Source organism: Daucus carota, chromosome 2 (genome assembly GCF_001625215.2).
Source record: "Daucus carota subsp. sativus chromosome 2, DH1 v3.0, whole genome shotgun sequence".
Taxonomy (NCBI): Eukaryota; Viridiplantae; Streptophyta; class Magnoliopsida; order Apiales; family Apiaceae; genus Daucus; species Daucus carota.
Window position 1 is genome coordinate 39,588,215 of NC_030382.2, and position 119,775 is coordinate 39,707,989.

General features: G+C 35.6%; 18 protein-coding genes and 1 long non-coding RNA gene across 24 annotated transcripts; 10 read left to right on the forward strand and 9 right to left on the reverse strand.

The window, feature by feature from the left end:
* Positions 1-7,184: 7,184 nt before the first annotated feature.
* Positions 7,185-9,745, forward strand: LOC135150535 (protein MAIN-LIKE 1-like). The gene is made up of 3 exons (XM_064086886.1): positions 7,185-8,077; positions 8,179-8,662; positions 8,815-9,745. Exons 1-3 carry the CDS (start codon positions 7,185-7,187, stop codon positions 9,643-9,645), a joined length of 2,208 nt encoding a protein of 735 aa, XP_063942956.1. The 3' UTR covers positions 9,646-9,745.
* Positions 9,746-10,213: 468 nt separating this feature from the next.
* Positions 10,214-12,532, forward strand: LOC135150536 (uncharacterized). The gene is made up of 3 exons (XM_064086887.1): positions 10,214-10,219; positions 10,336-11,235; positions 11,360-12,532. The coding sequence occupies exons 1-3, from the start codon at positions 10,214-10,216 to the stop codon at positions 12,530-12,532; spliced, it is 2,079 nt and encodes a 692-aa protein (XP_063942957.1).
* Positions 12,533-17,411: 4,879 nt separating this feature from the next.
* Positions 17,412-18,411, forward strand: LOC135150323 (uncharacterized). Its single transcript, XR_010288658.1, has 3 exons — positions 17,412-17,515; positions 18,039-18,207; positions 18,309-18,411. It is a non-coding gene; the product is annotated as an uncharacterized LOC135150323 (long non-coding RNA).
* Positions 18,412-19,580: 1,169 nt separating this feature from the next.
* On the reverse strand, positions 19,581-21,372 carry LOC108208262 (uncharacterized). The gene is made up of 3 exons (XM_017378780.2): positions 21,005-21,372; positions 20,424-20,818; positions 19,581-20,322 (listed from the first exon to the last, which is right to left on the reverse strand). Exons 1-3 carry the CDS (start codon positions 21,167-21,169, stop codon positions 19,884-19,886), a joined length of 999 nt encoding a protein of 332 aa, XP_017234269.1. The 5' UTR covers positions 21,170-21,372; the 3' UTR covers positions 19,581-19,883.
* A 3,068-nt stretch (positions 21,373-24,440) lies between these two features.
* Positions 24,441-27,668, forward strand: LOC108208791 (serine/threonine protein phosphatase 2A 57 kDa regulatory subunit B' kappa isoform). The gene is made up of 2 exons (XM_017379318.2): positions 24,441-26,371; positions 26,905-27,668. Exons 1-2 carry the CDS (start codon positions 25,244-25,246, stop codon positions 27,238-27,240), a joined length of 1,464 nt encoding a protein of 487 aa, XP_017234807.1. The 5' UTR covers positions 24,441-25,243; the 3' UTR covers positions 27,241-27,668.
* Positions 27,669-29,408: 1,740 nt separating this feature from the next.
* LOC108208790 (sister chromatid cohesion protein PDS5 homolog C) lies at positions 29,409-39,895 on the reverse strand. 3 transcript variants are annotated; one of them, XM_017379317.2, is made up of 14 exons: positions 39,600-39,895; positions 37,037-37,240; positions 36,770-36,951; positions 35,896-36,022; positions 34,814-35,011; positions 34,164-34,208; positions 32,553-34,067; positions 32,364-32,459; positions 32,143-32,216; positions 31,526-31,577; positions 31,251-31,331; positions 31,127-31,170; positions 30,203-30,274; positions 29,409-30,093 (listed from the first exon to the last, which is right to left on the reverse strand). In XM_017379317.2, the coding sequence occupies exons 1-14, from the start codon at positions 39,690-39,692 to the stop codon at positions 29,748-29,750; spliced, it is 3,129 nt and encodes a 1,042-aa protein (XP_017234806.1). In that variant the 5' UTR covers positions 39,693-39,895; the 3' UTR covers positions 29,409-29,747. The 3 variants fall into 3 exon arrangements, 2 of the variants coding, with proteins under 2 accessions (XP_017234806.1, XP_063943550.1); XM_064087480.1 differs by having other exon boundaries at positions 29,553-30,093; positions 30,203-30,268; positions 39,600-39,890; XR_010288903.1 differs by having other exon boundaries at positions 30,062-30,093; positions 30,203-30,268; positions 31,045-31,170; positions 39,600-39,890.
* Positions 39,896-43,746: 3,851 nt separating this feature from the next.
* LOC108208736 (uncharacterized) lies at positions 43,747-48,611 on the forward strand. Of its 2 annotated transcripts, XM_064087482.1 has the most exons (5): positions 43,747-44,030; positions 45,988-46,628; positions 47,413-47,610; positions 47,825-47,922; positions 48,250-48,611. In XM_064087482.1, the coding sequence occupies exons 1-4, from the start codon at positions 43,820-43,822 to the stop codon at positions 47,882-47,884; spliced, it is 1,110 nt and encodes a 369-aa protein (XP_063943552.1). In that variant the 5' UTR covers positions 43,747-43,819; the 3' UTR covers positions 47,885-47,922; positions 48,250-48,611. The 2 variants fall into 2 exon arrangements, with proteins under 2 accessions (XP_063943552.1, XP_017234748.1); XM_017379259.2 differs by lacking the exon at positions 47,825-47,922 and having other exon boundaries at positions 43,748-44,030.
* A 641-nt stretch (positions 48,612-49,252) lies between these two features.
* On the reverse strand, positions 49,253-55,773 carry LOC108208734 (calcium-dependent protein kinase 26). Its single transcript, XM_017379256.2, has 9 exons — positions 55,509-55,773; positions 54,257-55,090; positions 53,976-54,119; positions 53,745-53,897; positions 52,399-52,514; positions 51,962-52,129; positions 50,749-50,973; positions 50,315-50,462; positions 49,253-49,578 (listed from the first exon to the last, which is right to left on the reverse strand). The coding sequence occupies exons 2-8, from the start codon at positions 55,041-55,043 to the stop codon at positions 50,340-50,342; spliced, it is 1,716 nt and encodes a 571-aa protein (XP_017234745.1). The 5' UTR covers positions 55,044-55,090; positions 55,509-55,773; the 3' UTR covers positions 49,253-49,578; positions 50,315-50,339.
* A 1,095-nt stretch (positions 55,774-56,868) lies between these two features.
* On the forward strand, positions 56,869-63,865 carry LOC108208732 (monosaccharide-sensing protein 2). The gene is made up of 6 exons (XM_017379255.2): positions 56,869-57,100; positions 57,409-57,495; positions 57,628-58,194; positions 60,106-61,046; positions 62,367-62,554; positions 63,215-63,865. Exons 2-6 carry the CDS (start codon positions 57,417-57,419, stop codon positions 63,648-63,650), a joined length of 2,211 nt encoding a protein of 736 aa, XP_017234744.1. The 5' UTR covers positions 56,869-57,100; positions 57,409-57,416; the 3' UTR covers positions 63,651-63,865.
* Positions 63,866-64,881: 1,016 nt separating this feature from the next.
* On the reverse strand, positions 64,882-66,418 carry LOC108208735 (homoserine kinase). The gene has a single exon (XM_017379257.2). The coding sequence runs from the start codon at positions 66,246-66,248 to the stop codon at positions 65,097-65,099; it is 1,152 nt and encodes a 383-aa protein (XP_017234746.1). The 5' UTR covers positions 66,249-66,418; the 3' UTR covers positions 64,882-65,096.
* A 2,041-nt stretch (positions 66,419-68,459) lies between these two features.
* On the reverse strand, positions 68,460-69,401 carry LOC108207539 (mechanosensitive ion channel protein 8). Its single transcript, XM_017377977.1, has one exon. It carries the CDS (start codon positions 69,399-69,401, stop codon positions 68,460-68,462), a length of 942 nt encoding a protein of 313 aa, XP_017233466.1.
* Positions 69,402-71,641: 2,240 nt separating this feature from the next.
* Positions 71,642-79,104, reverse strand: LOC108210284 (probable galacturonosyltransferase 3). Its single transcript, XM_064087481.1, is given in 7 exon segments — positions 71,642-72,328; positions 75,438-76,212; positions 76,488-76,525; positions 76,528-76,621; positions 76,824-76,952; positions 77,332-77,397; positions 78,944-79,104. Coding segments are annotated over 7 exon segments (1,143 nt in total). The 5' UTR covers positions 78,980-79,104; the 3' UTR covers positions 71,642-72,323.
* A 1,681-nt stretch (positions 79,105-80,785) lies between these two features.
* Positions 80,786-81,280, reverse strand: LOC108207540 (S-protein homolog 20). The gene has a single exon (XM_017377979.1). It carries the CDS (start codon positions 81,278-81,280, stop codon positions 80,786-80,788), a length of 495 nt encoding a protein of 164 aa, XP_017233468.1.
* A 3,394-nt stretch (positions 81,281-84,674) lies between these two features.
* LOC108207541 (S-protein homolog 29) lies at positions 84,675-85,154 on the reverse strand. Its single transcript, XM_017377980.1, has one exon. The coding sequence runs from the start codon at positions 85,152-85,154 to the stop codon at positions 84,675-84,677; it is 480 nt and encodes a 159-aa protein (XP_017233469.1).
* Positions 85,155-85,562: 408 nt separating this feature from the next.
* Positions 85,563-86,110, reverse strand: LOC108207542 (probable serine/threonine-protein kinase PIX13). The gene is made up of 2 exons (XM_064086888.1): positions 86,074-86,110; positions 85,563-86,005 (listed from the first exon to the last, which is right to left on the reverse strand). Exons 1-2 carry the CDS (start codon positions 86,108-86,110, stop codon positions 85,563-85,565), a joined length of 480 nt encoding a protein of 159 aa, XP_063942958.1.
* A 4,024-nt stretch (positions 86,111-90,134) lies between these two features.
* On the forward strand, positions 90,135-91,574 carry LOC108206081 (protein EXORDIUM-like 5). The gene has a single exon (XM_017376261.2). The coding sequence runs from the start codon at positions 90,308-90,310 to the stop codon at positions 91,361-91,363; it is 1,056 nt and encodes a 351-aa protein (XP_017231750.1). The 5' UTR covers positions 90,135-90,307; the 3' UTR covers positions 91,364-91,574.
* A 4,486-nt stretch (positions 91,575-96,060) lies between these two features.
* LOC108208222 (protein ACCELERATED CELL DEATH 6-like) lies at positions 96,061-100,388 on the forward strand. Of its 2 annotated transcripts, none has more exons than XM_017378732.2 (4): positions 96,061-96,895; positions 97,583-97,953; positions 98,689-99,236; positions 99,428-100,388. In XM_017378732.2, the coding sequence occupies exons 2-4, from the start codon at positions 97,704-97,706 to the stop codon at positions 100,079-100,081; spliced, it is 1,452 nt and encodes a 483-aa protein (XP_017234221.1). In that variant the 5' UTR covers positions 96,061-96,895; positions 97,583-97,703; the 3' UTR covers positions 100,082-100,388. The 2 variants fall into 2 exon arrangements, with proteins under 2 accessions (XP_017234221.1, XP_017234220.1); XM_017378731.2 differs by having other exon boundaries at positions 96,062-96,895; positions 97,599-97,953; positions 99,428-100,387.
* A 4,415-nt stretch (positions 100,389-104,803) lies between these two features.
* LOC108206858 (protein ACCELERATED CELL DEATH 6-like) lies at positions 104,804-109,737 on the forward strand. Its single transcript, XM_017377280.2, has 4 exons — positions 104,804-105,553; positions 107,270-107,641; positions 108,292-108,842; positions 109,043-109,737. Exons 1-4 carry the CDS (start codon positions 104,899-104,901, stop codon positions 109,682-109,684), a joined length of 2,220 nt encoding a protein of 739 aa, XP_017232769.1. The 5' UTR covers positions 104,804-104,898; the 3' UTR covers positions 109,685-109,737.
* A 126-nt stretch (positions 109,738-109,863) lies between these two features.
* On the forward strand, positions 109,864-115,219 carry LOC108208335 (protein ACCELERATED CELL DEATH 6-like). Of its 2 annotated transcripts, XM_017378860.2 has the most exons (4): positions 109,864-111,249; positions 111,990-112,363; positions 112,758-113,320; positions 113,907-115,219. In XM_017378860.2, exons 1-2 carry the CDS (start codon positions 110,667-110,669, stop codon positions 112,079-112,081), a joined length of 675 nt encoding a protein of 224 aa, XP_017234349.1. In that variant the 5' UTR covers positions 109,864-110,666; the 3' UTR covers positions 112,082-112,363; positions 112,758-113,320; positions 113,907-115,219. The 2 variants fall into 2 exon arrangements, with proteins under 2 accessions (XP_017234349.1, XP_063943554.1); XM_064087484.1 differs by having other exon boundaries at positions 109,864-112,363; positions 113,907-115,215.
* The last annotated feature ends 4,556 nt before the right edge of the window (positions 115,220-119,775 follow it).

A 119,775-nucleotide genomic window follows, 5' to 3' on the forward strand; every position in this document is an offset into this window, starting at 1 on the left:
TTGAGACAGAGTGTCATACCATGCCCTTGGTGCTTGCTTTAGTCCATAGAGTGCTTTTAATAAAAAGTAAACATACTCTGGAAATTCTGGATCTTCAAAACCAGGAGGCTGTCTGACATATACCTCCTCTTCCAGTTCACCATTTAGAAAAGCACTCTTGACATCCATTTGATAAACTTTAAAGTTTGCATGAGCAGCATAGGCCAGGAAGATTCTTATTGCTTCTAGTCTTGCAACTGGTGCAAAGGTCTCATCAAAATCAATTCCTTCTGATTGAGAATATCCTTTAGCAACAAGCCTTGCCTTGTTTCTGGTGACAACTCCATTCTCATCCACCTTGTTTCTGAATACCCACCTTGTTCCTACAATAGTTCTGTTTTTAGGTTTGGGTACCAGCTTCCATACATTGTTTCTCTCAAATTGATTTAATTCTTCTTGCATAGCAAGAACCCAATCAGCATCTTTGAGAGCATCTTCTATGACTTTAGGTTCATCCTGTGAAAGGAATGCACTATACAAACACTCATCTTGAGTTGCTCTTCTTGTTTGTACAGATGCATTTGCATCTCCAATAATTAGCTCAAAAGGGTGATCCCTTGTCCACTTTCTTTGTGGTGGAAGTGATTGTCTTGATGATGTGGCTTTATTATTGAAGTTCAGGTTTCCATGTTGGAAAGCTCCCCCTAAATTTGACATCTCATTATTTCTAGACTGATTGAAACTTTGAGACATTCTTTCAACTGATGATCCTTGAGGTGTTTAACTGATCCCTCCAATGTAGTTTCAACTGATGCTTCAGTTGAATTTCCAATTGCAGTTGTTTCTTGCACCAGAGAGTCATCAGTTGGAATATTAATTCCAGGATTAATTCCAACATTTTGAATAATGTCATCATCATCATCACTGTCATACAGATCACCTACACCTTCATTTTCAAATCTGAGATTATCATGAAATCCTTCATCTGAGAATCCTTGAATCTTCTTATCATCAAAAACCACATGGATTGATTCCATAACAATGTTGGTTCTCAGATTATATACTCTAAATGATTTTCCATCAGAGTATCCAACAAAAATAGCTTCATCTGCCTTGGCCTCAAATTTTCCAAGATTTTCACCTTGATTTCTTAGAACATAACACTTGCATCCAAACACATGAAGAAAGCTAATTGTTGGCTTCTTTCCTTTGAAGAGTTGAAAGGGAGTCAGATTATGAGGTTTGGTAATTAGTGAAATGTTTTGAGTGAAACAAGCAGTGTTCACAGCTTCAGCCCAAAAATAGGTTGGAAGTTGAGCTTCATTAATCATGGTTCTTGCAGCCTCAATAAGAGTTCTATTCTTCCTTTCAACAACACCATTTTGTTGTGGAGTTCTTGGTGCAGAGAACTCATGAATAATTCCCTCTTCTTCACAAAATTCTTTCATCACAGAGTTCTTGAATTCTGTTCCATTGTCACTTCTTATCCTTCCAATTTTGACATCTGGATTGTTGTTTAATGCCTTGATATGATTGATGATGATTTTCCCAGCTTCATCCTTAGAATGCAGGAAGAAAGTCCAAGTGAATTTTGAAAAATCATCAACAATCACTAGGCAATATTTCTTCTTTGAAATAGACATGATGCTTTTGAAAGAGCTTCTCTTTTGCTTTCCTAGCTGACAGGCTCCACAAAGTCCATCTTTTGAGAATTCCAGCTTTGGTAGACCTCTTACCAAGTCCTTCTTTACTAACTCATTCAAGGTTTTGAAATTTAGATGAGACAATCTCTTATGCCATAGCCAACTGTCATCTGAGCTTGCTTTGCTGAGAAGGCAAGTAATAGATTCAGACTTGACAGAATTGAAGTCAGCTACATATACATTTCCTTTTCTTTGTCCAATCAGAACCACATTGTTGTCATCTCCTTTGGTGACAACACAGGCTGCAGGAGTGAAATTGACTTTGTAACCTTTGTCACAGAGCTGACTGATGCTAAGCAAGTTGTGCTTAAGACCAGACACCAATGCAACTTCATCAATGATGACATTCTCTTTTGCAATCAAGCCATATCCCATAGTATATCCTTTGCTGTCATCTCCAAAGGTAATGCTAGGGCCAGCTTTCTCCACAAACTTTGTGAGCAGGGAGGAATCACCAGTCATGTGCCTGGAGCATCCACTATCCAAGTACCACAAATTCTTCTTGTGGTTTCCCTGCACACATTTCACAAACAGATCAAGTTGATTTTGGTACCCAAATTGCTTTGGGTCCAGATTTGTTAGTCTTAGTAGCCTTTTCCACTTTCTCAACCTTTTCCTTGGATTGAGTAGGTTCAATCTTTGGTTTTGGTTGAGAAACTGGAATATCAACTCTGTTTTCAAACACAGGCCTTTGAGACATGCATAAATTGTTCATTCCATGCAAGTTTGAATGAAATTGAGGCATGTTAAAGGCATTGAAATAAGGATTGAACATATATGGCACGTTAGGCTGAGAATAAGGATTGTGAGGCAATAAACCAGGCATCATATTCATAGCAGATAAATTCATGTGAGGAACAGATGTCATAGGAATAGGCAAGGATAAATTAGGAGCAACCACAGTTTTACAATTGGCAGATAAATGATTTACACTACCACACTTACTGCAGGTTTTCCTAAGAGCACTAGCATTGGGAGTGTAATTGGTGTGCTTGTTAACTCCTATTTTGCCATTTCTATTCCCTTTCTTCTTTTTAGTCTCCTCAGATTTATGCTCACTAGTATCCAACTTCTTCTTGTTCTTGTTACTGGAATTAAGAGTGTTATTAATACTATCACTGGTCTCAGAAGAACTATTCTCACCTTTAACAAAATTCTTTTTAACAGGACCATATTTCTTGTTAAGCTTCTTGAGAACACTCTTGTCAACTGATGAGTTTTTGTTCAACTGATGACTCTCATCAGTTGAGACTTTGCCTTTCAACTGATGATCATCATCAGTATTCTCATCACCTGAACTGTTCTCAGATATCTCAAGCACTTTCTTACTCCTCTTCCACTCATTCTCTACAAAGGTCTCTCTACCTTGCATGTTGATGATATTGGTGGAAACATCCCTACCAGATTTCCATTTGGCAATAATCTCTTGTTCCTTATCAAGCTGCTTTCTTATGATCTCTTCTCTTTTCAGAACAACCAAGAGATCATCCTTGGCTGTCTGACACTCAATTTTCAGCTTCTCAAACTCAATAAATTGAGCTTCTAAGGCACTGTTTCTATCACTTAGAAAGGTGTTAGCTTCCTTAATTCTACTATTTTCCTTAGTAAGAGATTTTAAAGAAACATGCAAATGATATAATTCTGTAGACATTTCATTAATAGTAGCATTGCATTCATCTTTAGTTAACTCAACTAAGTTTGTAGTGAATACCTGACTACTGCTTCCAGTGTTTTCTTCTTGATCTGTGGAGTTGGCCATTAGAGCTAGATTGACAAACTCCTCCTCTTCATCAGAATCATCTCCAGCTTCCCAATCATCCTTTGTGATGAATGCTCTTTCCTTTTGTTTGAGAAGTTCATAATATTTCTTTTTGTAGTCAATGTTTTCACTTGACTTTTTCTCAACTTTAGGCTTTCTGCACTCATTTGCAAAGTGACCTGCATTCCCACAGTTGAAGCACTTGAATTTTGATCTGTCTACCATGCTTCTATCAGACTTGGGATTGCCTTTAAAAGATTTTGCAGAATTAAAATTCTTCTTGAATTTTAGTTTGGAGAATCTTCTTGACAGGAAGGCTAGATGTTCATCAATTCCATCACTTTCTTCACCAGAATCAGCTACTTCTTTCTCCTTTCTTCTTCCTTTGCTTGACTCTGAGCTCTCCTCTTTGACCAACTTCTCAGTTTCTTCAACTTGAGACTTTCCCTTGTCCTTGACAGTATCCTCCAGAGATGCAACTAGAGCCACAGATGAATGCCCTTTCTTTTGGCTTTTCTCAATTTCTTCATCTTGCTCCATTTCAAGCTCATAAGTTTTTAAGGTTCCATACAGTCTCTCTAGAGTATAGTCTTTAAACTCTTGTGTATTTCTGAGAGAGACTGTCATGGGCTTCCATTCTTTAGGAAGAGCTCTTAAGAATTTCAAGTTTGAATCTTTAACTTGATATACTCTTCCAAAGAGCTTTAGACCATTTAACAGTTTTTGAAATCTGTTAAATGTATCACTCAAACTTTCACCAGCCTTGAAATGGAATGACTCATATTGTTGAATCAGAAGCTGCATCTTGTTCTCTCTCACTTGCTCATTCCCTTCACAGATGGTCCTGATGGTGTCCCAAACTTCTTTGGCACTTGTGCAGCTGATAACACTATCAATCATTTCTTGATCCAAACCATTGAACAGAAGATTCATGGTTTTCTTGTCCTTGTGCACTTCTTCAGTATCTTCTTGAGAATATTCATGGATAGGTTTTGGAATCATCTTACCTACCATGTCTTCACCATCAGCTCCAATACTTGTGCAGACCTTCATGGGGACATGAGGTCCTTTTTCAATACAATTCACATAGCTTTCATCAATGGACAACAGATGCAGATGCATTCTCACTTTCCAGTGAAAATAGTTGTCTTTGTCAAGTACAGGAATCTTCACTCCAGCATCCTTCTTTCCCATCTTTCTCTAGCAGTGTTGATCTTTTTCCCTGTTTGTTGGGAACCTCGCTCTGATACCAATTGTTATTTTACACCAACTATGAGAAAGATTGTAGAAGGGGGGGGGTTGAATACAATCTTTTACAAATTTAAAAGATTCAAGAACAATACACTAAGAACACAATACACAGAAAAACACCAAGTATTAAAAATACGGGTGGATTGAATGATCCACCCGTGAGATTTTATATAGAAGAATCTGTGGATTGTTTTACAATTCGCACAGCTGCTGGTTCATCACTCAAACAAGTTCTAACTCTCAGATTTTTCTCTCAAGTAATTTGAACAAGTTCAACTGATGCTACTAACTTGGTTATATACTCCAAGTTTTACAAAGCTTTTAGCTAGATTACAAAATGCACTCTAATCTAAAAACAATGCTGCACAACTTTGTCTTATGCATGCTTTCTGAGATGTCTTCATCTTTGACCATCATCTTGATTTGATCCAGATTGCACTGCATGAGATAAGTATGTTTCTGCTTCTTCTTTATTTTCCTAATTAGGCTTCCATGTCTATTTTAGTGTAATTCGATCCATGTGATTTGTCAGACTTAAGCTCTAGTCACTTTCAACTGCTCTTTGCTTCATCAGTTGAAGGTTCTGGTTGCTTTCAACTGCTATTGACTTTATCAGTTGAATGCCTGGCTCATCAGTTGAATGAATTACAAACTCCATCAGTTGAATGCTGTTCCAGTCTCATCAGTTGAATTCCTCAGCATTATCCGTTGAATACTTTGTCTTCAGTTGAATGCTTGATTTTCATCAGTTGAAACATCATCCAGTCTTTATCAGTTGAACAGTTACATCTCATCAGTTGAATATCCTTCACTTAGATAAAATTACATGGCATTGGATATTTACAATTAGCCATCCTATTCTACCCATCCGTTGATAATTCCCAAAGACAAGAAATGTAACAATTACAACTGAAATTTGATAAAGATTCTAAGTAAGACATGTTACAAAAATGTTTATGTTATCATCAAAAATTATTGATTCCTAACAGTGTTCGATGAATTGTCTGTGTTAATATATGGACTGAATTTGGGCGAATACTTGCAGAGTCTGTGTTTTGATTGTTGATCGAGTTTTCACCATCTTTGAGACTCAGACATTACCTGAACTAATTCTCTTTCTCTTTATTTGTTGATTAAGTGAAGATTCCTAGGAGTCCACTAAGTAGTATGAGTGTATGACCTTAACTGTTGCGGACATAAATAAAGTCCCTGTTTGGTGATTACTAGTTCTTAGCGGATTGAATTAATTGTTTTAACTAACTAATTGTCTGTGTTAATATATGGACTGAATTTGGGCGAATACTTGCAGAGTCTGTGTTTTGATTGTTGATCGAGTTTTCACCATCTTTGAGACTCAGACATTACCTGAACTAATTCTCTTTCTATTTATTTGTTGATTAAGTGAAGATTCCTAGGAGTCCACTAAGTAGTATGAGTGTATGACCTTAACTGTTGCGGACATAAATAAAGTCCCTGTTTGGTGATTACTAGTTCTTAGCGGATTGAATTAATAGGAATCTGTAGTCCTCTTCCTTCTCAGTGTTTCTACCATTTTGTTGGTGTGAAGAACACAGTCTTGGCTGGCGGATGTGTATGTTAAACCCTTGTTGCTCCGTTTCTATAAACCGTCGTTGCTCCTGTCCTGTCTTTGTAATTGTGGACTCTGAAAAAATTAGAAATCAATTACAGAAGATACAAAAAATAAAAAGTATCGTGACAAAACAATGACAAAAAATAGAGCAAGTATCAACTATCGATGATAATTTGCCCGTGACACATAAATTATTAAATTATATATAGGCGTATATAATATGTGTACTGAAGATAATTGTATATGTATTTAAATTTCAAAAGTAAGATTTCATTATTTAATACTAATTACGTTTTTATATTTTTATAAAAAGGTAATTAGTATCTACTTATATTTCGTATATAATAAGTCCGATAGTGTTCTATCTACTTATATTTCGTATATAATAAGCCAACATGTACCAGGCTACCACATTCAAGCAACGCTTACTTAATTAGGTCCAACTGCTTTAAAATGGCATCATGAGCATTCTGGTTCTGCAGAGTAGTGATAGTTGGCAGTAGCCAGACTACAGAGCATAATGCATCTGTTTTTGTACCGAAATTTGTTGCTACAATGAGAAATATTAGGAGCTGCAAAAGCAGCTGTTATTGAAGAATAGAGAAAATGCAGTTATTGTTAGTTTTAGGCGTGTAGTATAATGTTGCTTAAGTTCCAGAATGAGTAGTGGAATGATATAATTGTTTCGTGTGATTTTATGAATCACGACTATATTTCTGATTGCTGATTTAACATTAAGAAGAATAACTAGTTGCTTTACTTGTGCATTTGTCTAATTAAATAGTTAATTAACGAGTTGTTTCACTAATATTCAAACACACACACTCAACCAAATTATAGTTCTCATTTCAACATTAACTAGTTGCTTTATTTTAATTAGTTTCTCTTTAAGGTTAGTATGATGTGTGCTGACTTTGTATATCCTTGTTTTTGTTCACAGGCTATTATTAGAGACCAGGGACCTCGTGATCCTAGCCTTCTTCACATACAGGCCAGTCATAGGTCTCGTTCTGTCTGGAGAACTGATGCTGCACCCTTGCAGTATTTCAGGCGTCGTGATGCCAACCAGTCTGATTTGAACATTGATGTTCGATTGATCCCCATTCTGCAGGCAGCTGGTTTTTATGGGGTAGCTCGGGTATCCACTCTTCAGCTTGATTGGAGTTTGCTTGGTGCTTTGGTAGAGAGATGGCGACCAGAGACACATTCATTCCACCTGCCGATGGGAGAGTGTACTATTACACTGCAGGATGTTGGTGTCTTGCTCGGGTTACCCATTGACGGAGAGCCCGTTATGTGTCCTGTAGGCCCTCCACCTGGACAGAGATGGGAGACCATCGTTGGTGAGATATTTGGACAGATTCCTCCACCCGAGGCTTTCAATAACTCGAGGCTACGGCTCACATGGATAGAGAGTCTCACTCCAGCGAGATTACATGATGATGCAGGCGTTGAGGAGATCAGGCTTCACGCCAAGTGTTACTTGCTACAGTTGTTTGGGGGGTCACTGTTCACCGACCATTCTGGTGGACTTATACACTCCTCGTGGGTTCATTTTGTTCGTGACCTGAAGGCGCTCGGAGGCTATGCATGGGGTCCAGCTGTTCTAGCTCGTCTATACAGGGAGCTTTGCAATGGTTGCAAAGCGAGTATTAAGGAGGTAGCTGGATGCCTTCTCTTACTGCAGATATGGGCATGGGAGAGGTTGCCCACTCTTGCCCCTGTTCGGACCACTGTTCCATTAGAGGATGTTGTTTTTTGGGAGCATCAGCTTCCAGGACCACATGGAGCCAGGTACATAGTAGCTGTGTTTTTACTGGTTTGTACATTTCAAGTTGTGAATTGTCTTTTTAAATTGACTAATGTGTTCTTTTGTATTCCTATGATGTCTATAGGTGGCTTGTTGGACATTCATTCGTTGAGAGTGATGGAAGCACTGTGACTACGTCTCGGGCGGCATTGGATGCGCTTGCTCCACATGAGTTTATTTGGGAGCCTTATGCTGAGATTCTTGATACACTGCGAGACTATTGTTTAGCCGGCCGTCATCTCTGGCGCTTTCGCGGCCCCATGATATGTGTTTACATAGTCGAGCCACATCAGCCGGACAGAGTTGCTAGACAGTTTGGCATGATACAGCGTATTCCGGATCAGCCACACTACTCCCACGAGCATCACGTTATGACGCTGAGGGACCAGAAGGTCTTGGATTATGCAGTCGTACATCAGCCGAGTATGACACACTGGCAGCATCGTCTGGAGCATATTTGGACTGATGACCTGATTGATGGTCATGCTACAGTCCCAGAGTACATGGATTGGTACTTGCCTCGGACTGTGAGGTTCATTAGTCAGTTGGGTGCACTGCATACCCACCTGGTAAGTATTTTTTGACTATTATATCTGCACTTTTTGTGATATGTGTCGTGTGTTTTCGTTATCTGTAGTTGGGGTATTAGTTGTATTAGTCGTCATGCTTTATTTGATGGGTTCTAGTAGTTGATATTGCATTTGTATTCGTTGTATTTCAGGGAGTTGTGCTAGAGACTATAGCAGCCAGGACAGCAGACGTCCTCCCGGATATGTCCCAACTAGCCACTCAGAGTCTGCACCATCTCCGAGATCGGAATGCATACAAGTTTGATCCACGTCAAGTTGAGGAGCAGGATGCTAGACAGGACGGGGGAGGGGAGGATGCAGGTGATAGAGGAGGCCGTGGTGGTGGCAGGAGAGGCCGTGGTGGTGCCGGGAGAGGCCGTGCTCGTGGCAGAGGAGGCCGTGCTCATGGCAATGGAGGCCGAGGCGGTGGACGATTAGTTGATGAGCCGGATGATGATGCTGATCATGCGGATCATTTAGGTACAGGCGAGGATCGAGGCCCAGAGTCTTCTGCTACTGCTGCTACAGCTACTATTGCTGATGCTTCTGATGCTGCTGCCACAGCTACTGCTACTATAGCCGAGGCTTCTACTCCCCCTGCTGCTGCTGCCGCTGCAGCTACTACTACCGGTGTCGGTGACTGGTGGCCTAGTGTTTCTCTAGGCCTAAGTTTGCCTTCACAGCCAGTACCTGAGCAGCAGACTTCTCAGATGCCAGATACCAGTACAGAGCAGCCTCCTCCTGTTGTGCAGCGTCAGCACAGGATTCGGCCTTGGCATGGTACACCAGAGGTACCCCCTTTTGACTTGGGCAGCTCTTCACAGTCTACACAGTCTACGCAGCCTAGTCAGCCTGCTACGTCTACGCAGCCTAGTCAGCCTGCTACGCAGCCTAGTGTACCCCCTTTTGACGTCTTTTATGTTCGCCGGTCAAAGAGGGCTAAGAAGGTTCCTGACTGTGGTACTGGTTCACATAGGGGATGATGATATTTGTAGGTTTTTGATGACATTCTAGTTATAGGATGCTGAACTTGTGATATATGATAGCACGGATCTTGTAAATATTTTAATTTCATGTCGTATGTTTCTGTTTTAGTATAGCGTTAATGTTTTAATAATTAAATTGGCCGACGTTTAGGGTTTAGGATTGAGGGTGTAGGGCCGGTAGGCCCTAGGGCCGGTAGGCCCTACTCCCTCGAGCCTAAACCCTAATTAAGCGAGGCTGAAGGGCCGAAGGCCCTGAAGCCGAGACGCCGGCGGAATGATAATTTTATAACCGTTAACATTTAGGATTTAGGTTTGGGTTTTAGAAAGATTAATTCATACTGTATATAAATTGGCCGACGGTTAGGGTTTAGGATTGAGGGTGTAGGGCCGGTAGGCCCTACTCCCTCGAGCCTAAACCCTAATTAAGCGAGGCTGAAGGGCCGAAGGCCCTGAAGCCGAGACGCCGGCGGAATGATACTTTTATAACCGTTAACATTTAGGGTTTCTGGTTCCGGTTCGGGTTCGGGTTCGAAAGCTGGGAATACGGTTGTTGGATGGATATACAATGACGGTAATATTATCGAATCTCAATTAGAAGGTTTTATTTATGATAAACCTGTTTCAAAGCATGTTAGGCTAGATTTGTCTATGAATTATGCTAATTTATGTGCTTTGTTACATTCCAAGTTGAAGATTGATAGTAGTAGTAGGTTGAGGATATTTTATAGGTCTAAAAATCCCGATAATTTGAAATTCGGGATTATACCTATTGAGGATGATGATGATGTAGAATTAATGTTTGGTGTTGTGGTGTCAAAAGGGATGCCATTTTTTGTTGAACTTTATGTAGAGAAATTGTCTTGTGATGGAAATTTGGTAAGGAGTAGTTCGAGTGTGGGGGAGAAGAGTAGTGGGCGTGGTTCGGGGGGTAGTCATTTTAGACATGATCAGGATGTGGGTGATAGCTATATGTCTGTTGATACTTCCCATTTAGAGAGGATGACCTCATTCGACGATGTCGAGGTTGAAAATAATGAGGTCCCGTTGGAGTTAAAGGAGGGAAGGTTATTTAGCACGAAAGAGGATTTGATGCATGTGGTGAAGCAATACCACATTCAGAATCACTTAGAGATTGGAGTGATACGATCAGATCCGAGTAGTTGGTATGTTGCTTGCAAGTATAGAAATGATGGTTGTATTTGGAAGTTGAAAGCTAGAAAGAGGACTTCACATGGTAAATTTCAAATCATGGAGAGTGTAGGACCACATAGTTGCCTGAGCACTACCATCACACGAGACCATCCCAACTTGACAGCCTCGGAGATTGCTGGAGTGATTAAATCTCAAATTGTTGCTGATCTGACAATTAAGGAGAAGGTGTTGTTAGCCACTGCTAAAGATAAGTTTGGATATGAGCCGGGCCGAAAGAAGATTAGGAATGCAAAGAAGATTGCAATGGAGGATATTCATGGCTCGTGGGAAGGATCATACGAGGACTTGCCACATTTGATGGAAGCTCTTCAGTCCTTCAATGTGGGCACGAAGGTGGAGTGGTGCTTTAGGGAGGATGATGCAGAGCAACTAGAGGTATGTTCTATCACCGTGTAATTTAATTCATTTTCATTAAGTATTTGGACGCCGTTATTCATTTTCTAATGTAATGTTTGTTATTTATTTGGAACAGGAAGTGACATTTCTGAGATTGTTCTAGGCTTTTAAGCCATGCATTGATGGCTTCGAGTATTGCAGACCCGTCATACTGATAGACGGGACTCATTTGTATGGACCATATCCGGGTGTTCTTCTGAGTGCAACAGTTGTAGATGGGTTTAGTCACATTCTACCATTGGCGTTTGCTATAGTGGAGTCGGAGAACAACTCTAGCTGGGATTGGTTCATGGATAGGTTGAGGAGCTTGGTGGTTGGTCGGAGGCACGGGATATGTATCATTTCTGATAAACATTTAGGGATCATGGCAGCTATGCAAAAGGAGGGATGGTGTGAGCCACTTAATCATCATCGGTACTGTGTGAGACATTTTGCCACAAACTTTGTCACCAAATTCAAGAAAGCTGGATTGAAGGATAGATTGGTTGAGTTGGCATATCAGGTCCAGCCTAAGAAATTTGAACTACTATGGGGTGAGTTGTTGGCACTAGAGCCTCGAGCACTTGCATGGTTTGAGGACAAACCAGTAAGGAACTGGTCACTGGCACATGACTACGAGCATCATCGTTTTGGCATCATGACTACCAACCATGCTGAGAGTTGGAACAAAGCAATTGTCGATGCTCGGAGGCTCCCGCTTACTTCATTGGTGCGAGTACTATTCCATAAGACGGTTGAGTACTTTGATCAACGTCGCCTTGAGATTGCAACACAAGTATCGAAAGGTCAAATTTTCACCAAATATGCATCCCATCTCTTGAACCGTGCTGTAAGACGTTCCACGGGTCATAGTGTGAAGATATTTGATCGGGGGACTTGGTTATTCCAAGTAGTTACAAGGAAGGATGGGTTGAAAAGGGGAAACACACACACGGTTCGTCTTATGGAGTCTAGTTGTACTTGTGGAAAATTTCAAGCTTATAGAATCCCTTGCTCCCATGTAATTGCATGTTGTTCACATGTGAGGATGGATTTCCATGGGTTTGTTGGTGATTGGTATAAGTTAGAGAACCAGTCGAAGATTTATAATGGTATCTTTGAGCCAATTCCAAACAAGGGTGATCCTCGATATCCTACCGAGCTTGCTTTCCCGAGAGTTGTGCATGACCCCGATATGGAGAAGAAGAAGGGCCGAAGAAAATCAACGAGGTACAAGAACGAGATGGATTTCCAGAGCCGGGGAAAGCATGGAGGGACTTCATCGAGAGATAGTTGATTCTCTAGTTGTTTTTATTGTTGTAGTACTATGGTTCAAGTACAATTTGATATAGTTGTTTGAATTTGGACGCTATTGTATGAATGATTTATGATATAAATCGAATTTTATTTTGTTATGAATTAGTTGAGATTGTTTATGCAATTTACATTGAATTTGGTAGTTTAAAAGTTTTGGTTTTTAAGTTGTTTGCGGTGTGAATTGGTTTTTAAGGTTGGCATGGCAGAAGGTTCTGGCTACTGCCTTTGGCAGAAGGAATAATGCAAAACGCTACTCCTAGTAGCGTTTGGTTTAATTCTTACAGGCAAAACGCTTTTCTAAGTAGCGTTTTACAGTTAAAAAAAATTTAATAGCTTAAAACGCTATACTTGTTAGCGTTTTACAAACTTAAACGTAATTTGATCTAGCGTTTTATTTTTTTAAACTTTACTGTTAGTATTAAGCAAAATAATTTACATTAAAAGGAAGACGCTACTGACAGTAGCGTTTAAAAGTATTTAAAAATTTGTTCTTTCCTTTAAACGCTATTTAACGTAGCATTTTCTAACTTTTTTAAAAAAAATTACAGGAGACGCTACACGATGTAGCGTTTTGGTTTAAAAAACTAAGACGCTACTTCGCAAACGTCTCTAATGGTCAGTGAGGGCCAATATTCGGGTATTTTGTTATTTGGGGCATTTTCACCTAAAATCTGGTTATTTGGGGCCGAAACCCGTTTATATCAGCTAATTTTAAAAAATTTCAGATAATTTAAAAATCATAAAGTTTTTAATAATATATAACAAATGCCAAAAACAGTAGCTCAATTACTGATACGACGATATACAACATTTACTTGCATACTTCCTGTCAACTTAAAACAAAAAAAAAAGTGTCATGTGTTATATATAATATGGTAGAAAGATAATTCCTACCTAAAAATATTTCATATTTAAATAATACAATTTTAATAAGCATATATGAGAAATTACGTATTCATGATGCCTCAAGTATTTGACCATATGAGAGGGTTAGATACACATATGATTATTTTGTAGTATACTATGTTATGTGCAATTTAAAACGCTACTTGTCTTTCAACATCTTGTAGTTATAGAACATCAAATTGTTCTAGTATAACATATCTATTTGCTTTTCATATTCACATGAAGGTGCACATGTAAGATAAGTCGCATGTGTATGATTAATGTGCATCTATCACAAAAAACATTCGAATCATTACCTATCACATCCTTGTTATCTTTGGTTTCTTCTTCTCTGTCATCTTCATCTGGTGTTTGTTTAGCAGTCTTCTTTATTTTAGGAGTTTTTCCTTACTCTGGACCCTTAAAATTTAGTTAATTAATTTTGATTTATTAAACTTGTTAATTAATCTTGGTAATTGGTTAATTAGATTAAAATTCACAATTAAGTTTTATAATTTTAAAAACTAGTTTTTAAAGACATACTCACTAATCTCGAAATCAATTTGTTCTATTCCGCCTAGATTTAATTAAGGTTTGCGAAAATTATTAATAATCTCTGTGGATCGATATCTCAATTACTAAAACAACGATTGTGCGCTTGCAATTAAAAGGTATAATTTTCTGCACATCACAGATTTATCAATTGAAAAAAATTTCAAGCAAATTACTTATCTGCAAAACAGATAATGCAAATTGTTAAGTGCAAATAATATGAATGATCATAATATGATATTTATAACACTTCATTAAAATAAATATAAAACACACAATATCGTAAAAAAAACTAAAATTTAGATGATCGACAATTCAAAAAAAATAATATACATAAATAGAAATTAAAATTAGTTTTAAATGCACATGAACTCGAGTGTAGGAATCTAATCAGAATCGAAAACAATATCTTCTTTTCCAAAATACGTCAAACGAACAACACGAAAAAAATTATATGATATGATGAGTGACCCCAAAAAACGATAATGATAATTACCGTTGCATTTTCTCTTACGTGGGAATAAATTTCAAATTAATTGGTGTGTTTGAATTGAATGATCTCTGTATTTTCATATTTTTATGTGAAGATATATATCATGTTTGTTTACAAGTTTTTGATTTGTAAAATGCTAGATACCCAAAATGTATTCCCAAATCTACTTGGCAATGCATGATCGATTTAACTCATACTAATAAATAATAATATGACCTATTGTATGCACATCAATCACCCAATTCAAATTAATCATCTATTGCCCCGTTTCACGTAACTCTCCCAAAACCCTACCTTTCTCTCGTGCGCCTCTTTCTTTTCTTGCTCGGCAGCCGGGGGCTTCTACCGGATCTCAACCGGTGGAAAGCCCCAAAATCTTTTATTTTTTTTGTTTGTTCTTCCTTTTTTCAATAAAATTTGTTTTAAAGTTTTATTCTTAAGTTTTGGTTTTAGTTTGTGTTTTCGGATCTAAGGATTCAAAACCTTTTCCGATTTGACCTTCTTTCTCTTAGATCTCAATTCCATTGAGCTACGGATTTCTCGTTCTTCCCAGTGATTTTGTTCTCGACAGTGGTCGGAGTTATCTTGTTTTTGTGGGTTTGTTCCCAGATCTAAGGATTGTTTTGATTTAGCTAGTATTTCAATTACGCATTTGCAAAATTAAGGTTGCTAGGTTGTGGTTTTGGTTTTTGTTGTCTCACCGTTTGTGTGAGTTTTGTTATTTTCTCACTATTTGTGTGAGTATGATGTTTGATTTAGTAATGAAAGTTGTTCGGGAATTGCATTCTCAGTCGATAGCTCAAACTGGTTATGACGGAAACGAAAGTGACGAAGCATGTGTATATATCATCTTCAACAAATCACATGATTTTATCTCCAAGAAGAATGGATTGATTGGTGATTGTTTCTGTATTTTGTTTGTTCGACGCGACTGTTTATATAGATGTCGTATGGCCTTTTATTATTGAATGAACTCATTTATTCAAAAAAAAATTAACTATCTATTTGCCACCTTATTTGGAGAAAAATATTTAGGAACATAATTTGGGCTGAGTAGCACTACTCTTTTGATTTTCTCACCATTTTTTTCGTTTTGGTGAGTGTAGCTACTTTTGGGATTTTTGACCGGATGAGTTGAGGCCCGTATCTTTTTTATTGCTTGAGCGCAAAATAAATTTTTTATAGTTTTAAATTTTGGCCCAAACACACATGAGTATTTATATTTTTTTATTCTAGCCTTACCCGCCTGCATAAAAAATGTATAAAAATCTAGCTTAATTCATATTAATAAGAGACAACAAGAGAAAAATTCGGCAAAATACGCCATCTCGCACTGACCTAGGAAGGGAACTCCTTATCACCTTCAACATTGTCATCAGACTTTTTATGTACACAACTATAATAAACTCATAAGATGTAACATCTTATGATAGATGTAATATATAGGGGACCAAAACTCATACTTTCAGAACTTTGACAGCATTATTACTCATATTGATAATAAGCTTCAAGCAAGGATACGCTCTTAGTCTAGTCATAGTAATCCTACTAGGGTAAAATATTTGGGGATTGCCACCCAGCTGCACAATCAAAAACACCACATGAAATCAATGAACTCAAAATCGAAAACATCTGCTTTTTCAAAACACGTCAAACGACAACACTGATCAAATTGTATGATAATCAGAGTGACATAAAATTGAAACAGACTGAAATCAGAAAACACCTTCAAATTCAAACTCAAATCAGTATCTGTGCAGATCTCTACGGAAGTGAGTATCTCTACAGATCTAAATGAACACTTTCACATTCAAACTAAAATTAGTGTATGTACAGATCTCTACCGAAGTGAAAAAACTCAATGAACTTCAAATTAAACTTCTCCATCAATGAAGGTGATAATCGTGATGACATGGAATCTAAATTCTCTGTAGTATGTATACAAACCACGATTTAACACGAACATAGATTCAAACCGAAACTTAATCAAAATAAAAAAATGAAACGAATGCCGGAATTGAAATAGCATCTTATTGTTTGAATCATTAGATCGTTAAAAAGTAACGGCATATAGAGAAAAAAATGACATTACTATCACTTGTCCAAAATTTTACTTTTTAAATTGAAGAGTAAAAATATCTTTTAATGTTTTTAAAAATAGGGAACTCATTGACTAAATTTTTTGACGAGGATGATTAGACGGATTTATGGTGTTGTATATGATATGTATTATTGATTGGTGTGACAAGAAAATACTCATTTTCATGTCGCGTTGAAACGTGTGTTGCCGTCAGAAAATGTGTAACAACTCTTTCAAAATTAAATATTATTTACATTCTATACACATTTCAAGAATATTTACGAGAGTATATTCATTCATTATTAAAAATACACCTATTCAAGTGATATTCCGGTCACATTAACGATACAAAAAATGATAATTATGTCATAAACTCGGTCCATAGACTTTCAAATCGCTTAATAATTATATAGAATTTTTTTTCTCAGAGCCCAGGGCGGAGCTAGGATATAATTTTTGTCTGTGCTAGTTTACGAAAACAATTTGAACTTAGTTTCTGTAAACTAACAATACTATAATAACAATAAAAATTTATCTCACAGCAATGATTATGAAAACAAAACACGATAAAACACCTGTGTTATAATAAAAAGAAACAGAGTAAAATAAGTTTGAATATATTATAAACCGTAAACCTAAATTGCAAGAATAAAAATTATAAATTAAGAAAAATATAAATTAATTTTGTATACTTTTTTTTCCCTCTCCTTCAAACCTAACTAGAGGCCTGATTTTACATCTGTTTTCCTCTTGACTCAAGGTTTAACCGAAAAAATTACAATATTTGAGATTAGTAATATTAAAATTTGGAGAAACTATTTTTTGCCATGGGCTGGAGCCCACCATGACAAAAAATTCAACCATTCTTCGGCAGCCCTCACAACTCACATCACGAACGCACCATGTTGAAGACATGTATTTCATCACAAGTGATAAGTTTCTTCCGTTAAATTGTAAGCCTAAACTTACTAGCATTCGATTGTTGAATAATAACACTCCTTTTAAAAGTTGCTCAATTTCATCATCTAATAATCTTTGTAACAACCTTGTTGTTGATCGTCGATCAACCTCATGTAGTCGTTCATATCCAATCTGCAACCTTTTCAACGACATTCGAAACAATTTTGAACCCATGCAAATAGTTTCCAGAATGTTGGTGTCATCAGCACTAGTCCTTGTAGTCATGACAGTGGCTCTGTTCTGTACACAAGTCCCTGCAAGTGCATCTTCATATGGTATAATGGGAGGTGGTTCTGATGGATCATCTAAGTCTTCGTCACGTAGTTATTATAGATATGTTGATAGTTCAAGGTGCAATTCTGGAACACGAGTTAAGAAGCCTTGTAGTATTTGTGATTGTCATAAAGAAAAGAATCAAGGCAAGCCTAAGAGTTGCACTGAGTGCAGTTGCTATGAAGAAAAGGAGTGTAGAAGTGGAGAGGTTTCGAGTTGGAGTTGCAATTGTGATTATCACAGGCCTTGTGGTTGTACTTGCCATGTTTCGGAGAAAACAATAGCAGGGCCACTCTTTATCATTTTTTGTGTTAGTGCAGTAATTTATGTGGTTGTCGAGGAAGATAAAATTGCTAACAATGGGCCACCATTCGGGGTGGACAACAGATGGGGAAGTGTGATCATGGTTCAGGTTAGTTACATTTTTTGAAGAGTACTAATGATATTCTGTCTGATCTTGAGTATACGGATAGTTTAGTTTTGGTTTGTGCTGCTTATGTGACTGTGTTTAAGGTTGCAATTTTGGACAAGAAAAGGGTGTTGCAGAGGAAGCTTAACAGAATTGCTGGGACTGCGGATACAGAGACCAAAAGCAGTTTGAATTGTGTATTGAAAGGTACACCTCTTTTTCAAGGCTTGAATCTGCTTTTCCTTTATGAAAATCATCATCCAACACTTGTGACTTTCTGGTGCTCCTATGATTTTAATTTTGCAGAAGTGGTGAAATCTCTTTATGAGCATCAGGATCAGTGCCGTTATGCTTATCTATATGTAAGTTGATGTATTTTATATCCTTTATTTTCTGCAATTCACAGCTTGATGCTACATTTTGTGGACCAGATCAAGAGGTACATTCCATATTTTCCCTTGATGACCATAATGTTCATTCATATTATAATGGCCATTATCTTGGCCTTCTGCAAGTTAAATATCTCGCCACAACCTTGTTTCTAGTTCCGGTTTAAATTAAAGAGGAGAGCCAGTCAATTGTTTGTAGTTCTCATGAAGAAACAATATAAGGATAGTCGTTTATTGTTGCCATTATTACCATCTAAAGTTTCTTTCCCAATGCCTCAAGGAGCATAACAGCAGATTGAAAGTTGGTTCGGTTTTTGCAGACGTTTATATCCCTCCATAATGCACAAGACACTACCATTCCTGGCCTAGTTCCTGATATTTGTACTTACAGGTAATTATAGCATGACTTATAGTCTTATACTTCTCATCAGGATGATCAACTTTTTCAAATGCTCGGATCAATTGTGCAGGCAATGTACAATCATCTGGAGAAGTCAAGCCGACCATGTTTTAGAGGAATGCTGGAGATGGAAGCTGGAAAATTTGACAAAAATAACGAGACATTTGTGAATGTAGATGGTGTCAGATACAGAAAGGAGTCTGCTGGGGAGTTTAAAAGCATCGACAATGAGTATTCAGTGGTAATGACTAGTCGCTTCTCTGTACATGAAATGCCAGTATGCTACTATACGTGGTTTCGCTGTCTATCCTAATTAATAGCGTTTGGTGGCTAAACGGTTGTGTTACTGTAAATCTGGTTGTCCAGGTAACATTGTTAGTGCTTGTCCATGGTGAATACTTGATTCCATCGCTGAAGGGAAATACAACACATGTGAAGAAAGTTGAGGTGAAAAATGCACTGGAAACGATCCACTCGATCCCAAGGAGCGATTTAGAGGTAAGTTTAGTTAGTCTGCAATGAACATTTCTCATACTCTACTGTCATAACTCATAACATATATTTTGTTTGAGTGAATCAATAGGCTGTCAAGGTTTTATGGACCCCTCAAAGGGAGAACGACGTTGTATCTGAGCAAGAAGTTTGTAGAGATTTCGGGCTTCTCATGAGACCAATTGATACAATGTGTTAATTACAAGATACAATATATAGCCCTCCTCTGGAACTCTGAAAGTAAGCAATGTATGCTAGAAACTCTAATACATCAAGCTAATATTGACAATTGAAGTACATTTCGACTCTTTGAGCACCCCGAATACATGCACAACTCTCCTCTCTTTGCGCCCTTAGCTATAAAATTATAGTCTTTATGTGAGTACTGTTTGATTTCATCACCCTCCTAAAGCACTCTTGAGTGCTTGTCGCTGATCATCTGTCAATTCCGTAGGAAACTTGACTTCAAACTTGATCCTTAGATCTCCCCTCTTTCCAGGCTCTTTTGCAATTGGCATTCCTTCCTGTGGAATCACATGCTCATAATCCGGGTGTACAATTTCAGTAACAGTGACTGGCAAATCACGCCCATCCAGTGTCGTGATATTTAGTGTTGGCCCTCCTATTGCCTCGGCTAGTGTCACTCTTTGGTTAATAATGAGGTCATTGCCGTCTCTCTTGTACACGCTGTGAGGTTTCTCATCAATCACAAACACAAGGTCTGCAGGGAGCTGGTGATGCTGCTCATTCCCTTTATCTGGGAAAGTAATTTTTGTTCCCTTCTTCCACCCGGGTTTTATATCAATTGACAGAACTTCTGATTCTGGCCTTACCCGCCTGCATCAAAAACGTATAACAAATCTAGCTTAATTCACATTAAAAAGAGACAACAAAAGAAAATTGAGAAGTAAACAGAAGATTATCAGAATGATTCATACCCACTGGCATCAACCACAGTTCTTGAAATCTTCATTTTTCTAGTTGATCCAGAGTAAATTTCCTCCAGGGTGCATGGCAATTTGCTCTCCACAGGTGGTGGTTTCTTGGGCGTTTGAGGTCCGGCTCCATCACTATATGTTCGATACATATTGTCTCCCCCACCAAAACCCCTATACCCCCCTCCATCCGTTGAGTACCTCGTTGATCTCCCAACTCCTGCTGCCCCAAATTCAAAAGGACTACTTCCAAAGAATTCTGCAAAAATATCTTCAGCATTTCGCGGATTAAATGCATTTGGGAATCCGCCAGTGCTACTAGAGCCTGCTGGCATGTCTTTTAGACCTTCCTCACCATGCTGATCATATGTTGCTCTCTTTTGCGGATCACTAAGGACCTGGAAAATTTGTATGCAATGTACCAGAGTTATCCACATTTTCAATTTTTTTAAGATCATCAGACATAAAGAAAATTTCAATTTCAATTTCAATACTGCCTCCATTGTGATCAAGGGTTTGAATCAAAATACAATATTTCGTGGAAAAGAAATAAAAGCATGAACAGAATGATTAATGATAATTACTTCATAAGCCTCGGAGATTTGCTTAAATTTGGCTTCAGCTTCTTTCTTGTCTGTAGGATTCTTATCAGGATGCCATCTCATTGCCAATTTCCGGTAAGCTTTCTTGAGATCATCTTCGGTTGCATTCCTCTCTACATTCAGGACTTCATAATAATCCACCCCCATCCTCTTCAATCTCTCCGCTAATATTTGTATAAAATTCAATATTAACACACACAAAATGACAGGGGAAGATAATTATGATTAATTAACAAACACTCTTAGATTATGTAGCTTTAATGCATGTTCATCAGATTTCTGGAGAAAGATGGGAATCTTTTTTCTCTCTTTATCTCTTTCTCAGGCTCTGTCCTTGTCCTACAAAACCCAAATATAGAAATTCTTGATATAGCTCCAAATGAAAACAGATAAGCTCTTGTAATTTCATCCCTATATATCATGTGTGTTTAAATATTGCATGTTTCAATAAAAAAAATAATAATAATAATAATTGGGTTTCCAAAGTCAAACTATTGAATTTATATAATCATATTCATTTTACTAAAATTTTAACGAGGTTTGATTTTGACCACTATAAAATTTTGTATATAAAAACATGCAGCGGATACCAACTTTATCGCATAATCAAAAATATTATTTATAAACCGTGTTATTCTAAATCAAACTTTTCCGGCGCCGGTGTAATATATATGCCTCTCTGATATGAAATACACATGCATCTACCAAGTCTTTTGACAGTATTCACGACATGATGAACATTAGACAATATCAGATAATTGCAGGATGGCTATCGAATTAGTCTGAGTGGAATGTTTAAGAAGTTGAGGTTTTTAAGCAACTGCAGAGTAGGACTTGTCTTGGTAGAATGATTGAAGCTGAGGGGCTCTTTAAACAATAGAGTTTTCCGAAAAAACCTGCATAATAATGTCTCATAATATCAGCTCTGCATGTATGGAAAACATTATTTAGTTTAAAGTTTTAAGATATAATATTTCATTATGTATTGAGACCCATATTTTATAGCAATATATTTTTTTAAACTACATAGCTTTGCTACATTACGAATTCTCTAATTATTTTGATAAATACTAGAGACAATTATGAAAGCGTTCGAAGTGATTTTGTGATAAAAACAAACGGTTGATTTTTGAGAAGTAAAGATATATGAACAGTAATTTGAGTAAAATGATATATATTTGATTTAGAATGATTTAAATAAATCACGAGACGAGTGAGACAAATGAGATATTTTAATAAAAAAATGAGTTTAATATAAAACTCAAATTTTTTCGAACTCAGACATGTGTTTTAAAAAAGGAGTCGAAGAGATGAGGAGAGCTTGATTCTTACATTTTTTTTTTGGAACTCGGCATGTATTTTAAATAGAGGACCGAGAGAGTTTGATTCTTACAGAATTATTGCAAGACAAGATGTACACGTGAAAGACTGAAAGTTGATCACAAGCTTCACAGGAAGAGGCATTGCCCTTGTTTAAAAGTAAAGTAAGTCTGATGATGCCTACATCTGCTACATGTTTCTTACATTAATACCACCACTATTGAAAACCTATTATTTCAAGGTTAAAATACATTTTTACCATTTAGATTCGTAGTGGTGGACACACCAATCATCAAGCTTTCAGAATATCCGGTTCAACCATTAAAGTTTGTAAAAATGCACAAGACGGCCATAACTGAATGGAAAGCAGGAAACCAGGGGTGAGTCGATTAAACTACCGAGCATTGTTATCAGTTGTTGCCTGTTACTCTCTCCGTCCCTAAATTCTTTTCCTATTTTCCTTTTATGGTAATTCAAAATACGTTTCCTATTTCTATTTTGGGCAATTGCGGTAATAATTTTATAATACTATCTATTCAAACCTCATACTCCAGCTGTTAATAAAACAACTCAACGGTAGTACATCACCCCCACTTACCCCATTAATGAGCCTAATCATTCACGCCTGATCTGTGTGCCTGTAATCTTGAAATTTGAGTGGTGGTTTAAATTTGATTCTGTAAGTTGATTGGTTGAAAACATAACATGAGGATTAACTTTTGTGTTGTGCTAAAAACAAGCTTCTGGATAAGTACTGCTAGTTAGTGCAAGTCAATGCAGATGATTTAAAGTCATATTTTCCTTAAAGTCCGTGTCATTCACAAAGAGTAGTGCTAGGTGCACATAATTGTGTACAGAAAATTTGTACATAATGATGTGGCAGGTGATGTGGTGGGTTTTAATTGGGGTGGTTGGTGTAAATGCAGGGGGGCCATCCAATTAGAATCCACCACATATCATTATGTACATGTTTTTGTACACAATTATGTGCACCAAGCATTTAAATTAGAAACAGAAGGAATAGTAAATTTTAACAGCAAGACATGTTGGACAACACTAGAATATACAAGGAGACAAGCAAGCACAGGTGAGGTGGACCTGCTCATCGTTCCCCAATAGGGGTGTCGATGGATCGGATTTGGATCGGATCACTCTTGATCCATATCCTGATCCGTCTAATTTTATCGGATTCGGATTCGGATCGGATTATAGTCGGATTTTTTAGAACATGATCCATATCCTAATCCGTAGGATTATCGGATTTTCGGATCGGAGCTCCGCTCCATGTATATTTGGAAAAATATATTCCATTATTTATATTTAGAATTTTCGGATCACTGAAAAATTCAAATATGTATTGTAAAATAAAAATAAAAAAACAAAGTTATATAAAACACACATCAGTTATCAGTACACATATTAATCATTAAGACACAACTGCAAAAAATTTGTAGCTACTGCCAATTACGATTATTAAAACATGAAACTACTGCCAATGCACATAACCATCCAAGTAAGCAACTGAGGTCCAGTAACATACATATCCAAAACATGAAATTAGCAGTATGTTGAAAAAATGAATACCCAAGTGTCTAATTTATTTTATTTACTTTTATATATAATATATTAGTTAAGTATTATATTATATATATAATAATAAATAAATAAATTTATATATATAAAAGTCGGATCGGATTATTTTCGGATCGGATCATATTAAATCCATATCCTATACATATCGGATCGGATTTTTTCCGGATCGGATTTTTTTCGGATCGGATTTTATTTTAAATGATCCATATCCGCTCCGTTAGCTCTTGGATCGGATCGGGTCGGACCGGATATCCGCTCCATTGACAGCCCTATTCCCCAACCACTTACTCTCTTTCAAAGCAGTTGTAAAGCACTCACCTCCGGTTTGTCAATTTTCGCTCGGTTATGACCGTCTTGTGCATTTTTACAAACTTCAGTGGTTGAACCGGATATTCTGAAACCATGATGGTTGGTGTGTCCACCACTACGAATCTCAATGGCAAAAATGTATTTTAGCCTTATTTCAAAGCATCCGATGTTTCAATGTTTCTTACATCACCCCTTCTCATGTTTTTTTCTACAAATTTCCAATCTCTAACACAACATTCACACACTAAATTTAGAAATATATATCCAATTAATGAATCTTTTTTTCTTTCCTTTTTCCATTTCTTCTTTCCTTTGAAATTTACAATGCTGTAAAACAACAAGAAGAAGATTACAGAACCCCACCTCCCAATATCTTTGCATGTTCCCTCCTTGTATATCTCTATCTTTCTCTGTAGATGCACATAAATGTGTGTAAATGTTCACGCTTTAATGTTCTTTAAATCAAAAACTTAAACTTTGCCTTTATTATTTAAAAAAATTCAATCTTGTTCATTCATCTCCCTCTCGTGTATGATAAAGATTGTTGATTTATCTTTTTGACATCTGGGGTTTTGTTGAAGAGCTTCACCTGTCTTTCTTGGTAAAGATGTTTGCTCTGGGTGGTTTTTCAGGTTCATTTTCTGATATCTAGATCTCAACTTTTTTCATTTTCTAGAAGGGGCTTTCTGCTTTCTTTGATTGTGTCTTGGTCTATTTTGTGTTGGTGAATGATTCACATTGAGGGTATATAATTTGATATCTGGTTCATTTGCTGGTTGCTCTGCATTTTTCGATATCTTGTGTTGTAATTTGAAGTCTAGATCTAGGGGGTTTTGTTGCAGATCTTGAGTTATTGAACAAACTTTGATGATTTGAGGTATAGCTAGGGTTTTTGGGCTACCCCTGTTAAGGGTTTTGTAGGGATTGTATATGTATGTTGAATTAGTGGTGAGTACTTTAATTTGAGGGATTTTAGCTGTATCTTTTTGTATATTCAAAATGTGGAAGCAACTTTTTAAAAGACTTCCTAGGAAGTCACTGAAATCTGAATCCACTGGCTCTCCGAGTAATGGGACTGCTCCATTAGGCCAAAGAAGTGGAAATGCGGGCACGGGCCGAGCAAACGCCACTAAAAGGACATCATCAGCGGTTTTTCCAGCTGGTGTCATGTCTGGAATTGAGCCCCTTTTGCCTTTCAAAGATGTTCCCAATTCAGAAAAGATGAATCTCTTTATCAGTAAGTTAAGTCTGTGCTGTGTGGTGTTTGATTTCACTGATCCAACTAAGAGTGTTAATGAGAAAGATCTTAAACGTGTTACGTTGATTGAGCTTCAAGAATTTTTGTCTACCGGGGCACCAAAATATACTGAACCAGCAATCCTTGCAATGTGCAAAATGTGTGCTGTTAACTTGTTTCGAGTCTTTCCACCACATTATCGATCTAACACGCGTAGTGGTGAAAATGATGATGATGAACCTACATTTGATCCTTCTTGGTCACATCTACAACTTGTGTATGATATATTGCTCAAATTTGTAAGTTGTCCCTCTGTGGAGCCTAAGGTCGCAAAAAAGTATATAAATCATTCATTTATTTTAGGATTGCTCGATCTCCTTGAGTCTGAGGATCCACGAGAAAGAGAATGTTTGAAAGGTATCATGCACAAAATTTACGGCAAGTTTATGGTGCACCGACCTTTTATTCGTAAGAACATTAGCAATGTCTTCTCTCGCTTTGTAAATGAAACTGATCGGTGCAATGGAATTGCTGAGTTATTAGAGATATATGGCAGTGTGATTACTGGATTTGCATTACCTTTGAAGGAGGAGCACAAGATCTTTCTGCGGATGGGAATAATTCCTCTGCACAAGCCAAGGGCTTTAGGGGCTTACTTTCAACAGTTGTCATATTGTGTAATGCAATTCATAGAAAAGGAGCCAAAGTTGGCCAGCACGGTGATCACAGGGTTGTTGAAATACTGGCCAATCACCAATAGCCAGAAGGAAGTTCTGTTTTTGAGTGAGATAGAAGAGATTCTTGAAATAATTAAAATGGATGAGTTTCAGAAGGTTATGGCTTTATTATTTCGGCGAATTGGATGCTGCATCAGCAGTTCACATTTTCAGGTATATTAATGATTTTTACTATTCCTTTTAAATTACTTTATCTTCTATATGTTACATTTGGTTATCTTATTTGTTAAAACTGTGTTGTATACTTAGAAGTACTTTTAGTGATTCCTCTTATATATATACAATTTGGAAATGAGGTTAAAAAAAGGCGATTTCTTAATATGCTTGGAGATCTATTAATCATATGTTGTGGAACCCACTCCCTTTTTAGGGAAAACCTAAGGTTAAGCTTGTGGGACTACGTATGAAATATGCTCAACTATGATGTATCGGGTGAGACTGTAATATGACTATATGAGACTGTCGGAAAAAGATAGTTCGTATTATGAGGTACAACAAGAACATATCCGTGCACATCAGAATGTGAATTTTGGAAGTAGAGTTCAAACATCTACAGTTTAGGGAAATACGTTGGAGTGAGAGAGTGATAGATCATGCTTTACTTATGTTATATGGTCTTGGATACTTCTATAGTTACTCCTGATTTCTTATATTGAACAATAATTTCTTAAAGTTTTCTGTGTTAGGTGGCTGAGAGAACACTGTTCCTCTGGAATAACGAACATATTGTGAACCTAATTGCACATAACAGACGTGTGATCTTGCCACTCATATTTCCAGCCCTAGAAAACAATGTGCATAGCCACTGGAACCATTCTGTTCTCAACTTAACTCTCAACGTGAGAACAATTTTCTCGGAGATGGATGATGAGCTGTTTTTAGACTGTCATTCTCAGTTCATGGAGGAACAATTTAAACTAACACGAGAGACAGAAAAGCGGAAAGAAGCATGGAAGCACCTTGAGAATGCAGCTAGTCGGCAACCAATAGCTGGAAACACAGCCGTCTTAGTGAACCCGTAGCAATCTGAGTGATCTTTTAAAGGAATAGCCCGATTTTCATGTGGTTAACCACAATGATGGAAAAACACGCATCTGTTTACGGGTTGAGGTTTGTACTTTTTGCTGGATCAAATCTATTGTTGTACCTTATAATCCAATTCCTACCCTTTGGTACGATTCTTGTCAACTGAAGTGCTATATGGTTTTTCCAGTAAAGAGCAGTAAGGAAAAGCATGTTGTAGAAAATGACATCCTTTTGTAGCTTGGCTGATTACTTTCAATCATTTTTTGTGATTTAAATTCACATTTGAAAGTTTCATCTTCTATAGCCAAATGTAATTCTTAGAATATATGGGAAGGCGAAACTGTCCGCCTTCTCCAGATGCTTACTGCCATTTCAAAGAATTGCAGGTACTTTCGTTGTATATTCATATTTCTTTTCCTGTTTATCCTTTAAACTAATTTCTAAAAAAATTGAGCGATGTGATGAAAATTTGACAGTACTGTAAAAGCAGTAATGTCTTTCTAAGAGTAAATTTCTATTTCTTTAGTCATGATGTTCTTGGGGAAAGCATGTCACTGCTGAAGCAGAAATGGTAACATGAACAATCTATTGAACTAAAACAATGATTAATTATGGTTAAAAATTGCTGCATTATATGGTGAACAAAAAGTATATGTAATTATGCATGCACTGTCCAGGGCAGAAGATGATTGAAATGTTGGCCATCTTATAGAAAAACAAAAAACAAACAAAAATGTCCGGAGTATTTTTAGGAAATTGAGTTGTCCATATTTAACTACCGTGAGTTTCATCAGTTACAACTTGGGTTTCCATATTAAATATATTTATCAAGAAATATACTTTCTCAACCTTGAAAGAATGAAGAAATGATTTACAAAAATGAGAAAAGTCATATAATATTAGTCTTTTAGTTCCACAGGATAATTATGGTTTAGATCATACAAAACACAAAACACAAACACAGAGCGCATTTGACTGAGACCTCATATTCATGTGTTAATGTTTGGATTAGAAGTTTTGTTGTGACGAATGGGAACCTTATTCTCATTTAATGGCTAAATCTTTCCGAGAAGATACACATTCTCACACCTCTCATTCTCATTCATGATTCTCATTTTTATCTATCATCCAACGTCCCTATAAATTTTACAATATATTTAAAATATATGTTATATGGGAATGAATTTGGAAGGAATAGAGCGGAATAAAAACTATATTAAAAATAATTCTTACAGTTCTTGCCGCTCCTTCCTACCTCTATTATGCCGCTCCTTCCTACCTCTATTATTTTAACATAAGCTCCTTCCTACGTCTATCATTATCAAGTTGGTCACTGAAGTGGGTTTAATGTATCAAGTTGGTCACTGAACACAAAACAGTATCAAGATGGTCGCTGAAGTGGCCATAAATATCAAACAGGTAGCTTGAAATATAAGTTCGAGCAGTAAAAATTTTATTTATAAAGTTTTACACATTATTTTTGAATGTTACCAAAGCCAAGTAAAAGATTATGATTTCTAATATTTATGATAATATATTTAGATTTTATCAAGTTTATTTATTATTTATTTTTAATTAAAACAAAGAAAATAACTATATAATAAAATATAAATAATAAATAAACTTGATAAAATATAAATATATTATTTTAAATACTAGAAGTCATAACCTTTAAGTTGGTTGTGGTAACATTTAAAAATAATGTGTAAAACTTTATAAATAATATTTTTACTGCTTGAACTTATATTTCAATGTACCCATTTGATATTTATGGTCAATTCAGTGATCATCTTGATACCGTTTTGAGTTCAGTATCATCTTGATACCGTTTTGAGTTCAGTGACCAACTTGATACATTAAGCCCACTTCAGTGACCAACTTGATAATTAACCCCTTAGTTTTAATCATTCGGTTCCATTCCTTCCAATCAAACACAACAATCTCTAGTATTTTGAATATTTTCATTTACATTAAATCATTTCATCCAATTCCTTGCAGCGTGCACTTGAGTAAAGAGTAAATTATCGTTTTCATTTACTTCAAATCATTTCATCCGATTCCTTTCAGTGTGCACTCGAGTAAATAGTAAATTATCACGTTTGTGTCTCGATGGTCACTTGCTTACTTGAGGGCTACAGACAGCAAAATCACTTGGAGCAGACAATAAAACCAAAACCAACACTCAGAAAGTTCCCTAGCTAACTAAAAGTTATTTAACTAAAAGTTCAACATGTCTCTAAATTTAAAAAACAAAACAGCTATTCTCAGTTTCTGCTGCACCCTACCTATAATTTTCCTAATCCAAAAGTATTTAAATATTAAAGATACATATATCCCAGAATGTATCGACTATCATAATCCTACATCGACAACCAAACTATGAGTACATCCTCATTCAAAATAAGATACAGATAGCGATAGTGATGCGCAACCCCTAGTCAGAATCCCTTCTGTATAATATAAAACATACTAGATTATACAATAGCTGCACCAGCCTCAATGCTCAATATCCTCTTCTCCGCTTCTTCCCACTCCTCCCCCCACTTTTTCCAGCTTTGGGTGTTCCAGCTGACTTCGCTTTGGCAGTTTCTGGTGTTTTGCTAGAGCCAGATGACTTTCCCTTCGATGTATTGCTTTCTTTAAGCTTGGACAAACTAGACTTCACCTTCCGCGTGCCACTTGAAGTGTTGCCACTTTGGTGTGTCCTATCCATAGAGTCATCTTCACTTTCCTCATCTTCTTCGGAACTAGCAGTGATCTTAAATGTTTTGTCTTTTGCTTTGGCGTCATGTTTCTGACTAGATTTAGTAGCTGTGCCCTTTAACTTGTTTGTAGCAGCAGTGCCACCTCTGCCACAAAACACCACGATTACATATTTAAAGCACATGCCAAATATCTCTTTAACTACCGGCAATAGAATATACAACAGTTATAAAATGATTATAATGATAAACGAACCTTTGAGGTGATACATCCATTTGTTTTTGCTCCAGTTGCTCAGGATTCCTCCTAGCTCTTTTCCAACTACGACTAGTCATCAGAAAGGACATAATTAATACGAACGCAGAAACTAAATTCACTGGGACAAGAAACAAACACTCTTACAAAGCACACTGAAGTAAGCATGTTGACAAAATCTACAGTTTTTGTAGACATTCTAAGAGTAAACTACTTAACAGAAACAACATGCAGTTTAAGTCTGAAGAAAATATTTTACACAAAACAAATACACACAAAAAAAATACACAGGAGAAAATATCTACAATATATGTTTTAGTCTGGTAGTCATAAAGGAACAACTACTCTCTTATCAGCAAGTCAGGTGCAATAGAGAAGTTTCTTATCAGCAAGACAGCAAGGCAGGCACAATACAGAAGTGCTTCAATATTAAATATTTACTTGCAAAGAAAAGAATCTACAGAAAGCAAATTAAACAGCAAAAGTTGGTAGAATATCTGTGTATGCCAAGAGGCCGAAGACCTCTAATACTGATAGTATTTATATCATCTATTTACCCGTAAAAGATCATTTGTGTTTCATCAAAAACCACACATTAGCCTTTGTCAATTTCTGTTGATGCAAAAGACCACGAACTCTTACATCTTCCTTGGTACTAATATCATTTCATTATGTAATGTAGTGTGTTTACAGGTTCAGATGAAGGACCATGAATATAGTATAGGGAACTGTTCACAAGCCGATTAATCATGGTTACTTGTAATGACAGCTGCTTTATGTTAGACTAGTTGGTCAGCACCTAATTAATAAACAGATATTAATAGCACAGGTGCAAACTGGACCTTTAAGCACTTGGATCAACTAAAACCCCTGGAGATGTGAAGATATTAAAGCTTCATAATTAGCTGACAGCGAAACACTTACGATTTTGCAGAAGAACTAGGATTCGAATCCTTATCTCCTTCCTCCTGCCATGTAGCCCACCATTAAACTTTGTATCCTAAATAAAACATGAATGGAACAAGACATGTAATATCTAATAAATCACCTGCACTGTTCCATCATCAACAAATTCCCACTTCTCCTTTTGCAGAACTAGCACTTCTTCATCTCCGTCAGTATATGAAACCTATTTCAGAATTATTTTATACAATAAGGAAAGGAATTAGTTACCAGTCCATATAGACCAAAGATTAAGGTGATTATAAGAAAAGAATATCATTAAGCCCTACAACACACACACACACACACACACACACACACACACGTATATACAAAAGAAACACCCAAACTCCTGCCCAAATGCGTACATTGGACCCTTACCTTGTGTTTCTTCCTCCTAACATCAAATGACTCTATGATACCTTCATAGTACCTGGAAAAAAATATCATTTGATGTCTATAAACAAGCATTTCCACTGGTACTTGAGAGAACTAATATAGTAGCTGTATCTATACAGATAAAACCACTGCAGGAAATAAAATTACAATAGCACCTATACACCAAGGTCAAAGTCAACCAGATAGTTCTAATATTCAGAAACTATAGTCATCTGGAATTCATTTGCATTACTAAAATTGAAATGTAACTGAGTGGGGTCGAATCAACATATATAAATGATCCAAGACTAAAAGTAAAGACATCACATATGCTGGATTAATAGCACTGGAACTTGGTAAACAACATACTTGCACAGACATTTTCATAACATAGTGTCTTCCTTCCAATTGATCAAAAAAATAAATGCCCCAAATTTTAATATTTTTAAACCAGGGCCTTTCCACTAGGCAATGTCAGATCACATGGGCCAATTTTCATCCCTGCTTTGATGGGTGGGTCTAGAAGTCAAGCTAGGTTAAAGGAATTAAAAAAGAAACTAAAAATAATGGGGCGTGATTTGCTGATGTACTTGTTTTATGACGAAAAGTTAATTACTTACTGTTTATCATCAGGCCACCACACTTTGACCCTGGCACCAACCAGGTTCTCTCCATACTCTATATCACCGGAACCCTAAATAAAACGCAGGAGGGAGAATTATGTTAGCAGAACTACGGAAGCAATTTAATCAATCATCAAGATCAAGCAAACTAATTATATAGTATACATGTAAGGTAGCATTAAGAGAAAAAAATTTCTATTACAGGACAGTAGCAAGACCTTATAGTCACCAGGTGTCAGCTTCCGTTTTGAATTCTCTCTAGGATCATTTTCTATAAGAGGCTTTCTCGTGGACTTTGGGGATGTTACCATACCCTGCAAGTTTCAGAGCAAGGTTTAGAACAGAACTATAAATTTACACACAGCAGCAGAATATAACTATTGAAAGTAGAGTACATGGTTTTCAACCTTAGTCTGGGACTGCGACAAAATTTTCTCTTGTTTATTCTTATCAAGCACAGTCCTTTTGGTAGCATCCTTTTTCCGAGAATCTTTATCCATGTTGGTTTTGTTCTCCTTCTTACCTGGTAGCTTCGCCTCTGACACATTCCCCTTGCCTGAATTTTTCAGAGATTGTCCCACGGGTTTGCTTGTTTTCTCCTTATCTGAATGCAGCGATACCTTTGTGTCTGAGTCACTTCCATCCTCATCGGTCTCCGACACAATCACCTTAATGGACTTCTTCGGGGGTCGTCCCCTGCGTCCGCTTGTTACCTCCTTACCTGATTGCACCAAAGGCTTCGCCTCTGAGTCTCTTTCATCCCCCTCACTGGCAGACAGTGCCAACTCTTCCTCTTTGTCACTATCATCCTTGGTATCCGTTTTGGATGTGCCTCTTCTCTTGAGCATATTGCCCTTCTTAACACGAGAAGTTGCCTTCTTGGTACGAATGGCTTTCTTTCCAGATCGCTTAAAATCACGAATTTTATCATCTACCTTCTGCGAAACAGGTTCTTCGTCTTCTTGAGCTAGGTTTACTTTTTTCTTACCAGAGACCTTTTCTGAATCATTACTTCCGCCAGATGGGGAAATAAGACCTTCAGGATGTTCATCTTCTTGGTCTGAATCCCCTCCATTCTTCCTGGGAAGCCCTTTAGCTTCAATGTCCAAATCACTACCCCCATCTGCAGTTGCTGCAGTATCAGAAAATAGATTGTTACCCGACTGATGTTCTTGAACAAAGTTTTCCCTCTTTCCAGATTGCTTTTGGGGCTTAATTTCCGAGTCACTGTTAACCTCAGCTGCCTCTTCCGGAGCACTGTCCATTGACAGCGCATCTTCCAGAGCCAAACTAAGTTTCTTCTTTTCAACATTTGTTTTCAGTTTACCTTCCGTACTACTTGTTCCATCAATTACCTTTTTAAGAGCAGAATCCAGTTTACCTTCCGTACTACTTGTTCCATCAATTGCCTTTTTAAGAGCAGAATCCACTGATGCAAGCTCTTGAGCCAAAGTATCTTTCTCCTTCGACACACCAACCTTCTTTCGAGAACTCTCTTTGGAAAGACTTTTGCTTGGGGACAAAGAGACCTTAACTTTACTGTCCAACATTTCAGGTGGAGAAAATGGCAGCTCTTCTTTGTCTGGAGAAGCACGTGCATCCTTATCCAATGAAATAGGGACATCCTGGTTATGGCTTGGCGAGCTATTAGCTTTGTCACTTGCTTTCTGACAAATAATCTCAGTTTCTATGTCACAACCAATACGCGAAGGTTCAGAAGGTTTTGGAGAGCAAGGTTTTCTTCCTCTTTTCTTTTCAGTTCTTTCTTGCTTATTATCTACTTCACCCAAGTTCACAGTATCTATATCATCCTTGTCCTCTTTGTTTATGTTAGTATTCAAAGGCTCGGTACTGAGACTATTATCATCGTGCTTCAATGGAACCTCTTCACAAGCATGTTCTGGAACAAGCTCTTTTGCATCCTGATCAGAAGAGTATAAAATTCAATGCAATAATTTTCGTGAACCAATTAAAAATAAAGGAAACACAATTTTCAGGTGCAAAATCAGACAACTAACCTGGGGCATCCCATCAGAAGATGTGGTCATTCTGCTCTCCTCAACCTGAGATGAATTTCAGAAAGTAAAATTTAAGAATCAGGTCAGTTAACTCATGTGTGCAGGTGCGCGCGCGCACACACATATATGGGGAGGGAGGGAGAGAGAGAGGGGGAGAGAGAGAGAGAGAGAGAGAGAGAGAGAGAGAGAGAGAGCATGTAGAAAATCACATCACCAATCAAAGATGAGTTTTAAGTAACAACATCCCTAAACCCAGCAACACAAATTAGGAATAAAACAGTGACAAGGTTTGAACTTCTATCCAAGGCCACCTTGATCTTTTGACCCTAATATTTACAGACACAGATTAATGATCACACCTACCCACCCCCTCAAGTCAACTGAACACCCACAAAAATCTAACCACCACCATGAAAAAAATTAAAAAAATAACAGCCAAAAATTAGGATTAGAGATGCAATAAGACAGAAATTACAGACAATTGCAAATACAGCCTCAACAACATTTAAAACTTCAATATAAGAAACCAAAAATATAATTGCAAGAGAAACAATAATACTTTCCAGGACTGTTAATTCAAAATAAGGTATAAAGTCCATCACAGGAATAATAGTTTAAAAAGAGCTTTTATTGTTGCATTGAATGCATACCAACTGCTCTGCAACAATATTGCCTTCTTCATGCACAACTTCACCATTTGATCCATTGCATATTGTAGTAACAATTTGACTGTAATCTTCTAAAGAAAGACCCGAGGATTTCACAGCTTGTTTTAGAAAAGGCTTAAGCTTGACTGCACACTTTGCAAACACACTTTCCCCCAACTTACAGGCAACAGATGAATTTTCCTGCAAGAAATAAGTGTGATAGTTAGTGATGGCCACTCAAATCAGTAGGCAACAAGCAACCAGATTGCCTCGTCATTTTTACTACCAAATGAGATTTTATGCATGTTTAGACTCACAATATCCTCTGCCATCAATATTTAATATAAATGTATCATCAATATTTAATGAATGTATACCGAGCTGTGACCCTTCAAAGTCTAAAGAGCATTATCCGTCCAAAACACATGAATTTATGTTACCAAACCCAAGGATACCACCAACTCATATTATTAAGTGTGAACATAGTTAAAAGAGAGATTACGCGCCAGCTTATACACTAAGCAAGGTTGTATCTGATCACACAGGTAGAGCTGTGCAACTATGCTGAAATTTAGAGAACTTTAATGAAGAGGATTAATATGTCAAAAAATTAACATGTGATAAGCCTCCTGTGGATTAAATTCATCATTATGCTTATCAACACCAGTTGTATCTATTACAGTGACTTTGATGTGACCTGATTTTTTAATTAAATGCTATCAATGTTTATGAGCAGTATCTTTTTAGCATTTACACATGTCTTATGTGTCTTCATTTAATGTAACAAGCACATCGCCGCGTAAGTTCCCAAATTCACTGTGTGCTTCATTGCGCATTGCGCGTTAAATAACTATGAGTCTAACTCTTTAAGAAAATATATTCTAATTAATATAAGTTTTTCAATGTGAGCGCATTTCCCAGTTTAAAAGAGTTGAGAGGAAATCATCACACTTTAAGTGATGGTGCACATCTTGCGTTGTCTGATACATCTGTTTCATGAAGAACATGCTTTAAAAGGTTAAGTAGAAATAGATGCTTCTGCAAATCTTACTATAGGAATTAACATGCATCAAATAGTTGCTGACCTCATTTCCCCTTTTCAAAATAGCCAGTATGGGCATCAAGAGTTCTACGGAAACATCTTCACTTTCTTCCAGTACAACAGTCATTATTGTTTCCATGGATTCGAAGATATTTTTTGGATGGTCGTCCCTGAAAAAAAAATTAGCACAAAAATTATAAGCTTTCAGAGAAAAAAACGCAAATCCTTTATCATGAGCAACTTACAAGTTAAATCGCTAACTATATCAGGCCAAATTTTCTGGGAATTGACATGAAAGAGCGTTATTACTTGGTCAATATAAAGGCATGCATGGCTAATTATAAAATTATGTCAGAAACAAGTTTAATGAAAGGAAGGTAGTTTAAAAGCCAAAAATGTAAATGGTCACTAAGGTGTAGACAAAAATCCAGGTGTATAAATTTCATATAAAAAGAATACGAACCCACAAGGCCAATAATAGTTTCGATATCAACAATAAAATTGTAAATCATGTTCCTTCATTGAAAAAAGGGTTGGTGTCAAACACTTAACATCTACTCGTACGAAATCAACTTGCCACTCAAAACTCAATATGAATTACATAATTAAGAAATTTGATATTAAGCTTATATATAGCAATTGAATAAAGAGGTCTGTATTAAAATGACCAATGCAATAGTCAACAAAAACAACCCATGTATGCTAAGTGTAATATCATGACACTAATAGTCATCAAGATCACAATAGCGTTCCATAGATTTACTAAATATCCCTATAGCCCAAATCATACTAATCACCAAAAGAGCTACGACAGAGTGATATGCAGAAAGAAAGGGATAGTGAAAGTAATGTGCATTAAAGTAAACATCACGTCCATTTTTAAAAAATTCGCTACAGGATTTGACAAATGTAAATACCTTATTGACCTGAGGAAGTGCTTGAACATCTCAATGATCAGCCCATCACATTCCAGATCTAGCATTACAACACATGACCTGATCTTGGCAACAGTTTCAAGAATGGATGCACGCTTGTCATACGATCGGCTGGACATGTCATACAAATCCGCAAATGATGATACAATCAGCTGAAATACTTCCTGCATACCATAAAAGCAAACGGCATAAGAATTAGGGAAACCGATTATACAGAACCACAGAAAACTTATAAGATAATGTATATACCTTCATCTTGTCATCATCGTATGGGGCTTCTGGTGCTGTGATCCTAGTTATCTCACTGATGCAAGATGCAACTGAAACTTGAACATCAGCATCCGCGTGCCTTATAAGGGGTTCGGCCAGCAAAGCTTTCGTTATTTTCGAATAGGCATTTTGAATTTGTGTTGAAGGGGACTGATCTACCTTTTCTAGAAGATTCTCAACTTGCTAAAGGAACATAAGAATCGAACAAAGTGTTAGAAAAATGCAATTAACAATATATGTCGGTCTGTCAGAAAGGCGATTTTAATGAGCTCAGATCATAAAAGGAATATACATTATTTTATTTTATTTTTGTCATAAGTAATATTCATTATTGTTTCTACTATATTGAGAGATACTTTTAACTGCTTTCCAATTATAACTAATCCTGTATGCTAAGACTGACTGCAAATTTAACAAAAGGGATGGCGCATAGATCATCAAACTAAGCATGCACAGTACCGGGGTCCAGGATTAAAGATGATAAATATAACAGCATAGTACACAAATTTGAAGAAAACTATGGGGCCGTTTGGATTAGCTTAAAAGAAGTGATTTTTTGCTTATAGTAAAGAAGTGGTGTAGAAGTGAGAAGTAAATAAGTTAATAAAGTGTTTGGAAAAAAAGCAGAAGTTGTGAGATAGAAGCTAGCATTCTCAACTTCTTAAAAGTGCTTCTACTTCTTTACACAAACGGGTCAAGAGAAGCAGAAGCAAGAAGCAACGTTTGCTTCTTGCAAACAAACACCCCCTATATCTGCCAACATTTGTGAATCTGGTGATGATTAAAAAAATCACCACCATCTTCTCTCTTCTAGTATTTGTTACCACAGACCTATCCAATCAAACACCCCAAATGCAAACTGGATAATGAGAGATAAGCTGCTATCACCTCAAACTTTTCAAAACTAATATAATCCCGGTATATGCCACACAGTCACATATGTTCTAGCATATGTATACAAAACACTACAAATAAGAAACCGCATATATGTTTCTTGTGTGGTGCCTTTGGTAGGACAACAGTCCTTCAAAACCCTGATGGTCAAGAGAGAGAAAACCGCATTGGAATATGGAGATCATCAAAAATTTCCGGTACATTTAAAAAATATATCATTTTGGACTTTATATATTAGTGATCAGAATCTACTGGCATAATAATCAAAAAGAATAAGCATGTTATAAGCAAAGTGCTCGATTACCCCCACTCCTTAATTCACCTCGAAGACCTGTGTCTAACACTCAAACATGGGAATGACACTTGACACATTATTTGGGGAGGCAAAAGCATATTGTGGAGCCTAAAACTTGCACGTGTCCCAGTTGGACACTTGTTTTAATTTTCATATAACTAATGGGGGAAGTACCAATAAATGACAAATAACAAAAAGAGAATAACTAACTGGAATTGAGCAAATACACGCTTTCTTTTTAATTCACTTAATTATCCTGCAAAGGCGAAAACCTACCCAGGTCATTTAAAGAACTAAAACATTGAGATAATAACACGGCAACATCCTAAATTATTAATAAAAAAGGCCAGGAGATAGCAATATAAATACATCAGGCATATCTATAATAACCAAATTTACATAATATATATATATATATATATATATATATATATATAACTGTGTCTGTGTGTGTGTCTTCTGTCGGTATGTAGTAAAATAAGAGTTGAATGATTCAAAAGTAAACTTAGTTTAAAATTAAGTTGAATTCTCTATATGTTATCAGTTACCTGAAACCTACCAAGGTAATTCAAATAACTGAAAATTTGGGATAATAGCCTAGCAAAATTCGAAAAGAAATGTGACATGTATCCAAATTCAAAAAAACATAATTACAAGATTTGAATAATTAGATACATATAGTAAATAGTGAAACAAAAAGTTGAGTAATTACACACTGAACTACACTAAATGACTAAAAAAAATTTAATTATTATTGCACAAGTAAAAACTTTCTATACCTATCACACAACAATATCCAAAACTACCAGGTAATTCAAAGATTAGGGTTAGCAGGCCACACATCAAAATCCGAACATAAATCATTAACGTACCAACTAAGACTTCGCCGACAACGATTTCTATATGCATCAATTAATAACTCCCAAACCTACTAAAATAATTCAAAAATAATGGACAGTAACACCGCAAAATACCACATTTTACACCAATCGCAAGGCATAACAACATGCATAAATCGTATCATAACCAAAACAAACAACAAATCGAATACTCAACATAAACACCCACACATACATACACATAGTGTAAACAACAGCCAATAATCAAATTCAAAAAACCGCGCGCAAAGAGTACACTAACATATCTGCATACACACATACATGTAAACAACAGCTGAATATCCAAATTCAAACAATTACACACACAAACATTTATATATATTTAAACAAACACACACACACACAACAATCAATTAATTGATTCAAATTGATACAGAAACAAGCAGTTAAACAATTAAAACAAAAAGAAACATATATAGATACGAAGAATTGAGTAGATCTAGGGGTGAATTACATCGAGAAGAGACAGAAGCTGATCGACTTGAGACGGAAAGTGGTGGAGCCTGTTGCCAGCGTCTCGAAGCCTCTCTACGAGCTGTTTCTCCATGAATAATTTACGGACTCTAATTGTGAAATTGTGGAGATCTGTAACTTGAATTCAGAGACCATACGAACACGAGATTGAAGCAGGTTCGAAAACCCTAGAAAATCAGAGGGATGAAATTGGGGATTTTTTAGTGCAGTGAGTGACAGTAAGTCTCGAGTCTTGCTCTCACATTACATGTGTGTGTGTATTTGTCGAAGTGAAATAGTGTGTGACAGATGGACGGGATTGATTTGATGGAACACGTGTAGACCTCGAGGAAATTGTAAATATTTTTCTAGTATTTTTCAGAAATTCTTACCACCATTTAGGGGTGGTAATTGGGATGTATTAATAGTGAATTTTCTGCAAGTTCCTGTGTTAAAAGAATTTACTAGATTGTTTTGGAGTTTAAATTATTTGATAAAATTTGATGATATTTGGTTGTCATTTCAAAAGACTTAGTCAAAGTTTTATACTGTTTTTTTAAATTTAAGAGTATTTTAAGTTGTCATATAATTTATGATGATGTTTAGGTAAATGTGTTTTTCAAAATTAAACAAAATAATAGAATATAAAATACACTATATAATATAAAAATATATGATTTACATATTATATTATATATATTATTTGTAATCCACGGGGATGTTTACGCCATTTCTGATAATGATGAGGTACTGGAGATTTCTGACGGTGTTTTGATAATATGTGATAGTAGAAATTATCTTAACATTATATTTCTTATGTTGGTCTTGCCGAATTTTTAATGTTTTGGTGATGCGATACTTTTTGTTGGAAAATATTATTAATAATATTTAACTCATAAAAAGATTATAGTTAATAATTTGAATAAATAATATAATAGGATCAAGGGTATTCAATATGGTTACAAAACTTTATTCATTTACACTATAGCGGCTTGCAAGACACCATTGTTTGATTTAATATTTAATAACTTTTTTATATTTGTTTTTTGAAACAAAGGTGTTAATATAATAATAAAAAAACGTACGACATCTACACCAATGATTGAGTCGAACAAATAATAAATTGCAATCGTCTTTTCTCATGAACGACAGTTAAACGATATTTTGAAGATAATATATATACAAATACAAATACTCACATCATGCATTCTCGTTGAATTACCGATACCCTCTTCATTATGCCAAGTTGATCATAACTGCGATTTCATATAAAATTTCATCACCAAATCAAGACCCCTGCTTCTTATGAAAAAAATGAAAACAAAGCTCTCACCAAGAAGAGAAAACAACCAAGATTGACGATTAACTCTCTATTCCGAAAAGCTCTGTTTGAATCGAATAAAAATGTAAATCGGAAACTCCGATGATGTATATCTAGAAAACACAATCAAAAAGGTACAATTCCTTCCATGAAGAGGGAGATTATTGAAGAAAACAAATCAACTGTTTCTGTCTTTAAGTATCTTTTGACGTATCTTGGATCCATATTTTTTATATTGGATTACTTCAATAAATTTTTTTGACGTATCTTGGATTCGTATTTTATAATTTAATAGTAGTTTCATTACTTGTTTAATTATTTCGTATCTATGATCAACTATTTGAATCTTTAAATAATTTAACTACTGCTCTATATGTTTTTTAGTTCAAGAATTATGAATTATTTGTGTGATTCTTTTATTATATGTGTGCAACCACGTCAATTTCATGGTCAACCCCTATCTATCAATTCATTATGACCATGAACAACACTTAAGCTACAATTAGTTTTTAAAGTAAGTCCAAGAGTGTCCTAGTTCAAGTCTTAAATATAATATAAAAAATAAAAAAAAATTAGGTTAAGCCGCCTCCCTCTCCTCTATTAGGGTTTGTCCATGTTTAAGTAAATCGGGGGGCTTCCACTGGTTTTCTCCAGTAGAAAACCTCAACCCCTTCATTATCTTTTTAATTTCCTTTTAATAAACCCAATCTTTTGGGTGTTTGTGTGTCTCTCCTCTTGTAGTGTGTGTTTTGTCACTCCTTTTGGAGTGTTTTGTTATGTTTTTGTTTAGTTTTGATTGGGTTTAATTCGTGTGATATCTGTTGAGAACGAGTTTATTGATATTTTTGGTGATCTGTAAAGACTGTATCGAATCTGGGATGGTGGCGATTATTGCAGGAGCTCACCTTTCACGACCAAAGATTGTTCATCCTTCATTAGTTTACATTTTCGGCATGTCTATAGCTGGTATCCGACATGTAGATAGCTGGGGTGCCTTCGGCACGTCTATAGCTGGTGTCCGGTGTGTAGATAGCTGTGGTGCCGTTTCTTCAATCTCAATTTATGCGATTGGTGTTTCTGAACATCGGGCTAACAATAGTTTTTATGTGATATGGTCAATTGCGATGTTACTATTTCCAGTGATGTTGGTGCAATTTGGATCGCTTGGAATGTCTTTGATTTCGTTTTTAGTTTCAAGAATTTTTAAATTATATGTGTTAAACGATCAGGAAACAAATCATCTAATTGTTTATGTTATTTATTTTACCACCTGATTGTATCGACAGTCAGGGGTGTGTCCCGACTGTATTATATTCAAGTTAATGAAATCTCCTTGCATTTGTCAAAAAAAATGTAATATAAAAAACTATGTCATAGTAATTTAGTTAATATTTTACTAACCTCAACTTCAACAATATGCCTTATACTCACTATATGTTTAATTTATTTTCATTTGTTTTCAGTTTTGATTTTATTTCGGTCTTCGGCTTGTATTTTCATGTTGTTTTCTTTCCTTGGTATAGATTTATTTTTGCTTCTTTATTGTAAACAGTGGTCTTGATTTGATGATGAAATTCTATATGGAATCGAAGTTCTGGTCAATAACTCAAACGATAGCTCCATCTGGGCCTGATGAAGAGGGTAACAGTAATTCAACGAGGATGAATGAAATGGGTACTTGTATTTGCATAACATTTATCTTCAATATATTGTCTAGTTGTCTCTTCATGAGAACGAACGATAACAATTTACTTTTTGTTCGACTCGATGTGCCGTATGACTTTTTATTATTATATTAACACCTTTATTTTTTTTTAAAAAAAAGGCACTTCATTATATATTAACTACATGATCATTATAAATAGTATCAATTAAACAATAATAATAACTAACCATTAGTTTTTTTTTATCACATGCTAATCTTATATCGAGACAATCGAACAATCACTCATTGTGATTATGATGATGACAATAATAATAATAAGAGATATATAAATAAATAAATCAAATTAATTATTTCATATCCAAACACCTCAAAATAAAAGTTCACATATCTTGTAAGCAGCAAATTTGAGGTATCATCGTTATAGTCTTCAAGCATCAACGTATATACGTCTAATTTATAACCAATTTTTGTTTCTTTATATTACTTTGTGCTCATCATCCACTCCATGTTTCTTGATCATGACTCATTTGTCTCCACATCTCTTTCAGATACAACTATCAGCGTGAGCATGAGTAACACCGTAATATCGACATAAATCATATATATGATAAGATTGGTAAAATCCACAAGTTGAAGCGGAGAATTAGCACTTAAAATGGTCAAACAATATTTTCTAAAAAACCTAAGAAGACCCCTCTCATTAAGCTCATTAATATTATTGAACACATGATATACGATTCATTCTAGTCTGAGAAATTGAACATCGTAAGAAATACTTGAGTGCAACATTTCACAAATTTAACAAAATCAAGTCAATTATTATTTTACAATAATATATTTAACTAATTTAGCAAACTCATTAGCTATTCTGAACATTTTTAGAAATGAATTATCTTGTTAAAAGCATTTTCTTAAAACTTAAATAAGATACTTATATTTTTCACCCAATTTTTCCTTAGTGTAAGTTGTTTCCACAAAAAAGATAGGTAAATTACTTAATTTAGAAATCAGATCACTGATTTTTTTTTTTTTTTTAACTGAAAAGAGTATATATAAATTGTTGAACCGAAAACGAGATCGAATTTATCGAATATCCTTCTTTCTTTGCAGAGAAAAGGTCCCACGAACATGTGTACTTTTTCTTGTCTAACTACTGACCACCCACGTAACATTAAAGATTTGGGCTCAAAGCAGGCCTCTCTCTCTTCTCTCTCTCATTTTGCTCAATAATAAAATGGCTGCTGCAAATGCATTATGGCAGAACATCAAAGGGTTGAATAATACAAATAAATTCTCATCTTACAACAACAAAAAGATGATCAATCACACCCAGCTTCCTAATTATAATACTCACAAGAACATCATTAGTTGCCGCCAAGCTTCTTCTTCCCCTGCCATCTCAACATCCACAGAGCTTTCTTCTTCATCATCATCGTCTTCTTCCCGTAAGTAATCATACCCATGATGTTTTTATTGTTTCTTTGTTCTTTATGCATGTTTGTGTTCCAAATTATGGTCTGTTTGTTTCAGTGAGATGTTAAATAATGGTCTTATTAGCTGTGTTTATGTGAAAAGTTGTGAACTTTGATTTCAATACTAGTGATTAATTGATAATCCCACTGTAATATGTGTTAAAAATACCTGGGTTTTGAATATAGGAGAATTCTTATCTCTTGAGCAAACTTATTAGGCCATCAATCCTTCTTTATATAGTTTGACTTTATTGTGCTACATGATGATTGTCTGAAGTCAATTAAACAATATTCTTTAATATATGGAAATTAGTAGCTAAATGCACAATACTACTATTGTGCTACTATCATAATTGCAGGATTCGGGAATTGGAACTAATCGTTTGACCTACCGATTTAGGATTTATCGGAGATTTTTTTGATAAATGGGGGATTTTTAGTCAAACCGGAGTGTAATCGCTAAAATATTCTTCAAGAATTAATCGGAGATTTTTAAATAAATCAGGGATCTTTAGAACACCTACTACTATATGCAAATACTAAGCATCAGGAAGACAGGAACTAATATACGTGGAATTTGTATTTTGTCGTGTTCTGCGATATTTGTTAAGTGTTCTTAAAGTTTATATCTCTTCTAAAGATTAGTTGTATTTTTGTTGGATATGATAACCATTTTTGTTTAGGATAAGTACCGGGTTCTTAAAGAATTGTGATCTTCAGTGGTGTTCCATAGAACCTTATTTGAATAATGATATTATCTATATGAATAGGTATATAAGAAGCATAATCATGAGTTTGTGTCTGTGTAGTATATAAGAAGCAAATAGTGACACGGTCTACATAATTCGAGCAATTCACACAGAGGCATAAATCATAGAAATGGTAAAAAGTCTAATAATTTGTTGCCAGCAGTGGTTAAGAAGCAAATGAGGAGTACTGGTGCAGTAGTTCGAATGGTGTGTTCATAGTTGACATCTCCTATCCCTTGACTAGTCAAGCAGCAAATTCTGATGAACAAGGATTAGAATTATGTTATTGAACCAGGAGTGCAGGGTTTTCCTAGTGTTGATGCAATATCTAGAGGCTTATACGTAATTGTAAAAGGAAAGATTACAAGTTAATAAAAAATTTGCTCAACTTTAAATGGTGATATCTCTAAGTGTACTAGAAATTCCGTGTTACATAAGTAGTCGTCTTCACAAACAGCACATTTATTGTACATGCTGTTTCATGAGCTACGACATGGAGCATCAGAAGGAAACTCTTTGTCGGGTAGCTTTCAAAGATGAGTGAGTAGGATGACAGTAGTATTTGACACTTGGAGTTGAATTTAGATGACAAATTGATTTTTGATAGAAGTGGTCAGTGCAATTGCATGTATAGGAAATTGCGTAAGATTGAAACAATTTTTCCCTGCGCTATTATTTTATCGTTTAACTTTCTGTCTTGGGTTTTTTTACTCTCTTGTTCTAGTGTATAAGTATTGTATGTCTTGTGCTGTAGATTTATTTACTGAAGTTTTTCTTCCTTAACATATATCCTGTTGTCCTTATACATATATATATTTCTGAAAATTTATTTTCTTGGAACTTTTTCTCTGAAATTATCCTTCTACTCTTCTATATATATGATATTCGTTTTTAACCTAGATAAAGCTTTCTGGTTCAGGTTGACCTACTCATAAAAGAAATTGAAAATGGGGAAAACATATGGAGATCATGTTTAAAAATGAGTTGTATTATATGGTATAAGACAATATAGCAGTGAGTGTGTCCTCTCTTATGCTGCATTACAAAAATGGAACAAAAGATTAACCACACCCTAACATCTGCAATCTGCACGGACACTGAGTTTGTTCAAGTAATAGTGTACTTTCTTCTTCTATAACCTTATCCACACTGTTTTCCTTCTGTTTTTATGTCTGGTGAAGAGTGGCCTGATTTTGCCAAACGCGTATCTGGTGAATGGGATGGTTTTGGAGCAGATTTTTCCCCTGAAGGAAAACCATTTGAACTTCCAGAAAATGTTGTCCCTGAAGCTTACAGGGAATGGGAGGTTAAGGTGCATGATTGGCAGACTCAGTGCCCTACTCTGGCTGAACCGGAAGATCTCATTGCCAAGTACAAATTGATCAAACTACTTCCCACAGTTGGTTGTGAAGCTGATGCTGCTACAAGGCATAGCATAGATGAGAGACATATAGGTGGAGCGGAAAACAATGTTTCTGCTTTTGCTTATCAATCTAACGGTTCTTATGCAGCTGTTTGGTGTGTCAAAACTCAAGATACATACAATTTACTTGAGTTGGAGCACTGCTTGGTTCATCCCCAAGATCAGGAGTCACGTGTCAGAATAATTCAGGGTATTCGAGTTGAAAATAGCAAATTCAAGATGCAGAATATCAAAGTCTTTATTGAACAATGGTATGGCCCTTTCAGAAATGGGGAATCACTTGGTGGATGTTCTATTCGTGATACAGCATTTGCTTGCACCGAGGCATTAAATAGTTCAGAAGTAGCTGGGATATGGCAAGGCCTAAGTTCTGTCGCCATCTTCCACAACTCTCAAGAAGTAACTTCCAAAATATTCTCTCAATTTTTCTTTTACTCTCTAGCGTTACTGCTTCTCTTTGCTATGATTATTAATGCACAGGCATGCACACTCACCCATCAATCGTGAGGCTAGCAGATTTACTTTGGTAGCCAGGGACCCAATTCTTGAGCACTGCTTATTTTCTTAATTTGTTATGATCAATCGATAAGCTATTCATTTTGGATGTGTTTAGTTAAAACCTAATTATAAGAGCATGCTTAATACTTTAGTGTTATTAATCAGATCTAATGACTAGCATTACCTTATAATCCCCTTGTAGGCATTCTTATATATCAGGGTCTAAAAAAAAAAAATCCCCTTGAATAGGGGTTTGTTTAGAGCTCCGTATGAGTTGTCAAATCATGTCGTATTTCTGTTCTTAATTTACATCATTAACTTCCTAGACAGGTTTGCACCTGAACTTCTACTGTATAAAGTAATATTGTCAAATCATACTCCGAAGCAACACTATAACCTAAGAAGGTAGTGCTGTGTGCAGGGGGCATAGCCACTGTGTTAGAAGTGGGGACAATTGACCTCTCTGAATTGGCAATACATACGCAAGTATTATACTAAATATAATTAACTTTGAATTTCTGCTTCACTTAATTAAAAGATTGCCCTACTTAAATGATTTTTTACATGTTATGAATTTTTGTCCGCACTACCATTAATTTCTGACATGCACCCCTGCTTGTGTGTGATGTGCATAATGCAACTCCATGTCCTTCAATCTAAGTAATTGTGCTTCTTGGTGTTGCAGAAGAATATTCAGGAATTTGTTCAAAATAAGACCCAGAACTTAACAAGAGATGGAAGCAATCTTGTACTGTTACCAAGGAAACTGTGGTGCTCCATGAAAGAAGACAAAGGGGAAACACACTGTGAGGTGGGATGGCTTTTTAGCGAGGGAAATGCCATTACATCAAAATGCACATTTTCAAGCAATGCTGAACTGAAGGTAAGCGCGCAATTTTCTATTGAATGCCGGAAGAGTTTTGACATATCTTGGCCTTGTCACTTGTGTGAAAGACCATAAATAATTTATATAAAAAATTTATCTCTGTTTTGCTTCTACATCTTGCAATTAAATGCCAAGTAGGAAGTTGCTGCAGTTTATATGGACATGATCCCATCGATGTAACTTCAGTAATCCTTCACTTTGGTTTATTCAGAATGTATCTGAGGGCTTTTTAAGTAATGCACTTGGTGACAATAAACTTTGTTGGTGCTAGCTAGCTTATGTCTTTTCCGTGAACTGCAAGTCTGCAAGGCAAGTACCTCTATGCCGTGTTTACCAACTAAACACACTCGGTGAATCTCACTCATGTGTGGGGACCTTAAAATTGTTATGCCGAGGCTTCTGCTTCATTCTGCTTCATAATTTGTTATACTGTGTTTTGTTTACTTTTGATATAGCCTCTGGTTTTAATATCCTACTTTTCTTGTAAATTGCTTATGTTCTTCAATTAGACGACCTGAACAAAATAGAAAGTTAGTTGTAGTTGGGGTAGATTATTGCATGGTAATAGTGCTGGACTAGTTCTAAACCAACCTGCCTGGTAAATCATTCCCATCTAATGTTTGGTCAATTTTGCAGGAAATTGCCACATCACGTGAGACTGCTCTACCGCAATAGTGTGTTTTCCCTACCAAAAATAACACTATGGAAAGAAGCTGCGGACAAAGCAACTCCGAGTGACTTCAGCAGATGAGAAAAACACTAGTGGAAGCTGATGCAATGCAACCCTCATAGACCGGAAAGATATTTTCGCTCAAGTACTGCTCATTTTACGGGTTAGATCCAAATATATGGACTTCAAAGCAAATTCTAGGTGAATTTCGATATAGTAACACACTTGGTCACAGAAAAATGTTGAATGAGTGAATTTGTTAACATATCAATAAATGAACATATTCTTTGTTATACATTAAAGAAGAATTTTCGATTTTAAGTGTGTATATTGTGATCTCTTGTCAGAAAGAAGAAGACAACCAAGATTTACAGTTGAATTTTTAGACAATGAGTTCATGGATAATATCTACTAATCGTACAATCTCAAAAGAATGAGTCGGGCTTTGGCACGAGAAGAAGAAAAAATCGGGTGTCTGTGCTGTGCTTTACAACAATAGGATCAATAGCCAATAGGAATCAAGTATTCAAAAACTCCTGGAGTAATTAACGGAGTAATTAACAAGGTAGAAGGGTTATTAAATTTTAGTACTGATCTCGACTTGGGATCGAAACCTTTTATCAATCTAGAGAATTTATAATTTTGGAGAGTAGTGTAATCCAGATTTTCAAGATTAACATTTGTACTAAAGATTAAAATTTAGACACATTTCATAAAAAAAAGAAAAAGAAGGGACCTGAAGATGATACATTAGATTTTTTACAAGATACTTGAAAAGTTATTTATGCTGAAGCCTGAACTAGAAAGGACACTGCTGAAATTAAAATAGGTCGCATGGCCGCATGCTATTATATGATCTAGCTACAGCCTACAAGTGGTATTAAAACTTACATGCTCTACGAAATTATACTCCTTATACTGTTATATACACTAAAGAAAAAAGAGCTTTGTTTAGTTGGGCTCTCCATATAAACAAATAAATGTTTTGTTTTGCTTGAATAATATGAACAATGTACATAAGTAACAATGTACATACATATAGAAACTTCTGACTTTCCAAAAAAAAAAAAAAGGAGAGGAAACTTCTGCATCCGAAAGCAACTAGAGCAGAAGCCTTCTGCATCCGTTAGTAGCTACATAATTTACACAATTTGCAACATCCCGAGTTACAGATCAATGGGAATCAAGTATTCAAAAACTCTACACGCGTGCTTTTAAACTTTCTCCCACTGGATGGGAGGATTCGTTAATCATTTAAGTGTCGTGGAACCTCCTATCCGTCCTTGCTGTATAACCTGCAAAAATTTGCAGCGCAGAAATGAAGCAGAGTACTTCTAGACCTTTTAAAGAACCAGTAACTTCCATGATTTTTCAATTGTAACAGCCAATTAACCCTTAAACCTATTGTCCACCAAAATTTAGCAACTAAGTTACAAAGATAGATAATGCGGGGCGGGTTTCAGGATCCACCACTAATGTTAGTCATAACACTGTTTCAGCTCACAATCTTCAGATTCTTAACCATCTATTCATCTACTAATATGGCCAGCTTTGATGATATAAGTAGCTAGAATTATGCCATAAAAAGGACTAACAAGAAAAAAGCTACAATAAACTAAGGTCCGTTTGTTTGCCAGAAAACAATGTCAAGAGAAATGTTTTTCTCGTTTTCCAGCGTCTGTTTACCTTCCGTGAAATGTTTTCCAGGAACCAAACAAACAAACCAAAGCAGGAAAACATATTCCAGGATTTCCAATTCCCCTGCATTTGTTTGACTTTGCCCACAAACCAGCAAAACATTTTCTTAAAAAGTATTTTCCGACAAACAAACAGAGCTTTTTACAGGCTTTGGTAGACCCTTTCTGGGATCCACACCTAGTATTAAAAGAAGTCATTCAGTTTTTTGCAGACGTGCAAAAGTTATCTTATGAGTCTTAAATTCTCTTAAAGATAGAGAGGATATATATTTTGCGCTATAATGGTAAACGAACAAGATACAGGATTACTGTATAGTAGAGCCTCAAAGCATACCAATGGACGCCGTATTACTTTTCAGCTATTGAGCTCCTTGTGAATCTCTCCTACTCATATTCAGACTGTGTCGCATGGTTCGCCTTCCAACTCCTGCATTGCCTTTTTGCATCATAGCAACAAATTCACCATAATCGATCCTCCCATCCTGTAAGAATACATAAATATCTGATGATAGTTTCCCTAAACAGCCTCTGATTTATATTTAGTGTACATAGTGACAATTAGAATAAACTATCTAACTCTGGCATATTCAATGCAAGTATGCAGGTGATGTTTATGAGGAAAAGTATATCTGGTTCTGTTAATTATAATAACGTATTTGAACCTCCATATCTAATCAGGAAATGTGATTTTGGGTAGTGGACTGGGGACAATCACTACACAAATAATATACCAAGGTAATGATCATATGCTTTTCAGTTTTCACTTACATTATCTTGATCAACTTCTTTTATAATGTCTTCAAGGTAAGCATCAGTCATGTTATGTTCTGCACAAGCTTGCTGGAGCTCATCAACTGTAATATAACCACTGCTATCTTTGTCGAAATACTGAAACGCAGCCATGAGATGTTCCTCACGTTCAAGTTTGTTCAGATGAATTGTCGCTGCTACAAACTCACCATAGTCAATAGACCCACTATTATCCACGTCAGCCTGAAAAGTATATTAACTATTTAGACAATTTATAAATGTATAAAGGATACCACCATCCATGAGATATCTATTGCCAAGAACTCCAGATGTAAGAGAAATAAATATACAAGACACTTGCTATGTTCGCAAAGAAAGGGAACCCTCTATTAAGTTATGTGTACTTGTTACTTAGAACCCTTACCTTATTTCTCCAGCAGAACTTGCACATTAAAAAAATGTTTTATTTATGTATTATATTTTGAAATTACTTTTTAACACAAACAACGATGCAAAAAAAACATGTATTTAGATTTAGATCCTAGAAATCTATGTTAAATATAGGGTTCTGCAGCAGAACCTCAGTGATTCTATGGATTTTAAGCATTGGTTCTCTCTTGAGCGCGACCCTATATTATATATATATAGGGTTCTACTCCAATACAAACTACTAAAATACAAACTACTAAAATACAAACTAAATACAAACCAATGCGATTAAGTAGAATGGTACGGGTTTTGGCACCGGGGATGGACCCCGATATTGGCCTAGACAGGGTCTAAGTGGGGCCCAGTAGGATAGGTGTGGGGCCCAGTGGGATCATGGTGGGGCCAAGTTTTGGCTCTTAAGGCTTTCTGGAGCCTGTCCAGGGCCTGTGCGGAGCCTTGGCGAGGCTCTAGCGGGCCCGGAGTGGATTGAGTGGGGTGTGGCCCCGAGGTGGGTGATACAATTTATAAAATCAGTATTTTTCATACTATGCAGTATACAGATATGCACACACTGTGCGAGTAAAGAGGTATTAGACGGGAGAGTAATGCAACCAAGTGCCGTAACTTCATCTGAAGGAATAAGAACTTTAAGAATTGTTCAATGGCTCTTATCCCCTCCCTCATTTTTGACAGTTTTCTACTCAAACCTTTGACCTAGTTTCTGTCTCATTGGTCCTTTGGCCAAACATTTACTAATCTATAATTTCAGTTCAAGACAAGCATAAGTAAAAAAATATCTTACTGCGTCCATAAGGTCACGTATCTCTGTATCCTTTAAGGTTGAACCATATTTTCTCAAACCAGCCTTGAGTTCATCAAATGTTATTGCACCACTGTTATCAGTGTCCATTGCCTTGAACATTTCTTTCAGACCAGCAATTTCCTCCTCTGACAAACTTTCAGCAATAACCTGCACAAAAAAGAAACAGATTAGGCTTCTTCTCATAGTCATGGAAAGCAAGGTTTTTTCACCAGATGAAACAGGAAAATTTATGAGGGGAAACTTTCCTCATAACTATTCTGTCAGACAAATAGGCTAATCAAGACCAAAATATAGGCATAATAAACTCAAGACAGGTACGCGGATAACAGCGGATTAGTTCAAAATGTGCCATATCAGATCAGCTACAGTATCACTGCATTTGCTTCAAATACAATCTTTTGAGCCTATCTACATACCCGTAAAGCCATCTTCTTCAACTTATTCATTGCAGAGAACTGTTTCAGGCGAGAGAGTACAGCTGGATCCAGGGATCTATCAGGAGCAACTCCTTGTTCACTAATCCAAGGATGACCTATATGATACTCAATGAATAAACCAAAAATAAATAAAGCAATCAATTTCTTGCAACCCCCCCCCCCCCCCCCCCCCCCCCCCCCGGCGGTAATAAGTTTTACATGACCTACACCATATATGAGGAGGTAGACATTTGGACGAAAAAGAAAATCTTAGAAAACTCAATTGTGTACTCTTATGAGGTAGCTCAATAGAAAAAGCTAGTATTAGATCCATAAGAAAAGAAAAATTAACATAAACATACAAGTATATGAGCATGCCATGTCTAACCATCTAGATCTAGTAATTGCAATCATGCAAAGGTAGGAAAAGGATAGCATTTGTTACTGGAACTAAAAGGAAATCCAAGGAGAATGTCCTCTGAATACCATGAGAAAATGCCAGGAAGTGCCCGATTAGTCCAGTATGGAACACCTCAACACTTGCCCATTTACCTTAGTGTTTGAGGGTCTGTTACTTTGATTCTTCACTCTTCCTCGAGTAACCATGTCAAACACTTGGAGTCTTGTACACTTATTTTAGGTCATAAACACACAAAAAAATCAAAATGTTGCCTACTCCGACACATGGACAAGTATTCATGTTCGACACATTCAACTGGCTCTGAGTCGCAAACTTTTAGGTTCATAGTTAGGCGTATACAATGCAGTAATGCCACATATCAAATTTGAACATAACAAATGATTTTGTTCCTTCAAAATTCATTCTTTAACTCTTTACTTGGTGCAAATTAAATACTCGATGTGATTCCTTTGCTTCCAATTCTATAAGACAATAATTACAGGATATTGTTTGAAAATTGGATAGTATAATGTACCAACCAAAAAGAGGGCCTAGAATTGTACTTAAATACAAGGTTAATCACCAGAAACAGACCTCAAAATTGCCTAACCTCCAACCATAGTATCTTTGATCAATATTTCATTAGATGTTCTACGTGCCATATAATCTAAAACTCAACATTTCCAGACTCTGATTTAAAATATACAAAGTCAACCAAATAATCAGAAATTACATACCAAGTTACCAACAATTTTTTAACAATGACTCAAGTAACATCATTTCTGTAAGGTGTATAAAAAGAATCGAAATATATATATCTATATTATCTGATCACAGTGTCACAAATAACACAAACAAAGAAAGAATTTTCCAAATGTTGACCCTAATGACCTAATCCTGTTAAAAAGTGACTTAAATTGGATACTTCAAGACAAGATAAACATACATAAGACTTGAGGAGCAGTTAAGCGATCTGAAGGTCGCTTGCATAACATCTTCCTGATGAGATCCTTAGCGCTATCTGAAATCAAAGGCCAGGGATCTGATTCAAAGTCTACGTGCCCCTTCAAAACCGAATCAAATATCCCCTGCTGAGTTTCTGGAGAGAAAAGAGATCAAGTTTTAGTCTATAGGTCATTTGGGTGATCCTGAATTCTGTTTCAAATGCAATGCATACCGGCCCAGAAAGGAGGAACACCACTTAGTAGAATATATAATATAACCCCTGCTGTCCATATATCTGATTCTTTCCCATAGTGCTTCAAAAGCACCTCAGGAGCAACATAATACGGGCTACCAACCACGTCAGTAAAAATCTGACCTAAAAAACAATTATGTTGTAGTGGAAAAAAATTAGAACATTTAAGTTAAACTGGCATATGGGTATGAAACATTGTACGTTATCTGGATAATATAAAATAGCCACAAAAATTTACAAGTCAAGTCCCCGTCACATACCTGGCTTAAAGAAAATTGAAAGTCCAAAATCGATTGCTTTGAGAGAAAAATCATCATCCTTGTTAACTAACAAGAAATTCTCAGGCTTAAGATCTCTATGCATAACCCCAAGTGAATGGCATGCCTCAACAACACCTACAATAATCTTTGTTAATCCAGCAGCCTTCTTCTCGCTGTAGTGTCCCCTGTGAATAATCCTGTCAAACAACTCTCCCCCGTTACAGAGCTCCATCACTATATGGACATACAAGTGGTCCTCATATGCACCCTTGATGGTCACTATATTCGCGTGACCAGCCAAATGGTGCATTATTTGAATCTCCCTCCTAACATCCTCTACATCTTCTTTAGATATGAGCTTCCTCTTGGCAATAGATTTACAAGCATATTCAGTTCCTGTGGAATTCTCGGTGCATAAATAGGTGGTACCAAACTGACCTTGCCCTAATTTACGCCCAAGCGTGTAAAGATCACGTATGTTGGGAGTGGGATGACCCAAGACATAATAAGTTGGGTTGGTGCTACGGTTCATACTGTTTTTCTTTTTGGGGATAACAACTGATGGAGAATTATTTTCTTTTTTATTATTATGGTTGGTAACTGAGGGTTGTTTATCGTTTTCAAATTCTTGAGCAACTTGTTGTTGAGCGTTTAAAGTGGTGGGTGAATAATCCGAAGAGGAGTTGTTAGACGACTCGTTGGAGCTGGAACGGTGGTGTTCTTGAGGCTTAGCTATTCCCTGGTTAAAACTTTGTACACTAGAAGATCCACGGCATGTATTGCCCATGAAACAATCAAAAATCCTCCGGCAACAGCTCCTTCCTCATTCGATGCCTTCTCAACAGAAATTCAATTCAGCCCAATTAATAAATTACCATACAAAGATCAAACCTTTTTTTATAAAACCTTCAATTAACAAAAGTTGATGAAATTGTTTACAAAGATAACATCTTTATAATAAAATGTGTCTGCTTTAAGCAACATAAAGATGAATTAATAAATTGCTATATACAAAGATTGAATCTTTACTATAAATATTAAAATGTGTTTGTCTCAACATATATCCAAGCCCAATATTCAAAAAGATTGAATCTTTATCATACACATGTAAACACAAATCGAAAGAATCAGCTAGATCAGATCCATTGAGCTTAAAATGAAATAATATTGGATACATACATGATATAATGGCAAGTTTATATACAGAGAGAGATACAAAGAGAGAGACAGAGAGAGAGATCCAAGAGGGTACCAGATTGATGAAGAGTTGAAAAATGGAAAAAGTGATCGGAAAAGGTGACGTGACGTTGACGGTGGTCTGAAGATGATGGTGTGATAAAATGGAAAAAAATAGAAAAAATGTATATATATGTATGTGAAGAGAGAGGAGAGAGGAGAGAGGGGAGGAATATGCGGGATGGTTGATATGGTAAGAAGAGAGAATGAATGAATGTATCTGCAGGAGAGTGTGTGTATGTATATATGTGTGTATGTATTGGCGCTGACCAAACACAGATAGGCTAACTCCGTACTTTCCTTTTTCATTTTTATGGAAGTATTCATCTCCCTTGCATCATGTCTTGTCTTGTTTTCTTTTGAGTTTTGACAAAACCATTTATGGGAATTTAATGAACATGTTTATTTTGTCCCTGTTTGTTACTCCCTCAATCCGGGGGCATATATATAGTATTTTGAAACTCTTGTAAAAATATAATTTTATAATATTTTTAAAATTTTATTTTTGGAATAAAAGTTTAAATTTCAAATTTTTATTTGAAAAGAAATGATTTAAAAATATATTATGAAATCTGGGTCATGTTCAAGAAATAACTATTAGAGGGAGAACTCATGGAGCTCTTACCTTATTTCTAGTACCAGTTAGGTTCCGCCGCACAACTTCACATGCAAAAAATGTCAATATCTATATATTATATTTTAAAATTATTTTTGAACACACACAATGTTGAAAAAAAATGTGTTTAAATTTAAATCCTAAAAATCTATTTAAAATTCAAGATTCTGCGGTCCTTGAGCGCGATCTAATAAGATCATATTTTAAAAAAGTATTGAAAAACATGTCAAAAAATAACGTATACAATTGAATTGACCGAAGAAGTATAAATTTACACTCTCGCCAAGGAATTTATATTAGAATGGTCACTCGCAAACACTCAAATGTTTCTCTCAGAATTTGTTTAAACCACTTAAATAACCATACATTTCATTTTGTTGAATTATTAGACAATAATTATGAAAAATGTGACAAAATTAATATGCTATAATTTAAATTATTCATTATTTTTATATTTTCTCGACCAAATATTTATCCTACAAGTGTTACGTCCTCCATTCTATCATATTTTATATTATTTTTTTGAGAAATTTAACAGAATGTTATATAATAATGTTCGAGAATAAAATTTAACATAACTACATTCGAGAATAAAAATTATAAACAATTTTTAAAATATCTAATATTTTTCTACATCAAATATCATTACTTACATGAATATATACTCGGTTTTCTTTCTTATTCTCTAAAAGTTTCTTACTTATTTTTCTTAATTTTATTTTAAACCGATTACTTCTGATCCAACAGGAGTATAGCTGTATGTGACTAATTTCCAGCATAGCATCTTTCGATTACAATTCCCTGAGAAGCAGCCCGTGAATAAATACAGATACAATCATAATCAAAATGATGCTAAAGGGGCGTGACAATCGTTGTGAATTGTGATTCCTTCTAATCCCACACACACTGAAGTGCAACAGTTGGTTCATCATTCCAATAACAAGTTGACAACCTCAGAAGATCAAGAAGAAGAATCTAGACAATTCAACAAGGTTAGAACCCATGATCCCTCTCTTTTGATCACTTAGGCCAATGGGTTTTCTTGTTTATTCACACTAAACACACACATGAGACATAACACATTCACCCCTGTCATATCATGACATAAATGCACATATTGTCTGAAATGGATGAAAACTAATCCCTTTAGGCTCTATTATGGTAGTTAATTATTTCTTTCTAATCTTGATATTTGTGTTATGGAATGTCAAGGTATGTTTGGTCCAAGTTTTGGTATCATGGTTTCTTGAATTTTATTGTTTCTTGAATGTTTGATTGATTTGTGATAAGATTGTTTCAGACCAAAACATGAATGGAGCTGTGCTTGTAGCTATTGCTGCTACAATTGGTAATTTACTCCAGGGATGGGACAATGCAACTATTGCTGGTAATTTCTTTCGTATCTGTACTGCATGATTCTAATTGTTGCTATAATGTTCGGAATGTAAGCTAAGCCTAAGTAGTGAGTGCACCAGCAAATCATGATTGTTTCGGGGTTTGTGGTGGTTATTCCTTGCAGGTTCTGTTATATACATTAAAAAGGAATTTAAATTGGAAAGTCAACCTACTTTGGAAGGCCTCATTGTCTCCATGTCACTCATCAGTGCTACTGTGATTACTGCTTGCTCTGGTGCAATTGCTGACTGGCTTGGGCGCCGGCCCCTGCTTGTTATTGCAGCATTCCTTTATTTTGTAAGTGGTCTTGTAATGCTATGGTCCCCTAATGTCTATGTCCTGCTCCTGGCACGCCTTCTAGATGGGTTTGGAATGGGACTGGCAGTTACTATGGTTCCCATATATATATCCGAGATTGCACCGCCTGAGATACGCGGTACTCTAAATACTTTGCCTCAGTTTACTGGTACTGCTGGAATGTTCCTCTCTTACTGCATGATATTTGGAATGTCCCTAACGAGTTCACCTAGCTGGAGGGTCATGCTTGCTGTTCTTTCTATCCCATCCCTCTTATATTTTCTCTTAGCAATATTGTTTTTGCCTGAGACTCCAAGGTGGCTTGTTAGTAATGGTCAAATGCTGGAGGCCAAGAAGGTTTTGCAGAGGTTACGTGGTAGGGATGACGTTTCTGGTGAGTTTTTCTTTGTTGGTATTTGATCTCTCATTTCTGCACATTGCAAAAAAAAAATAGATATGATCCAATGTTATCAGAAATTCATTAAAATCTCACCAAATTAGGCATTCACCTTTATACGTTAATGACAGCTATTGAGCTACATATAACTCTATCAGTCTCTTTCTTGTAATTATGTATAGTAAATAATTGGTATTCACCCTTCAGGTGGTTTTACAAGTGAATGTTTTTTTCGATCTTTTACATTACAGGTGGCATTTAATTATTTAAAAATCTAAATATGTACATGACAGACTCATGTATATACTAGATGACCAAGCCAAGCCTGCCCAGTATGCGTCACACATAGGTAGGGTATTGGGAGGGTGAGATGATACCTTGTCCTCATTGTAAAGACTAGTCTGAAGAATAAACAAGAGCTTTTGGAAATGATCTTGGCGAATTCGGTTCTAAGATGCTGATAATTATTAAACTATTTGTCAAAGGTATTTGAAATTTTTTGAGAAACTGCAAGAAAGTAACAAATGACAATTTGCTAGTGTGAATACTGCTAGGTGTTTGATTGGAAATTGGTTGGAATACAAGCTCAATACTAAACACGTACTGTACAATAAGAAGTGGATGAGGAAAGTGGCAAACTCACATGACACATTCACAAAATATATGTAAATGTTTTGCGTTTCAGTTAAACAAAGAAAAGATTGTTGGTTTTTGTGTATGTGGGTAAATATCTATGTTTTGTGCATGCAATTAACAAAGAGGAGGAGATTTTCAGTGTACTCAAGCTTTAGTATATGCTCTTATTTTTTTGATAGGGTGAAGGACATGTTCTACCTCCTCAAAGTTGAATTTAATTCCATATCTTTATTCTGTTTTGTTAATTATTAAAACCAGGCATGTTTCATATTGTTCTGTAATGTGAAGGCCCTAGCTTCAAATGCGGACTGCTTAAGTTAGAAGTAGTAAACCACCTGATGACATGTCTTAGACATATTTGTTGGCCAATTACAGTTTACCAATAGTTTCTTCATCTTTCAAAATCCCCGAAGCCTCTGGACCTTGTATCACAAAAGCTTTGGTAGATGCAACAAAGTCCGATTTGTTTAGCAGAAAAGAAGAGGATCTGATCTACTGAAAATAATTTGATTCATTTTCTATATAGTTGTCCCAAAGATGGAAGCAAAGACAATTAAATTTTCTTGTTGATTCTCTTACTAATAATAGATGATGACTGGAGATTGCATGTGTATAATCCATTTTGGTTTCTTGGTTCCTGTTTCACTGTTCAGGACAATGGGTGGTGGCGCACAATTGAATATGAAATATAACACAAAGTAGAAATCCAGTTACACACACATTACACACAAGTATGAATGTGCATAAGTATGTTGGTATGTGTATATGCGGATGTATATCGTAATGAATATGTACTTTAAGGCTTACTTGCTGTGAGATATCAAAAACACCTTTCAATGCCTAGTACATGTACAATCGTCAAAAGGTCTAAGCTCCGAAATTTGTTACAGTTCCATGTTCAATGTGACTAGTGTTTCATATAAGATTCCATTCACATTTTGTGAATATAGCAATGTTTCTGCGGTGTGATATACTAGCACACTGTAGCCTAGTTTTGGCACTAAAAATTCAGGTCTGCATACTTGTAGCCAAGTTGCCTTAATATACTTTACTCAAATATATATAAGATTATTAGGAATGTGAAGGTACTACTGCATGTAAGATAGTTGGAGACACTAAAATGAATATTCCATCACACACTCAGTGTCCTTTTGTCAGTCCTTCGCAAGATCATCTCATGAATTGTTTAGAATTATTTGTTCCCGTTATGAGTTACTCAATTCTCAATTTATTCAGAATCTGTCTAATTCGTATTTCTTTCTAACTGATCAGGTGAGTTGGCTTTACTGGTTGAAGGTCTTGGCGTTGGGGGCCAGACATCTATGGAGAAATACATGATTTGCCCAGCAGATGAACTTATTAATGAACAGGATGCAGGTACGGATGATGAGAGTGTTAGGCTTTTTGGGACTGAAGGACTCTCCTGGGTAGCTCGTCCAGTTACTGAGCAAAATAGCTTTGGTCCTTCATCTCGCCAAGAAAGCTTTGTAAGCCTGACCATGTCGCTTGTGGATCCTGTTGTCACCCTTTTCGACGGCGTCCATGAGAAGCTGCCAGATACAGGAGACATTGGTAGTATGCTTTTCCCAAACTTTGGAAGCATGTTCAATATTGCTGGCAATCAGCAAAAGAATGACGATTGGGATGAAGAGAGTCTTCGTGGAGAGGGTGAGGAATATGCTTCTGATGCCGGTATTAATGATTATGATGACAATTTGCATAGTCCATTAATATCACGTCAGACAACAAGTTTGGAAAAAGACATGGTTCAACCTGCTTCCAATAGTAACCCTGTGGAAAATACTAATGATGAACCACTTGGTAGTGTGGGGATTGGTGGTGGGTGGCAGCTTGCCTGGAAATGGACAGAAAAGGAAGGTCAAGATGGAACAAAGGAAGGTTGCTATAAAAGAATATATATGCTCCAAGACAGCGTTGCTCCATCTTGTCGTGGGTCTTTAACATCTACTCCTGCTCCTGGAATGGAAATGCCTGAAGGTGCCGAGTTTGTCCAAGCTGATGCTTTGGTAGCTGATGCTTTGGTAAGTCATCCCGCTCCTAACTCTAAGGAGATCATGGATCAGCCTACAGTTGGGCCTGCTGTTATACATCCTTCTGAAGCTGCAGCTAGTGGGTCAAGTTGGAGCAATCTTTTTGAACCAGGTGTCAAGCATGCCTTAGTTGTTGGTGTTGGAATTCAGATGCTTCAGCAGGTAAATTAATATCTAGATAGTTTTTTAGTTTGATGTGCTCTTTTTAAGCAGTTGTAATTTATTTGCCTTTAGTTTAGGGAAAAGGAGACATAGGATGATTAACAAAATGTTTCAGGCCCAAAAGCCTTCAAAACACAATCAAATCATAAGTAGATTATATAGTGAAGATAAGTCTAGTTCTATGAGAACCAACTAATTGAGAACCACCAGGTTTATAACACTTTAGTACTAAGATTCAACAAAGTGATTATGTTGAACCCTAGTTATGTATGCTGAACTGTTTATACCCTAACCGTGAGACGACTAATCCCAAATGGATCACTGCCATCAAATGAAATTTAATATTCGGTTGAACTCTGCTACAAATGTGTTCAAGGTTCTCATGGTTCCTGTTAGATCAAACCCTAGTAAAGATCATAGGAGTTCAACTAGAAATTTTAAAACTTGCCAGAAAATCCTAACCAATACACACACACACACACAAAAAAAAAATTTAATAATAATTTAAGCCGTTGCTCACCAGTTTTGTGGTTGGCTCGTCTAAGGCTTATTCTTGTTGGTTATATTCTACAGATGGATATGGATAGCTTAAGCTTTATTGTTGAACTGTTCATACACATGTTGTTTTTCATCATCTAGGAGCTTCAGATAGGATAAAGCCTTTTTGTAAATGTTTTTTTCAACTGTTACTATAAATGAACCGGTGCCTTTTCTCAGATCTTTCTTGAAAGAAGCAATTCAGCGCTATAAGGTGACAAGAGGCTTAAATCTTCATATAAGATAGATTAAATGTATAAAACAAGGATTATAATCACACATTTAAAGATTTTACATATAACTATATCTCTTTCATCATATTAACTATACTGATTGTCTCCTGTCTCCCATATATTATGTTCTTCACTTCTTCCTTCTCTCTCTTTCCGTCCATCTCCCTCTTGGCATCTCCTTTGCTTTGGGTCAAAACAAAAACATAATCTCAGTTAATCAGTTTTGTGTGTTGAGCTCTGTGCTACATAATTCATACTTTTTGTTTGTACTAAGTAGTTTACAATCAAAACTTGTTCATGGTAACCTGTTTAAATCGACAAAGTTGACACATTAAACCGTCCCCTCTTTGTAGTTCTATTAGTCACGAGTCATGTTCGCTATGCTTTAATTTCAGAAGCAGGATCTAAAATTCAAGCTGGCTTCTCTTGTAGTTAAAACCAAGTAAATTGTCCATACAAAGGCGTCTCAGTGCATATTAATATTCACTGCACTTTATGAAATGATTTCTTATATTATATTGCTTCTCATACTTAGCATCCATGCTTGCAGTTCTCTGGCATAAGTGGGGTTGTTTACTATACACCTCAGATTCTTGAGCACGCTGGTATCTGCAGGCTTGTATCACAAATCGGCATTAGTGCAACGTCTTCTTGTTTGCTTATTACAGCCGTCATCACTTTAATGACGCTTCCATGCATAGCTGTTGCCATGAGACTGATGGATGTAGCTGGCAGAAGGTATGTTTTTTCCTAACTCACAGTTATTTAATTTCAAATCTGTTATCTGAGTTGGCAAAATAAGAATTGTTCTTCATCTTAGTCATAAACTTGGTTCTGTTACACCCTTTTTCTTTGGTTATTGTGTTTCTTTAGTAATTATAAAGGAAATTAATGAGCTAATAAATTTTTGTAATGTTGGTGACTGAAACCTTTAAATATTTGAATCTTGTCAGTCATTTGCATATATCCACTCCATATACGATTCTCAGACAGTTAAGTATAATCTTATTAAAAAAAGAAGCAGTTCGCAGACATATATCGAATTCTGTAACTTGTCAACTCAGAAAAATATACCTGGCAGGCACCCGTTTATATCGGTTACGATAGAACTAGGACTAGTCTATTCCGAAGCTAGAAACTATGAAATAGTTATTGCACATCTACGGTCAACATGGAGTACCAAATGTCAGTTCTAGGACCCATCTATTCCGAAGCTAGAAACTATGAAATAGTTGTTGCATTCGTAGTCAACATGGAGTACCAAATGTACAATATCTTCGATTCTTATGCTTGGTTACTAATGTTTAGCTAAAAACTTGTACATTTCCGTGACACTTCCATTCTGTTAATTGTTCCTGTTATTGACTATTGTCCCCCCTTCTGCTGTAATTCTTGCAGAGGCTTGTTGCTTGCTACAATCCCTGTTTTAATAATATCCCTGGTTATACTAGTTATCGCCAGTTTTGTAAATTTAGGCGAAGTTGTAAACGCTCTCATCCCAACTGTTAGTGTTCTGGTGTACTTCTGCTGTTTCTTCATGGCATTTGGGCCTATACCCAACCTACTATGTGCGGAGATCTTCCCCACCCGTGTCCGCGGTCTCTGTATTGCAATTTGTGCGCTCGCAGCATGGATATGTGACATTATCATCACCTACTCACTTCCCTTGATGCTTCCCTCCATAGGGCTCTCTGGCATTTTTGGCATATATGCTGTTGTGTGCATCGTATCATGGGTTTTTGTTTTCTTAAAAGTTCCAGAAACAAAAGGCATGCCTCTGGAGGTGATAACTGAGTTCTTTTCTGTTGGCGCTAAACATTCTACTGCTACCTGAGACATCTGATCTAGGCAACAAGGAATCGAAGTCCTCAATGGGACAGTTCCAGTTTTCAGTGATTATTTTCCATGATATACATAGTATGGGAACAGGAAGTTTAGTGTGGTCTTGGAGTTGCATGTTTGAGAAAAAACAAGAAGTAAAGATGTTTATCCTTTAGAGCCTTGCATTGCAACCAGGTCTTCTTTTTGAATATATGTATTGAAAGTTTATATCGTTTTTATGTATTCTTAGTATCGTAAAATATTATTGATGAGAACAAGGCAGTAGATGTTAAACTGGAGGTAGAAACCACCTGAAATATTATTCTCACACAAAAACTAAGAAAACGACACAGATGAAGAATCTATCAATATATCATGCATTGCAACTAAATCTCAGCTGCAGGCGCCTAACAAGTAACACCAGGTCTCATAGACATGTTCGTTTCTGTATAATATATGAGATGCAGACAGGGACACAGAGTGCATTATTCAAGTAGTCGATCACAATAGGTATGGAGAAGATGAGGAGCATTGTTCAAACAGTGTTAATAGTATGTCCTATCCTCGACTATTTGAGTAGCAATGTACAAAAGTTATAACTATATTACTGGAGAAACATGAAACTTTCTACAGTTCTAAAAAATTGATATCCAATTCCAACCTACTCAATGATTTAGGATAAAGTGTTCCTGTGCAGGTTGACATACTCGTAAACCAAAATTAAAGATCTGGAAAAGAAGAAATCAATTAAACATCAAGTTTGCAAGTTTCATACACTTCGGATTTGATCATAATAAGAGTTGTTCTTCCATAACCTTAAACATTGTTCTCCTATTTCCAAGTCTGGTGGGTAGCAAGCTCTTGCAAAGAGGTATTGGATGAATGATATGGGAAAGCCATTCGAAGTTCCAGAAAGTGTTGTTCCTGAAGCTTAAATGCAGTTAGGTCAAAGTGTTTGATCGGCAAACTCAGTGTCCTACCCTTGTTCGCATCAGATGATTTCATTGCCAATTACAAATTGATTAAATTACTTCCTAGTGTAGTAACTTTCTGAAGATAAACAAGGAAGCCAGCATTTGTAGATATTTTCTTAGAACAGTACAGCGCCTAAATCACGTTGACACGCAGATGATTCATAAATTGTGGATTCAATTGTATGTATGTAAAGCACCCAAGAGAAGAGCTAACATGAGTATACTATCAACCTCTCTAACAAAAATGCAGTAGCATGTCTCCGATAAAAGGAAAGCAAAAAGATATCCCGTGCACTGAAAATATTGAGAGTAAAATCTTCTGCAGTAATTGTAATCAACACAAAAACAACAACACTAACAAGCTGCAGCACACTAAACAAAATTCATACCGATAAAGTGCCCGCTTTCTACATACAAAAAGATCACTAGTTCAATCATGTCATTAGAAATCCTTGCAGTTTTATTACCTAAAATGTGCAGATAAATCACAAAGGAGTGGTACTGATAAGCCTAGCACCCACACGATCAAGTTGCTTCACTACAGCAGCAGCTTTCAAATTCCCAAACTCCATAAAAGACCGGACCATACAATCTCCAATCAACCTCCCCTTTTCCTCATCATCCGTAACAGCAACAACAGTAGGCCCAGCACCACTAATTGTACAACCAAACGCCCCAGCCTTTAACGCTGCCTTCTTAACATCCTCCATTCCCGGAATCAAAGGCGCTCGTTTCGGCTCCACAATCTTATCCGACGACAATGCACTCCCCATCCCCCTCAAATCCCCTTGCAACACAGCGGCCACAAGTGCCCCCGCCTGACTAGAATTCCACACATGATCCGCCATACTCACCTCCTTGGCCAACGCCGCCCTCATCTTCTTCGTAGGCGCCTCAAACTCCGGAGTCACAAGCACAAAAAACAACTCCTTCTCCACCGGAAACTTCAAATGAATCAAATCCAGCGGCTCATACCCCCTAATCAGCACAAACCCCCCCATTATAGCCGGAGCCACATTATCCGCATGATACCCCGACACCTTCTTCTCACTCTCTAACCCCGCCAAAACCAACTCCGAAACCGACAACCTCCCTCCAAAGATCTCATTAACCGCCACAGCAGCTGCGGCAGCACTCGCCGCACTCGACCCCAACCCACTCCCCAACGGCAAACCCTTATGCAACACAAGCGAAACCCCCACAGACCTAACATTAAGCATTTTCATAACAGAAATAGCAGCAATACCAGCACAATTATTTAACGGATTCAAAGTAAGTTTACGCGTAGAGCCAGTAATATCAGAAATCGAAACAAACCCCGGACGAACACTAGAATCCAAACTAAGTGTCACAAAATCACCCAGCCCATCAACAGCGCACCCGAGAAAATCAAACCCAACCCCGAGATTAGCCACAGTGGCAGGCGCAAATGTCTTCACAGAAGAGTACACTGGCTTGGGTTCTCCAACAATTGTCGCCACCGATTTCGGGTCCTCAGTAGAATGAGCTGCCACATTGAGTTTTATCGCAACCCGGTGTCGTATTGAGTAACAATAATTGTGATTGATGAGTGATTGAGATTGGGATTGGGTGAAGTGAGTGTGATTGTAGTGGGTGTTGAGCTTCAGTAGATCCATTGGTGAAGAAGAAGAAGAATAAGAAGGATTGTGCTTTGTGTATAAGTTGTGATTATTTAGAAATGGATGAATTGAATTGAAAAGTGGTTAGAGTTGATTAGGGTTCATTTGTTGAATTTGGGGTTTTCAATTTGGTGCTGTCTTCTAATTTCTTAATTCTGATGATATCAGCTACGTATTACTCCCTCCGTCCCCCTGAGTTGTATACATTCCCCCTGAGTTGTATACATTGGGGGACGGGACGCGGACTTTAATGCTCCTGTAAAATGTAGTTGTGGAATTTATTTTTAAAATTTTCTTTTTCTGAATTAAAGTTTGGATGTTATATTTTTATTCAGAAAAAGAAAATCTCAAAAATAAATTACGGAACTAGGTTTTATAAGAGCATTGAAATGCGTGTCGAGCAGTTAAAAAGAAACGTATACAATTAAATGGGACAGAGGGAGTATATCAAAGTGAATGACATTCTAATCAAAAATTTTGAAATGACTGTACGACATGACTCATCTGAATTATTACTCCCTCGGCCCTGTTAAGATGTTTACGTAGCACACATTTTGAGACTCTTTTAAATTCAATATCGTTTTTTTGATATTCTTTTTTTAAAATAAAAGTTTAAACATTAGACTTTTTTTCAGAATTTTTTTAGTAAAAAACACATTATGAAACTATACTTTATGGTAGTCTTAAAACGCGTGTCAAAAAATAGCTTCAAAAACCTGATGGGATGAAGGGAGTATAATTATTAACATAATAATTAAATATTAATTCGAAAAGTTAAAATAAAAGTGAGGTTTTCATTATAATTTCTTGGCCTTTTTTCAAAACTGCCTAACCTCATAAATTTTTATAAAAAAATACTATTACAAACTTTCAATATTTTAAAAATATTATTTTTAATAAATTATTTACAAAAATATGACTTGCAATTTTTGCAGCCTCATTTGCAACAATATTTTGCGACAGTTGCAAATAAAAAATTAATTTGTGTAATAAATACGATTTGCAACTTCGGCAACTTTTCGTTTGCAACATTCTGTTGCAAATAAGAAATATCATTTGCAACTTATGCAACTTCATTTGCAAACTGATGTTGCAAATGAGGTTGAAAAATAATTATATTTTTAAAAAAAATTCAACTTGACAGTTTTTTTGTAAATAATTTGAAATGATAATTCATTGCATTTTATTTTATTTTAATTAGCAGATTGTTTTTAAATTTTCTTTTATAATAAAAAAAGTAAAATTCGAATAGGTTAACTATCAAACTCACCCTTAAACAAATCAAAATGTGTCAAACTCACCGCTAATCAAAGTAATCTAACACATTATTAAAATGATGCATATCTGTTCTAAAATTAATCTATTATCTCTAAAAAAAATTAATATGTGCATAATTTTTTACTAATTTTAAAAATATTTAATATTTATTAAATAATTCTTCATGAATAAATTTAAAATACTGAAAGATAATAGTTAAACAAAAGTTCATTATATCAATTTTAATTCCTAAATAGATTATATATATATATATATATATATATATATATATATATATTAATGAAGTTTTGATTTACGTAGTATACAGTTATGTTGCCTCCAATTATAATATAATTATTTGTGATTTGTTTAGGAAATATTATATAAGTTATTAATGTTTAATTTTGGTACATTGTCAACATCAATTCATATTTCAAATTACAAATAAAAATATTAATTTCATAAATAAGAAGATGTAGTTAATAAAAATATCGACATATAATATTATATTAATAATTTAATTAATAATTTATTTCAATAATTATATAATAATATTATATAATAATATTGGTTTACCTATCTGGTACACGACACGATACAAAGTACATGATATAATTAATCAAATATAATAATAGATAATTAATAATAAATAATAATAATATGATTTATAGTATATGATTTAATTTTAATTGTATTTTTTATAAATAACATATATATAATATCATATAATATATAAAATTTAATTAAATATCAATTTTTAAAATATTAAAATGTAATTTTATATTCTATTTTTTCGTTTCGTGTACTTTTCGTGTCGTGAACGTTTAGTGCATTTTTCGTGCACTTTTCGTGTTGCGTATTTTTAAGCACACAACGTTTCGTGTATTTCGTGTTGTTTCGTGTTGTGTTCGTGTTTCGATTTCAGGTACACAAAAGCATCTGAATCACATACTAATCAAACAAAGACTCTTGAATCCGGTCAAAATACGTGCTCACATGAAACGCTGAAGCAAAGACCTTAACAAGAAACGTCTTGACAAGCCACACCAAAATACCCACCAACAAACACACCCAAATTCTAGTGACATGCGGCAAAATCTTCCAGTTTGTCACCCTCTCTACTGTCTTATCAAATATCAACTGCAGAGCAATCAAAATCAGGGCTAACCATATACAATTCTGAACCCCTTTCCTCAACCCATACACAAAATACAAAACTCGTTTCCTCAGCATAAAATTCTTCTCAACCAAAAACATAACCACCCTAATCCCCCACCCCGAAACCAACCGCCCACATATCAAAACCACCACCACATACCATTTCCACAATTGAAGCCCAAACAAACGCCACTTCTTAAAAAGACTAAAAACTAACGCAGCAACAATCAAAATCAAGATAAAACACTGAAGGACAGTCCACTTACCAAGCTTCATCGTCTTGTACTTCTCAGGTATATCATATTCAGGAAATGGATCATCCTCATCCAACTCATCAGACTTCACAGACCTCTCATCCATCCCCGGAGGATCCATCAGCCTCGACTTAGCCTTCATCCTCAGCAAACTCGATTTCCTCCGAAACGATGAGTTTGAATTGCAAGTAACAACTTCATCAGAACTAGTACCACTGCCATTACCATTACCGCCGGCTCGACCGGACCGCCGCCGAAGATTCTCACTAGTAGGGCTCTCAACAATTCTCGACAATGGCGAGGGCTGAGAAGTAGGAGACTCCGTGTGGATTTCGAAGTCGGTATCGTTCGTAATTTCGCAGCTACCGTCTTCCCCCGTCGTGTTCGCCGGCGACTGGCCGGAGAGTTTCGCAGTCTGATCTGCTTCGGGGCTGCTCTGGCCGGAGATTTTCACAACAACTTCAGCTTGCTTCGCCGCCATGGTGCTTTCTCGCGGTTCTAACAAGATTTTCTCGCGGTTCTACAAGATTTTCACAACTGACAATTAAGGTATAATACTCCTGCACTCGAGGGCGGGACCAGAGTCTTAATCAAGAAAGTCGAATGTACATTCAAATGTACATGCATATATGTTGTTGCAGTGTAGACATTGTTGTACCATAACAAGTTTTGATACCCTCGACTTTTTATGAATCGTATAAGAAAAATGGTCATGATTAACGCAAATATTAGACTTAAATGGCCCGAATAATTATTTTTGTAAAAATGGCCCTTAGTACCCTTTAGAGACGCAAGTGCAGTAGCGTTTTATTATTACACAAAATGCTACACGCATAAGCGTGTTTATAGTTCAAATAAAGATTAAAACGGTAAGTGAACTAGCATTTTAACTTATTAGTATATATAAACATTTGGGCCTTCTCCAACGGTTAACACCAACTGAGTATAAACCCATTCCAACTGAGTGTAAGTGAGGATTCCAACTGATTCAAACGCAATTCAACTGATTCGAGTGATGCAATGGATTTTAATGTTTCACTAATTAATGCGAGGCTGCAGGGCCGAAGGCCCTAAAGCCGAGAAACCGGCGGAATAAATTAATTTACAATCGTTAACATTTAGGGTTTAGGTTTGGGTTGCAGAATGATTAATTCGTACTGTATATTAAGTTGGCCGACAGTTAGGGTTTAGGATTGAGGGTGTAGGGCCGGTAGGCCTTACTCCCTCGAGCCTAAACCCTAATTAATGCGAGGCTACAGGGCCGAAGGCCCTAAAGCCGAGAAACCGACGGAATAAATTAATTTACAATCGTTAACATTTAGGGTTTAGGTTTGGGTTGCAGAATGATTAATTCGTACTGTATATTAAATTGGCCGATGGTTAGGGTTTAGGATTGAGGGTGTAGGTTTGGGTTGCAGAATGATTAATTCATACTGTATATTAAATTGGCCGATATTTAGGATTGAGGGTGTAGGGCCGGTATGCCCTACTCCCTCGAGCCTAGACCCTTATTAATGCGAGGCTGCAGGGCCGAAGGCCCTAAAGCCGAGAAACCGGCGGAATAAATAAATTTAATCTAATAATTTTGGGTTTAGGTTTGGATTTTAAAAATAATTAATTTATATTTTAAATTAAATTGACTGACGGTTAGGGTTTCGAAAGTGTGTTCAATTATTTAAGAAATATAAATTTATATATTTTAGTATAATTTATTAGATTATATGTTTATAAAATACATTTAATTCTTTTTTAAATTTAGTTTATAATTACAAGAAAAACGCATCTCTAAAAGGCGTTTTGCCTAGAAACGATGATTAAAGTAGCGTTTTAACTTTAAAACATGGTTTGATATAGCTTTTTAAGTTTAAAACGTCATACGAACATCCGTTTTGTTGATGTAAAGGTTAAACGCTACTGTATGTTTCGTGTTTCTTGAAATTAAAAAATAAATAAACAAGCCAAGATGCTAATGCGTCTGGCGTTTTGTTGCTCACTGCCCCAGCTAAAACTTTAATATGACAAAACGCTAGTCGATAAACCGTCGCCAAGTGTCATCTGGGGGCCATTTATTTGATTATTTTCATTTGGGGCATTAATATGACAAAATCCGTTAGTTAGGGCCAATTCCCTAATAATTTATTTACTTTTTGATTATGATATATATTGTACTCTATATTGTTTTTATTATATTCAAATAAGTTAAATTTTATGTTTATTGAAATTATAAACAAGGTTGCATATATAATTATACCGTAAGAAATTTCTTTTTTTTATTATATTCAAATAAGTTAAATTTAATGTTTTTTGAAATTGTAAACGAGGTTGCATATATAATTATACCGTAATTTATTTTTTCAAAATAATTCTACTTATTTACAAAAACAGATTAAGAAAGGGAAATGTTTGACATTGAAAACGGAGAACGACTATTATTAAATAACAAAGCAAGTTTTCTAAAACATCCCTTAAACCCGAACAAAGGGTGTAGCAGCATTTTAAATTGATATTTTAGATCGTTATGAGAATATAATGTTTGTTGTTTCTCAAAATTGTGAGATAAAAGACCAACACCCGCAAAATTAGAACTCATTAAAAAATGGAAAACGATCTTTCAAAAAATAATAATTTAAAACGGATTATAATTTCAGTGGGTATTAAGAAGTGTTTTGAAATCAGTTTCGAGTTCTTGTACATGAATTAATTTAATCCTCGATCATCATGTAACCAAGAAAATGAAAATTCACACATCATATATTGTTTTACTTCTGGATTATCACATATAATAGAAGTTACCCAAAAATGAGAGTTTACACCACATACATATATTTTTCTTCTAATATCACAAAATCCACTGTTGAAACTTGAAACTATTATTGGTTAGTGCCTATATCAGCCCTTTAAACCTATCCTCAATCTGCAATCTGCATTAGAGAATCATGCCTCAAAGCTCAGCGCCTCTACCTGGATAATCAGTTCTACACTCAATTCTGCAAAAGCTTACAATCTCATTGGAGTCCGGGGCATTTGGAGCTTGTATATGCAGAGCTTCATAGCATGTTACGTACAAGACAGAGATGCTGAGAAGTAATGGTGGAATGAATAAACGTAGCAAGTGTTGTGCATCAGCAACCATTACTAGCCAATGTTGCAAAGTTTAAGATATGGGTTATCAAACATAACGTATTTAGACTAATAAGACCTGTATTTGTCTGTGGCAAGGTCCAACCAAGGTTTGTAGTTTCCGTTATAGTGGACCACACCTGCATCCTGAATTGCTGTTTGGTTGAGGGCCGGATCATAGCCAAGTCCCAACACATGCCAGGTCCGGTCCAATGGATAAGTCAGATTATAAAAAGTTATCAGTCCAGGAGGCAGTGTTCCAGGTTTCCAAAGAGTTCTATCTTCATTCTGCAGGAGCCATGAAAATATACACAAGTTTAAATCCCTGGGAATAATAATATACAGATTAATGATAACAAAACTGCTAATATAAAATATGTCTACTCATGTGTATGAAATATTAGATGGGCTCTTTGGAGTACGGGAATTTTGGAGTCTTTGGAGACCCATCTAATCACCCTTGGATTAAAACAAAAAGACTGATATGAGGGACAAGTGGATACTATTTTAAATTAAAAGAATAGTAATTAACTACCACGTACGATTTCTACAGGATTGTATATCATTACAAGTTAATTAAAGTCCAGCAGTCTCCAAAATCAAATCAAGAAAAAGAGGAAAACAACAATGAAGATCAATTGCGGGACGGAGGAAGTGGGCACTTGTGGGTAACCTCCTTTCAAACATTGTTGCAGAACAACAAGGATGATTTCAGGGACAACACTAACACATTCAAACGAAGAAGATAATAACAATAAACAAACATGGCTGTTTGTTCTTGAATCACCCATTTGCACAACAAACAGAATAATCCCTTTGAGCGATAATAATCATAAAACAACTCGAACATACAGTGAAGAAGAACAACGACGGTAGAAACTGAGTACATAGATAATTCATCAAAATATAAAGTTGATTAGAAAAAAGAAAAAACAACGGCCGTTAGATTTAAACATAATGAATGGTTCAGATGGAAGACTTCAATACTCCAAAAAGATAAGGTCTCCACAGAACTTAGAATATCATACATATATATATATAGGGATAGGATCAAATAAAAACTTTTTTAAGTTACAAACTTACAAACTTTTTTTTATTCTCCTATCGTGTTAATCCTTAGTTATATAAAGTATCCATGTTGAAAATTTTTCAAAAAACATCACAATTTTTAAAAATAACGCATAAATAAATCGCGTTTTCAACACATTTATAACTGGGGTTCAACATCGGGTGTTGAACACTAATTATCATTGTGTTGAATATATCTAAAAATATGTTTAAACTATACCTCTAGGGTTTGGGTAGGGTCTAGAAACATAAATATTAGTTATATAACATGTTTACCTTAGTTCTTACATTTAAAAATTGGTTTATGTACTTCTCCACCACTATTTTAGTCAATGTTCAACAAAAAATGTTGAAAAAATGTTGAACTCAAGTTATATATGCGTTGAACAAAAAAAGTTTGTAAGTTTGTACCAGAACCCTCCCTTATATATATATATATATAGAGAGAGAGAGTTAAGTTCCATGAAGTACACAAAAACATTGGAGTATTGGAGTACGAGTCTTAATTTTTTAGTTTAATCATAAATAATATATTTGATTATACAAATTTATATACAATCTATCATTTATAAGTTGTCTTGCACATAATTGTCTATCAATCTTTAATATCTTTCAACTTTAACAAGTATTAACATTATTGTTCTGCTTATTAGTTATATTGCAGAACATACAGTACTGTAATTTATAAAAGTCATTATTCTACCTTTTGATTACAATGCTTATGTTGTGTATAACATAATGTGCAGGTTATTAAATGTTTACGAATATTATTGAAAAAAAAATTGAAATTTAGATGAATAGATTACATTTTATCCAACTTTGTACTCCAATACTCCAATATATTGTGTACTCCATTGAACTTTACTCTCTCTCTCTCTATATATATATATATATATATATATATATATATATATAGGCAAGTGATCAAATAAAAACTAATATTATTCTAGAAATTAGAAACCACTCCACAATCACTATTTATAACTACAAAAATAGCTCATTTATCACTATTAATCACTGTTTTATACAATACAAAATCATCAATTTTTGTTTTTTAATAATTGAGAAAATTTACTTTGTTTGTTTGCTCTTGGTGGTTGACCATTAATGATTACTCCCTCCGTCCCTCTGAAATGTATACATATGGATTGGACACGGAGACTAAGAAAAATGTATAAAGTAATGTAAAGTAAGGAGAAAGAGAAAGAAAAGTGGGTAAAGTAGTGGGACCCATCAATATATAATTGATAAATTTGAAAAAGTAGTTGAAAGTAGTGGGTGAGTGGGGTTTTTATATTATAAAATCTTATTATTTTGGGAAAGTTTTGAAATGTATAGAATTGAGTGGGACATCCAAAAAAAGAAAGTGTATAGAATTAAATGGGACGGAGGGAGTAACAATTATAGTTGTAGAAAGTCCATGATGGTAAAAAGTAACGAGATGAAGTGTGGTTGCGGTAAATAGTCCCCAATACTGGCATGTTATGGTGGCAAGCGGCAATATACCAATTGTGGTTGTAGGCGACCGTGGAAGCAGTGGAAGAGGTTGATAATGATGCAAGGAGGTTCATCAATGTAGTATGAGTAAAGATGATGATGATATAAGTTATATATAAGTTTGTGTATATATATTTGTGAGTCATATATATATATGTTGTGTGTGTGTGTGTGAGAGAGAGAGAGAGTTTTTTTATATAAAAAATAGTGATTTATGACAAATGAGCGATTTTTACAGTAAAAAAAATTGTGATAAAAAATTGGTCAGGAACTAGTTTCTAGGCTAATAGTAAACCCCTACATATATACTATAAACTATTAAATTTAATATCAAAACATAGGTACAATTTGTATTTTAGTTTACCCCGGTTATCCCTTTTAATCACAACCGTTAAACCTTTTTTTAACTCAAATTAGTGGTAATTAATAGATATTATACTAAAAAAATTCATACAAAGACTAAGTTTTGAAATCTGTCAACAACATACTAAAATAAATTTTTATTATAAAGGTTTTAAGGATATATATAAATATGTAAAATCCCAACAACATATTATATTCAATTTTTAGATTATTGAAAATAATATACTAGACATAGTAACTATAAAGCATGATTAAATAACACATTTAAAAGTACCCCATGCTTTGCACGAGTTATAAGCTAGTATTATATGAGATAGGACCTGCAAAATTTGTGTGAACTTGGTTGTTTTGCTGCCCTACAACTATGTTACACTTCATATATATCTGGGAAAGTCTTCAGAGAAACATAGTTCAATGTGTACTGGTTACTAGTAACAGCGAGAAAAATTAAATTCAAAAATAAACTTACCAGTTACCATGTCTTGCGAGCGACGATAAATGCCAGTAATATTGCGGAGCCTCCACTCTTTCAGATCAAACATGTTCATTCCAAACGCCCAACCACAAGCATTTGGATCAAAATTCTCATATATATTTGGATTAGAGAAACTCAGGTACTTATCCAATCTATGAAAGCTCTCCTTACAGGCCTCTATTGCACCATTCACCATCCCTTTTAAATCAACTGACCATAAAGGTGTTAGATCCTTCTGAACAACAATATCATCATTCAGAAATAAGATTTTCAGTGGCAGGCAATGCAGTAAATAGTCTGTTGCTAAAAGTAGTGGCAGGCAATGCAGTGGTCTTGGAACTGTTTTTGCAGCTAACTGAGTCAAGAATGCACTTTTTTTCTTCATTTCAAGTACATTTGTTTCTTTCATCTGAAGCATGGCCCTTAGCGTCCTTGCTACTTCGATACAGTCATATAGTTGGTCTTTTGCTAGAGCCAGGATGTGACCCATTTCTTTTGCCCGGTCAAGTGCACTTAATAAAGAACAGAAAATATATAAAAAACACAAACCTACATGGATAATGGAAAGATTGGGAACAGATGAAACTTTCAGGGTAGAATCAGAATTTGGATTTTCATATTTTGTTCTCCATATACTGTATCTACCCATAACAGTAGTGTCCAGCGTTCTAGCTTGTTCAGCTGCAGCTGCATTCATCTCGCTGTCTATCTCTTTGCCTTGTTCGATTAGCTCTAAAGTTCGCCGCTTCCTCCTTTCTAGGCGTAACTTCTGAAATATGCGAAAAATAGGCAATACATTGTCCAACTTAAGCTCAGCAGCTACACTTACTAAGTGCAAAACTGCACTCTTAAAAGGCACCCGAAACCCATACCAATATTCCATAAATGTAGTATAATAGTACAAATCAGTATCTCAGTAATCGAAAAGATTAGAAAAAGCCTAGTGAGGCATGATAAGTGAATTCCCAGTGAGGCATGATAAGTGAATTCCCAATAAAATTGTTAAATAGATACAATTGACAAAAATAATATACTAGTATTCACCTGACGCTTTATTTTCAGAGGATGAACCGGAGGACCGCAGGATGTTGTATTTCGTCTCCAGTTAAACTTTCATTAGTATAATGATTATCACTGTCTTCAAATCTTGTGTCAAATTGTAATGGTTTTGCAAATGGCTGAAATTAATAACAAATATTTATATATAGAGAGAGTGAGAGAGAGGTGATCCGCATACAGAACTGCAATGTTCATATGAATCGTATGACAAATTAGAAATATACAATATTCTTAATATTAGAGTTCGACTGACCTGCCTGCATACCACAAGCATACAAGATATGAAGATTCAGCATCAACATAATGGCAATTAATATATACCTTGGAACTCTGTGTATGATCATCAATAGGATTCTTCCAAACCCAAGAAGCAGACAAGTCCTTTGACTTCACACTTTTGATTTGAACATCACCGGAGATGTCACTGTATGTCACTATAATGTCAATATCCTGCACCGGATATTGAATAAGAAGCATCATTATAATGATATCAGTGTATAGATATAATTATGTTGTGTTTGGTTGGGGTGAATGGAATGGAATGAAATGATTATAAATAAAAGAAAATAATAGAGTGTAGGATGGAGGACTTTGAACAAAATGAGTGAAGGCAAATTTTGTATGATAAGAATTGAGTAGAAAATAGGTATGATAAGGAATGGAGCATTCCTTCACAAGATGGAGGGTTTGAGCTCTAGTTGAGGATGATAGGAATGGAATGGTGGAAGAAATGAAATTATTATACATTCAACTAAATTATAGTTCAAATCTCATTCCATTCCCTCCATTTTCATTCACCCCAACCAAACACAACATTAGAGTGGTTTACCTTGTCAGGCAAATGTTTGCTAATTGCAGCAGCTGCATTTGTCTGCTCTTGTTCCATCCTAATAATCTTGAAAGTGACGAATGAAATAAACAATAATGAAAGATGACACTCAAATTTTCACACATAAGAGTGCCTTACAAGATAAAAGTGACTAGTTGGTTTTATAAAAATGCATGAATACATAACAGAACGAAAGTAAACCGAGTATAAAAACCTAAGTAAAAGGAAAAAATGGGTTAACACTTAAATGGCTATAATAATAAGCGGGGACCAACTTGCAGGTGGGTCATTACACTCAAAAAACTTGCATTTAAGTATGTTACCGAATTTTGCCCTTAAATTACTGGATGAATCGCAACTAAAATGGCACAATGCTTGGAAAGCTCACATTGGAAAGGGGAAAACTGAAGCTGAGCTAATGTAAAAACAGTTAAAAGATGTATAGTATGATCAGTGAAAGTAAAGAAAAACAATGGTAACGAATTCTGACTTTAAAGAAAATGGGAAACACCCTGCTTATAACAATTGGATTCTTCGCTATCGCCCACATAACCATGTAGATCCTCAGACAACACTAATTCTGTGTCAGATCCATTTGACTGACATTTTAGTGCTTTGACTAACTGAAATGTTACATAGAGGATGAACGTATATGCAAAGAACACAGGCCCCGTAGTATTAACGTGAGGACATGTAATGACAAAAAAAATCCAATATAATAAAAACACGGGTAATTAGCAAAGTTATTCATATTTAATTTGAGTATTATGTTTCAGTTTTGCTAAGATAACAAATCATGTACGCCTATTTAAAAGATTCTAAGCAGTCCAGCCTGCATGTCCAAACTAACAACAGAGGCCAATGTAAAAAAGTGTTAAGTCAGACACTTGGTTTTGTGTCGTGTTCGACACTTGGATTTGTGTAGTGTTCGACACTTGGTAGGGAGTCCGAGACATAATGGATCTCAACCAAAAAAACTGATAAACAAATCTTTATAAACAAATCTTTTTGTAAATGCAAACACATGAATGTTTACTTGTCTTTGTTGTAAAAATTCACACTTGACATTTTTACAACTCTCACAAGTAAACCCACTACAATAAGGAGTCCAGGGGTTAACGAACAGATTGGTCAGCAATCCAATATCTTCGCCAACCAATTAGTCGACATTTTTCACAAATTTTACGAACTGCCTCTCAAACTAAACTAGAATACAAGAAACCATCAAGAAACGTAAAAATATTCATTTCAGTTGATGTACTCTTTAAGACATCTTAACAATTGATTAACTATACTGTCCCTAACAACGGCATCCAGTTAAACTGCACATTGTTATCATAAAGTACTCGAAACAACACGAATTCTGTATCTATAGCGATCTATCGTATCCAATAATAACAAAAAATAATTTCGAGTATTCGGTCTTGATAAATCCTAATACTCGTCACCAAATTATACACTTGTACATGATATCATAGTAATCATTTGATTTCAATTACAATTTGGTTCATATAGTGTAGCTGTAACGCAAAAAACAATACAAGTGAAGCTGTAAATGGAAGTAATTAATTTGTTAGCTGTAATTGCAGAAATGTGAGTAGTTAAAAGTTACCTGAAAGATCAAATAGGCGATCCGAGATGTTGACATAGATGTTGATCCAGAGAGAGAGAGAGAGAGGGGATCTTCCGCCGGAATCTAACTGAGAAAATATACAACGGAGAGAAGGGAGTGATAATTTCAACAGGGTCTGTTTGGGCACGAGCACAACTCTAAAAACCAACACAATAAGATATTTTTAAACGGTTTTTCTATGGTGTGCCCATGGGCACACATTAAGTGCTAAAATCTATGAATTTGGAAGCTTTTGATTGGCTTACACTCTCTAATAATGGTGTACCCCCCTCATTTACAACAACCACACCAATCAAAACCCTCCAAATGCATAGATTTTAATGCTTAGCATGTGCCCATGGGCACACACTAGACAAACCCATTTTTAAAAGAGATACTCCTTACGTCCCTTCCATTTTTTTACGCTTTCCTTTTTAGAATGTTCCATCTAATTCTTTACATCTCAAAACTTACCCAAAATAGTCAATGGGTCCCACACTTCCTCACTTTTCTTTCCTTTTCACACTAATATTACTCCATTATCTTCTTTTTATACATTAAAAATCAATTGGTCCCACCACTTCACCCACTTTTCTTTCTCTTTCCCAGCCAACCCAAACGATAAGAAATGAGATGGATGGAGGGAGTACAATTTAAAAAAAAACGAAAAATAAAATGAAAGGTAATAATAAAATTAAATGAAAAGTGTGCCCCAAAAATGAAAAATAGTTAAGAATTTGTTACGTGGCACAAAATCTGTATAACTTATTGCAAATTTCGTGACAAATCAACAACTTATTGCAACCGTAACAAAAATTCGGTAATAACTTGATGTATAGCCTACGGAAAGGTGATAAGATGATCACTAAGCTGAGGTTTATTATCTTGAGGACATGCAGACGCAGTTATATTGTGTACGATAAATATCACTCAGTTTGTAGTCTGCAACCAATTATTGTCGGAAACAAGAAATTGTCAAGACACATTTCAGTTTTATTATCAAAATCTATTATATTTAATATTCTTCCGTTCTTTTCTATTCATTTTTTTTTAAAAAAATAAACACGATTAGAGGAGAAAATTCTATTAATATTTTATATAATTTCTTTTCTTGGAATGAAAAAAGTACAAATCCTTTCATTTTTGTTGATAAGTCATAACATGGTTGCTTTTTCTTGCATCTTCCAAAAAAAATCCAAAAGGATAATTATTTTTTTCCATCTCTACATGCATCTATACTATACTATAATAAGCCAACATTGGTATAATTTGTAGTCCAAGTTTTTAGTTATACTTTTTGGTTTGGTACTCTCCTTTTGGTACTACAAGTCTACAAATGTGGAGTCTATTAGTATTATATTGTTAAACAGTTTCAAATACTAAAAACACTCATAACAATCCATTATCATATAATATTTCATTAAAAAATTATAATAATCTTATAAATAAAATTATAAATATACAAGATATTTAACAATAACATTCATATAACTCTTTTTAACTAACACGAACCATTACATAACCCTTTCTAACTCTAATCTTAAAAGTTGTTGTTGTCAAAAAAACCAAAATTACAAAATTATGTTGAAATTCAATTTATTAGATTACTGAATCTTTCAAAGGTATTACACGATCTACTATATTTATTAGGGTTTATCCATTTTCAAATAATCGGGAGAAAATATAGTCAGTTGAATAATATAATTTAATTAAAATTTAATCCATTAATACTAAAATACTAATAAAATGATGTTAAAATTTAAATTATAAATAATAAATTACGAATTATATACCCGCCCACGGTTAAAGGCTAGTATATATAAACTGAAACAATGCTGCATTTCATCTGTCTCCCCACTTATGTGTTTGCACCCATGATCCCTCACTGCTAAATGGATCAATTGTTCTGCTCAAGTAGATGCCATCAGACATCACTTGCCAATAACACGTATTCGATAGCTCCTCCGTGATAGGACTCCACGAAGGACCCACCGTTTTGAAGCGAGCACAATAGGTGGTTCCCCAGTCCTCATTATACACATCAAACACTGCATCCTTTCCGTCCCACCAGAAGTGACAAAAGAACAGAGTGGTTCCTAACCACCAATCAGGCCTGAATGCCCAAGTATAGCTCGGTTGATTCGGGTACAATTCATGGTATCCTAAATCATCGTCTGCCGATTGGCAACGAACGGTTAGAGGAGGTGATCCATCAGGCAGATGGTTGGAGATGTCAACGTGAATTTTGCAAACACATGCAGAACAAACAAGAGAGAGTGTTAGGATATTGATGAACAAAGATTTTGTTGAAGGGAAGCTTGTAGGAATGCTTTTCATTATCTTTTGTTACTTATTTTATTTACGGGTTAATAGGCAAAAAGATCACTGAACTCATGGCCAACTTGCAATTGGGTTACTGAACTCAAAAAGTTTGCAAATGGATCACAGAACTAGATTTAACTTGCAGTCAACTCACTGAACTAATAAAAAGTTGCATTTAGGTCACAGCGCCGTTAAGTATGAGTTGACTTTAACGGAATCCGTTAAAAAATATAAAAAATAATAATAAAAAACTTTGAAAACAAATATGAAATTTCATTTTTTTTGAAAAATTTTGAAAACTTAAAAAAAATCTGAAAATTTTAAAAAAATATGTAAGTTTATAAAAATATGGAAAAAATCTAAGAACTTCAAAAAATTCTAAATTTTTTGAAATTTTAAAACTTCAAAAAAAAATGGAAATTTAGAAAAAATTCTGAAATTTTTTTAATTTCAAATATTAGGTATATTTTTTGAGTTTCGAGATTTTTTAAATTTTTTCAAAATTTTTGGATTTTTTTTAAAGTTTTTACATTTTTTCATATTTTTTAAAGTTTTTTCAAAATTTTCAGATTTTTTTAAGTTTTAATAATTTTTTAAAAACCCGATTTTTTTTTTATTTTTTTAACGGATTCCGTTAAAGTCAACTCATATTTAACGGCGCTGTGACCTAAATGCAACCTTTTATTAGTTCAGTGAGTTGACTGCAAGTTAAATCTAGTTTTGTGATCCATTTGCAAACTTTTTGAGTTCAGTGACCAAATTGCAAGTTGGCCATGAGTTCAGTGATCTTTTTGCCTATTAACCCTTTTATTTACATACTCGCTTTACTAACTATTTATATAGACTACAATATTCAGTTAAATGTTTAACAAGGCACCAATTTATGGCTTCATTTAAAAAAATATATTTACTTTCTTTTTGTTCAGCAAGTATATATTTAATTTCTAAAACAATTTACAAAATCTAATTTTTCCTCTTTAAAATGGATCTTATAACTACAAATATCAAAGTGCCACATGCCGTTGATATCTTACTAGAATGAACTAAAATCCTTTAAAACTGACCAAACAATAGACATGCCAACATGTGTAAATAGTTTCTTTATATTGAATATCCTACATATCAACTACACTATACACATTACTCTCAACAATGTCAAAGTGCCACAGGTCGTTAGTATCTTATTAGAGTGAAGTAAACTGTACCTATAAAACTAACCAAACAACATACATGACGACATGTGTAAATGATTTCTATATATATTGAATATCCTACATATCATCTACACTATACAATGTCTTGCTCTGAATGCCAATGCCTAATGGCGCAAGTAAATTTGCTACCTAGATGGAAGCTGAGACCCTCGATTTCCGTCTTGTCTTGTGTGATGCGGAGACAGGTGAGTAGCAGAATTTTGTCCATTTCTTGAAATTGTATGGTGTGAAGAATGAACTCTAGGTGGCCTTGGTTTTTCGTTAACAGCTTCAACGTGTTCCAGCATCTCCACTACTTGTTTCATTCCTGGCCTGGTTTTTTGTTCAGTTGCAAGGCAGGTCAGAGCTAGCTGAGCAATTAGCACTACCCCTCTGGATGGATACTTCCCTTCCAACCTCGAGTCCATTATATTCTTCAATTTACGTTTATCTGATAGGTATGGTTTGATCGGGTCAACCAGATTATGTTGTGCACTAGGACGATTTGTGTCTAGCTAGTGCCCGCAAGCCTGTTAGCATCTCCACCAAGAGTCCAAGACCACGCCAAAACCATAGACATCGCTCATGCAAATATCTGGTGATTGTTAGTATTTTTCAATTGGTTAGAGCATACTTTCACTGGAGTTTGTCTAACCATGTTTTGATTCAAAGCATTGATTATCAACTGTGAGCTTGGTTTCCTGGCATTTTAAAATGTTTATCATACAACAATAGATTGTCCAATAAAGTCATTTCAGGGCTTAACGTGAATTGAAAAACTTATATGGCCAATGCCTATTTCGCAATAAAGCTTATAATTATTAGCCAGACTAACTATTTTGGAACTATGAAAATGTACCTACAAACCTGTTAATTTCTTTCACTTTATAATCTTTATTTCTCACTTTAGTATTAACTTTAAATATGCCCAATCAATTTATCTAGGTTGGTTTTCTTGTACGTCACCCTTATTCCTATGCGGTAGTAAGAGGAAATCATTCATGAATTTTGTTGATTAACTTGAAAATTGGAAGAAATTTTATATTCTTGTACCTTCACTTATTAGAAATTCCCAGTTGCTTAAATCACAGATGTTAGCAGAGACCTCTTGATGCTTTTTTTTCTTATTAGAAATGGGAGTACCCCCAGATTCTTTAGATTACAGTATTCCCGAGGTTTACAACATAATGTTTGGTACAAGCCAATGTTAACCACAAGTCAATGACGTCCCAAGAAAGATATTTAAGTGTTTTCCCTGTGTAATTAATATATAGTAAAAGGAGTAACACTTTAAAGTTCCTAGAGTTTGATATTATAAGTTTATTCATGTCCAAAGGAACTGCTTATCGTTTATATGAGTACATGCTCTATACGCTACACAACTCATGCAGTTCAGATGATAGAATGCCTGCTTTTAGTCCAACTCCACATTATTATACTCAATACATAATGCACGTATAAGGGATGAACCACACATTTAACTTCATATATAAATCGCAACAGGGCAGGGTACTTCATCCTCTTCCCGCACCAACTCAATTCAGAGGCTGCGGAGTTGGAATTTTTTTGTTAGGAAGCTTATTTATCTGGCAAAGCTGCAAAGGATCACCACCCAGGAAAACTTTGTACATCATTTAACTCTTTGTAAGGAATTTTACAAAAACACAATTTACAATCCAACCTGAGCCAAACACAATTTGATTTGACAACAAACTAACCTAGCGACTCAGGTTTACTGATTTGATTTAACATAAATAGATATCATTTACTGATTTAATGTTTCATAAGGACTTATGAATAACTTTTTAATTCAATTTCTTGACATAAATAGATGTGCGGATATCATTTTTAATTATATAAGTTTCATCAATACATGATAACATGAGAATATTCCAACATAATTGAATATCTAACAAGTAGTGTTATCGTATTTTCATATATCATTAATTTGTACCATTTTTTTATTTTTATCATTGTTTTCTCTATATATAATTTTAACCAATATCTTGTAAACTAGCTAGTGTGTAGAAAAAGTTAATTACTGATAAATAAAATCATTCTTTGTTACTAATATATATTTTTAATCCGACAAATATGTGTGAACTATTTTGAAATTGAGATAGTATATTTGCGAAATGCAATGCATATATGATTCTATTTGGTGTGAGATTTGTCGCAAGTAAATTGTGGAAGTGTTATTTTTATAGCACTGCATTTCATTTGTCTCCCCATTTATGCATTTGTAGCCATGGTCCCTCGCTGCTAACAAGATCACTTGTTTTGCTCAAGTAGATGCCATCAGACTTCACTTGCCAATAACACGTATCTGATACCTTCTTCGAATAACGCCCACTCTGTATGAACCGAGCACAATAGTAGACTCCCCAGTCCTCATTATACACATCAAACACCGCATCCTTTCCGTCCCACCAGAAGTGACAAAAGAACAGAGTGGTTGCAAACCATGAAGGCCCGAATCCCCAAGTATAGCTCGGTTGATTTGGGTACAATTCATGGTATCCTAAATCATCATCTCCCGATTGGCAACGGACGGTTAGAGGAGGCGATCCATCGGGCAGATGGTTGGAGATGTCAACATGAATTTTGCAAAGACATGCAGAACAGACAAGAGAGAGTGTTAGGAGTTTGATGAACAAAGATGTTGTTGAAGGGGAGCTTGTAGGAATGCTTTTCATTGTCTTTTGTTACTTGTTTTATTTACCTACTAGCTTTACTAGTTATATAGACTACAATATTTTGGTAAATGTTTAACAAGGCAACAATATATGGCTTCATTTAAAAAAATATATTTACTTTCTTTTTGTTCAGCAAGTATATATTTAATTTCTAAAACAATTTACAAAATCTAATTTTTCCTCTTTAAAATGGATCTTATAACTACAAATATCAAAGTGCCACATGCCGTTGATATCTTATTAGAATGAACTAAATTGTACCTTTAAAACTAACCAAACAACAGACATGACAACATGTGTAAATAGTTTCTATATATATTGAATATCCTACATATCATCTTCACTATACACATTACTCTTAACAATGTCTTGCTCTGAATGCCAATGCCTGTGGCGCAAGTAAACTAGCTACCCAGATGGAAGCTGAGAGCCTCGATTTCTGTCTTGTCTTGTGTGATGAGGAGACCTGTAAGTAGCAGAATTTTGTCCATTTCTTGAAATTGTATGGTGTGAAGAATGAACTCTAGGTGGCCTTGGTTTTTCGTTAACAGCTTCAACGCGTTCCAGCATCTCCACTACTTGTTTCGTTCCTGGCCTGTTTTTTTGTTCAGTTGCAAGGCAGGTCAGAGCTAGCTGAGCAATTAGCACTTCCCCTCTAGAAGGATACTTCCCTTCCAACCTCGCGTCCATTATATTCTTCAGTTTACGTTTATCTGATAAATATGGTTTGATCCAGTCAACTAGATTATGTTGTGCACTAGGACGATTTATGTCTAGTGCCCGCAAGCCTGTTAGCATCTCCACCAACATCACGCCAGAACCATAGACATCACTCTTCACATACATATGACCTGTCAAATAAGCACAACCTAATGAAGACTAACAATTAAGGTACTCGCACTCAAGAGGACTACAGTACCTGTGGCCATATTCTCTGGAGCAGCTAGCATAGCCATGTTTTCCGATTACCCGTGTTGTTACATGTGATTTACTAGCTAAAGGACCGATCTTTGCCAAGCCAAAATCTGATAATTTCGCATTATATGACTGGAAACAAAGCAGAAAAATTATTAATCAGATAAATAAGGCTCTCTTCGACTTCAAGTAAATCACAGTCAGTGCAGGCACAGAACGAATATAAACGGGGTGCTCTCCCAACCGAGAGCAGAAGTAGCTCCAGTGAAATATTAATACATTTATTGTTCAACATATACTACAATGAACTTCTCGAATTTAAACCTGACTAATTACATTTTTTGGCTCTGCCCCGGTTGGTGAACTTACCCCATCCAGTAATATATTTAAGGTTTTGAAGTCTCTATATATTATCTGTTTTTCTGCTGCATGTAAGAATGCCAGACCTCGAGCAGCTCCAATCGGAATCTTTAAACGTATGCCCCATGGAAGTGGCTGAACAGAGGATCCTCCTGCATGCATCAGTGTGGAAGACAATTAGATTGTCAGATTTGTTAGAGACACAAAGCCCGACTTACTACTGTCAAATTCTTGCACATTCGTGGCACCTTAATACTTACTTCCGAAAAGGTGGTTCTCCAAGCTCCCTTTTGCTTAAATTCATAGATAAGAAGTAGCTCTTTGTCCTCCCAGCAGTATCCCACCAGTTTAACAAGATTAGGGATGAGAAAAGCGTCCTCAAAACTCAAAAGTTTGAGAAAACAACAAAAAAATAGCAGCAGCTAAAGTACTTATTTAAACAATATCCTAAAGACGAATCTCAATCACCGAATTGGACAGAAAATTTTACGTTAAGGAGAATTCTTTTTAAAACAAATTATATCTTTTACGTTAATTTGTGTAGATCCCACAAAACAATCATCTCTAAATTACATATCTCTAAATTGCTTCTCCTTAGATATCCAGTTTGAAATCTATAACATTTTATTTCACATCATAAAGCCAAATATGTGTTAAGACAGTCAAGGATTTAGAAGCCTGATAAATCATATTCTAACTCAACCAGGAGTTTTTTGTCTACCGGAATAAACTCTCTCAGACATTTGACAAAAAACTTTGAGAATTTCTGTTGATGAAAAACTTTGGGAAACTATGACATGCCATGCTGATTTCACTTTCAATTATATAAATATGGATTTTTTTTTTAAAAAAAATTTGAAAAAAAAAAGTAAAAACTTCAAAAAAATCTTTTTTTTTTAACAACTTCAGAAAAATCTGAAATTTTTTCTAAGGGACCATATGCAGCATAGGAACTGTTGTTTCTCTGTTGGACTATTAGAATGTACATGCATGTAGTTTCTGCCGTCCTGGATACATAAAATGAATTTTTTTCAAAAATCAGATTTTTTGAATTTTTTTTTCCAAATTTCTTGATTTTTTCCGAAGTTTTAACATTTTTTTAAAAAAAAATTCTTTAAAGTTATTTCAAAAAATTCAAATTTTTGAAGTTTTCATAACATTTGTAGTTGTTTTAAGAAAATCAATTATTTATATTTTTTTTCAAATTCTCAAATTTTTTCGGTTTTTTATCATACATTTTCTTTAAGGATTCTTTTAAAGATAATTGATACTTAACCATCGTGCAAACGCAATCATTTGAATTAGTTTATTTAGTTGACTGCGTTCAATCTGCGATCCCTTTATTATTATTTATTAGTTTTTTGAGTTGAGTGACTCCGGTACAAGTCGGTAACTGAGTGCAGTAAATCTTTTTCCATACTAGGCTATTGACCCGTATATATTGCTGTTGATCTGGGTCAACCTTGTCGGATTTTACAATGTTGAAACTTGAAAGTGTGAAACCCTGTGTTTGGAACTTTGGATAGTGGCCCATACAGCGGTCATGAAAATCTAGACCAATTGACATTCTACGGTTCTACTCTATTATAATACTGGCAAAGCCACTATCCCACATTCCCACCTAAAGTTGAAACACAGGCAGCCAGCAGGCATGGAAGTGGACACTGGTGAGTAGTGGCTTTTAGAAAGTGAATATTACAATCACTTAGCTTCTAAATCAAGCGAGGAGGTCCAAATTAGATGTCACCTCTCTGGCTCTCTCGTACTCCTCTTTTTGTTCCTCCCCTTTAATTAATTCATTAATTAAGTTTGAAATAATATAATTCATTCTTTAACTAAATACAAAAGAGCAAGTGAAAACAAGACTATATTTAACTACACATTAGGATACTTCTGTTCATTTATTTTTATCTTCCGTGAATAATCTCGTGTTAGGTCGAGGAGAATGGAATGGATATGGAATTCGTAAATCTATTTTGTCCTCAGTGCAACGATGAGTGAGCCCAAATTCATGAATATTATTAAAGCTACATAACAACAATGTCATTACCCTCAACAGCAAGGTAGCAGCTAGGCAGGGGAGCAAAAATCACTATCAAATTTAAACAAAAACAACAAGATACAAAGAGATTACAGCTACCTCACAGCTCACTAATCATCTCTAGCTTACTGTCCCCCCCTCCTCACCCATCTATCCAGCCTTTCTTTTTGGTGCTACTATCACAAATTTCCTCTCCCAATCATTCCAACTCAAAGAGAGAGCTGCTGCCTACTGTATTTTTCCTCACCTTAAAAATAAAAACTACTTGCATGGATACGGAAGTGCTGAGCTTTCGTTTTCGCTTTGAATTGTCCGGTTTGACACCATGAATATGGAATTATAGAAAGTAGTAGGACCTCGCTTAGCAAAAATATGGAACCAAGTGGGAAAGAACAGTGACGAATAAATGTCCGCGGCGGGCTTGTAAAATAAACTAACAATTTCCAGAGGTAAGATATGCGTATATCTCACCGTCTCAGACCATGGTGTTTGGTTTCGAATAACTGTAATTATTCAAATACATGATGTACATCTTTAAAAGAATCTTAATGAAGACTAGCTAATTAGTTCTATAATCTAACATCTTAGAAATGTGGTAAAATTTTACTTCAGACATTTTTCTTAACCTGTTTACCCGACTCTGATATCAATAAACGGATGAGACGGAGGGAGTTCTGTTTTTTTAACTAATCAATATAGAAAATTATCCTTGAGGATGCTCCGAGCAAGACGGGAATACAGTAAGAGTTAGATCAGTTACTAGTACATAGGTTTGTCGTATATGAGCAATTGAACATGCCTGGATCCTGATAATGATGAAGAAATGCTACCAAGAAATAGTTATAGTAATTATTTATGTTCCCAGCTACTCTTTCTGGACCTCCCTTGGTCCCTCGACCTCTTCTTCCTAAGCAACAACTCCAAACTAATCCCCTTCCCCTACCCTACTTTATTAATAACCAACCATTTAAACGGATGATATTTTCCTAGGTTAAAGTTCTCGCCTCCTCAACACTCTCGTCAAAACAATAATCTAGGATGGGTCCGGGTTCCTGACATACGTATGTTACTAGCAGACGTTCAGTGGAAAGAAAAAACGCTTGACAACTTAACTCTAAGTTTTTGATGTATATACAGTGGGTGTTACAATATAACTTAGCGAAAAATTACCTTTTTTTAGGATTTTTCACACTGCCTACACAGAATGTACATTCTTATATTACGATTAGCAAGAACTTATGCGATGAACTACTAAGTTTACATTAGTTATGATATCGAAAAGGGGCGAGGCTTTAATGAATGTAGCAAGCATCCCTACATGTTTGCCAGCTTGAGATTTCAAATAATGTAAAAAAGACAAGTTGATCGTACTAGCACCCACACCACTAGTACAATTCACACATTCGAAAAGAATGCCCTGGTGGGGTGGGTGATTTAAGGAAAAAAATGTCCTAGTGGGGTTTCAGTAAAAGACTTATCAAGGTCTTTGCCAAATCTTGGAAACCCTGATGAGATTAAGTGCCTAAACAGTGCTAATCTCATCTCACAGTACAAACAAGTTGAAGATTTGAGGTGAAGAAACTGACACACATGGGTTGGGTGGGCTAAAGGCAGTGTCCACAGTTATCAAGTAATTGAATAAAGTAACCAGAGGACCATCTCATAAAAAAAACACCTTCTTTCACCTACATTTATGTCTTGATATTATCATGCCAAGCAGCTGTCACCAGCCCATTTTTGATTTTCCTCCCAAACCCTCTTGCTCCTTTTTATATTTATTCCAGTGCTTTGGCTTCACTGGTATTCCAACTTATCCTAGCCATTTCAAATTTGCAAAATGTCACTTACTCTCTTCTTGCACTCTTTCCTCATTTCCTTGTTTTTCTTTCACAATGCTAATTCACTGGCAAAAGATAGCACTACTCTTCTTGATGTGGGAAATCATCAGGTTTTTAATCCACAGGCAAAGCTCCCGGATATCAGAACCAATCCCCTTTCGGCCTCGAAGAAATTTGAGGGCTCGTCTGATTTTATTGATCTGAAATACCATATGGGTCCTGTGCTCTCCTCTCCTATCAACATTTATCTCATTTGGTATGGGAAGTGGGCTAATCCCCACAAGCTCCTTATTAAGGACTTTCTGCTTTCGATATCCTCCAAGGGCTCCCCCTCGCCCTCTGTCTCGGACTGGTGGCGCACGGTCTCGCTCTACACGGACCAGACCGGCGCCAACATTTCGAGAACTGTACTAATTGCAGGGGAGTACACTGACCATTTGTACTCCCACGGGAAAGACCTGACGCGACTCACTGTCCAGGACGTTATAGCCTCCGCGGTTAAATCCAAGCCTTTTCCGGTAGACCACAAGACTGGGATCTACCTCATTCTTACTGCGGATGATGTCACAATGCAGGACTATTGTCGCGCTGTCTGCGGGTTCCACTACTTCACATTTCCTTCCAAAGTTGGGTACACGCTACCTTACGCGTGGATAGGGCACTCCATCAAGCAGTGCCCTGAGGTCTGCGCGTATCCATTTGCTGTCCCCAGTTACATGGGCGGGGGAGGGCCTGGGGCTCTGCACCCGCCGAATGGGGACATAGGAGTGGATGGAATGATAAGCGTAATAGGCCACGAGCTAGCAGAGCTGTCATCTAATCCTTTAGTAAACGCGTGGTACGCTGGGGAGGATCCGACATCACCAACAGAGATCGGGGATCTCTGCGAGGGATTGTACGGGACAGGAGGAGGGGGAGGCTACATTGGACAAGTAATGAAGGACAGAAAAGGGAGGACATTCAATTTGCACGGCAGAAGAGGTCGAAAATTTCTGGTTCAGTGGATCTGGAGCCCGATTCTGAAGGCTTGTGCTGGTCCTAACGCTCTGGACTGACTCAATCAGTCGCACAACTCCATTAGTATTTTCTATTCCACTCATCCCTGAGGTCGAACTACAAGCATCATATACCAGAATAGTCCGTCTTCCTACTCTTTTTGATTTTTAGATTCATATATCTTGTTCGAATGTTCGTTACAATGTACAGAGGAGTATATATAGTGATTTGTATTTCTTAATCAAATAAATCTACCTTAGCTTTTGCTCATCCTTCTACTTTGCTCATCACAAGTTCTCTACTAATATTAGTAACTGGCATTTTAAATCATTGTACAAACAATGTGATACACAACATCCTAAATATCAAGGTAAGATCTGCGTACATGTTATCTTATCCGTATCATACATGGTTTTTACCGTGTGAAACACAACACGAGTCAGGTACCTATTGCTCTGCAGCCATCCCTAGGATATTAGTACTAGTGATACTCCCTCTGTCCCATTTTAACTGATGTTTGACTTTCTAGCACGTATATTGAAATGTAAAAAAACAATATCTACACTTAATAAAATAATTCAATTCTTATATCAAATAAAAGTTTAGGTTCTAAACTTTTATTCGATATAAATTTTATAAAAAATTATTATGTTTAGATGTGACTTTTTTAACATCTTAAAATACGTGTAAAAAAGTCAAAAGCAGTTAAAATGGGACGGAGGGAGTATTATTGTTGTCAGCAACAACATATGTTATTCTGACAACTGTCACCGCCCAATCAATAAAAGTATTAAAATATCTTGCTCAACATTTATGCCTTGGACCCTTTCCGGCTCCACCAGGTTACATGTCTGTGCATTTAGCTCCCTATTTAACTACAAGAAGTTATTATTTTGAATATTGCAATTAGCAGAGAAATTACCAAGAAATCTGCTGTTCAATTGTGAAGTGTAATGACACAGATGATACACTTATTTGAATGAATGAGCACTGGTAACCTACCTACATGGCTACTGTGCTAAATTTTAAATTAATGCATCAGGCATCCAGTTGCTGAGCAAATTAAATAGCCCTCTTGTTTATCTCACTTTACAGTGGGAAGAGCCCTGCCCAACATAACTACAGTGCACATTATAAGTTGCTTATCTCACTTAACAGTAGGAAGAGCCCTGCCCAACTTAACAACAATGCATATTATACTTGCTATTTCTTTGGCATTCTCATATGAATAGAGTTGGTTTGTATTATTGTTATGGTTAATCCAATTAATTATGAAGTTTTTTAAACCCAGACAACCAGCTTTTTAATAAGATTTTATTTGTTTGTCGATTAGAGGCAATCTATGTTTGGACCATACTACTTGTCCTGTTGGCACACATGTCGACTTACTCCATTAAGTTTACTAGTCCAGCATCATCAAATTATTCACAAGAAATTACACCTGTGAACAACCGCAGAACCACTAAACGACCCTTATCTAAATTACTCTCACTAATCTGATGGATATTTTAAAGATATTCAGTAATCTTGTATTATCTCTGCAGTTCAGAAAAACAAATACATTAGGCCTGCAAGAGTTAAAAGTTGAAATCTAAACCAGCCTCTCCTGGTTTCGCAACTGTTTTTTAGACAATCTTAGAATGACAGAGGTTTAGCCTTTGAACCAACATATTTGTACCATAAAGAAACCTGTATAGCTGCTAACTGATAAAGAAAACCCTGATATTATTGGAGTCTAGGTTGATACTAGAGTTAATTGTCAAACGCGTCACTTTAGTTTGGACCAACTGCACTTTATTATCTAAACTTTACGTAATTGCACAGTGTATCGCTTAATATATTAGTATACAGCCATCTAGATGGAGGTAACTCAATTTTTTGGTCGAATGTAATGCAAGTCGAATGACAAGGTTAGCCAGAGAAGTGCTTAAAGAGTTTATGTGAACTGTATCAAACTTCCAAAAATGGGTACTTTTGTCCAACTTGAAGAGAAATAGATGAATCAATAAACTTACCATTGACTTGCTGTGTTCAAACAAGTAGGACATAGTTATAAGTTGTTCACACCAAAACACCATGACTTGAGAACATTGCTACCTCCCCATTTGTCTTCACAGCTACGAGGGGGGGTGAAAAAAAACCCGAAAAACCCGCGAAACCGACCCAACCCAACTTTTTTTTAAACTGATCAACTCGAACTGGTCGAAACCGAAGTATTAATGGGTTCGTTTTTTTTTTAACCCGAATAGGTTGGGTGGGTCAAGGTTCAACAAATTCCAACCCTTATCCAACCCAACCCAACCCAACCCGTTACATTATATAAATTATATATAATAATATATGAATTTTTAAAGTTGATAAATAATTATAAACTTATATAAGTTCTAGGTTTGTTTGCACTAAAATTGAAAATAACAGATATTCTGTTGGAACTCAACTTTGTAGCGAAAATCAGTAGTTCCAATCTGCCTTTGTTAACAGAATATACATGGAAGGTAAAAACGCAAATGATATATGCTATTTTACTCATATTTTTAAATATGTATCCAGTTGATACTTAATCAACATGTAACAGGTTGATGGTGAGTATCCTTTTATTGGATCCAAAGAAGCTGAGTTAACCAAGAATCACGACATTATCAATCAGAACACAAATAATAATATAATCGCAGAAAATGAAAGGGTATTCTAGCCGACCCAACCTAAACCAAGACGAACTAAATTCTAACCGACCCAAACCGATAAAATTTAAACCGAAGTTTAATTGGGTTAGAAATTATTAAAACCGAATTTAATGAGTTGGGTTAGAGTTTCGGGTAAAATCGACCAACCCGACCCATGAACACCCTAAGCTATGACAGTGTACTTTGAAGGCATGAACTAAGTCATGGTTGCGTCCTTGGACAAAAAGGTCAGGATATCATAAATTGGAGTCGAAATGTCGTGATGTTCTAAAATATGGCTCTAAGAGTGTGAGATGCTCCATCATCTAAGTTATAAGAATAAAATGTTTTAATCACTTTATTAATTTATTTATTTCTCACCTGCTTTAAATAAAGAGTCATTTTTTTTAAGTTTACTCGAAAAACCTCTATAACTTACTACAAAAACGTAATCAAGACTCATTCAATTTAAAATATAAAATTTACTTGATACATGAGACTTAACCTACATTTTTCAACGAGAACTATCATAAACATCGTCGCGGTTCGCCGACCAAGGACCAAAACAGTGATCACTGGGTTTATAGAGTGTGATGACAACCCACAGGTTGTGGTGTGTTGCTCAAATTTGCAGTAGAAGTAGATAAAATAAATGTATACCTACATAACAAATAACAAATCTGTCTAATAGTTTATGGCAAATTGTTGGTTAAAAGTTCAAAACTTAAAACAAAGGTTGTTAATAACGCGTTCAATCTTTTCATTATTCTAATATAAAATGTTAGTCACCGCGCATTCACACTCCTAAGTCAGAAAGAGGTGTTTTGTTTTTCTTGTTAAAGTCTCATACGCTTGTTTAAAGGGTTTTTTTCCATAAATATCAAGTTCAAACTGATTTTAACAAAAGTAATAAATTTTGTTCAAATATTTTGGAAAAATATTATATACAACTCGTTGCATTTATATACAACTAATTATTTATCAGCTATTTGCAACACGTGGGTTCAATTTATATAATATTATTTTACTCTATGTTTGTTGAATTTGAAAGCGTAAAGTCCTGAAGGTAAATATTCGATTAAGGGTGCAATAAAAGCGTATTATAATAAAAATATTATTAGTGAAGAATTTTATACATATAAAAAGGTCCTCGTTATTATTTATAAAGTAAACTGATATTATTTTATTAGCACAGCACAGCGCCACAGCCCCGCCACTGCTTCCAAACATGTCCTTAGTTTAATTAATCAATCTCAGGAGGGGTTCATTGAGACATATCAATTGCAACAATTTAGGGGTCATTTGTTAAATCTGAATCAAAATTTCTGAATGAACGAGAATTCTGGATGATTAGTATTCTGAATGACTGGATTATGATTTATTTGTTAAATTTGATTCAAATTTTCTAATGAACAAGAATTCTGGATGATTAATATTTCGAATGATTGAATTGTGATATATTTGTTAAATATTAATTTGAATCGAATTTTTGAGTGATTAAATGTTTTGCATAATATAATTACAAAATTATTAAATTTTTTAATAATAAAAATATTTTAATTAATAACTCATTAAATTAACAAGAACAAATTTCTAATACAAATTAATATCATACAATTTTCTTATTTTTACATATTTATATTATATCATTGGATATATATTAATGTATTAAAATTTTGACTAAAATATATCTTTAACAGTAAATTCGTTTTAGAAAAATATAGAATTAATGCGCGTCTCACCAGTATATGCAGCTGGTAACTGGACATCAGGGCGTGAACCATTCAGCTGACATTTCAAGCAGCAGTCGTCCAGAAGTTTTATTTTGTCGTCCAGATTTTGTAAATATGAAACAAACAATCTGAACACTGAAAAATACGTGGTTTAGTTCATATCCTCTCGTTCACTTGTTAACAGATGAGGCCTTAGTAATTTACAAACCCAAAATATCATGACTTCTTGGTGTAAATACTTATATTTATAATCTGAATAAAGAAATAACTAACTACACTCCTTCACGTGGGACTGGGACTGTGGTGTTATAATAAGTGACTCTGGCCAAAACCCCATGTAAACGATCATTTCTGTTGAAATCGATCACGATTATCTTTCCTTGTTTAATGTTTTTGGATCGGGTTTACCAGCCGACACTTCGAATCTCTACACATAATACGGGCGAGTCAGCGGTCTTACAATATCATTATAATACTCAGGTGCAGCAAGGCTATTTATACATGCTGGTAGATAAACACGAATCGGCTCCCTCTTTTGAGTCAATATTTCAGAATCCTATAAGTATGCTCGCAGAACAGATTGTGACAGGTTCAGGGTGGGAAATTGACGACACGCTTCTTCTGCTGAACGGCGGTCCAATAGAAAAGCTCACGGCAGGACTGTACAAGAGACATAAGGCAGCCGTGAAATATATTCTAAAGGATTTATCAGCGAGAGATTTCACGTCGGCCCTGAAGCCAGATTACAGAGGATTGAGGGGACTTACGTTTGCAGTCAAACATGGAAATATCGAAATGCTTTACAGAGGATTGAGGGGACTTACGTTTGCAGTCAAACATGGAAATATCGAAATGCTTCGCTTCCTCATTGACACAGCTGCTGCTGCACGTTTTCCCGCTTCTTCTTCAGCTAATACAGTGGAAGCTTTTGTGAGGCAAGGTGATGAGAAGAAGAACACGGCATTGCACGAGGCGGTGAGAATGGGTAACATGGCTGCGGCGCAGGTGTTAGTAAAGGCAGATCCAAATCATAGACATACTCAAAATTCTGATGGGGAAACTCCGATCTATATTGCTGTCAAACTGGGGCACTTGGATATTCTGAAGATGATGTGCGCAATTTTGAAAGCTCCGGCGTTTGAGGGTCCTGATGGTAGAACTGCTTTACATGCCGCTGTTACTAGGCTGCCTAAAGGTATTCGCTTCTCCCTCTCTTTTTTTTTACTCCGTCTCGGTGGGATGTTTGTTTGCACATTTCGAGACTCTAGTAATAAAGTATAGTTACATAATGTTTATTTTTTATTTTTCGAATAAAAGTTTAAACATTAAAATTTTATTCAGGAAAAAAATTAAATAAATATTGTGAAACTATACTTTTAAAAAGCGTGCCAGAAAGTAACGTATAAAATTCATTAAGACCAAATGGGTACCTAATAAGTTAGATGAGCTCACTTTGGACACAGGTGAGATCTATTTTTGCATATACTACAGTTTATCAGAATCTTTTTCTTTATAAAAAAATTACGAACTAGAGGTCAATGCATCATGATCAATCCCGTTAATCTGTTGGTTGAATTCTGAGTCCAACAAATTATAAAACTAAAATTTTAGGATGATTTATCAAAAAAGTTAGTTTCAACAATATACTAGTAGTGCTTTCTTAAAAAGTCAAAATCCACTTTCTATGTCTTATTTTTAAGGAATGTACAGCAATTCTTCGTCTTGTTTTTATGAATTAAATATATAATTCAATCCCTTTTCACATTATTTTCTCCTTCCCCTGTACGTTATTTTTCCTAATTAAAAAGAATAAAGATAAATATTGTTGTTCCCGGTATATACAACTCACCGGGAGTATTCTGCTGTGCTATTACTGATTCAGATTGAAAACATTATAGAAACCACGGAAAGCAGTGAAGCGGTTCAGGTAGTCATTGATACCCTAATACGTTGCATAGGCGATAAGAATAAGCAGGAGATTAGAACACTGATCGATCAAGCTGATGACAAATTTGGGAACACTGCCTTACACTTGGCAGTTCTGGGAAAGCACTTGGGTGGGCGCAGACAAGCTGTTCAAACACGATCTTAAATGTAATAGTGATTCCAAGAATCCGATCTACATTGCAGCTGAGCTGGGATACACGGATATACTCAAACAATTCTCCAACATTAAGTACTCCGCTAGTGAAACTGCACGTGGTCCTCGGAGACAATCGGCCGTGCATGCTGCTGTTTTAAGTCGAGATGCAGGTACGCCCTGTCTATGGCCCTGTTTGGGGATTAGCTGTTAGCGGATTGAATTAGATATTTTGACTAGCGGATTGAAATAGATGTTTTGACTAGCAAATTGAATTAGTTGTTTCTCGTAAAACTTTTTGGTTAATAGCTGATTGATTAGCTTTTTCTGACACAAACCAAAACCTCTAACCCAAAAAGCTCCTCAAAGTAGCTTTTTCAAAATTAGCTTTTTGGGTCCAAACCTCTATTTCAATCTGCTGACTACCAAACACTTGTATTAGCGGATTCTAGTGGTCAAACCTCTGACTCACCCCAAACCTCTAATTTTGCCCCAAACCTTTTAACTTCCAAATAGAGCCTATATATACCATACTTGTCAAGGAATATGTAATGTCGATTTTAAGAAGGCTTATCTATCTATAAGATACGATACATGTCAAGTAATATGTAATGTTGTGTTTAAGAACATCTACGAAAATATAAATATATGATAAATAATTCAATTTCTAGTTATAACATTATATTGAATGACATCCCTGTTTGTATTCCCTCTTATATAAAAGTATTAAATTCAAATTCTGTTAGTAAGGAAATCAAGTGGATATCTATTAATGAAAGGGAGATCTGAATTTTTGAGAATGGCTAGAAATCTGTTGGACTGACTACGTTTTATATAATAGTCCTCAAATATAATTTGGGACAACATATAACTAATTTCTTGGAGATGCCCTTGACATTTTTTTCCAGATTGTGTAAGATATGTATTGGAACATACCTCGAACCTTGTAACCTCTTGTGACGAAGACGGAAAGACGCCACTTCACTATGCCGTGCTTCACAAATTTGATTCGGTACTTGATAAGATTGTGAAAGCCACTGTTGAAGCTTCAATAGATAGATTTAGTACTGATTATGAAGGGATGGTACCAACACCACTTTGGTTAGCAATGGAAGGAGGATTTACTTCTACGGTCATACAGCTTATAACATTATTACCAGGTGTATGTCTTGAGATCAATCATGACAACAAAAGAAACATACTGCACTTTGCAGCATTTCGAAGTGATAAGAAAATGGTACAAGCAATATTAAAATATTGTCCGCGAGATGATATCGACACACTTGTGAAGGGTAAGGATGATAACGGAGATACACCTCTGCATCTGCTCATCGATCAGGGCTGTTTCATTGCAGACCTTCTAAAATACGAGAGAGTTGTTAGAATGGTCAAAAACAAACAAGATATGACTCCTCTCGACATGTTATATAAGCAAGACAAAATCATAGCTGATCAGGTACCCTGCAAAACCTTTCTGGAACTTATTTTAGTTGTTTTATTTGTCTAAATTACTCTTTTAATATCTTTTTAACAAATTAACTGAATCGTATTTGAAAAGCATCTAATAATATGATTCTTGCATCAGATGAGCTAGTCAGGATAATAAATATTAGTATCTAATAATTATTACTTGATCCCTCCTTACAGTTGCAAATTAAAAAAGAACTTGATGGTACGCAAGTTAATCAACATTCATGGTTTCGGCGTAGACGCATCAAGTTGGACCCAATTGCACATGACAGTTTAGTGCCTTCATGGAAACGATCAGAAAAAGATGACAAATTTAAGAGAAAAAACAAAGAATTGATGAAAGCAGAGCTTATACAATACAAAGACAGGACCAACGCCCAAATCATAGTTACTGCGCTCATAGTTACAGTAACTTTTACCGTAGGCTTCACGATGCCAGGGGGATATTATCAAAGTGGTGACCTGAATCAAGGATTGGTCCTTCTGTCAAAGAAGAGAGCTTTTAGTGCATTCATGATATCAGATGCATTAGCTCTAGCACTATCCACCATTTCTTTATTTCTCTATTTCATTTCAACTACGTATGAAGATCCCCAACTCGTCTCAAAACTCAATGGTGTATCATCAGTACTCACTGTTGTTTCTGTTGTTGCAATGATGTTGACATTTACCACTGGAACATATGCTGTACTATCCCACTCACCACATGTTGCTATTACGGTTTGTATCATTTGTTCCACTTTCTTTCTTTTCATCATTGTTTTCCTGATCATCGAGGGTATATATGACCGCGAAAACATAGAAGAGAACGTACCCTCTTTTCATTTGTAATTGCTTCCAACAACTTGATGCATGTATTCTTATCTTTCATAATGTACTATTCAATTCATATGCATGACTGTGTAACTTGAAAGAATCACATCTATTCGTGTGAACAGAGAATGCTTTCACCCTTAGCATGTCTCTTCTTAAGAATCATATTAACTTTTACAGTATCATCTTGGAAGTGTTTGTAAATTGTGCACATGACCTATTCAGAGAAACAACCTTCATATAGCTACTTGATTATTTATTTTACCAATTAGTAATACTGCAAATAAATAACTGTTTGGTTTACGTAATGAACTGAGTGAAGTATAGGAACATTGTTACTTACTTCACAAAGATTAAATTGGTATAGGATGATATTAACTCGCTTTGTTTGATTCCTGTTTGCTCCTTCAACTGTGAATATGGAGCTTCTTAAAAACTTTCCAAGTTTCAGAGAGATCAGCAGATTATTTAGTTCTTGATCGGTCTCAATGACTTGTATGGAGCTATCAGAGGTTCCATCCTAATGATAGTCGTTTGCTTTCTTTAAGCCATGTCAATAGCTTGCTTCTCCAAGAAGCAGCACGGAGAAAAATTAATTTGTTGGGCATTTTATGGCCAATTCTGCATATTTAAATGCTACTTCTTCCACCTCTGCTACTTTTCCACAACCACAATCTGTTTTTAGCACATCTTATTACTCAGCAAAATCTGTTATTAAGGATAACTAGAAATCTTTACATTGCAACTATTATGAGAAAGAAACCTGTATAACTGCTAATTGATAAAGAAAACCCTGATATTATTTGAGTCTGGTTTTTACTAGAGTCAATTGTCAAACGCGTCACTTTAGTTTGGACCAACGGCACTTTATTATCTAAACTTTACGTAACTGCACAATGTATCTCTTAATATATTAGAGCATCTCCAACCATACAAAGCCTTTGGCTAAAAAATGAGTTGGCATTCCAAAATTAAAAAATATAGCCAACGTCCTGAAAAAATAGCACTCCAACCACACTAATCTGTTGTCTATAATTTTAGCCAACCTCCTATGGATGACTATATTTGTCGAACCTCTACAGGTCTGTAAGAAATCTGTAGGAAGATTACACATCATTTATTACCATATTAAACTGATATATTCTATTTTAACATTTTAAAATATTAATAACATACTATTTTTAAATTATAGCCAACCAATATAGCCAATACCATTGAAACAAAATGTCTTACAGGTTCAGCAAATTTTACCTAATGTCTTAGAGCATCTCCAACCATCTAAAACTCTTGGCTAAAAGGTGAGGTGGCATACCTAAAATAAAAAAATTTAGCCAACAGCTCCAAAAACCCAACTCCAACCATGCTCAGCTGTTGTCTATAAATTTAGCCAACCTCCTATGGATGGCTAAATTTGTCGAACCTCTACAGGTCTGTAAGAAAATCTGTAGGAAGATTGTACATCATTTATTACCATATTGAACTGATATATTCAATTTTAACATTTAAAATATTAATAACATACTATTTTTAAATTATAGCCAACCAATATAGCCAGTACCATTGAAGCAAAATGTCTTACAGGTTCAGCAAATTTTACATAATGTCTTACAGGTCCAATTTAGCCAACAATTATAGCCAACGCCGTTGGAGATGCTCTTACAGGTCCAATTTAGCCAACGATTATAGCCAACACCGTTGGAGATGCTCTTAGAGCATCTCCAACCATTGAAAACCTTTGGCTAAAAAATGTGTTGGCATACCTAAAATAAAAAAATTTAGCCAACAGTTCGAAAAACTCAACTCCAACCATGCGCAACTGTTGTCTATAAATTTAGCCAACCTCCTATGGATGGCTAAATTTGTCGAACCTCTACAGGTCTGTAAGAAATCTGTAGGAAGATTGTACATCATTTATTACCATATTGAACTGATATATTCTATTTTAATAATCTAAAATATTAATAACATACTATTTTTAAATTATAACCAACCTATATAGCCAATACCATTGAAGCAAAATGTCTTACAGATTCAGCAAATTTTACATAATGTCTTACAGGTCTCATTTAGCCAACGATTATAGCCAACGCTGTTGGAGATGCTCTTACTCCCTCCGTCCCATCCATTTCTTTACACTTTCCTTTTTGGGATGTCTCACCCAATTTTTTACATTTCAAAACTTACCAAAAATAGTTAATGGGTCCCACCACTTCTCTACTTTTCTTTCCTTTTCACACTACTTTTACTCCACTATCCTCTTTTTATACATTAAAAATCAATGGGTCCCACCACTTTCCCCACTTTTCTTCCTCTTTTCCACTACTTTATACATATTTCTTAACCTCCGTGCCCAACCCATTCGATAAGAAATGGGTGGGACGGAGGGAGTAGTATACAGCCATCTAGATGGAGGTAACTCAATTTTTTGGTCGAATTTAATGCAATTCGAATGACAAGGTTAGACAGAGAAGTGCTGAGAGAGCTTTATGTGAACTGTATCAAACTTCCCAAAATGGGTAGTTTTGTCCAACTTGAAGAGAAATAGATAAATCAATAAACTTACCATCGACTTGCTCTGTTGAAACAAGTAGGACATAGTTATAAGTTGTTCACACCAATACACCATGACTTGAGAAGATTGCCACCTCCCCATCTGTCTTCACAGCTATGACAGTGTACTTTGAGTGGCATGATGCGCCGCGGGTGTGCACAAGTCATGGCTGCGTCCTTGGACAAAAGGTCAGGATATCATAAATTGGAATCGAAATGTCGTGAAGTTCTAAAATATGGCTCTAAGAGTGTGAGATGCTCCATCATCTAGTGTAGATTATAAGAATAAATGTTATTACAAGATATACTTCTGAGGGTGAGATGCTCCATCATGTAGTGTTAGGTTATAAGAATAAAATGTTACAAGATATACTATTCTATGGACATATTATACGAATTTGGCTTCAAACATTAGATAAATTAATGTAATGAAGTAATATTAGATTATCTAGGTCAGATGTTCTAGTGCTTGAAATTGTGATAAAGAGGGCCAACACTAGCGTGCTTGTAAGACAGTTGGGAACTAGGAACAACTCTTTAATGGATCGTTTGGTTCATGGGGATTTGGAATCATGCATGAGTTTTGTTCATTTCAAATCGATACATGATGTTTACAACAAGTCCAATAGATTGCCTAAATCGATACTCAAATTTAGGTAATGTATCCAAAAGAGGTACTCCAACACTATCCTAATGATTACTTAAATCACTGGCACATGGTCAAATTTTCTATCAATTACCTATTTTTAGGTAACCACTAGCCATTACCTATTTATTATTTATGAATAAAAAAATGCATCTCTCTCCTTCTTTCTTTATTTTTTCTCTTCTTTTCCCCTTTCTTTCCCTCAAATTTATTATTAAAATAACAATAGAGGAACAAATATAGGGATTTTTATTGGAGTCAGACACTAAAAACAGATTACCTAAATCACTAAGACTCACTAATATTTTTTTATTTTATATTATTAATAGGTAATGAGATATGTAACCTATTTTATAAGTCATTAAACTGTTTAGGAAATAAGTAAAATTCCTGGAAAAAAAACTGAGGCCGTTTGGGTTAGATTAAAAAGTGTGACTTTTTGCTTAAAGTAAAGAAGTGGAGCAGAAGTGAGAAATAAATTAATAATTATAAGTTGTTAAAGTGTTTGGAAAAGGAGTAAAAGTTGTAAGGAGAAATGACGACGAGGAAACGGCCGAAGAGGACACACCGTAGGCGAAAGAGAAAGAAGGAGCGGCAGAAGTAGAGGCGGAGGATCCGAATGGAGAAAGAGAAGATCGAAAAGAGAGGAAAATTGGGAAGATGATTATAAATTATGGATCCGCCGCAGACGTTTATGCCAATAGTTTAAATATAAATTCTCAGGGATAACAGAAATGTGCATCAGTGCATGTAAGAACAGAATATATACCACTTAACTAAAGCGGGTCTGATCTTCGCTAACTTAATTATTTTTTTTGTGAGTGCCAAAGAAAAGCCCTAAGGACAAAACGGGACCAGAACGAAGAGACAGACCAACAAGGGCAACAACTAGAAGAAAGAGGTACTAAACTATGTTGCCACTAACCAGCTCAATTAAACAATAACAGTAAAGTACATTCCTATTCGTCATCTTCCGCGTAGAAAATTTGAACTTTTTTTGTAAAAATACATTAAAAATACGAAAAGGGTTCGAGAATTTGTTTAAAATAATATAGACACAGAACAAATATGTCTAATTCACATTTCAGAGTAGATTGTTAGTTAGAACTTAAAACAAAGGTCGGTAAATAACACGTTCATTCTTTTCATTATTCTAATATAAAATGTTAGTTAGCACAATATTAATTAGCACTTATTCATTCACAAAGAAGTACTTTTTTCTTCTTCTTCTTCTTCTCTGTTTTTTGTTTTTTTAACTTTCTGTCAAGTCAGAAATGGTTGCTTGAATAAGCTCCGAATTCCTTTTGACGAATATGATCAAACATTTTATATAATACTTCATTTATCTCATCCAATTATTTATATTAAAATTATCTCATCTAATCGATCACTATCGGTTTTCTTTCCTTATTAATATACTTTTTGGATTGGGTTTACGTACCAGCCGCCACATTGTATATGTACACATGATACGGGCGAGTCAGCGGTCTCACAATATCATTAGAATACTCAGGTGCATCAAGGCTATATATACATGCTGGTAGATAAATCATTGACGATATATACACAAGTAATTAGCAGCTTTATAAGTGCCCAAGATAGAAATATATCTATAACCCTGCCGGCATTAACGTTTTAGATGGGCTGGTTATATAAACCCGGGTCGGATCCCCCTGTTGTGCCGATTCAAAATCCTATAAGCATGCTTGTAAATCAGCTTGTGACAGGTTCAGGGTGGGCCATTGACAATAAGACGCTTGGTCTGCTGAACGGTGGTCCAATAGAAAAGCTCACGGCAGGATTGTACAAGGGAAACAGGGCAGTCGTGCAATATGTTCTAAAGGATTTATCAGCGAAAGATTTCATGTTGGCCCCACCAGATAATTATAGAGGATTGACGGGACTTATGTTTGCAGTAAAATATGGAGATATCGAAATGCTGCGGTTCCTCGTTGATACAGGTTCAAGTTTTTCCGCTTCTTCCTCGGCTAATGATAGTGATGGCTCGTGTAATACTCTGGAAGCTTTTTTGAGGCAAGGTGATGAGAAGAAGAACACCGCCTTGCACGAGGCGGTGAGCATGGGTAATATGGCTGCTGCGGAGGTGTTAGTAAAGGCAGATCCAAATCATAGGCATGCTCAGAACTCTGATGGGGAAACTCCAATCTATATTGCTGTCAAACTGGGGCACATAGATATACTAAGGATGATGTGCACAATTCTGAAAGTTCCGGCATTTGATGGTCCTGATGGTAGAACTGCTTTACATGCCGCTGTTACTAGGCTGCCTAAAGGTATTCACTTCTTATTTTTATCGGACTTTCCGGCAACCATTTAGATATCGGATTTTTATTGTTTCCGATTTCATTATGATTTCTGATAAAAAAATTCACCACTAATTAAAATATAGTTGTTAGTGTGTGCTAATAGACACAGAAAAACTCATCTTATATCACTTACATTTTAAATTACATAACACGTAGTTTAAGGTCAGGGGAGAACTTTGTTACATACTCATTTCGAAATTCTATTTTTACAAATAAAAGTTTAAATATGATATGTTTGTTTATAAAAAGGTTAAAAAAAAAAATAATATTACAAAACTAGAGTCATTGTGATCGATCCCGTTAATCTGTTGATTGAATTTTTACATATTCAAGGAACATCACTAAATTTCAATAGTGTAGCTTAATTTTACACTGATTTTCAAAAATATGACTGGATTTTAAAATTAGCACAAATGCACAATAGTGGCTGGATTTCGACTCTCTTCACCGTCTCTCTCAAACTATCTCTCTTCCCACAACTCCACAAGACCCCTCTCTCCCTACACCCAGGGGCGGAACCAAGGGGGGCTAGCCGTGGCGCCAGCCCCGGCTGAGAAAAAAATAATAAATATAATTTATTTATTTTTAGTTTTTTTAGCCCGGGGACAAATTTAAAAATGAATATATATATATATAAAAATAGCTCACTTAACATGGTGGTTTACATCGAAAAGGCCATATTTAAAGACATAGACAATGAAATTATCTTACAATATTATCAAAATATGCAAAATCATAGAATTCAGTTGTCATCTATTCCTTCCTCAAAAAAAGACAGTAAAGATATCTCCACTTAACCAATTAAAGTATGCATATTTACTTTTAATTTTTTTGCTGAAATTTTAATAATAGTTTAGCCCGGGGTCGAAATAAATCCTGGTTCCGCCACTGCCTACACCTCCCCTACCATGAACTTCCACTCGGCTTCCAGTCAAACCCACCCACCCAAATCACCCACTCAACATCTCATACAAATCTTCATCAATATTCTCGCTTCTTGTAGTTCTGGAGATCTCAAAGGTATTCTCTTGGTCCCGAATGGGCGATAAGATTGTTGGGTTATTCCACAATGATTTCCTCAGAATTGCAGGGAGAGTTGGCCCTCCGGTGACGGAGGCGGCGGTATCTAGTCATCATCCATATCTGGAGAGAAGAGAGGAGAGAGAAGGAGGTATGTAACTTGGGGGTATAATATGAGCAGTCTTAACTTAACGAGCAGAGAGTGGTTGTTCATGTTCTCCGGTAGTAGGTGCTTGACTTGACCGAGAAGAGATTAAAGAATGAGTTGATTGAGGTTGATGTGTAGAATTAGGGCGAGATGATCTTGAAGGTGAATGTGAAAGAGATGACTCAATTTTGCTAATATATTGTTTTTACGTAACTGCCCTCTTTAATTTATGTTTTTTAAGTGAGTTAACGGTTGAAAACTAACGTTCTTAATGGCCGTCAAGATTTTGTAACGCGGAGTCAAACCTCAGCCATCTTTTTGTAAATTTAAAAATCCAGCCACGTTTTTACAAATCGGTGTAAAAAGTAGCCACATCCCTGAATTTTACTCGACTTTTAATTTAAGTAAGATGTCATTTTTTTAAATTTGCACAAACGGCCTCTCGTATTATTAGCCAAATTATTTGCTATATATTCTGCTGTTGCTATTACTAATTTGTATCGCAAACATTATAGAAACTACGGAAAGCAGTGAGGCGGTTCAGGTAGTCATTGATACCCTAATACGTTACATAGGCGATGAGAATAAGCAGGAGATTAGAACACTGGTCGATCAAGCTGATGACAAATGTGGGAACACTGCCTTACACTTGGCAGTTCTGGGAAAGCACTTGGGTGTTGTTAAGCAATTATTAGGCGCAGACAATCTGTTCAAACACGATCTTAAATGTAATAGTGATTCCAAGAATCCCATCTACATTGCAGCTGAGCTGGGATACACGGATATATTCAAAGAATTCTCCCAAACTAAGTACTACGCTAGTGAAAATGCGCCTGGTCCTCGGAAACGATCGGTCGTGCATGCTGCTGTTATAAGTCGAGATGCAGGTACGCCCTATCAATATATACTATACTTGTCAAGGAATATGTAATATCGATTTTAAGAAGGCTTACCTATCTGTACGATACATGTCTAGTACTAATATGTAATGTTTTTTTAGGAGCATCTTCGAAAGTATAAATATATGAAAATGTTAGGTACTTAAAAAGTGTTTACAATTTTTTTTAAAATTTTAGTTGTCAATATATGATTGGTTTCGCACACACTAATTATTAGGATCTTTGTGTGCACATCAGCCACCCAATTAAAATTAGTTTTCTGTCAAAACTGGGAACACTTGGGATACATAGCATCACTCACACTAATAATAATGAGACTTCTTAATACGCATAAACCACCCAGTTAAAATCAACCATCTGTCTGCCACATTATTTTGGGGGGAAATTTGGGAAAAGAATTTGGGTATGTAACATTACTTCTGTTTGTGTTCCCTATTATTATAAAAATATTAACTTCGAATTATGTTTGTAATGAAATCAAGTGAATATTTAATTATCACAAACAAGATAAGAAATGGTTAGTTATTAATGAAAAGGAGATCCCAATTTTTCGTGGAATAGCGAAATGTGTAAGAAGTCCTGTAGTTTAGGACAATATATAACTAATCTCGTGGACATGCTTTGACATTTTTTTCCAGATTGTATAAGATATGTATTGGAACATACCTCGGACCTTGTAACCTCTTGCGACGAAGACGGAATGACCCCACTTCACTATGTCGTGCTTCACAAATTTGATTCGGTACTTGATATGATTGTGAAAGCCACTGTTAAAGCCAACTCAATATATAGATTTAGGACTGATTATGAAGGGATGGTACCAACACCACTTTGGTTAGCGATGGAAGGAGGATTTACTTCTACGGTCATACAGCTTATAAAATTATTACCAGGTGTATGTCTTGAGATCAATCATGACAACAAAAGAAACATACTGCACTTTGCAGCATTTCGAAGTGATAAGAAAATGGTACAAGCAATATTAAAATATTGTCCGCAAGATGATATCGACACACTTGTGAAGGGTAAGGATGACAACGGAGATACACCTCTGCATCTGCTCATCGATCAGGGCTGTTTCATTGCAGACCTTCTAAAATACGAGAGAGTTGTTAGAATGGTCAAAAACAAACAAGATATGACTCCCCTCGACATGTTATATAACCAAGACAAAATCATAGCTGATCAGGTACCCTGCAAAACCTTTCTGGAACTTATTTTAGTTGTTTTAATTGTCTAAATTAATCTTTTAAGGGATAAATATCAAGTAGGTCACTCGTTTCGTCCAAATGTATCAATCGAGTCACTGATTCCCAAATTGACTCAGATAAGCTAGTCAGGATAATAAATATTAGTATCTAATAATTATAACTTGATCCCTCCTTACAGTTGCAAATTAAAAAAGAACTTGATGGTACGCAAGTTAATCAACATTCATGCTTCTGGCGTAGACGCACCAAGTTCAACCCGATTGCACAGGACAGTTTAGTGCCTTCATGGAAACGATCAGAAAAAGATGACAAATTTAAGAGAAGAAACAAAGAATTGATGAAAGAAGAGCTTATACAATACAAGGAAAGGACCAATACCCAAATCATAGTTACCGCGCTCATAGTCACAGTAACTTTTACCGTAGGCTTCACGATGCCCGGGGGATATTATGAAAGTGGTGACCTGAATCAAGGATTGGTCCTTCTGTCAAAGAAGAGAGCTTTTAGTGCATTCATGATATCTGATGCATTAGCTCTAGCACTGTCCACCATTTCTTTATTTCTCTATTTCATTTCAACTACGTATGAAGATCCCCAACTCGTCTCAAAACTCAATGGTGTATCATCAGGACTCACTGTTGTTTCTGTTGTCGCGATGATGTTGACATTTATCACAGGAACATATGCTGTACTATCCCACTCACCACTTGTTGCTATTACGGTTTGTATCATCTGTTCCACTTCCTTTCTTTTCATCATTGTTTTCCTGATCATCAAGAGTAGATATGACCGCGAAAAGATAGAAGAGAATGCACCCTGATTTCGTTTGTAACTGCTTCCAACTATATATTTAATGCATTCTTATTTTTCATAGTGTACTATTTCAATTCGTATGCATGACTGTGATTCTTGAAAGGATCACATCAATTCGTGTGAACAGAGAATGCTTTCACCCTTGGCATGTCTCTTCTTAAGAATTATATTAACTTTTACAGTATCATCTTGGAAGTGTTGGTAAGTTGTGCACATGACCTATTCAGAGAAACAATCTTCAAATAGCTACTTGATTATTTATTTTACCAATTAGTAATACTGCAAATAAATATCTGTTTGGTTTACATAAGGAACTGAGTAAAGTATAGGAACATTGTTACTTCACAAAGATTAAATTGGTATAGGATGATATTGACTCCCTTTGTTTGATTCCTGTTTTCTCCTTCAATTGTGAATAGGGAGCTTCTTAAAAACTTCCCAAGTTTTAATCAAATTTCACCAATACATTCTATATAAAAATGAACTCGATAGACAGTATCGATATATACTTCTAATTATTTATTGTTACAAATCATATAAAATCTTAATTAGCGCGTTTAGTAAAGTCACAAAGGGATGTTTTGTGTTGTTTATTAAGGCATTTAATCAAACACGTTCTTTATAGGAATGTTGCAGAGGTAATGGATCAATTTTCTGTGATTAACTGTTAGGTAACGCAGAAATGGGTTGATTCTTTTTATTTTTTTACCATTTATTTGTTGGGTGCGAAATGATGAGCCCTGGGGACAGAACGTGTAAGAAAAGTGAACTGCGCAAAAGAGGTCAAACTAACACTGCTGAAATTTTAAAATGTTTTGAGGAGATGTTGAAAGAGGGCTCTGCCTCTGCCTTAACTCTTGAAAACTGTAAGCTGCAATATAAATAGATAGATTGATGAGTGGTGTGAAATACTAAGGAACTCAAGAGAGAAAGAGAATATATCAAGTGTACACACCATATATACACATATAGAAGAATACTATTCTGTTATGGATACTACTAATACGACTGTGAATCCCGTTAACTTGGCCGGATATACAGAATCCGCAGCTCCATTGTTGCAAATTTACTATAGGTGTGAGCGTCGTATGAGTGACAATGATGAGTTGCCGGAAGGAAGTGCAGAACGCAAGCAATTCGCTGTGAGTGTATGTGGAAACTATAAAAATCTTTTTATCAAGCTGGGTGATTTTGGATCTACTGCATTTCACTTGGCAGTGCGTAATGATAGCACTGAAATGCTTGAGGCCCTCATCGAGGCAGCGAGACGTTTGCCTCCTCCTTCTTCAACTAATGATGATCCCCAAACGACTACTCTTGAAACTATACTGAGGCGAGGTGATCGATGGGGCACCACTGCCTTACACGCAGCAGTGATGGTTGATAAATTTGAGCATGCCAGGCTGTTAGCAGAGGCAGATCCAAATTATAGACATATGCAAGGTGAATTATCTCATCTCTGTACTGCTGCTAGTCTTGGCTACCTGAACATTGTTAAGATGATCGCTGAAACATGCACAGCTCCGGCGGTAGATGGTGCTTTGATCGCTGTTATTCCCCACCTGCCTGAAGGTATTCAATATACATGATCATATTCAGTATTCATGTCTGTTCCAATAAATTTGCTTGCTTAGATCAGGCACCCAATATCAGTCTTCATTTTTCTATGATCTAACATATATATAACTATATAAGTATACTAAAAGGATAGGATAGATTTGAAGCTAACACACTGTTTATACGGCGTCGCCTTGGCAACAAGAAGGTGAAAAAGTCCATGACATCTTCCTCGTCAGTCTGCTTCTTATATAGCGTCACGTCCATACGTCGTTTAAGATCGCTATGGCGCCAGGATCAGCCCAAAAATTAATAATGAAAAGTGGCCTAATAGACCCAGACTATTATATGTTATAACCTAAATACTAAAATTGAAGTCTGTCATGTAATACGACTCAAGTATTCCACCAGGTACTTAATTTTCCTATTATCTTTTCTTAGTTTTTATCTTCTTCTTTTTCACTTTTTTAATATACTTAATTACCTATATTTATTAGTAATTACACAGTGGACACCACATGTTTGATAATATTCCTATATGTATATCAAGAATGTTTGTTAATATTTACGCTATTTTATATATAATTTATGCATATAATATTATATTATACTATATATATTATCTATATTAAATATATCAGATCAAATATAACTCCTAGTCCATCATAATGTCCGCCGTGGCGTCCTGACCCTCTACGTTTGTCGTGTCGCCATTACGTCATATAAATACTGAGCTAACATTTAAGTACTTGCAGGGTATAGCGTAAGTAGTGATATAGTTGAGTCGATCATTGAGCAGGCAGAAGACATTATCATTCAACCGATCCAACAGATCACCGCTTTTTAGATTTTATCCAACAGGCTCATATGAAGAGCAAGAACACTGCCTTGCACTTGGCAGTTATGGGAAACCACCTGGGCGTTGTTAGGCAGATTTTGATGGCAAATCCGTCGTATATATGTGACAATAACAACAGGGAGCTCAAGACTCCAATCTATATTGCTGCCGAAAGGGGATACAAGGATATAGTCCGAGAATTGGCCGACAATTATTCCCGATCACGGACTTGTTCAGCAGGTCCTCGATGTCAAACGGTTTTGCATGCTGCTGTTTTAGGGCGCGATAAAGGTATGCGTTGTCTAATTTTACTTTCCAAATTATAGTGGGTGTTTGGCTAGCCAACTTCTGGGCTTTTTCTACATAGAAGTTAGCTTCTGCTTAATTGAGACTGTTTGGCACATCAATAGAAGCACTTATAATGAGGCTTAAAAGCTCCCAAAAAAAAGCGAGGAAAGCTAGCTTTTTTTTCTAAATTACAGCTTCTTTTAAGAGAAATACTTAACTTATAAATCACTTCTAATAACCTATAAGTTTAAATTAACTTCTCACTTATAATCCACTTTTTTACTTTAAGCAATAAGTCACTTTTTTTTTACTTTAAAAGGATTCAGGAAAATCCTTTTAAATAAGGATGGGAAATCCTTCTCCATGATATAATATATATTGTCTTTGGTTGGTTTAGGCTGTGTGGAATTGGTTGTAAATGATTCTGCAATGCAACGTCTTCCTTACATTAAGGATGACGATGGTTGGACACCACTTCACCATGCGTCGCATTCCAAGTTTGATTCAGTAATAGACATATTAGGAAAAATATTCCAAGAAAGTGGTATTTCACAGTACACTAATCCTGCTTCAGATTTCTATTGAGAGGCACGATCGCCACTTTGGCTGGCAATAGAACAAGGACATACTTCTACAACAGTAGAAATTATCAAAGTACTGCCGAGTTTATATGTGGAGGTGGATCCTGAAAGCAGACAGAATATACTGCACTTGGCAGCCGAAAAGAATGACAAGCAAACGGTTCAAGCTATTTTAAGAACTTGTCCTCCAGAATATCTTCGCAAGATCTTGAATGGCAGAGACATAAACAAGAACACACCTCTGCATTTGCTCATCGCCAAAGGTTGGTTAATTAAACAACTCATTGAGCATGAACAAATTGATAAAACAGCGAGGAACCATCAAAACTGCATTCCGTTCGACATGTTATATGACCAAGATGATATTGTAGCTGATCAGGTATGTCTCATACGAGAACCAACTTTCTTGTAACTTTTTAAGTTCCCATATCTATCCATCACCATCTATACATGTTCACTATTATCAAAATCATTCCCGGAAATTCATTTAAGAATACTAATGTTGTGTTTGGTTGGGATGAATGGAATGAAATGGAATGAAATGAGTATAAATAAAATAAAATAATAGAGTGTAGGAGGGAGGACTTTGAAAAAAATGAGTGAGTGCAAATTTTGTATGATAAGATTTGGGTAGGAAATAGGTATGATAAGGAAGGGAGCTTTCCTTCACAAAATGGAGGGTTTGAGGCTTTGAGCTCTAGTTAAGGGTCGTAATAGGAATGGAATGTTGGAAAGAATAAAATTATTATACATTCAACTAAATTATAGTTCAGATCTCATTCCATTCCCTCCATAAATTTCATTCACCCCAACCAAACACAACATAAATCAAGTAAAGACATGCTAACCTTTCCCTATTAATATTCGGTCTTTACTGGTTTTGATTTGGGTTTAATTTTAATATTTTACTTAGCGCTGGTTACTACACGTGTCTGATTGATTGTTTCTTAATCTTTCTATTACAGTTAGCTATTAAAAGAGTCCTTGATGAAGCTAAACAGAATTCAAGCTTTTGGATTTGGAGAAGGTCGAGTTCCAATATGAATACGCAGGAAAGTTCCGTCCCTCCATGGAGAAGATCGGAAAAAGATGTTAAATTTAAGATAGCCAATGAAAAATTGATGAAAGCGAAAGTTCTGCGATACAGGGAAAGGACTAACACTCAGATCATAGTTACCGCTCTTATAACAACGGTCACTTTTACAGTAGGTTTTACTATGCCAGGTGGATATTACCAAAGTGGTGAGTCGAATCAAAAGGGTGAATTGAGACAAGGATCAGTTCTTCTTGCAAAGGAGACGGCTTTCAAGGCTTTTATAGTATCAGATGCAATAGCTTTGGCACTGTCAACCACTTCTCTTTTCCTCTACTTCATTTCAAGTATGTATGAAGATCCCCGCCATGTATCAAAGCTCAATGCTATATCAACAGTACTCAACATTTTTTCTATCGTCGCAATGATGCTGACATTTATCTCTGGAATATATGCTGTGCTATCTCACTCACCGGCCCTTGCTCTTGCCATTTGCCTAATTTGTTCCACTTTCTTTGGCTGCATAGTTCTTCTGTTGATCAAGTTGGGATATGATCGCAAGAAATTGAAAGACAGTCTCGCTTGAGTGTTTGTTATTTTGAGTCAATTATTTCTAGGAAAATGCTAGGTACCCAAAATGTGTTCCCAAATTTATTTCCCACATCCAAGTGGCATTGTATGATTGGCCACTCTCACATTAGTAATAATGCTATCCATGTATGTACATCAACCACCCAATTAAAAATAACCACATGTCTGCCACGTCATTTGGGAAAAGGTTTTGGGAACAAATTTTGGGGTACGTAACATTACCCTTTCTTCTGTGTGAGCAAATTAGACTCTGATCACTCTGTGAGTGCTAATTCAATATCTCTACTCCTGCCATGGTCTTTGTACACACTTTTGCTCTCTAAGATGGTTTATGTGTAGTTGCGTATCTCTCTTAACGACACTTGCACTTGCAGTGTAACATGATCTCTCCTACCCTCTTGCATTCGAGCAACCGGATTGATCCCATCCTGGATTAAGCAGTATCCTATCCAATTGACTACATTTACAGTCGGGGCCATATACCAGGTATATTTATAGTTGGAACATTTGACTTCCCACAAATTATTATTGACTATGAATCCATATCCAGTGATTTGAGATTTGATGATAATTCACTGAAAACTTTGAGAGGTCCCAAGATGTAATCAGGCCTCCAGAAAGGCCATGAGACGGTACGAATAGCCACCCATGTTGTGTGCTGTCCCATATGGAATTTCTAATATTGTCTTGCAGGTCAACACATGTTGATTCTTGGATGCATTTCAACACCGGTTTGTGTATATACAATAGCTTCTTGGATACTGTAGGTGTGCTACTCATCGATTAATTTTCGTTGCTCCTCACCCAGACTAGATTTGATAATTTCCCAGGCATTTTCCCTATCATTTAGTATTGTTAGAGTAAGTCTAAGAGATGCCCTATCTCATGTCCTAAGTTATAATTTAGAGCAATTAATGAAAAAACTTATCCAATGTTCCAGTGATGCCTTATATTATTAGGACAACCTCCTCAAGCCCTATTTTTTGGGCACATCTCTCCTTGCTCTATTCTATATTTTATTATAAATTTTCATCAACACTCTCTTTTTCTCTCTACTTTTATATTATGCTTTAATGATGAAAGTGAGTCTTTAATAATAAAATATTAGACATATTGTGAAAATAAGACACATTGTTGGAGTTCAAATGACTAAAGTATGTCCTAAATTACTAGGACATGATATTTTATATTATATTTGGTGTTTAAACTAGGACACTCTTGGACTTGCTCTTAATCCCTGTGGATCGTAAAGGGTTGGACCGGGTCGGGTTTCTTAAATTCAAGTATGATCTATTGAGTTCGGTTAGGGTCTGATTTCGGATATTTAAAATGAAGATTTAAATATGAGTTGTAAGTTTTTCGGGTTTCGGTTTGGGTTATGGTTTGATTCAATAATTACAAAATAAAAGTAAAAATTATATATCTATAAAAAATGTATGTTCTTTTAATTTAGGGATATAAAAAAGCGCTTCACAGGTTTTATTTAGTACAATAAACACCTGAAACATGTTAATTTAATTGTATACGATTTTTTAACTTATCGTTCTATATTTTGATTATATAATGCACAATACTCAAGAAAAAATAAAATATTCACGAAATGAATGTAATATCTGTATTGCGCATGTAAAACTAAGTAAAAGGTTAATACACATACCTAATAATTCATAATATTTCGATATATATTTTTTATTTAACATTTAACCTAACACACACAAATACAAGATTTTGCATCGGGTTTTATTCAGATTTCGAGTTCAGATCGGGTTTCAGATTTCGGGTTGGGTCTTCCGATCGAGATCCAGATCCAAACATTTTCGGGTCTAAAAATGAGATCCTGATTAAAAAAAATCAGATTTGAATAGATCCAATCAAATCGAAACGGGCCGGATATTTATCGGGTCCGATAAATCTATCATCCTCGTTAATCCCATGAGTTCGCATGTTTTAGGAATATCTTTTGAGGGTCCATGTCAGGACCTGTTAACCAACAATCAGCTTCTCAGCCGTTGGATGAATATCTAGCGGCTAGGATTAAAAAAAAGCTTAATACGTCCATCGCTTTTTAACCAACAACCAGCTTCCTGGCCGTTGGATGTATAATAATAAGTCATAAGTCGACTTAAAGTCAGAATAAAGCCAGAAGTTAGTTTTAGGTATTTTTTTCAGTGATTTAATTTTTTTTGATAAAAATTACCCATAAGTCATAAGTTACTCATAAAACATTTTTATATTTATTATTATATTTTTAATAACCCATAAGCCGTTAATAAGTAATTATTACTCAAACAGTCATTTTAAGCTCCCAGCTTATAAGATAAATCACGTTAAATCATAAGTCACGTTAAGCCATAAGTTCAGCCAAACGGGCTCAAGGTTAGCTAGGGAAGTGCCTAAAGAGCTTTATGTGAACTATATCAAACTTCCAAAAATGGATAGTTTTGTCCAACTTGAAGAGAAATAGATGAATCAATAAACTGACCATTGACTTGAGCTGTTGAAACAAGTAGGACATAGTTATAAGTTGTTCCCACCAATACACCATGACTTGAGAACATTGCTACCTCCTCATCTGTCTTCACAGCTGCGACAGTGTACTTTGAGTAGCATGATGCGCCGCGGGTGTGCACAGGTCATGACTGCGTGCCTGCAAAAGACAGTTGGGAACTAGGAGCGACTCTTTAAGGGCTTGTTTGGTTCGTTCAGTGGCCGAGGTTGGAACAAGGAATTATGTTAAAATTGTAGGTTGAAACGAGTCCCTGTCGAGCGGTTAAAAATACTCAACATACAAATAAATTAAACCGGTTAAAGATAATAAAGAACATTATAAAATAAATACAAATGAAATGAAATTCAAACCGGTAATAAATTCTAAATAAATTAAATTCAACTACAAGCTAGTTCCAATAAATTGCAACGAAAAACAATCACAAACAAACTAAAATATTATCACTAAATATTTCTACGGTTATGTGTAGCTCTCCATTCGTTGAACATATTTTGAGCCATTTGATTTCTAAAATTAGTCCATGGGTCGGTGACGACAATATCGTGTATATACTCTGATTGATCACCTTCATCCCCTTCATCATCATCACTATCAACCTCCTCATATAGTTTATTATCATCAAATGATCTTGGAGGCATATATCTTTTAACTAGGTTATGTAATGAAACACAAGCAAGCATAATTCGGCCATGTGTTTGTAAGCTAAATCAGGATGGACTTCTTAGAATCCCCCATCTTCCTTTCAATAATCCAAAACATCGCTCAATAATATTTCTAGCCATCACATGTTTCAAGTTGAAATATTCTACAGTTGTGTGTGGTTGACGTGCACCATTATCCCACTCTCTGAGGTGATAAAGATGTCCTCTGTATGGTGCTAGAAATCCTTCTCCATTAATATATTCGCCATCACATAGATCATTACAACTTTGTCACAAGAGGAACAAAATTATTTTATTAAGTTGTAATAATAATAAAATTAGAGTACCAAATATGTTAACTACCTTTTGGAACTTTTAAACCATAAGGCCTAGAAATTGCATCTCGAAGAACCCGAACATCATGTGCGGATCCCTCCCAACCAGGTAACACATATATGAATTCCATATGAGGTGAGCATACTCCTAAAACATTCATGGAAAGGATACCTTTTCTTGTTTGATATTTTGCTCGTTCCTCGGAAGGAACAGTCACACTAATCACTGTACCATCGAGTGCACCTAAAGAGTTCTACAAAAATGTGACGCCCCAGGAATCCGGGGGCCTGGATCCTGACGTCACCACACAAAATCTTTTAAAACACTTTTGAAAAACTGTATTTCTGAAAACCAAATAATTTAAAACCAGAAAGCATTAATAAAAGATTTAAAAGAGAACATTTTAACCCCCTAAAACAACAGGACCGCATCCAGGTTGTAGTATTGAAATTAGAATCAACTGCTACCATTATCGAATCAACTTCGATAAGAAGAATCACTGTTAATCTACTACAACTATAGTTTACAACTGAATCTCAATTACACAATTCCATCTAAGACCAACCTCGAACATTTCCCTGAATATCTCTCTTGACTATTGGATACTCAACAGCTCACACTCTTCAGCCTTAATATCCTTCTCCGAAATTCTTCCCTGTAAAGTTAGTACATAAAAAGGGATGAGCTTATAAAGCTCAGTAAGCATATACGTACATTTCAACTGAGGTTTATTCACAAAACTTGGTGAACCAAATCAATATTTCATCAGTCATCAAAACATTTTCACACATCAAGATGAGTATGAGTATTCAAACACGTTCACAAGTTCACACGTTCTACTGTTGGGGATCTTGGCCAGCTAAACAATTGGTTTAGCTTTCCTTCACAAAGAAAGCATCACACTACTTCACAAAGGAAGCATCACACACAGAACAAATGTAAGAATACTCATTTCTCATCAGAAAATCATCAACAAAATGTTCACCAAAACATCATAAATCATCAACAGTGAAAGGTAAAGTATATACTTACAGTGCACAACGTTCTCGAGTCCTACAACTTCATTCCCTAGAATGTTCACACATTTATTAATCATAAGTCACACCTATATTAATTCTATAATCACAGCTAAACTAATAACTGAGCTAACAAAACTATAAAAATAAATCATTAATTAGGAATAAATAAGTAGACGTACCAAATTTAGCAGTGGCGCTTCCTAGTTTTAGTAAGCTAACATGTGTTGTGTATATATAAGGAAAGGAGTGACCCTCCTTTTACTCCTTCTCGATGTGGTACGAAGAAATTGGTTTAAGAAAATAACATTTTGGTGGGCGACAGGGGTGACGCCAAGGGGTTGGCGACAGGGCAGGGCGGCGCCTAGGGCTGGCGACAGTGCAACGCCTGCCTCGATTAACATATTCTTAACTCAATAGCTAAGCTCTTGCTTATATTCATGAGAATATATTATCATATTTTCGATGTGGTACAAAGGTGGTTGTGGGAAAATAAGATTTGAATTGGCGACATGGTGGCGCTTGCACCACGGCGACAAGGGTGGCGCTTGCACCTAAGCGACAGGGCGGCGCTTGGCTTACATAGTTTGTTGAATAATTAGATCACTGGTTATATTCATAATAATATATTATTATGTTCTCGATGTGGTACAAAGATGGTTCGAAGAAAATAGAATTGAACTGGCGACAGGGTGGCGCCTAAGCGAC

Excerpts from the sequence above, each read along its gene's own strand:
- LOC135150535 (XM_064086886.1), top strand. The coding sequence starts at position 7,185 with ATGTGTGCTGACTTTGTATATCCTTGTTTTTGTTCACAGGCTATTATT. Across the intron at positions 8,078-8,178 it reads CCAGGACCACATGGAGCCAG|GTGGCTTGTTGGACATTCAT; the intron begins GTACATAGTAGC and ends TGATGTCTATAG. Across the intron at positions 8,663-8,814 it reads GTGCACTGCATACCCACCTG|GGAGTTGTGCTAGAGACTAT; the intron begins GTAAGTATTTTT and ends GTTGTATTTCAG.
- LOC135150536 (XM_064086887.1), top strand. Across the intron at positions 11,236-11,359 it reads ATGATGCAGAGCAACTAGAG|GCTTTTAAGCCATGCATTGA; the intron begins GTATGTTCTATC and ends AGATTGTTCTAG.
- LOC108208262 (XM_017378780.2), bottom strand. The coding sequence starts at position 21,169 with ATGGGGGTGGATTATTATGAAGTCCTGAATGTAGAGAGGAATGCAACC. Across the intron at positions 20,819-21,004 it reads AAATCTCCGAGGCTTATGAA|GTCCTTAGTGATCCGCAAAA; the intron begins GTAATTATCATT and ends CAAATTTTCCAG. Across the intron at positions 20,323-20,423 it reads ACTGTGGTTGATGCCAGTGG|GCGGGTAAGGCCAGAATCAG; the intron begins GTATGAATCATT and ends TTTTTGATGCAG.
- LOC108208791 (XM_017379318.2), top strand. The coding sequence starts at position 25,244 with ATGTGGAAGCAACTTTTTAAAAGACTTCCTAGGAAGTCACTGAAATCT. Across the intron at positions 26,372-26,904 it reads TCAGCAGTTCACATTTTCAG|GTGGCTGAGAGAACACTGTT; the intron begins GTATATTAATGA and ends TTTCTGTGTTAG.
- LOC108208790 (XM_017379317.2), bottom strand. The coding sequence starts at position 39,692 with ATGGAGAAACAGCTCGTAGAGAGGCTTCGAGACGCTGGCAACAGGCTC. Across the intron at positions 37,241-39,599 it reads AGCTTCTGTCTCTTCTCGAT|CAAGTTGAGAATCTTCTAGA; the intron begins GTAATTCACCCC and ends ATGTTCCTTTAG. Across the intron at positions 34,209-34,813 it reads ATATTGTTGCAGAGCAGTTG|GTTGAGGAGAGCAGAATGAC; the intron begins GTATGCATTCAA and ends AATTCATCTCAG.
- LOC108208736 (XM_064087482.1), top strand. The coding sequence starts at position 43,820 with ATGGCTGCTGCAAATGCATTATGGCAGAACATCAAAGGGTTGAATAAT. Across the intron at positions 44,031-45,987 it reads ATCATCATCGTCTTCTTCCC|AGTGGCCTGATTTTGCCAAA; the intron begins GTAAGTAATCAT and ends TGTCTGGTGAAG. Across the intron at positions 46,629-47,412 it reads TCTTCCACAACTCTCAAGAA|AAGAATATTCAGGAATTTGT; the intron begins GTAACTTCCAAA and ends TTGGTGTTGCAG.
- LOC108208734 (XM_017379256.2), bottom strand. The coding sequence starts at position 55,043 with ATGGGCAATACATGCCGTGGATCTTCTAGTGTACAAAGTTTTAACCAG. Across the intron at positions 52,515-53,744 it reads AACTGCTCCTCAAGTCTTAT|GTCATCCTTGGATTAGTGAA; the intron begins GTATGTTTATCT and ends AGTATCATATAG. Across the intron at positions 52,130-52,398 it reads TGAAGAAGATGGCTTTACGG|GTTATTGCTGAAAGTTTGTC; the intron begins GTATGTAGATAG and ends TTTTTTGTGCAG.
- LOC108208732 (XM_017379255.2), top strand. The coding sequence starts at position 57,417 with ATGAATGGAGCTGTGCTTGTAGCTATTGCTGCTACAATTGGTAATTTA. Across the intron at positions 57,496-57,627 it reads GGACAATGCAACTATTGCTG|GTTCTGTTATATACATTAAA; the intron begins GTAATTTCTTTC and ends TATTCCTTGCAG. Across the intron at positions 61,047-62,366 it reads GAATTCAGATGCTTCAGCAG|TTCTCTGGCATAAGTGGGGT; the intron begins GTAAATTAATAT and ends CCATGCTTGCAG.
- LOC108208735 (XM_017379257.2), bottom strand. The coding sequence starts at position 66,248 with ATGGATCTACTGAAGCTCAACACCCACTACAATCACACTCACTTCACC.
- LOC108207539 (XM_017377977.1), bottom strand. The coding sequence starts at position 69,401 with ATGGCGGCGAAGCAAGCTGAAGTTGTTGTGAAAATCTCCGGCCAGAGC.
- LOC108207540 (XM_017377979.1), bottom strand. The coding sequence starts at position 81,280 with ATGAAAAGCATTCCTACAAGCTTCCCTTCAACAAAATCTTTGTTCATC.
- LOC108207541 (XM_017377980.1), bottom strand. The coding sequence starts at position 85,154 with ATGAAAAGCATTCCTACAAGCTCCCCTTCAACAACATCTTTGTTCATC.
- LOC108207542 (XM_064086888.1), bottom strand. The coding sequence starts at position 86,110 with ATGGCTATGCTAGCTGCTCCAGAGAATATGGCCACAG. Across the intron at positions 86,006-86,073 it reads TCCAGAGAATATGGCCACAG|GTCATATGTATGTGAAGAGT; the intron begins GTACTGTAGTCC and ends CTTATTTGACAG.
- LOC108206081 (XM_017376261.2), top strand. The coding sequence starts at position 90,308 with ATGTCACTTACTCTCTTCTTGCACTCTTTCCTCATTTCCTTGTTTTTC.
- LOC108208222 (XM_017378732.2), top strand. The coding sequence starts at position 97,704 with ATGACAAATTTGGGAACACTGCCTTACACTTGGCAGTTCTGGGAAAGC. Across the intron at positions 97,954-98,688 it reads TGTTTTAAGTCGAGATGCAG|ATTGTGTAAGATATGTATTG; the intron begins GTACGCCCTGTC and ends ATTTTTTTCCAG. Across the intron at positions 99,237-99,427 it reads ACAAAATCATAGCTGATCAG|TTGCAAATTAAAAAAGAACT; the intron begins GTACCCTGCAAA and ends CCCTCCTTACAG.
- LOC108206858 (XM_017377280.2), top strand. The coding sequence starts at position 104,899 with ATGGGCTGGTTATATAAACCCGGGTCGGATCCCCCTGTTGTGCCGATT. Across the intron at positions 105,554-107,269 it reads TGTTACTAGGCTGCCTAAAG|AAACTACGGAAAGCAGTGAG; the intron begins GTATTCACTTCT and ends CAAACATTATAG. Across the intron at positions 107,642-108,291 it reads TGTTATAAGTCGAGATGCAG|ATTGTATAAGATATGTATTG; the intron begins GTACGCCCTATC and ends ATTTTTTTCCAG.
- LOC108208335 (XM_064087484.1), top strand. The coding sequence starts at position 113,285 with ATGTTATATGACCAAGATGATATTGTAGCTGATCAG. Across the intron at positions 113,321-113,906 it reads ATGATATTGTAGCTGATCAG|TTAGCTATTAAAAGAGTCCT; the intron begins GTATGTCTCATA and ends TTTCTATTACAG.